This window comes from Chenopodium quinoa, unplaced genomic scaffold, assembly GCF_001683475.1.
Source record: "Chenopodium quinoa cultivar QQ74 unplaced genomic scaffold, ASM168347v1, whole genome shotgun sequence".
NCBI lineage: Eukaryota > Viridiplantae > Streptophyta > Magnoliopsida > Caryophyllales > Amaranthaceae > Chenopodium > Chenopodium quinoa.
In genome coordinates, this window is record NW_018744304.1 from 6180258 (window position 1) to 6324436 (window position 144179).

Consider the following 144179-nt stretch of genomic DNA (forward strand, 5'->3'; position numbering starts at 1 on the left):
TGAATAAATGTGATCATTTATTCAGTAATTTTGATGAGCTATTCAATTAGTGTTTGCAATTTACATTTAGGAAATTACACATGTACCCCTTAACTAGTATATGAAAAGACGCATGTACTCCTCCACTAATACTTGAAAAGACGATTTTGGACATAGTTTTGTTTAAATTGGCCCTTAGCACAAGCAAGACGAAGTATAATGAAGGTCCTAATTTTCTTAAAAGTCTACTCAAAACTTTATTTCGCACTCACGTCCTACCACATTAATGTGAGATTGTGTGGTTGCGAGCTTGAATGCTTGATGTTTGTCAAGACTTTTCAAAGGCAAATTGACAACAATTTTACTTTAACTGTATAAATCATTTCAGGTGTTATGTCATTTTTCTTTGTTCAAAAGGAGGAATTTTAAAGGGTAGAAAGTTAGGCATTTGTAAATGCATAACATTGATTAAAATATTATTTAAACATATGATAGAAAGAGAAAAGAGGAGAGAGATAGGAAGAGAGAGGTCTGTAGGTGGACCCCACCTATTTTTTGGTCGGATTGTATCACGTGATAAGGGACCACATGTTGATTGTTCCACTGAAAGTTTATATGGTACCATTGAATCCTCAGTGGTACTAATTATGCATAAATTTTGTACAACTATATGCATATATAATACCATTATGTGCATATATAATATCACTGTATATTCAGTGGTACCATTTGATCATCCAATTATACCAGAATATGCATTCGTTTGTACATATGTATAATTACATGAATACCCCTTGTTATGCATTTGTAAATGCCTAACTTTCCTCCATTTCTAGTTTCTCGTTCAAAAGACCACTAGATACATTTTTGGACATCCTTGTATTTATTTTAAGCCATCTAGAGTAGAGGTGTCAATTCGGCTGATCGAATCGGGTCTGAGAAGGTCAGGTCGGGTCAATTTTAAAAGTTGAGTCATGCTAAATTATCATATCCACGCGAGTCTAAATATGAATTGGATAATTTTCAGGTCGATTTTGGATCGGTTTGGGTGTGGTTTTGACACCTCTAATCTAGAGTCCTAGGTAGAGTACAAAAGTTGTATTCCAAAATGCGAAGGTTCACATGACAAAATACAAAGTAGTAATTAAGTTTTTTTTAATTTTGGTGATTAGGAAATTTCTTTTTATACTAGTATTTGAAATTTACAACACAATTTTTTGACATGATATATGAAAAAAAAAAAAAAAAAAAAAAAAAAAAAAACCGTTAGAAACTTAGAAACATAAATTGATGGATTAAGCTATAAAAATCTACTGTATATATATTGTTTCAACAAAAAATGAGATGTTCGGGCCTTGGAGGGTAATTTGTAGATCTTGGATTTGGGCCTTGAATGGGCCTGCAAAATGAATCCGAGCCCTGAGTGTGGACTTCGGGATGGAGCCTCCAACACCCAAGTTAGAAGCCAAGAATGCATATTTTGAGAGGAATTTAGGGGAGAAAGAATGGAGGAGGATAGTCATCTTAGTGTAAGAGTGACCCCCCTTTACTTTTGACCCCTGGAGGGATATTTATACTTTATAATAGTACATAATGGGTATTGGTGAACCCTAGTAGTACATATGTGGGCCATTATGGGCCATATTAGCGCATTCGGCTTATTTGGGACCATTTGGCCTTTTCACGCCTTTTGGGCTTATATGAGTATAATTACCCTTGACTAAAATGGGTATGACCATTTTAGCACCCCAAACATTTATTATAAAAAAACACAAAATACTACCTCCGTTTTATATTATTTGCAACGATTAGACATTTTTCCTCTCAACTTTATGTCAAATCATTATAAATACATGAAACAGAAAAAGTATATCCAAAAGCATGTCCTCCTCTTCTTCACCTTTTGAGTTTAATATAAGTTTTTTATGAGAACTTTTACAAAATGGGAAATCAGTTACGTAATTTGGATTGTCTCATATTAGAGAGTTCATAATCTTCCTACGATAGAGCATTTAAGTGCTTTGTTGTCTTTGTAGTTTCAATTTTCTGGCAAATGCCAACTAAAATCTTCACCTTTAAATGATTTTTTAAAATGTAAACATCTTAATCTTATTTACAAATTATAATTACTTGTATATAACTAATACAAGTATACATTATGGCAGTATTTCAATCATAATACTTAGGGAGTGTGTTCTTTCTCCTAAATCTATAATTATATTCCCTCATTTACATTTCAAAATACACAGCCATGCTTAATAATGAGACTGGTTTTGCATCTTTCTAAAGTGAACCAAGTAACCATTAAAGTCACATCGTGCTAGGTTCCTCAGCATCATCAATCTGTTAGTTACGTAATTCCATTACAAGAGTTCCTGTAAAATCTTGCTAAACCCATCTTTCAATCCTGCTACAAATACTACCCAGCAAATATATCAAAGGATACGACCTAATTAACAGGATCCTACACTAGAAATTATCTTTAGTATTCCCAACCAAACAATACTTGAGCAAAATTTCACAGTAAACTATTGCCCGACTTCGGAGGAGCTTACTTGCTTGAAGTATCCAATATAAGCCATCAAAGACTAAAAGACGAATATATATTTTTTGCAAACATAGATGTGTAATGAGACTAACAATACAATAAACATGTATCTCCAAAATTCTTCCTGAGGAATAAAATATCAACTCACATAAGGCACAAGGTTTAAATGAACAATGAAGAAAATAACAAAAAGGCAATAAACAAAACTTCCAACTCCTACGCCATTCAACCAACGGTAAAGGGGGCTGTTTTAGAAGATGCGGTATGGCTTGCCCATGGTACTCTTTAAGTATAGGCACCGGACCTGCCAAGACAAACAATACCAGTAAATCACTCGGAATAGGATAAAATCTTCTTTCAGTGCAATGCAATTGTTATACAGCAGAGAAGATGAACAACAAATTACCAAATACCACAGTTTCACCAAAACATAGGAAAAAAAGACTCACATTTTGCCAATTCTTCTTCAGCAATGAAACAAGAAAGTTGACACTCATTTGAACATTTTGGAAAATCTGCTTCTCTTCCATACTAAGGTTACCAACAGCAACTCCCATGCAGAGAACTTTCTTAAGCTGAAACTTTACTGTTGCCTTGATCTCGTTCACTTTGTTCTCCAAGGGTTCCTGGTGGGTGACAAGTGTAGGGAATTTACCTGGACAGGCAACCCAAATGATATCCATTAGTAAAAGAACTAAGCGTTTAATAGTATTACTAATGCTAAAGGCACACGTGATCATCAGGATCTAAAAGAATGTGCATGCCACATATGAAGGCAGCCTGTAGCTACTTGGCTAGTTAATTAGGAGAGCAGATCAAACATAAAGCACAACTTCTAAGTATTTAAGTCAACATATGATCCTACAAGCATACATCAACATTAAGATCATTGTATAGACTTACCAGCCTTGTTAAGACCGGGACCAAGCAAACGCGGAATCTGCTTAATGACTGCTTCAGAAGCAAGGAAAGCATGGTACTTCTTTGCAAGCTTCTTAACCAATTTCTTGTTCTTGTTGAGCTTCTTCAACGCTTCAACATCCATCCATTCCAAACCTATCCTCTCAGCCTGCAATCACAACAGACTTGCATTACTGCTGGGAAGGAGAGAATACAGCAACCAAGCATAAAAGTTGTAACTTTGTACAGCAACAATGGCGTCACCAAGCATATCATATTATCTAGGTAAATCAACAATATACACGGCTACACAAATAAAGAACTTCAAAACCATATAATAATAATAATCCATATGTAACTTATTGAGACATGTCCGTGGTACAAATATATCAGGGCTGACGAATACAAGCATACCAGAAATTGTCAAAATTTCTCACACAAAGTCTTGATTTTATGATAATTTGCTTTGATGACCAAGGAGATATCTACAAGAACAGATTATATACCTCTTCCACGTGCTGTGCGTCTCCAAGCATGCAAACCTTCATCTTGGGACGAGGGATGTGTGGCAACTTAACAGAGCCACTGAAACGCTTATCCTTTTGTGGGTCATAATTCTTCAGCCCAATCTGGAGCTCAACTGTCTCAGTGAACTTGCGATTCTTCTCCTTGGCATCATTTGCAATGCCAGATATAGCTTCCCTCACCGCTTCACTCTGAAGCTTACTGCAACATTGAAATATACACAATATAAAATCTTTCAAAAAGAATTAAAAACTAGAGAGCTGCAACCAATAAAATTATTATGCTAAATACTACATTGGTAATTCGGTAACTATGTTCCAAACAATAAAGCACATTGGATTCCGGTATCAAACCTCGCTACATTCAACCATTCAATATTTCAATTATACTAAGATGTTGACAACATTGAAAGTAAGGGGTTAACTAGCTCAATCTATTTCTACCAAAAACACTAGATTAACAACCAAGTTCAAGCCTTACCACATTGCAAATCCAGGTCTTACAATCAAATTCATAAAGCAGAGCGAATAATATTTCCTAGAAACCCAAAAACACCTTCATATCGATTCACATATCAATTTTTAAGCCTAACAAACAATACCCACTTCAATTTTATCTCAATAAAAACATCTAGCAGCATAAGTCAACAACTTTATTGAAAAAAATCAAACCCCATTTCCCAAATTCAAACAACGTGAAAAATCCTTTAAAATCAAGTTGTAATACAAAATTTATAATACCCACGAATTAAAATCAGATTACAAACCCCCAACAAAGAAATTAATTGAAAATCACAGAAATCAGAAATGCAGAAGATAAGAATTACCTCATGATTAAACTTAAAAGGGGCCAAATTAAAGAACCTGATAACAATAACACAAAGATAATAAACCAAAGTTAAACAAGATTCATAAAATTAATTCAGCATATGTCGATGAAATAAAGGAGATGAGGAGAGAGAAAGAGAGAGAGAGTACCAGAGAGATTGCTAGGGTTTATGTTTAAGCTGCTGCCTGCAATTTCACCAAATAGTAGAGCTAAATGGACTTGGGCCTTTTCCTTGGACTACTAAACCATAGATTGAGTAGAAGTGGTTATGGACCGGGCTGAGATGGCCCTATGAAAAACTGTTGGCCCGTTTGGGGCATAGTTTCGGGTTGGGCTGAGCCCAATATTGGTCATGGAAATATGACTCAAAATTGATATTTAAGAAAAAAAAAAAAAAAAATATATATATATATATATATATATATATATATATATATATATATATATATATATATAGTTTTTGGCTTGGACAATATCCTGGGTCATTACTTGTAATTTATTATAGGGTAATGCTATATGCAGCCCTAGCATATAAGCATTTAATATACTTTCTTTTTTAGTATTACGTTGAAAATTTATCGATAATTCACAAGTAAATCGGTGTAATAAATGGTTATTTATTGTCTTTCCTTTTCACTTTTAGCTTCTTATATGCAGCCCTTAGGGCTGCATATATCTTTTACCTTTATTATAATGTAGTTATTTTTTGTAAAATTCAACATTAAATGTTTGGAAAATGTCATACATAGCCTTTAGGGCTACATATAAACATTAAATTTACACTTGAAAATCGTAAAAAGTTAAGAAATCATAAAAATATAAACACTAATTACACTGATTTACGCGTGTTTTTGTCATGAATTCCTAATTTTATACAATTTCCAAGAATGTATTTAATGCTTATATATAGCCCTTAGGGCTACATATAACATTACCCTAAATGTTTGTTGATTAAACATTAAAGGAAGTAAATTAAAAAATATACGGTGAAAATGTTTGATCCCATCAACGGTTACAAAATTTCAATAGTCAATTGAAGTTGAAATAAAAAAATGAATTTAGGTTTGCTTATTAACTAAATAACAAATAATAAACAATAGTTTATTGAGTAGTTAATGCAAAGTTGCAAAATAAGGAGCCTCATATCACAATTAAATTAGAAAGTTACAACGCGTAGTTTAAATAAATCATTATATTAAGAACAACTAGATTTTTGGCCCGTTTAATGCACGGGTTGTTACTTGGGTTAATTATTTTCATATGTAGGTATGTTTTATTTCTATAACTTAAAAAAAAAAAAAAAAAAAAAAAAAGGTGAGGATAGAACTGTGAAAGAAGATGAAGGAATTTAGTTAGATTAATTGAACTTTATTTTATTATGGTGGAAATGAAACACTTCACTTTCTTAATTGAATTTGCAAGTTGTAGAATGTATAAATACTTAAATGTAAATATAAGGGAGGTGACATGTGGCATATGATGTAATGAGTGACTTATGATGTCACGTGTCATTTGAAAAAGTTGTGGTTTGTGTTTTTAAATACTAACTAGCCTTCTGGCCCGTGCAATGCACGGGTTATTCATATAAAATTGTATTGAAAGATAAGTGAGGAAATATCAGTAAATCATTATAAGGTATAATATGTAATCGGAAACATGATTAAAGAAATTAATATTTTGGAACTTTAATCGAAAAAAAGACTTAAATAGAAGGTGGAAAGGCTAAAATTAAAGAGCGAGTAGGAAAAGGTTGAATTAAAGGGGAGAGATGAAGTGTGTATGAAAGATGAAGTATAAGTTTAATAAAAGAATTAAAAAAATGATATAATAAAAAATTAATAGTGTAAGATGACATGTGGCACTATGGTTAGAAAAATGTAATAGAATGGATGAGGACATGTGTCTTTCTTAGTTTCTTGGTTATAGTTTTTAAATACTAAGTATAGATATAGATATAGAGGTATAGATATAGATGATACTCGGTGAGATACGAGTATACAACAAATTACATTATTGAACTCAAGATGTTTATATTATTTGGTTTTTGGGATTTTTGAATTTAAATATTGGTGTTTTGATATGGGTCATTAGGTTTCAAATTGTAATAAAAGTATGTTTGACTTATGTTTTGATTTTTTATAAATTTGGATTTGATTTAGTTTTCAAAATATAGTATATTGTTTTATTAATTTTATTAACCTTAGTTGTTAATTTGTTATCATGGTGTCAATAGTAATCTAGTAATCCTCTTAATCGTCTGAAAGAGTTTGTTAAATTTTCAAAAAAAAAAAAAAGGTTCATTTAGTATTGAAATTATAGCTTAACTTAGGGTCTATTCTCATTAACTGAGCTGAACTGAACTGAACTGAGATGAACTAAACTGAGCTGAATTGAACTCAACTGAACTAAATTGAAATGAATATTTTATAAGAGAAAGAAATTAGGAGCTGAGCTGAACTGAACTGAAATGAATATTTTATAAGAGAAGGAAATTAGAAGCTGAACTGAACTGAGCTGAGATGAGCTGAGATGAACTGAACTGAACTGAATTTCAACGTAAGAGAACAGGCCCTTAGTGCTTCATATATATGATCTATTCAAGAAATTGAATAGAGAATGTGTGCTTAAGGTACATAAATAAATATTCTAGTCCCGCTTAACTAATCTCTAATCGTATATTAATTTACTTTTTAAAAAACTTTAGCTCATTAATCATACTCAGAGCATAGGTCAATTTTACAACTTATTCCTTTCAAATTTTCTATTTACAAGATCAACAACTACCTATGCAATTAAAGAATGTTTAGTAACAAGGGCGATAGAGCCCGACTTTTTAATTTTATATACACACAAAACTTCATAATATAGACAATTTATAAGATTATCTAGTATTATTCAGCTTTGACATTGTCATGGCGTTATAAATAGGCCACATGTGTTAAAGTGGTGTACATAATGTTTGGTTTTGCCATTCTATTGGCCAATTGAAAGCCTAAAATTTCTACCGCCTAATTCAAAGCTTTTCCAAATATGACAAATGTTCAATTTTGCCATTCCATTGGCCAATTAAGACGCAATTTGTAGAAGTGTTTGATCGATTTCAAAATTCAAAGATAGTGGATGCACGGAAAAGTGAAAAGAGAATAGAGAGGAGAAAATATTAGGTAATTAATTAAGCATTATCACAAAAGACTAATCGTGTGAGGTATATACAGAAAAAAGAACGTAGTTGATGCCTTCTTTCTAAGAATAGAATCATCTATAGTTGGCTTTCCCAATTTGAAAATGGGTGACCTAAAAATTGAATCTTTCTTTTTCACTTTTTAGCTTTGAAATGACCTCTTACCACTAATTAAAAGACTAATTAGTAATTAGTCACAATCATAAGTACCTTTGTGTGTGAAATTAATTGGAAGTTGTGATGCTATCTTTATTCTTCTTGCTCCCATCTTTGAACATTGTTTTAGGATAGGAAGCTCTTTTAAAGTGTATTTTACATCCAATATGGGAAGGTTCTTAACTCTATAGTCTTATTACTATATTGTAAGTAGTAAGTAGAGTCTTCTTTTTTGGCTTCTAAAGGTGCAAAAAAGATATATTTGTATATTTGGGAATAGAATGGTTCTTACTAGAGTTAATATCTTACTTCTGTTAAATCTAAGCTAAAAAGTACTAGATGTGTCCTTTTAGTAACGAAAAGGATAAAAGATGTGGGAATCTAACTCTCAAATTGCTTAGATGGGGCATGTCACACATTAGAATAAGGCTAAAAATAGCTTTGTATTGCACCTAGAGAAGATAAAGGAAAGCGGCTCACTCATCTCGACCTTAAGGGTAAATAAGAAGTTAGGACATGTCTTCTTTGAAAACTAACTTCTCGACATTCCACTTAATTTTATTTTGGATTAATTGTATATTACCAATCTTTAAAACACCCTACTTTTATTTAACCATCCATTTTTTCTTTTAATTTTTTCAATCACCCACAAAAAACAGTGGTTAAATCAAGATACGACGTTTTGAGGAGTGGTAAAATACAATTTTTCCAGAATTAATTGTATTTTACCATCCTTCAAAACACCCTATTTTGATTTAACCACCCATTTTTTTTCTTTTCCATTTATTTTGTTCAAGCACCTACAAAAAAGAGTGATTAAATCAAAATAGGGTGTTTTGAAGGCTGGTGAAATACAATTTTTCCTTTTATATATTTTTGTTCATTTCAAATTCCTTACTCTGTACATTTACAACATTGATTTTTCTAGTTCATACAAAATATTTTTTTTTTTTTTTTTTTTTTTTTTTGCAAAATTTCTATTCCGGGAAGGTTTTTTGCAAATCTCTCATCACATTCCTATTCTATTACAGTATACTCATTTATGTGACTGATAAGTAAATTGGATTGAAGGGTGCACCTTGTAAGAACACCAAGTAAGAGTTGATTGTCAACCCAATATATGGATGATTGGCAATTTGCAATGGTACAGATTTGCAAACAGCAAGTGTACCACTAATTATACTTCTAAACATTACAACATAATTAAGTACAAGGATAATATCACATCAAATCAAAGAAAAAGTACTAAGATAATATAAGAAACCTCTCAAAAAATGCTTATAACTTGTGTTTTTTTTCCCTTTATGAAAAAAACTTAATAATTATAGCTAATTAGTGAGGCTTATCTGGAACAAATTCCAAAGGTAACCAATGAATAATTTGTAGTTGGTCCACTTGTAAAATATAAGGTTCCATCACCCCATGCGCAGAAAATACCCATTTTTATCAATTTATCTTGTTAAAGGAATACGTATTATAAGTAATTATCAACTTACAACTTGTTTATAGACCAACTTAATAATCAAAGGTTTAACCTGATACTTGAGACCTAGGAATATGTTTTTATAATCTATCATAACTAAATCGGAATTGGACTTGGCAAGGAGGATGAATAATGTTCGTAATTTGATTGTGCAAATGGATCGTAATGATATGAGTGCCGAGAAGGAAATAGAACAGAGCTACGGATTGAGTTGTGAATGTTAGCATCACACAAAATTTCTAAGATTAAAATAAACCAAGGCCCTTTGTTAAGCTTATAATCCAAGTAGTTTTTATTTCTATGTTTTAATTTTGAGGTTTGTCCCCCTGATCAGATCCTTTTATTCTAAAAAAATGTTAACTAACTAAATTGGTTAAAGTTTTAGTTATTTGAGAACTAAAATCGAATGACTGTATTATATTATTGTGTACAATATTGCCCTTTGTAAGTTGTGACCCCCTTTACAGAGTTTACTCTAAAAAAAAAGCATTAACTAGTTTTAGTGGTCACATACATATGCCTTTTAGGTTAAGCTAAGCAAAATCTGATATTATTTGATGTTATTGATTTCAAATTCATTTCCTTAATCCAATTTAATTAGATAGTTTAGCATCTTATTTAATCTTAACTAGCCTTTCGGCCCATGCAATGCACAGCTTGTTCATAGAAAATTGCATTGAGAGATGGGTGAGGAAATACCAATAAATAATTATGAGTGTAATATGTAACTGAAAACATAATTAAAGAAATAAAATTTTGGGACTTTAATTTAAAATAAGACTTAATAGAAAGAAGATGGAGGGACTAAAATCAAAGAGAGAAAATAAAAAGGTTGAATTAAAGAGGGGAGATGAAGATAAAGTGTTTAATGAAAGAGTTAAGAAGAATTGTATAATTAAAAATAAAAAATATAAAATGACATGTGGCACATTGAGTTGAAGAAGATGATAGTGAAGTGTAATAGAATGATGACATATGTTTTTTTTGGTTTGGTTTTTTAAATACTAAGTATAGATTTGACTGAATGAAGTAAAACCTCATCAGAGTTTTGCATCATTAATTGACTTCGATAGTTCATGGATAATTACAGTTATAGTAAATGATTAATAGTATCATTAGTATGTTGGTCTTATAAGGATGATTTTAATGTTGGTTCAAATTCAAAACACACTATTTCATTGGCAATGCATATATACTCTCATACTGTCGTCGTACTCGCATAAATTTTCCTTTCTATATGTTAGTGTCTTTAAGTTTTACTTTGTACCAACGAAATAGGAAATTTTGTGTAGAACTACCCTAAAGATAGGATTATTTGTGAGCAACTACCCATTTTTTTTATTTGTTTAGAACTACCCACGAGTTTGAAAGTTTGGGTAGAACTACCCATTAACATTTTCAGTCTAATTAAGACGTTATCGGAGCCCACTTTTTTCACTTTTGTCACCAAATTAACTCTCCCAATTTGTATAAAGGTTTTAATTTACCTTAATTAACCCAATTAGGGTTTTGATTATAATTCATTTTAGGGTTTATGAGTTCAGTATTATTTGGGGATTTTGATTTCTAAGGTTTGGGGGTTTAATTAAATTGGGGTTTTTGCTTATTTTAGTATTAATTGGCCATTGTAATTAAAAAAAAAATGAAAATTTGGGCCAAAATAATGTTTTAATTAGACGAAAACGTTAGTGGGTAGTGTTATCCAAACTTTTTCAAACTTGCGGGTAGTTCTAAACAAATAAAAAAATGGGTCGTTGTTCACAAATGCCTCAGTTAAATTTCGAAACAATATGAAATGAGCCTGGGCAACCCGAATAAGGAGGAGGAGAGTTTGATCCACAAATTAGGCTTTGGAGCTTCCACACTAAAACCAATTGGCAATAGTAGGAGTAACTCCTCTACCTTATAAAGTGGAACTACCTCTTCTCTTTCTCCAATGTGGGACACTCACAAGTGGGATACAATGGGTTTCAACACTTCCCCTCACTTGTGATTGTCCTTAGAACTTAGAACACACCAAAAGGTACAATATAAATCCTCTTTGGGAATGAACATCCAATAGAGGCCCATTAACAAGTGGCTTGACAAATGCCCAGTTTTAGACAGCCCAACAAACCTAGGCTCTGATACCATGATAAATTTTCGAAACAATATGAAATGGGTCTGGGCAATCCGAATAAGGAGGAGTAGAGTTTGGTCCACAAACAAGGCTTTGGAGCTTCTATACTAAAATCAATTGACAATAGTAGGAGGTACTCCTCTACCTTATAAAGTGAAATCATCTCTCCTCTTTCTCTAATGTGGGACACTTATAAGTGGGCTACAGTGGGTTTCAACTCTCCCCCTTCACTTATGAGTGTCCTTAGAAATTCAGAGCTAACTGGATAAGGCCAGATCAAATATCCTCTTAGAGGCTGGACATCCTGTCGAGGTAAATCCTTATCCAGTAGCGATTAAATACCCAGTTTAGAAGAAACTCATAACCTGGGCCCTGATACCATGTTAAATTTGGAAACAATATGAAATGAGTCTGGGCAACCCAAATAAGGAGGAGGAGAGTTTGGTCCACAAATTAGGCTTTGGAGCTTCCACACTAAAACCAATTGGCAATAGTAGGAGTAACTCCTCTACCTTATAAAGTGGAACTACCTATTCTCTTTCTCCAATGTGCAGTACAAGAAAAATGTCTTTTCGCAGCGATTATTTCGTAGCGATTGTACATTTGCTACAATATGCAAGTATGTTTGTGAAATAATTAAGGAAGTCGTATCATTTTACAATCGCCATGGTTTTCCCATATAAAATCGATACGGAAAACATAATAATACATATCCACACTATTTTTACACATTTTTATAATTCTGAGAAATCGTATCATTTACAATCGCCACTAAATCCTAAAAATCGTTACGAAAAGCCTTTTCAACACTAGATATATAAATATTGTTTGACAAAGAATGCATAAAATACGTCATAGCTTATTGGTGAAACATTTAATACGTAGTATAAGAGTTTGAGGTTGCATGTTCGAATCTTGTAAAGATCATACGCATGTTTTTTTTTTTTTTGAAGAAAATGAGTTAAACATTTATAGCGATTGTAATCGCTACAATAATCACCACAATTGGATGTCGTTTTTCGTATCGATTATTGAGGCCAACCCCATCGATATTGAAAACCACTACTAAAGGCTAAAGCATCGGGGGATATTGTATCAAATGACTACCATTCGTTGGGAAAGCTTTTTGTTGCAATTACAATCGATACTAAAGGTTAAAATAATCGCTACGAAAATGTCATTTTCTTGTAGTGGTGGGACACTCACAAGTAGGATACAATGGATTTCAACAGCCTCAAACTTTAGGGTAGTTCTACACAAAATTTCCAAAGAAATAATATGCTCATTTCAATAAATGTTAGAATGAGGCTAAATGTAACAAATAATAATTTGGAGAAAGAACCTATTAACTAAGGTTCTATTCAAATCATGGACTCTTACGAATGTGTGAATAGGATAAAGAAAATCCTAATAACTAGGGTATGTTATTTGCCTCAAGTTCCCCTTTTTTTAAGGCCTACATTCTTGTCCGAACCCTACACATGTCATCCTAGCTCAATTCAATTTAATAAGTATGGCTTCTTGGTGTAGGATATAGGGGAGGGTATGTAAAGATGAAAAACACCACGACCCATTTAGACCCGTTCTCTTCACCTTTATTTTGCTGAAATGAAATTATTTTACTGAACTGAAATTATTTTTGCTGAACTGAAATTATTTTTACTGATTTTCTATTATAATTCTTCTTTAAGAAAACTAAATTTTACTGAACTAAACTTATTTTTACTGAACTGGAATTATTTTTACTGAACTGAACTTAATTTTTCTGAACTGGACTTATTTTTACTAAACTGAAATTATTTTTACTTAGGCCCCGTTCTCTTCACCTTAATTTTACTGAACTGAAATTATTTTTACTGAACTGAAATTATTTTTGCTGAACTTAAATTATTTTTACTGAACTTAAATTAATTTTATTGAACTGAAATAATTTTTGCTGAACTGAAATTATTTTTACTGATTTTATATTATTCTTTAATAAAACTGAATTTTGATGAACTGAAATTATTTTTACTACACTGAAATTATTTTTACTGAACTGAAATTTATTTTACTGAACTGAACTTATTTTTACTGAACTGAAATTATTTTTACTTAATATTATTTTTTTAAGGTGAAGAGAACAAGGCCTTAATATTATTTTTTTAAGGTGAAGAGAACAGGGCCTTAGTCTTCAAATTGCAAGAATGCAAGATATACAAATAAAACATATTGTTAGATTAAGGGTGGATTTGATTTACTCACCTATTTGATTAATAATAATGAAATCTGCTCGGCTCGGCTTTACTCTGTTCTATTCTGCTGAAATCTGCTATGTTCTGCTCTGGTGACTTCTGCTCTACTCTACTTTGCCCAGAAGCTCAAAAGAACAGAACCTAAGTAAAATTGGTATCACGACATAATGTCTTTTTTTAGTACGACCTCCCAAGTCAATTCAAGTAAAAGTACTATATATATATATATTTGCATATACATAATCTTCTTTTTTTTTTTTAGGACTATACATAAATCAATACATGCATTAAGCATAATTGCATAAAGTAGTAGACATATACAACTATATAAATATTATTGGTAGGTTAGGGTATCTCATAACAGTATAATTATAACTATATAAGGCTGCGCAAACATCCTTGAAATATGCAAACCATACTTTGTTTATAAGAGAATCTCTTATAAAATATAATATTAAGTAATCGAGAAACATCAAAAACATTATGGCAAGGATGATAGAACCTTTAATAGTAGGACGGGTGATAGGAGATGTGATCGATCCCTTCAACCCATCCGTACAAATGTGTGTCAACTATAACAATAAGCAGGTTTTCAATGGCTCCGAGCTTCTTCCTTCTTCCGTCGCCTCCAAACCTCGGGTCGATATCAATGGTGAAGATATGAGAACTTTCTTTACCTTGGTAGGTTCATATACAAAGTACACTAAGTAGATTGAGCGAGAGAAAGGGGTGAAACAATGCTCCTAGAAATAGGGGATCATTTAAACTAGAGAAGTTATATGCCAAAAATTTCTTACGCGTCTTTTATTCATTTTTTTTTGACAAGCATGTTGTCTTTTATTCATGTTGTGTCGAGAGCTACAAAGGATATTAATATGATTATAAGTAACTTTGTTATTGGTATGTTTATTTAATGGTTAATTTATATTTGGTTGTAGGTATTGACAGACCCAGATGTACCTGGACCAAGTGATCCTTATTTGAGAGAGCATCTTCATTGGTATGAATATACAATTACCATTACTAAGTCTTTGCTAATATTTCATAATCAATAAATTGAATATGCTTACAAGTCACAAGTCTCTTAAATTGAGTCTAGCTAGTTCAACTCGGCTCATAAATAAGTTGAGTTAATTAAACTTGAGATATCACCGGGAATAAACTTGACTCTTATCACCCTTAGAACTTATAACTAGATTAAACCCCGTGCAATGCACGGTTGTTAAATAATTCTAATGACAATAAATTTTACCAAAAATAATGGATATAAATATTATAAATAGACTTAGTAGTAAAAAGTACGGAGTATGAAATATTGTGAAAGAAATTAATTAAACATGTAATAGTAATAATGGGCAATTTGATATTTAAGGACATTTATTTTAGATTTTATACAAACTAAAAGTCATAATTTAATTACAATAAGCTTTTTTTAATAAGTGGTTTTGGAGGGAAAACTTTTTATACTACCTCCGTTAAGTTTTATTTGCAACTTTGGAATATTTTATATCTCACAAATAATACCCCAAAGTTGCAAATAAAACTTAACGGAGGTAGTAATATTTTGCCAAGTGTTCTCTAAATTTCGCCTTTAGTATAATGTAATTGATTGATTGATTAACAAAAATTAATTATAACACCAATTCCTTACACTATACATTTGACTACCATAAATAAATAATTTTGACTCCCATATATATTTTGACTACCATAAATAAATAATTTGAAATGTGTATATAATACTCAATTATGTAATTGTCCAATCTAACAAATGACACCTTGACACCAAATTGGAGCCAAATATCAAATCATGCTTTTTAGAAGAGAATCCCATTATTCAAGATAAATTTAATTTTTCCTTAAAAAAAAAAAAAAAAAAAAAAAAAAACTTAATTAAGCACACAATGTCATCGAAGATTACACTATGTACCTTCTTAAGTTGTGCTTTTTTTTTTTTTTTGGTGCAATAAGTTATGATTAATTTAATCACTTTGATAGAGTATAAAACATAATCCTAGACCTAAAAAATCAACTCAGTCAAAAACTTAACTTGATGGTTGAGGTTAGGAATATGTGTTATTCTATATCAATCCCTAAGTCTTCATGAATGATCTCCAAATGTTCATCTACTATTTTGTTATAAAAACTTTGATCCTTATATAGCAAACCACACATGGTACAAGTTGCACCATATACATGGTACAACCATACTCTCTTCCTTTTTCTTTTGGGTATAATTAATGTTATAATTGGATGTAAAATAACAATTGCGCTAGACATATACTCTAGCCGCTTTTTAAATCTTATAAAATCTCGCATTAAGATGGTCTGACGCTAAAATGTGCATATTCAAATAATGCTAGTTTAAGTAAACAATTCAATATGAGTATATTCTAAATACCAGTAAATCATTATTTTTGTCTAATACAAACCATTTTCGAGTAAAAAAAATTGACTTTCTAAAGTAAAAAGAGCATTCTTGCATATGTTAATTTCTCCCAACCAATCATACAACCTTATTTCTTCCTATTTGATTCAATTTAATCACAGGGTGAAAAGATTGGGGTCAAGTGTGTAGTACGAGCCGATATTAGTAGGGATAAAGTGAAAATCTGATCAATCAGAACCAATTAGCATTGATTGAAGCCTTGAAACTTAACATAGTACTCCATAGTATGGTGGAAAAAATAATTGAAGTATATGATTTTGTTGAATTTCTATCATTATAATGTGACTGTACAATTTTCTTATCGTAACGAAATCAAAGTTCTAACTATGAAATGACTAATTTTGCAGGATAGTGTCGGACATACCAGGCACAACTGACTCCACTTTTGGTACGTATATTATTTTTCTATACATGTTACGGAGTATAACATGAAAATAAACTATGTACTTTTTTATATATTAGGTCCGCTCAATAAATAAAAAAACAATACTTCCACTGTTTCTATTTAGTTGACGCGTTTGAATTAGGCATATATTTTTAAGGAGAAGAGAAAGAGTGAAAAAGCAAGTGAGGTAACTTGTAAATGCAAGCTGAAAAATTTACCTCAAAAAGAAATGTGTCAACTAAAAAAAACTTCCTAAAAAGGAATACGTGTCAACTAAAAAGAAACGAAAGTAGTAAGATATTAGGTATACTCGAGTGTAAGATGGTTGATGAATGATACCTCAAATATCCTTCCTCCTCACACTCTATTCAATTAACGGTATATCTTATGGAACAAGTTTCTTTGGACAAACAATAATGCAGGATCGGAGATGGTTCGATATGAAATCCCAAGGCCAAACATAGGAATACACAGGTTTATATTCATCCTATTTAAGCAGAATCGTCGACAAACAATAGTGAGTCTACCTTCGACTAGGGATTACTTCAACACTCGACAATTCGCAGCCGAAAATGATCTAGGTCTTCCTGTTGCTGCTGCCTATTTCAATTGTCAAAGAGAAACTGCAGCTAGAAGACGTTAATTACCCTAGCAAATCATTATTATATAAATAATTATGCTATTAATTAATTTGACAGCTTACTTACATGCAATGGTTCGAGCATATTTTTGTTCTTTTGTGAGGGTTTGACAGTTTGTGCATAATGCACTATTGTACCGTGTGAGATTGTAATTTTGTGCACGTAATTTTTTTTCTTTTGGTTCTTGAGAGAGTCATGGAGAGTTTGATTGTGTGCAATGATTTTGTGTGATTTAAAATTTTTGGGTGCGTGTGTACTATACAATACTAAAAAGAGGTGGTGTTCAACAAATTTTGTTGTCTATTGTTGGTGATTTATACTGTAAGTTTGTAATACATGTTTTTTTATATCGACGACTCAAACTTAAATATATTTGTTGAATATCTGATACTTCGACACATGAACATAACATAATGAACCAAAATCATAGACATTTTATTATCAAGCTATATAGATATATGAGTCAAACACTTAGACACAAATTTGAGCCCGACATGAGTAACCAATTTCGGATCACATATTCCATTTTTATTGCTACGGAAATGATAAAACCTACTTGGTATAAAAATAATATGTTTTTTTTTATATATGAATTTATTTAAGGATGACAATGAGTCACTAATCTAATCTTGATCTCATTTTAAGGTTTTGATAGATTCAATTCAAATATGATAGATCTTATGGGTCTAAGCTAAGCCTTCACGGTGAATCTAAGGACATGTTCTCTTCAACTTATTTCAGTTACTTATTACTTATTCCTTATTAAATTCAGATTAGACCAGATCAGAAACATTCAAATCAAACCAGTTCAGAAATTTTAATTATCATTTACTTATTGCTAGATTTCATTAATTGCGCATTACAAAAAATTATGAAAATTACATATTTGAAAAGCTCATAATGAAACAAATCTAACAAGATCATATATATATATATATATATATATATATATATATATATATATATATATATATATATATATACACTAGTAGAAAAAAGGCATTAGGCACCCCCCATATGGAACCGGTTCAGCCTAAACCGGTGCCCAAAACCGGTCTAGAATTGGGCAGGTTTTTACCAAAAGAGAAAAGGCACCGGTTCACCCTGAACCGGTGCCAAAAATAAAAAAGGCACCGGTTTGAACCGGTGCCATTCCTTTTTTAAAAAAATCACCGGCTTTTTTTTATTCCATTTATATATAAGGTAAGTCTCAAACCCTAAAGCTAATTCACTCACAAAAACACTTCGTCGCTCATCCTTTCTCTCTCATCCCTTTCTCTTTCATCTCCTCTTTCAATCTCTTTCTCGTTCTCTTTCATCTCCTCTTTCAATCTCTTTCTCGTTCTCTTTCAATCCCTTCTTTCAATCCCTTTCTCGTTCTCTTTCAAACCCTTCTTTCCATCAAATTTGATTGCATTTTTTTTTATCGATTTCTCAGTTTTTTTTTTTTGTTTAAGATTTCAATTTTTTCTGGGCTTTTGATTTTTCTTTCAATTTCAATTTTTCTTTCGATTTCAACTATTTTGATTTCTGGGTGTTTTCGATTTGTGGGTTATTCTGGGTTAATTTTTTTGATTTCGATCTTGATTTTTTTTCGTTTTTGATTTTGTTTTTGATTTCAGGGTTAATTTTCGGCTACAATAATCGATTTTGGGTTAATGCATGCGTTTTTGGGTGTTTTTTTTATGGATTTGTTCGAAATTGATTATTTTGGGTTAATACAAGTTGATTTGGGTTTGTTCGAAGTTAATTTTGGGTTTAATTGATTTATGAGTGTCTTTGAAATTTTTTATGGGTTTCTTCGAATTTTTTTTTGGTTTAATCCACCACGAACACATGCATGAGCAAGGTTAGGGTATTATTTCTTGATTTTTATTCGATTTTTTTTTATTTTCTGGGTTTTTAATTGATTTTCGAATTTTATTTTATTTTAATCGATTTATTTGTTATTTTTATCGATTTTAATTTGTTTTTTTAAAGTGATTTTCAATTTTCTGGTTTGGTTAATCGATTTTTAAACTTATTTTAATTCGATTTTTTTTAATTTCTAGGTTTTTTCTCTCGAAATTTTTTTATTCTCTGGGTTTTTTTTTCTTCTGATTTTCGATTTTAATTTTTATTTTAATCGGTTTTTTTTCTGAGTTTTTTTTATATATTTTTATTTTTTGATTTTGATGTTCTGGGTTTTTTTCTAGGTTTTAAACTGATTTTCTTTTCTTTTTTTTTCCGATTTTCTGGGGTTTTTATTTTTTATTTTTTTCGCAGCTAAATCATGTTAATCGATTCATTTTGGTTGTTTTAATTGGTGCAGATATATGGATTTAGATCTTAAGTTGAAGAATCAAGATACAATATATTGTGAAGTTGTAATTTTTTTTTTTGTGATTTATATTGTAATTTTATTTATTTATTTATATGTTGTAATTTTTTTTTTTGATTTATATACTGTAATTTTTTTATTGATCTATACTGTAATTTTTTTGATCATATATATATATTGAATAGATTGAATTATATTGATTGTGATGTTCGATTCATATTTGGTATCCTCATTTAATTCTAGTTTATTTAATTTTAAAAAAAAAAATTGATTATTGGGGGGTTTTTGGCACCGGTTTGAACCGGTGCCTTTTTGGCCCCCTTTTTGGCACCCCTCACATAGGTAGCGGTTCAAACCAGTGTCTTAGATCGGGTTTGAACCGCTGTCAAATGCCTTTTTTCACCTAGTGATATATATATTGACAACAATGTGTTTTTCTTTATAGATTAATATTAAAATGTAGTGAAAATTTAGTCAAATTATTAAATCAAATCAAACCAGACCAAATAATAAAAATTCAGATCATATCAGATCAGACCTTATGAAAATTAGATCGGATCTCCTTGTTTTAGGTGAAGAGAACAAGTCATAAGTCCAGATGATATTCACTAGTGATCGTGTCTTCTCACCTTTTATCTAAATATGATGTTATTTAGATGTATAACAATTAATTAAACATGGTTTCATTTTGATCTTTTTATAATACAAAGTAATCAGATTAAAAAACGATTTATACTCTTATTTGTAATGTTTTAATTAATTCAATAAAAAGATGCATGCAAATAAGTAATAACAAAATAAACAAAGTAAAATTAGCAAAGATCAAAACAACATAGTTAATTAGGCCTTTTAAAAGTTCTTTGAGCTTCATACGTTCAAGCATGCATTGCGTGCATATAAGACTAATCTCTAATTCGCTATTATAAAGGAAGGGGAGGGAGGATTGAAAAGCTGGTGTCAAACTTTTGAACTATGAATAATGCCCCATATTCATTATTTCTTATTAATTAAGAAAAACTAATTCAATGTATTTGACATATTAGCTAATTTAAAGAAAAAGTAACCTCCAATTAAGGGTTTCAACAAATTTTACCAGAAAAATTCATTTAGCAAATATTCGATCAATCTTAATAAAATAAGAAAATTTACTAGCATTACTACTAATAATAATAACAATTACTACGTAGTATAATTGATCTTAATTTTCACTAGTAATAATCATATTTAGGAATATTTGCTAAAAAAATCTTTTGAAAGCAACATTTTGCGGAAAAAAAAACCTTATATAAGCTTTTTGGCAAAAGAAAACCCGATTGTAATTATTTTATTTTTTGTTAAAAGACAACCTAGTACATCTAATTGATGTTATTAATGAAGGAATTGTGTTTTCGATAAGTGCAATTACGTTACTAGATATATCAAGGATCACTATTATGAAGATAATAAGTTCGTTCTTTTGGGTCATCATTGTTTGCTGCTAGATATGACAAATGATCTTTGGGCTAGTTGTAGACACCCATTTGTGTCTCCCCAAAACCAAACCCGGTGATGAGTACCTTTCGCGTCGAATCATAATAGAATAAAGTGAAAGTGTGGAAAGTTTAGTGTTGCGGAAAGTTTTAATTTCTTTTCTCTTCTCTCTGTTTTTGAAAACCTATTTTAAGAAAACAGTCAATCCAGTTTGGTTGGTCCATGATATGGGTCCAATAGTAGTGTAGTTGGATAGGGCTTGAAAAGAGCTTTCCGACGATATATTATAAGCCCAATTCCGATGAATATTGAGGAAGTTATGGCCAAATTACTGAACTGGGCCCCGGTTTGAGCCTTATATGCGGCCCAATGATCTAGAGGAGGGCTAATATGGATTTATCATTCCTAATGCAATTAGGAATGATTTTAGTCTTCTAGATTCTTCTAGAAAGTTCTTTTCATTCCTAATTCAATTAGCATTGATAAATTGACTTTTGTTGACTTTTTAGAGTTTTAATTAAGATCAAAGAACGTTTTTGAGGAAAATACGATTTTATCCTCCTATACGGCAATTTCTATCTGATTTTAAGAAAACGCGTGAATTTCTGAGTCAGCGCCAAACGCCAGCTGTAGCGCCTAGCGCTACGCTTGGCGCCTGGCGCTAGCCTTAGCGTCTGGTGCCAAGGTCAGCGTTTGGCGCTAATTTGGTTTTTTTGCGTCAGAACTTTGTTTTTGATGTTTTATCTTTTTGGTTGATTTTCTCTATAAATAATGTCGTAAAAACCCCGTTTTCAATCATCAGTTATTCACCAATATTCACCAACTCTCATCAAGATTTTCTTATTACTCTCTCCCTCTCTTTTCTAAACTAGCCTTCTCTCAAACATAAAAATTCCGCATTCATTAGACTTAGATACACCTAGCCATATTCGAAGTTGCCTTGCCCTAGACGTGAAAGAGGTACGAGGCATCAAAGTAAGTGCTTTAATTGTTTACATTGTTATTATGATGTAGAAATCATGCTTGGGTTGTTATTATGATTCCTACTGTTATGTTAGGGCGTTTTGATCTTCCTAGTATCATGTTTAGGGTAACTCTAAAATCAAGTATGATTAAAAGTATGATGCCTTTTATTCTCTTCCTAATATTCATAATAGTATCATGTTAGGACTAAAGCTTTGAATTTTAATGTTTAGTGACATGCTAGGGTTTGTTATTAATCTTGTTAGTATCATGCCTAGGATCTTGCTATTATTTTGCTTTAACATGATTATGTTAATTATGATTAATTTTATTATTTTAATTATGATTATAATTGTTATTATTATGATTATGATTGTTATTATGTTGCTTGATATATATTTATTGTTATTGCTTGATCACGCCTTTTATGCATGTTTAAAAGGAATTTGTACTTGTAATCACGCTTAATAAGATAATTAATAATCTTGTTTAGGGTTAATTTGATTATAATTCAAGTGATCGCCAATAATAGTTTATTTGTGCATTAATATTCAACCAACATAGATTAAACAGGTTTAGGGTAAACCTATTGATTGCTCGTTAGTCAGAAAGTGCACATGAATACGATCTGAATAAAGTAGAGGCCTATTATTAGGGCAGGTTTAATCTCTTTTAGGTTGGATTTGTACCTTCATCCCCGAACCCTATTTGGTTCAAGACCTTATTGGAGTTAACGATCTCCTAGATCGTTAAGGGTGTAACCTTCACCTCGTGAACGGTTTACAAGTTCCTAAAACTTGTTGGCGACTCTTTTGCTCTATTTTCTTTCCCTTTGGATGCCACCGTACTTTAGTGTATGATCACAATGGGGTTCAAGCTAGGGGTAATGCTTGAAATATTCCCTACACTAGTTAAATAGTCCAAATTAAAGCCCAATAGAATGGATCCTATAAAGTCACACGTACAACAAGGGTATTGGGCTAGAGAATTGTGTTTAAGATAAGGTGTTTGGGCTTGAAATGGACTCTTATTTAGAGATGTAATCTATAAATAAGATCCATGCCTAGGGTTGAAGATAACAATCAACATTCAGTGGATTGTGAAACAAGCAACTAAATCCCAAAACCCTAAACACTCTCCTCACCTCACAGGCCTCCCCTCTTCCTTCACGTCCGTGAGTCCGGCGCCCCCTCGTGGTGGCTCGTGGTGTTCGTCGTAGTGGTTCATGGTTAGCTCGTGTCTCTCTTCTCCGTTAAAGGTTGATTGAAGCGTTCAATCACAACTAACTAGCATTAGTGGAGGTTTAACTTGTGCCCGTGGACCAAGTAGAGGAATCACGCTTAGGGTTCTTTAATTTATCTCTCATTGTTCTTGCTCGATCGCACGTGGAATCACGCTTCAAAGATATAATTATATGTTCTTTATGTGTTATGCATTAGATCTTGGGATTAGGTACTGTATGAATATGATTCATGTTTATTCCGCAACTAGTACCTATAAAATCCTACAATTAAGATATAATTTCTTCTAATTATCCTCTAAAATCCACTTAACCATTTAATAATTAAATTAATTTATAAATTAAGAAAAAAAACAAAAACCACCACCCCGCCCACCACCATCCAGCCACCCCTTCCCTTTCCCCATCCCTTGGCAACACCACCAAAACTCCATCAGCAACCCCCATGGCCATCAATCCTCACCTGACCACCATACCCACACCCGACCCTTAATACCGCACCCCAAAATCCCCAAAAACCGACAACCCAAAACCCCTTTTCCCCTTATCCCCGTTGGCGACCACCACGACCATCTCCTCCTGACCTCCTTGCTTTCCCCTTTGCTCAAGTCTTCTTCTTTCTCTCTCCTTCCTCAACTTTTCTATCATCTTATTGCACTTTTTCATCCTCTTCACCCAAAATCCAAATCCCAAGTTTCAATTGAATTCTTTATCTAATCTCCTCAATTTACCTTAATCACTCACCTATAAATCTCCTCATCAAATTCAATTAATTCAATAATTATGTTTCAAAACATAGGTGACACCACCACTAATTTATTATAACCCCATCAATTTCATCAACCCCCTGTTCAAAACCCTAATCTAACCCAAATCCCAATCCAACTTCACCTTCTACAATGTTTGCTTCGAAGGGAGGTTATGGTTGCCGGCGGGGATAAGGGTGAAATTGAGAGTCGGCTGGCAATGGAGCTGATTTGGGCAGCTAGTTGACTGATGGTTTGGGGGTGGTTGGCTGGTGGTTTGACGATGATGGTTTTTTTTTAAAAAAAAAATAAAAAAAAATAAATTATTAAATAATTAGGTGGGTTAGAGGGTAGTTAGAAAAAATGGGAGAAAATTAGAGAGCAATTAATTAATTAGAGGGTAACCAAACATGTTTTCTCTTGCAAAAAAAAAACGTGGTGGGTTTTTTTTTAACCAAAAAGCTTTTAAAAGGGTTTTTTTTCGCAAAATGGTGCTTTTAAAAGTTTTTTTTTTTTTGACATTCTTTATGTTAAATAAGTTTGACCATAAAAATAGAAAAAAGAAAACCAAATCAAAACACTATAGTCAATTAGGGTTTAGAAAACCAAATATACATTATGCGTGGTTGAAATATATACTACTTTGTTTTAAGTATAAGTACAAGATGATTCAATAAGAATGAAATGCTGATGAGTAATACAATATGAAAAATACATACTCGTAATCATACAGAGTACAAACTACTTCTTCCGTCCCTAATATTTTGCCCCATTTGATTTTTTGCGGTCTTAAAACAATTTTATCTCCTTTTTCATACTTATAAAAGTTATAAAAATCCCTCAATTTTTAAATATTTGCTCCACTTTTCTTTTCCGACCATTTTTAAATACTTACTCCATTTCCTTATTTGGAAAACTTTTGCAATATTTAATTCATTTATTCACAAGTAGACCCAACATAAATCATACTCCGTATTTTATTAATTTCATATTCTCTCTCCTCCAATTCTCTCAACTACTTTTACTTTTTACAATTTTTTTTATTCTTCCACCCACCCCATTACCTTCATATTTTATTACTTTCTTTAATTTCTCCTAAAATTTCGCACATGGAGAAATGAAGCAAATATATAAAAGGAAAATTGCTGGGAATAATCCCACCTTAGGGCCGTCCGCGAAAAATAATCCCACCTTTGGGATACTTTTAAAAAATTCCATCTTTATGATCAATCCGATTCTAATGGTCTTGGGTGACTAGTAACCGGTTGAAAATGTTTTTTTTTTGGAAAAATTGCTCCCATTAATCTGAACTTTGCCTCATCCGCCGAAATTAATCTCAACTTTCGTTTATTATCTATCACTCCCAACTTTAGGGGGTATTAATTTCTATTGCACCCAAATGACTTGCAACCGGTAAATCAGGTAAACATTTGTGATTTTTTTTTTGCACACGTGTTAATATGTAATTGGTTGAGAAAAATAAAGAAAATAAAAAGAAAAGAAAAAATGTAAAAATAATAATAATAATAACAACCCAGCAGCACCCCCACCACACAAACACCACACCCACCACCACACGAACACCACTGACACACACCAAACCAGCACTACCGATGGCCAAAAATGGCCGATATTGGCCACAAATGGCCGAAAATGACCGATGTTAGGGCTAAATACCCTAAACCGGCCGATTTCAGTCGTTTGTGGCCGATTTCGTGGCTAGGCGTCGCCGATGTTGTGGCTGGGCTTCACCGATTTCTTATCGGTGGCTGGGCTTCACCGATTTCTTATCGGTGGCTGGGGAGGGGTTATCGGGGCTGGGGAGGGGTTTTACGGTGAAGGTGATGGAGAAAGGGGCGAAAAAATTTGGGTGGGTTTGCAGGGCGGGGGATTGGTGTGCGCCGTTTTTCGGCAGCCGGGGGGGTTGGGGGTGGGGGTGTTTTTCCGGCGGGGTAGGGGTGGGGGTGGGGTGTTTACCGGGATAGGGGTGGGGGCTGACTTTGGTTTTTTTTTTTTTTTTTTTTTTTTTTTTTAACCTATCACGTGTTGACACGTGTCTGGTGACTTGCTATATCAGGTTAGATGACCGGTTGGGTGCAATAGAAATTAATTTCCCCCCTAAAGTTGGGACTGATAGATAATAAACAAAAGTTGGGATTAATTTCGGCGGATGAGGCAAAGTTCAGATTAATGGGAGCAATTTTTCCTTTTTTTTAGTTTAATTTACACGTGCACGTCACAATTTGATTTGTCTAATTTTTTTTTTTTAAAATAATACTCCCTCTGTCCCAGTTTACTTCTTGCAACATTTTGACTGGACACGCTTGCCGATGCACATGTTTGACCGTTGATATTTTTTTATTATATATTTATATAATTTATAAAAAGTTTATATTAAGAAACTATACATTAAAATAGACACAACAACATTTTACATGATTATATTGACGTTCATGTTAAAAAAGATGGTCAAAGGGAGATGTGTGAATAGTGCAAAAAGTCAAACCGTTGCAAGTAATTTGGGACGGAGGGAGTAAAAAAAAGTAAAAATATAAATAAAAAAGGAAAAGAAAATCAACACCACCTATGCCACACCATAACCACCACCATCCCCACCACGTACCATCCAAACCCAAACATCGGAACCACCACCCCACCCAGACTCGAAACCACCGCCACCCAGACCCGAAACCACCGCAATCCACCATATCCAATCCAATCCCAAAACCACCTTCAAAAAAATCAAAAACCCATCAAACCCAAACTACATTCAGTAAGTCAAAAACCCCCCAAATCGGGCTGAATCGAGGTCGGGGAAAGGGGATGGAGGCCAGGATCGGGACGGAGGAAAGGGAGAGCTTCTTGGATTGAAACGGGGGAAAGGGAGGGGAACCGGGATCGGGGTAGTGACAGGGTAAAGTCGTATCCCCTGATAAAAAATAATTACCTAAATCACTAACTACAGTAGATAGGGAAGTAGGGTCGAACTCCACAGGGAAACAAGTCTTTTTAATTCTAATTAATTGTTATAATCTAAATTATCTAAGTAACCAATATTTTAAATATGAATTCTATACTACGAAGGATGAGTTTAGGGAGAAAAGAATCAATAATAAGGAAACCTAGGGTCGCAGGTTCACCAATAATTAATATTCCGGGATAGAACGAAACAATTAATAATTAACAATGCATCAATAACATGATTAACAGGCTCTCACAATTTATTAACCAACATGGATCTAACAGGCTCTCGCAATTTATTAGACCTAAGTTCCTATTAAAAATAACCTTTAATATTAAATCAACATCTGCTCGATTCATCAATTCAATATTGCTAAACATTCACAACCAAATTACATCTGCTCGATTCATAATCTAATTGCAAAGAATTAAAACAATTCAATAGGAAATTATCATGCAATATCAACAATCAATAATAACAAGCTATCCCTTCATATTAATTATGGATCCCCTTAAACCCTAGAATTAAAATACTCACTAATCATCATAACTAATCCAATCAAATAAACAATTAAAAACATAAACAAGAAAACAATTAAAATAGCTGAAATTAGAAAGGGAAGAAATTGTACCAAAACAAATCTGGAATTAATGTAGGAATTAAGTACAAGATTTTTGAGAGAATTCTAGAGATAGAGAAATACTAAGTAGAGAGAGAAAGTCTAAGAGAAGGAAGTCATTAATTATCCGTACAAAACCAATATAAATATCTCCCCCTAAAACACGAAATAAACAAAGCTTAATCAGGTTCTAACAAAACACGCGCCCGATCGGGCGAAGGGGGCGCATCTCCTTGGCAGCTGGCATGCGACAGCTCGCCCGATCGGGCCCGGCTTCATCTTGGAGGTTTGGACTTTGATTTGGGCTAGATTTCTCGGCCCAATCCATATTTCCTCTCGGGTCTCGAATACATGGTCCAATTGCCTCGGGCTCCGAAAATGGTCGTGCTCCTCTAATGCTCGTAGTCGCTTCATAAAAATCCCGGGAAAATACTCCAAAGGTGCAATTCCCTGCAAAACTTAACCAAAACTACGAAAACACTAGAAAACACATATTAGTAATAAAAGTGGCCCCAAAGGGCCAAAAACACTACTAATTATGACCGAGGGACGGGGGTAAAACACTATATAAAATAGACATATCAAACTCCCCCAAGCCAAACCTTTGCTTGTCCCTAAGCAAAGAGCTCATCAATGAACATATAAAACATACTTCACCCCAATCAACAAATCAAAAGCCAACGATTCAAGGTAAAATTAAACAAACATGCTTCGAAGTCAATCAATCTTATTCATCTAATCACCCTTCCTCCCCAACAATTGTCAAGTAGAGCAAACCACAAGAGCATATAGAATACAAGACTAGTGCTCACACACTTGACTCTCATTTATGTGGCGAGTAAAGAATGTACTCGATCGCTCTCCACCCAACCCCTTTAATGTGAACAATGCCCTCCCAACTCACACTCTCGTGTGTATAAAAACATTGAACGCTCATCCTACTAGTCGACTCGAAATATGTCAAGTCATAACTTGCATTGAAAAACAACACTTTCACATTCACATAACTTCTATGCACATGGTCGGAAGGTCTTTTAAGCTTGTAATGTAAGGCTAGGGTAAAGGTAGGATAAATTTGGGATTATGTGAGAGAAAAGCTATGCATTAAGGGAGCCAAATCCTAATAAAACCATGATCAAAAGTAATGATCATACACATCTCCAACATAACCAACTCCAACAACAACCAAATATAATCCAAACAATAAAACAATCCCAACACTCACAAATTCACTCATAAAAACATGATAGTGTAGAACAAGAGTGAATAACAAACTTTGAACTCATAACTTGAAATATTTACATTGAAACTCAACTTTTTTTTTTTCCTTTTCTTTGAATTAACCTTCACTTAGAACATTTGAACATCAAACACTTTTTCTCCTTTTTTTTTTTTTCGAAGTTCACTTTCTTTTCTTTCATATTTCTCATTTTTTTTTCCTTGAACTTCTTTTTTTCCATCACACTTTCATTTTTCAAATATATACAACTTTCAAATTCATAAAAACAAAAAATATGATCAAGAACAAATTACTTCTCAAAGCCCACCCAAATTGTGCAATTAAAGTGCACACCACAAACTCCCTCACCTAACTCACTAATAGCTCCCCCAAGCCAAGCTTGAGACTAGTAACCAATGGGGCAAATTAGGCTTGCAATGCGGCTATGAACAATAAAAGGGCACAAGCAACAACATGGGTGACAATAAGGGAACAAATGTATCTAAATATCTCTGAAGGCTACCTAAGGAATGAACGCCTTCGTCCTCCTCATGTGCATATTATAAAGTCATGAAACACTACTCATAGTTGCAAATCAATACTCAAATTCATTAACATACCAGGAATTATGGAACTATCACACACTTCCTAACCAAATCAACTAGTCAGGCACTATATTCACAAGTAGTTGGACAAAATTGACGCAAGTTAAGGAATCCAAACAATTAGACTTCAAATCATGACCAACAAATCCACAATGTTCATCATCAAATACCAAGAATCAAAACAATTTTCTCAAGTATGGGGCACAAGGAAGCATGATTTACAATTCATTGGAACGTATTTTTGATTTTTATTTTTTCAATTTTTTTTGTATTTTTCATAAATAAGAAAGCAATAAAAAACTATACTAGAAAGCAGATAAAGACTACACTAGAAAGAAAATAAAGGGAGAGAAGGAAGAGAATTTCAAAGGGGAAAGAGCACCCCCCAAGCCAAATCAAGCAATGCCCTCATTGACTTAGGAGAGTAGCCTACTCCTCATCCTCATCCATACTAGAGTACCCTCCACCGTGGCTAAACCCGGCCCCTCCATGGCTAGAGCCACCACCACCATACCCCGAACCACCGGCATAGTAGTTAGGGTCTACATTCCCACCCATACCCCCATATCCGTGGACCGAAGAGTAGTCCACATAAGTACTGATTAGGGGATTTTGCTCCCACCAATCGGAATGCGCCACGTGGGCCAATCAGGTCCTGCCAAGTGTCCCCCAGTTGGAACTGCCAGGGCTTGCCACGTGGCACGCGCTTATTCGTCCACCTTGGACCTATTATGTCATGACATGTGGCATACTCCATGCCTAATGGAGAAACCGGCCACCCAGGCCCAACTTCCAAGGGAAGCCCAATCAGCCCTAGGTTAACCTAAACCTAGGATGGGCACGTTTCCCAAGGTTATAAATACCTCCCTTAATCCTCATTAAGGGGGATTACAAAAAAAACACATTAATTACACACAGTAATAACCGGCTGATCTCGCTAACAAAGCAGATTACCTACATTAAACACTCTCACCTAGAGGGACCCAATCACTTTAATTTCCGCATTAATTACTCCTTAATCAAGTACTAACTTGACCGTTGGAGGCGGAGCTCCCACCACCAGGAGTCTCCGTTATTTTGCAGGTACAGGCGTCCGGTTCCAGTCTCGGAATTGTAACTCTCTCGCAGGACATCAGAAAACCCCGAAACATTTGGCGCCGTCTGTGGGGAGAGTACTTCTGAGATGGCATCCAAGTCTGTACCGACTCCTGAAGAGAGGCGTCCCCTAGACGACCCTCAAGTTCAGTCGGACCATGATACCGAGAGTGAATTTGAAGTTGAAGCTCACACAGCTTCAGACGGGACCCTAAGGGCCCGACGTACCCGTCATACCGAAAGGAGGGAACGGGAACATCTTCAAACTGGAAGTGAGCCAGCAGGCGCATCGCCTGTTCGGCAACAGCCGACTGATGGGTCTGCTCCCATCACAAGGAACGAACTCATGACCTTCATGAGGAACTTCAAGGGAGAGATTCAAGAGTTGATCAACAAGAAGCCGCCTGCTCCAGTCAAGGAGCAGTCGGCTAAGAAACCCTCCACTTCACTGAAGAGGAAGCCAGTTCAAGGGCGAGAGGCGACTCCTCATCCTAAATCTAGGAAGCGGGAGCCACCTGCCCTTGATTTCATAAAATTCCGTTTTCCTACAGGAAATAGGAAACCTGTTCGTCATATTCAGGCGGATGGGTCGAAGCAAACATTCACTGACGCTCGGCTACTGCTAGAGCAGAAGAAGAGTGACCGATTGTCAGAGTCAGCCTCTACTTCAAACTTTCAAGACAGTCTGCGAAATGCCTCGATGAGGCATACTCAGTCGTATCATGAGAGTCAGTCAGGCGGCACTTCCCGTCAGTCCGGCTTTCATAGCGACCAGGCGGTACCAAACTTACCATTTGTGCCGCAACAACAGTATTTTTTGCAGCCACCTCCGTTTGGTGGACCTGCAGCAAAAAACGTCCAACCTATGGACTGGCAGCTACGGTTGGTTAGACTTGGTGAACAGCCGTCGGCCTTCTCCAAGGAAATTACTGAAGCTGCTCAGCCGGCCAAAGTGAAAAATGTACTAGTAGGCGCCTATGACGGCACTACTAACCCAGAAGACCATCTGATGACATTCACCAACCTGATGTACCTTCAAGGGTTGGATGATCCCACTTGGTGCAAGTGTTTCCCAGCGACTCTCAAAGGAATCGCACAACAATGGTTCGGCAACCTGCCGACTGGTTGTGTAAATAGCTTCAGGACGCTTGCTTACTTATTCACCTCCAACTTCGCCAAGAACATCTCTGCGAAGAAAACGACCCTTGATTTAGGAACAATTCAGCAGGGCGAGAAGGAGGGGCTTCGTTCTTACATCAGGCGGTTTAACCTGATGAGAATACAGATTCAAGGGTTACCGGATGAGGTAGCCTATACTGACTTTTTCAGAGGTCTCAAAGACGGGTCTACCTTCAAATTTGATTTGGTTCGAAAGAGGGTGGCGACTCTTCAAGAGGCCTTGATTGAAGCAGAAGCCTATATACACGCGACTGATCTTTGTACGGTAAAACAGTCGGACGGGAAAAGGTTCGACAAAAGAGAAGGACGACAGAAACAGTCGTCAAACAAAGATGAGAAGAGAAAAGAGGTCTGGGCGGCTGATTCCTCTAAACAGCCGGCCCAGAAAAAGAAAAAAGAATTCAAACCATACTCCCCAAAGTATGCGTTTAACAAAGATAACCAGTTTATCCTAAAAGAAATCAAGGGACGGATCTCAATTGAGAAGCCGGTCCCCATGAAGGGTTCTGCAAACAACCGGAACCAAGATAAATTCTGTGCTTATCATGATGATGTTGGTCATCACACCAATGACTGCATCAGTCTCATGCGGTATCTGGACCGCCTGGCTGAGCAAGGTGATCTTGACACTTATGTCAAGAAATCTACGGGGAACACTTCCTCAAAAAAGCAGTCGGCCAAAAAGAATCAACAGGCCGACAGCTCCGATACAGATGATGCAGTCGTCTACACCATTGCAGGCGGCTTCTCAGGAGGCGGCCCCACTATTAGGGGCAACAAAGACAATATCAGGCGGTTAGATGTAAATTCCGTTCACCAAGAACGGCCGTCCAAATATTCATTTCCTGAGATTGTCATCACTGAAGAAGATCTAGGAGGGGTAAGAGGGCCGCATGACGACCCTATCGTTATTGAATGTAAAGTGGCCAACCAGAGAGTTGGCCGAATCCTCACAGATACCGGAAGCTCCTCAGATCTGATCAGTAGCAAATGTCTGTCGAAACTAAAATATCAGACTGATTGCATACATCCGGCCTCCCACCCTTTAGTAGGGTTTGGAGGAGGAGTCGTCCACCCACTGGGACGAGTGGATTTACCCATCCGCCTGGGCGAAAAAGGGGAAGAACGACACATGGTAGTCCGGTTCCTGGTAGTGGAAGAACTCTCGGCCTACAACATGATTCTGGGTCGACCAACCCTGAATAATTCCAAGGCTGTTATAATCCCATCTCTTATGTTGCTCAAGTTTGAGAGGGATAATGGAACAGTCGGCTCCCTAAGGGGAGATCAGAGGATGGCCCGATAGTGCTATCTCTCGGATGTCAAGCCCACTGTTATGGCCACTGGGTCAAGCGGTAAAAAAACAGACCTTAACAATTTCAAGGAGAGTGCGCCTGTTCAAGAAGCAGGCGGCAAGAAGAGAAAGACATCCCAGACAGGGGCCGCAAGAAAAGAAAGAAAATAGCAATCATTGGCAGAGGAGCGGTCGGATGAGTTCCGCTCTCAGCCGGCTGGTGAGCATGCGGACCTGAGCTTAGACGACTCACGTCCTGACCGAACAATCAAAGTTGGGACGACTGCTCTGAGAGACCTTGGTGACGACTTTCACAAACTATTGAAAGAATACAAGGACATCTTTGCATTCGAAGTCCATGAAATGCCAGGCATTAGTCCTGATCTGGCGGTACATAAACTGGCCGTGGATCCGAAAAAGAAGCCGGTACGGCAAAAGAAGCGGAACCATGGCGAAGAAAGAAGTCAGGCGGCAGCCGCCGAAGTTAAAAAATTACTTGATGCAGGGTTCATTCGGAAATGTTACTTCCCAGACTGGGTTGCAAATGTGGTGCTTGTTAAAAAGCCGAATGGCACCTGGCGAATGTGTGTAGACTACACAGACTTAAACAAGGCGTGCCCCAAAGACAGTTACCCTCTGCCTAAAATTGATAACCTGGTCGACTCAATAGCCGGCCATGCTTTGATGAGCTTTATGGACGCCTATTCTGGTTTCCATCAAATTCCTTTATGGAAGAAAGATCAGGAGAAGACGGCCTTCGTCACTGATCAGGGGTTATACTGTTACACGGTCATGCCGTTTGGTCTTAAGAATGCCCCGGTTACCTTCCAGCGAATGATAAACACTGTGTTCTTTGATCAGATTGGGAGAAACGTCGAGGCATACATTGATGATATGATTGTCAAGACTAAACTTCAGAAAGATCATCTGTCGGACCTCCGAGAAACTTTCGCCACACTCAGGCGGCACCATGTCATGCTCAATCCCAAGAAATGTGTATTTGGAGTTGAGTCTGGGAAATTTCTCGGATTCCTTATCAATCAGAGAGGAATAGAGGCGAACCCTGAGAAGGTGCAGGCGGTCATTGACATGCAGTCGCCTCGTACCATCCGAGAGGTTCAGAAGTTAACAGGTTGTCTGGCGGCCTTGGGAAGATTTCTAAGCCGATCAGGCGACAAATGCCTATACTTTTTCCAGGCAATTAGGAAAAAGGCAAGGTTTGAATGGGGGCCGGATGCTGAGGCCGCCTTCCAGAAATTGAAAGTTCACTTGCATTCCTTGCCAAGGCTGGTCAGCCCTTTGCCCAAAGAAGTACTCTACATGTACCTGGCCGTCTCTGATCATGCGTTAAGCGCTGTTCTCCTTGCTGAAAGAGACGGCTGTCAGCTCCCGGTCTACTTTGTCAATCACGTACTGAAAAATGCCGAGTTGAGGTATCCCCTAGTGGAGAAATTTGGTCTTGCACTCTTCATGGCTGTTAAAAAATTGAAGCCCTACTTTTTGGCACATGCAGTCGTCGTGTATACAGACCAACCTATCAAGCGGCCACTTACCATCATGGATTCGTCAGGCCGAATGATCAAATGGGCCATAGAAATACAGAGCCTCGAAGTTACTTTCGAGCCTAGAAAAGCAGTGAAGGGGCAAGCCTTTGCTGACTTTATTGTAGAGATGACTCGTCCTCCTGACTCTCAAGTTCCAGAACAAGTATGGAAGGTATATGTGGACGGAAGCTCTACTTCAAATGGTTGTGGAGCAGGCGTCATATGTCAGTCGCCAGAGGGCGACAGGTACGAGTATGCTCTACGCTTCAGTTTTCAGGCTTCAAACAATGAGGCAGAATATGAAGCTTTACTAGCTGGGATCCGCATGTGCAAGGCGGCAGGGGCAAGAAAAATAGACGCCTGTTCCGATTCACAATTGATAGTGAGTCAGTACAATGGCGAATACGAAGCAACCCATCCGGCCATGATCAAGTATTTACAGGCGGTCCGACAAGCAGTCGGCTCCCTTGAGGATTTCCATCTGATCCAAGTGCCGAGATCAGAAAACAACCAGGCGGATGCACTGTCAAAATTAGCATCATCCGCCTCCTTTAATACTCCTCGAACTGTTTTTTGGGAAGTAATGGAGAAGAGAAGCATCGAGGAAAACCCTATTGGAATCCTAGACAGAAGCTCAACCTGGATGGATTCAATCAGGGCATATCTGACAAACGGTACACTGCCGGATGATCCTCAACAGGCGGCAGCACTGAAAAAACGAGCCACCTGTTTTGAAATGATAAAGGGAGAACTTCACAAAAGGGGGTACCTTCAACCCTTCTTAAAGTGTGTTACTCCAGAAAAGGGACGAGAGATACTAGACGATCTTCACTCTGGTTACTGTGCTTCTCATATAGGCGGTAGGACGCTTGCTCAAAGGGCAAGGCGGCAGGGCTATTTTTGGCCTACTTTGGAAGCAGATGCGATGGAGATGGTAAAAAAATGTGACAAGTGCCAAAGGTTTGGAAAACTAATTCACCGTCTGGCTACTGACCTCACTACCATTCATAGCCCACTACCGTTTGCTAAGTGGGGCATGGACATTCTGGGTCCATATACGCCTGCTACAGGCGGAAGGAGGTACATACTTGTTGCCGTTGACTACTTCACTAAATGGGTAGAGGCGGAGGCTGTAAAGGGAATCAAGACGAAAGATGTAATTTCATTCATTTGGAAAAATGTCATCACTCGGTTCGGGGTTCCCATGTCTATGGTTTTTGATAATGGTCCCCAATTTGAGACGCCTGTTCTCAAAAGCTGGTTGGGTGACCAAGGAATTGCAAACTACTTTGCATCTGTCGGCCGTCCACAAGCAAACGGCCAGGTAGAAGCCTTTAATAAAATCATCTCGGACGGTCTCAAGAAAAAGATTGAACGAGCAGGCGGCCTATGGGCGGATGAACTACCACATGTTCTCTGGGCCATTAGGACGACTGAAAAAGGGGCGACGGGAGAAACTCCATTCCTCCTAACTTACGGTGCGGAAGCTGTTCTTCCAATAGAACACTACGAGCCGACTCTTCGAGTAATGCTATATGACGAAGAGGCAAACTGGGAAGCCATGCGCCTGGCATTAGACTCACTTCCTGAAAAAAGGGGCAATGCTGTCTTGCGCCATGAAATCTATCGCCTGAGAATGACTAGATCATACAACAAAAAAGTACACAGGCGTCCACTCAAAGTAGGGGACTTTGTACTTAGAAAAATGGAAGCAGTTGGTAGGGCTAATGAGTCTGGCAAACTAACTCCCAACTAGGAAGGACCCTACCGAATCTGTGAGGAAGTCAGGGACGGTACCTACCGTCTGGAAACACCAGACGGACAACCGTTGCCTCGAACTTGGAATGTAGATAATCTTAAGAAATATTTCTTTTGAATGATGTAAATAGTCAAGAGCTACTTAATAAAATTTTGCACTTACTATTCAATTTTGTACTAAGAGGGGCACGCCTACTAACAAATAGTCGGCTACTCTCCATTGAGTATTTTACTCTATTTTCAGAGGGGCATGTCGTCTGTACCTTTACAGTCGGCTACTCTCCATTGAGTTTTTCACTCTATCTTTAGAAGGGAATGCCGCCTGTACCTTTATAGTCGGCTACTCTCCATTGAGTTTTACTCACAATAGGGGCATGTCGTCTGGACATATAGTCGGCTACTCTCCATAGAAGAGGGCTGACTGGTTCCAAACACACAGCCACCCCCCTTATACTTAACTAAAAATGATCAGGGCCTGGCCGACCATGTGCCTAAACAGGCGGCTACCCTCCTTTTACTTAGCACCTACGTTCACCAGGAACTAACCAAGGCCACAGGCCGAATGATCAGACCAGGCGCCAAGCCAACTGATCCAATCTTCAAAACTAATACGTCCTGTCCCAACATCATAGCAGGCGTCCGGCGGCATCCTTCCGGATGAAATTCGTTGCAGAGAGCAGCTCCCTTTTGGGTGGAACATTGCTCTATAAACTAATTACACGGCACCTATACGACTGTCCCCAAGGGCAACCACGTAGCCGTTTTTGAGACAAGGATAACTCTATCACTAACCAAACCAGTGGTAGCAGTTGACATCTGAGTCAGATGACCGCCTGTATTACTTGGGATAAATGCAGGGGGTACCTCTTGAGTTAATAGCCAACAAACATTGGCGAATCAAGGGGTCTAGCCGGCCTCCGCCGCCTGGTACCTCTACTTCTCAAGCAAGAGTGACAGCGACTGAGTAACTCCAATGTTAACTCATAGTCACTCCCTCAAATTTGGTATGGAACCTAAAAGGTTTGAGTAGACCGCCTGTTTTTTGGCAAACAGGGGCACTCAAACCCCTATTCCTACTAGGTAACCTATTGAGTTAATAGCCAACAAACATTGGCGAATCAAGGGGATCAGCCGGTCTCCGCCGCCTGGTACCTCTACTACTCAATCTAGAGTGTGACGAAGACTAAGTAACTCCTATGTTAACTTATAGTCACTCAAACTTAGTATGGAGCCTAAAAGGTATGAGTCGTCCGCCTGTTTTAAGCAAACAGGGGCTCTCAACCACTACTCCTGCTAGGTTAACAAATTATGAGTTAAAAGCCAACAAACATTGGCGAATAAAGGGAAACAACCGGTACCCGCCGCTTGTTATCTTTACTACTCAGTTCCTTGGCGACTAGGTAATACTCATGTTTACTTGGTCAGACCACTTTCCTACTTGGTTAAATTTACAAATGACAGGACCGCCTAAAAAGGATCCAGACCTTAAAATAGTTCGAATACCGATTGGATAAATTTACAAACCAGTCGTCCAGGGGCATAGGCGGCGTGACTAACTATCCGTACCTGTCTGCAACTATCGGCCATGTAAAACAGTCGGTCTAGTGAACAATTGGATATTAGAATATTCAATACTTAGACAAATTTGAAGCAAAACAAAAATTCATTAAAAAGAAGCCGGTCATTAAAGACCGGCAAAATATTCAAAGCCCCGGCCCCCTGGCCGGGTAAATACAAAACAAACGGCACGCAGGCCGTGGAAAGAATACATAAAGCTTAAGAAGGGGGCAGATCTTCAATATTAGCAGCTGCCGCCTGGTCAGCACTCTTCTTGCTGGACTCGGCTTCAGCTGCATCCCTTTTTGATGCATTACCCCCAAGCGGCACAAGCGCCACTACCGGCTCCTCCTCCTCCAACGCTTCCTCCAACGCCTCTTCCTCAGCAGCCGCCAGGATCTCTTGATTATATGTATCAGAACACTGGCGGTACGTTTTTTCCCAAGAGGCAAAGTCGGCATTGGGGAAGAGGCAGCCCCAGGTCATGCGCTGGATTTGAGCGGAGTCTTCCATCATCTCCCGGACCAGCTCTTTCTTCTCTTGCTCGGCCTTTTCCGAGAGCTCCTGAGTAAGACTCTTCTCCTGGGTCACCAGGCGTTCCTTTACGTTGGCCAAGGATTTCTCCAAGGCTTCGTATGAGTACATTTTTATGCGAAGAGGTTTCAGCTCGGCCTTGAGATTGGTGATGGTCGCCTCCAGCTCGCCATTCCTCTTCTGGGCCGCCCCTAACTGAGCCCGAACAGCGGCGGTAGCCTGCGCCTGATAATAAAGAATATCAATGGTCAGAACTTCATTTTGGGCAATTTGAAACATTGCCTTATCACAGTCAGAGGCGGGCATAGCTTTTGCAGCCTTTACCTCTTTGTTCTTCCGGTCAAGCGGCTTGCGAAGGCCGTTCACTCGGAGCAGGGCCTAAGTACAAAGGAACAGGCGTCAGTTTCCAAACAAAAAGAAAACAGGCGTCCAAAAATCCAAATACTCAAAAATATGCTAAGTATACCTCAGCAAGGACCCCTGCAATCCCGTCTAGGTCAAGGGTGCCGACACCCCTGACCGCCTCCCTTTCAGCTGGAGGAACTGCCCTGATCATAGACTTGTCCATCTCTAACAAGCCAGGCTCCTGAGGGCCGGCTGCATCAAGCATAAACAAACGGATTAGACCTAGTAAAAAAGGGAGCAAGTCTAAAATTTACAAGGACAACTTCATACTTCTAGGCGGCCCAGTTGGAGTTTTAGAAGAAGTGGCCGGATGTTTCTCAGCCGCCACATGTTTCCTGGCAGAACCAGGAGAGCTCGCAACAGTCGTCCTCCTGGCCTTGGGGTCCGGCTGTTGGGAAGATGAAGCTCTTGGAGCACCCGTCTAAAAAAGAAGAAAAAAAGAAGTCAGTATATGCATAAACACAACTCCAAAAAGAGGGTGAAAGGTTCGGAGCTCACCAAGGGTGCCCCCTTCTTGGGGGAGTCGGTTGAAGCTTGTTGCATGATCGAGGCCCGCAACATGGCCGCCGCAGTCTTAGAGGCGGTGATTTTGCTCATGGCGTCAGCTGCAAAAACAAACGGCAAAGTTAATAAAAGATAACAAGAAATGTATGGAACAACAGAGTATTCGACAGGCCGACTACCTCTTGAGCACCGACTGCTGAGGCCACAGGCGGCCAAAAAGTACTCGTCGTAGAGCCATTTGAAGCTCGGGACGCAGTGCAGGGGTACTTGCTCTCGTACCCCTGAAGTAGAGTCGACCCTCGACTCTACTTTAAAGAGTCCTTTATCAAGGATCTCTTTCTTAGCCTTGGGGGGAACAGGCGGCATGCTACGGCCGCCTGCAAGAAGGGGCGGATTCCTGTTCCACCTATTGAAGCGCTTGTTCAGCTCAATGTCTGAACTCTCAATGATGAGGAAGGTGCTCCGCCAGTCCTTCCACTTGTTTGCTTTACCTCTCGTCATGAGGTAGCCCCTGTGGCTTGTCAATTGATACCAGCCGGTACCGCCTGTCTTAGGGGTCCGGCTGAGATAGTTCATATGGGCGAAAGCCTCGAAGCTCGGCTCCACCCCGTGCAGTTCGCACCCGGCCACATAGCCGAGTACGTTGACCCAGGAGTTTGGGGCTAACTGCCATAACCCCAACTCATACCCATCCAAGATCCGCTGAGCAGCCGGATGTAATGGGAAGCGCAGCCCTGCCTTGATGGCCGCCTCGTAGCAGCCAAAGCAGGCGATATCATAACTGGAACCAGCCGGCCAGACGACTGTGTCTTCTGGATCCGGCACAAACACTAGAAAGTCGGGGCCCATGGTGTGGTTTGCAATAAAGCTCTCCACTTTCTCTTGCATGGCTGTGATCCGGCCCCGAGGTACCGTGCAGTAGTAGGGGGTATTTTGCTCTCGGTAAGAGGCGGATGGCTCCGCCCAATTGTCCCCCTTCTCAACTGCGTGAGAAAGTCTCTCCTCTTGCAGGCGGCTGTTTTTCTCTTCTGTGTCCAAAGAAGCATGGCCAGAAGAGCTTGACTCGGAATCGTCCTCTGACGAGTCCGAAGAGGACGACTTCTCCCCTCTCCCGGAGGGGCCCGCCTCCTCTCTTTGAAAAGGAGCAGAATTGTTAACTGTTAAATGGGAAGGGGTCACTATGACTCCTCCCTCAGAATTGCCGGCTTTCAGGCCGCCTTGTTTCATTTCCACATCTGGCGCCTGGTCAGATGTTTCACTAAGCGACACCCTGTGGGAGGAGCCGTCTGAATTTGAGATCCTAGCAGTCTTTTTCGTTCTGGCCATCCTGCTCTGCATAGACACAAATACAGTCGGACTTTGTATAAAGGGCAAAGATGGGTCCGGAAAAGGGCAGGCGACACTCCTAGTCCTAGATTCAGCCGTCCCCGGTGACCGGCTGATCACTAACCTAGGTCGTGTCGTGTGCTTCCGTGGTGCCATTTCAAAAAATAAAAAGAAAATTAAGAGTAAGAGAACCGACAGTTACCTGAACGAGTGACGATTGATGAAGTGTTGAAAGTCCTGTGCAGTCGGCTTGTCAGAACAGGCGGTAGGCAGAAAAGGTCCAAAATGTCAGAGCAAGTTCAGGGGTCCGAATGTTCTCTCTCAAAGTTCTCAAGTGTGAAAAATGACTCAAGACAATCCTCCCTTATATAGGCGAAGTGAGAAGGCGAAGGGTCACTTTCAGAATTCAAAATTTGGGCGGGAAAATCTCTCGTCCTTTCGTCGACTGACACCTGTAGAAGGTCGTCGCCTGTTACAGTGCGACACCTGTCACAGGTAACACGTGACCAGTCACGTGCCACCTGTGAGGGGCAAATGATTAGGGGATTTTGCTCTCACCAATCGGAATGCGCCACGTGGGCCAATCAGGTCCTGCCAAGTGTCCCCCAGTTGGAACTGCCAGGGCTTGCCACGTGGCACGCGCTTATCGTCCACCTTGGACCTATTATGTCATGACATGTGGCATACTCCATGCCTAATGGAGAAACCGGCCACCCAGGCCCAACTTCCAAGGGAAGCCCAATCAGCCCTAGGTTAACCTAAACCTAGGATGGGCACGTTTCCCAAGGTTATAAATACCTCCCTTAATCCTCATTAAGGGGGATTACGAAAAAAACACATTAATTACACACAGTATAAACCGGCTGATCTCGCTAACAAAGCAGATTACCTACATTAAACACTCTCACCTAGAGGGACTCAATCACTTTAATTTCCGCATTAATTACTCCTTAATCAAGTACTAACTTGACCGTTGGAGGCGGAGCTCCCACCACCAGGAGTCTCCGTTATTTTGCAGGTACAGGCGTCCGGTTCCAGTCTCGAAATTGTAACTCTCCCGCAGGACATCAGAAAACCCCGAAACAAGTACCATAAGCACCGGGGTGAAAATACCCTCCTTGGGGGTATTGGAACCAATCGGGAGTAAGGGAATCGGGAGGAATAGCCCCCCGACGGGCATAATCATCATACATGGGGTAAAGGCCCCTCCCTAGGTTCCTCTCAATAAGACCAACCCTCCCATCTAGGGTGCTTAACCTAGAGTCTAGGTTTTGCATCATGCCCTCTACCCTTCCTTGCCCCGTCTCAATACGGTCTAGTTGGCTCCTAAAAGCCGAAAAGTCATATGGGGCATTTGGGTCGACATTGTAATCGACCGAGGAAGTAGGCATTGTAGGCATGCCGTAGGTGAAAGGTAGGGGTGGTGTGTAGTGAGGTGAATGGTGAATGGGGGATTGGTGAGGTTGTGGTGAGGGGTGAGGTGGTTAAACCGCACCTTCACCATCTAACTCGAAGGTATAAGAGGGCTTCCCCCTCTCAAATTTGGTCAAGGCGGGGTTGGGTAAGGTAAACGCTTGGTCTCTCCTACCCGATTGTCGGTGGACAATCCACCAAGTATCATTCCCCACCGGTTGTACCCAATTCAAACTCCCAAAATAAGGTAGGTCCATTAGGTTCGATCCCACAACTTTTCTATGGCCATCGGGGTTCCAACCTAAATGCTTCCTAGCTATATGGGTCACTAACCCCCCAAAGTAAATAGGCGCTCTAGACCTACTAGCTTCGGCCGCATTGGCCGCCCTTTGAAAATGGTTGGCTATCCTATGCGGTAAATTTAATTTTTCAGCATTAGGGATTATATAGGAAGCCAACAATTCCAATTCATCCCTCCGAACATTTGCCGGTTCATGCCTCCCAAAAATAGTGAGGCCGGCAAATCTTTGCCAAAGTTTGGGGACGGGATGTTCAATCCACGTCCCTTTGGCATGTTGGAGGTTCACCAAATCCTCCCCTGTTAACCTCTTGTAGACCACGACGGTGTGGTCTTGAGAAGGTTCAATAGGCTTGTCCGATTTCAAGTCAAACAATTTACCAAATTCCTTTAAAGTTAATCTCACATTATTGTTCAACAATCGAAATTGGACGTGAGTGATAAGTGCATTCATTTTGATAACATTAAAACTTGATATAAATTCCAATGTTAAATAATCATAAGTATCGTGGCACATTTGAAAAAAACCACTCATGCCTATGCCCTTAAACAATTTTTCCACATATTTGTCAAGACCTAGCCTAGCTAAAGTAGGATGATGTATGAAACGGGTAGAATTTACCTGACGATCGATGAGGTTGATCATCCGAACCCGTTGCTCCTCCGAAACGATTACAACTTCCTCCCATCCCGGAATTTGAAGGTCCGGGTTGTTTGCTGGTTGTGCCGCACTAGAGCTCTCACCCCTTTGATTTCTTGAACGCTTGGAGGCCATTGTCGTTGAAAATAGTAGAAAATTTGAGGTTTCTCTCTCTTAGGGTGTAAGAAAAATTGAGAAAAAAATGGGGAAAATTAGGATGGAGTGTAGAGAAAGGTGAGGGAAGATGAAATATGTAAATTTTTTTGATTTTGGATGGAGGAATTAGAGAAGATCTTTAGATTGAAGTGAAAGTTTAAGGTTTGAAAATGGAGGTTTTAGAGAGAGAGAGTGAATGAAGAAGAAGAAATAAGGAGGAAATGAGGGAAGAAAGAAGAGAAAAGAAAATAAAGGGGGGTCGTCCTGATGGCGCGCCCGATCGGGCGAGCCTCGCCCGATCGGGCGTAGGTGTGATTCTCCAAAATTCAAGTTGCGCGCCCGATCGGGCGCGAACGCGAACGATTTTTCGCCCTTTTTTCTCGCCCGATCGGGCGAGCTTCGCCCGACATTTCTTTTTCTTTTACTCGATTTTCCAAAAAAATTTCCCGATCAGGCAAGCTTCGCCCGATCGGGCGGAAATAACCCTGGAATCCACTTAGCTTGCGCGCCCGATCGGGCGAAATTTGCTACGATTCTTAGCTCACTTACGCGCCCGATCGGGCAATTTCGCCCGATCAGGCAAAATTGACCCTGAATTCTGGCTCACTTGCGCGCCCGATCGGGCGAGCCTCGCCCGATTGGGCCCGAGAGAGCCTTTTTCCTCCGATTCCGTTTCTTCTTCAAAATTTCTTTAAGTCTTTATACCCTGTGAAATTCATACCTGTACAACAACACTTAAAACCGGTGAAATATCACTCTCCTCGCCTCTCTCAAAAAAAGAAAAAAAAGGAAAAATAAGGAAAAGGAAAACTAGCCTATAAAGCATGAAATACGGGTTGCCTCCCGCAAAGCGCTGGTTTATCTAGGTCCCGCACGACCTTCTCACCACCTTGAAACTCATGTTGGAAGTGGAGTTAGGAGAGTCTCCTCCCCATCTCTAATGATAGCGCCTTCATGATACCTTTTCAACCTTTGGCCATTCACCTTGAATTCTTCACCTTTGTCATTCACCAACTCTACCGAACCAAATTTGTTTACCTTTGTGACAGTGAAGGGACCGGACCACCTAGACTTCAACTTTCTTGGGAAAATCTTCAATCTAGAATTAAAGAGAAGAACCTTATCGCCCGGTGCAAACTCTCTTGGTAGGATCCTCTTGTCATGCCACTTCTTGGTCTTCTCCTTGTAGATCCGCGCACTATCATATGCTGACAATCTAAACTCATCCAACTCGTTGAGTTGAAGGAGTCTCTTCTTACCCGCGGCCTTAGAATCCATATTAAGCTCTTTGATCGCCCAAAAAGCTTTGTACTCCAATTCGACGGGAAGATGACATGCCTTACCATAAATCAATCTATAAGGTGAAGTACCGATCGGTGTTTTAAATGCAGTCCGGTATGCCCAGAGTGTGTCATCAAGCTTCATGCTCCAATCTTTTCTTGACTTGGCTATTACCTTTTCTAGGATCGCCTTGATTTCCCTATTAGAGACCTCAACTTGACCACTAGTTTGGGGGTGGTAACTAAGCCCTGTTTAGTGATGTACGCCATACTTCTTGAGGAAGTTATCCAATTGTCTTTCATGGAAGTGGGTACCCCCATCACTTATAATAGCTCGTGGAACACCAAACCTGGGAAATATGATCTTCTTGAAGAGCTTAATGACTACCTTGGAATCATTCGTTGGTGAAGCTATGGCTTCAACCCACTTGGACACATAATCGACGGCTACAAGTATGTAACAATTCCCATTGGAAGATGGGAACGGCCCCATATAATCGATACCCCAAACATCGAATATTTCAACTTCTAGGATGCCAGTTTGGGGCATCTCATGCCTCCGCGAAATGTTGCCAATCCTCTGGCAAGAATCACAAGCCTGCACAAAAGTGTTAGTGTCTTTAAACATAGTAGGCCAAAAGAAGCCTGACTCATTAATCTTGGCCACCGTTTTAGTGGGGCCATGATGTCCACCATAGGGTGAAGTATGACAACTGGTAAGGACGCCGTGAACCTCCCATTCGGGAACACACCTGCGAAATAATCCATCTGCACACTCACGAAACAAAAAAGGGTCATCCCAAAAATAATGTTTAACATCATAGAGGAATTTCTTTTTCTGTTGGTAGGACAAGTCAGGAGGTAGAGTACCACCCACTATATAATTAGCAAAATCGGCGTACCAAGGGTGATGCTCTACAACTGCATACAAGTTATCGTCAGGGAAAGAATCATCTATAGGTAAAGAATCCTTACCCTCATCATACCTGATACGTGACAAGTGGTCTGCCACTACGTTCTCTGCTCCTTTTTTATCTTTTATTTCAATGTTGAAATCTTGGAGCAAGAGAACCCAACGGAGTAGCCTTGGCTTTGATTCCGCCTTGGCTATCAAATATTTTAATGCTGCATGATCAGTAAAAACAATAACTTTAGAACCAACTAGATATGATCTAAATTTCTCTAAAGCATATATAACAGCAAGAAACTCACTCTATGAAATCAGAAAAAATGATCATCATGCAACGTTGAAAGGTAGCAGGTGCATTACATAAACCAAAGGGCATTCTACGATATGTAAAAGTGCCATAAGGGCATGTAAAGGTGGTCTTTTCCTGATCTTCAGGGTGAATCGGAATTTGGAAAAATACCGAATACCCGTCTAAATAGCAAAAGAATTTGTGATTAGCTAACCTCTCAAGCATTTGATCAATAAAAGGGAGAGGGAAATGATCCTTTTTAGTGGCGATATTAAGTCTACGATAGTCTATGCACATACGCCACCCTGTTACAGTTCTGGTGGGTATTAATTCATTTTTATCATTGGTTATCACAGTCATCCCACCCTTCTTCGGTACTACCTGCACAGGACTTACCCACTTGGAGTCAGAAATAGGATAGATGATACCTGCATCGAGTAATTTCATCACCTCTTTCTTGACTACTTCCTGCATGTTTGGATTTAATCTTCGTTGGGGTTGAATGCAGGGCTTATAATTTTCCTCTAGATGAATCCTGTGCATACAAAAATCAGGGCTAATACCCTTAAGATCATCAATACTGTACCCTATAGCCTTCTTATGGGTTTTGAGAACCCCTAGAAGTTGGGAAGATTGTAGGTCAGTGAGTGCAGTACTGATGATCACGGGGTGTAGTTCCTGCTCATCTAGAAAAACATATTTTAAATGAGAAGGGAGAGGTTTTAGCTCAGGTTTCTTGACCTCTGCAGGTTTTGATTCCTGAACTAAATTTACTACCTTCATTGTCTCCTTGGGGCTTAACTCTTCTAAGGAAAGAGCTTTTTCAATATTTTGTACCTTATTACCCCAAATGCTTGCATTATCGCTGGATAAATTCCCGCAGAGAACTTCCTCCAAGGGATCCTTAGCAAGAACCTGTGGCAAGCTATCAACACAAATATTGTCCATTATATCAATTGTATAAATATAACAACAATTTTCCTCCAACATAGGCCCTTTCAAAACCTTCCCTAAATTAAAGGTAACATTATCGTCGCCTACAGAAAGGGTCAGTTTACCATTTTTCACATCAATAATAGCTCCTGCAGTGTGGAGGAAAGGCCTACCTAATATAATGGGTATTTGTGTGTCCTCTGCCATATCTAAAACAACAAAATCAACTGGAATGAAAAATTTACCAACTCTGACAGGTACGTCCTATAAAATACCTAAGGGATATTTTACCGAACGATCTGCCATTTGTAAAGTTATATTAGTAATTTTTAATTCCCCCATATTTAATTTAGCACATATAGATGATGGCATGACACTGACACTAGCACCCAGATCACATAAAGCCTTATCAATAAAAACATTCCCAATGTGACAAGGGATAGAAAAACTACCGGGATCCTTTAATTTAGGAGGTGATTTATTTTGCAAATAAGCGCTACACTCCTCTGTAAAAGCTACAGTTTCTACTTCATTAAAGGCCCTTTTCCTAGTCAGAATGTCTTTCAAGAATTTAGCATAAGAAGGTACTTGAGTGATTAAATCAGTGAAAGGGACTGTTACCTGCAGGTTTTTTCACAACCTCTAAAAACTTACCGAATTGTTTATCAAGCTTACTTTTCAGTTGTTTATTAGGGAATGGAAGCTTGATAACTGGGCTCTGCACAACTCCTCCTTATCCTGCAATTTACCCTGCACAGAAACATTAGTAGGGTTAGTGTCTTTTTGTAGCCCTGCAGGGCTAGCAGGATTACCGTTTGATATAGAGGAATCTAGATTAGAAACTGGTCCATCTTCCTGTGGCATAGGAGGTCCATCATAATGGGAACCACTCCTTAGAGTGATTGCATTAGCATGATCTGTAGGATGGATAGGCTGTGACGGTAGAGCTCCCTGCTGACGGGATTGTAGGGTAGATGAAAGTTGTGCAATTTGATTGTCCATGATTTTATTGTGGGCTAGGATAGAATCAATTTGTGCATCCCTACTCTCCATGTGCTTTTGCATATTAGCTAGCATCGCTCTAATTTCTGTCATGGCAGGGTCGAAAGATGATGAGGGTGATACTTGGCTTTTCTGGCCAGCATTAGGATGATAGTATTTTTGTTGTGGTGGGGGTTGCTGTTGTGGTTGTTGTGGAGGTGGAGGGTTTTGTACATTGGTACTCCGGTATGAAAGGTAAGGATTATTTTTATAACCGGCATTGTAGGAATTGGAATAGGGGTTATTTTGCCTATAGGTTTGAAAGGCATTAACCTGTTCCATAGAGCTCCTACAATCTTGCTCCCAATGACCTACAATTCCACAATTTTCACAAAAAGCTTCATGGTTAGCAACAGCAGAAACATTAGCTACAGAGTTAGGAGTAGTAGTAAGATTATCTAATTTTTGACAAATAGAAGTTAATTGAGCTTGCAAAAAGGATACAGAATCGACATTATGTTTCCCCTTATTTGCAAACCCCCTCGGATTCCCATATTGGGAATTGTGTATTGCCATGTCTTCGATAACCTGTCCTGCATCATCCACATTTAAATTCATAAACCTCCCACTAGTTGCCGAATCTAGTACTGATCTGGAAGAATTTCCAAGTCCATTATAGAATGCTTGGATCAATTGCCATTGTGCTAGATTGTGGTGGGGACACTCTCTCTGTAGATCCTTGAACCTCTCCCAAGCCTCATATAGTGTTTCGTCGGCCTCTTGAGCGAAGTTCTGAATAGCACTTCTTAGCACCGCTGTTCTCTCTGCAAGATAATATTTATTATAAAAGTTCAAAGCAAGAGTATCCCAGCCAGTAATACCAAGTGCAGTTCTATTCAAACCATTAAACCATAATTTTGCTTTGCCACATAAAGAAAAGGGAAAAAGAATCTCCCTGATTTGGTCCTGCGTAACCCCGGCTTGTCTAATGATGTTACAATATTGGCAGAAATCTGCGATGTGAAGATTAGGATCTTTACCCTTAGCTCCGCTGAACTGCTTCCTCTCTATCATAGTGATAAATTGGGGCTTGATCTCAAATTGAACTCCATCTAGAGCCGGAGTAGGAGTAAGGTGCGGGAAATCTGTGAGCTTCGGTTGCGAATAATCACTGAGTTTCTTCTGGGCCGTCATCTCTGATTCTGAATATGAAGGAATATCTGTATCACTAGAATCAGTGGGAGGATCTCTTCGATCGTTTTCCTCCTCAGAACCCGCCAGAATTTGTCTGTAGAGTCTCCTTTGCCTATGAAAAGAACGCTCGATCTCAGGATCAAAAGGGATGTCACCTGATCTAGAACACCTGGGCATAAACAAAGAACTAAAGACAAATATGAGATTTGCCTCAAAGAACTAATGTTCTCTGAGGCAAAAGGGGGGATAATCTAGACTACAAAAATATAATCAGAAAATAAAAATAAAATCGTTTCCCCGGCAACGACGCCAAATTTTGACAGGGTAAAGTCGTATCCCCTGATCAAAAATAATTACCTAAATCACTAACTACAGTAGATAGGGAAGTAGGGTCGAACTCCACAGGGAAACAAGTCTTTTTAATTCTAATTAATTGTTATAATCTAAATTATCTAAGTAACCAATATTTTAAATATGAATTCTATACTACGAAGGATGAGTTTAGGGAGAAAAGAATCAATAATAAGGAAACCTAGGGTCGCAGGTTCACCAATAATTAATATTCCGGGATAGAACGAAACAATTAATAATTAACAATGCATCAATAACATGATTAGCAGGCTCTCGCAATTTATTAACCAACATGGATCTAACAGGCTCTCGCAATTTATTAGACCTAAGTTCCTATTAAAAATAGCCTTTAATATTAAATCAACATCTGCTCGATTCATCAATTCAATATTGCTAAACATTCACAACCAAATTACATCTGCTCCATTCATAATCTAATTGCAAAGAATTAAAACAATTCAATAGGAAATTATCATGCAATATCAACAATCAATAATAACAAGCTATCCCTTCATATTAATTGTGGATCCCCTAAAACCCTAGAATTAAAATACTCACTAATCATCATAACTAATCCAATCAAATAAACAATTAAAAACATAAACAAGAAAATAATTAAAATAGCTGAAATTAGAAAGGGAAGAAATTGTACCAAAACAAATCTGGAATTAATGTAGGAATTAAGTACAAGAGTTTTGAGAGAATTCTAGAGATAGAGAAATACTAAGTAGAGAGAGAAAGTCTAAGAGAAGGAAGTCATTAATTATCCGTACAAAACCAATATAAATATCTCCCCCTAAAACACGAAATAAACAAAGCTTAATCAGGTTCTAACAAAACACGCGCCCGATCGGGCGAAGGGGGCGCCCGATCGGGCCCGCCTTTTTTCTACGCCTATCTTTCAGTGCTGCGCCCGATCGAGCCTACGCTCACCCGATCGGGCGCGCATCTCCTTGGCAGCTGGCATGCGACAGCTCGCCCGATCGGGCGTAAGCTTGCCCGATCGGGCCCGGCTTCATCTTGGAGGTTTGGACTTTGATTTGGGCTAGATTTCTCGGCCCAATCCATATTTCCTCTCGGGTCTCGAATACATGGTCCAATTGCCTCGGGCTCCGAAAATAGTCGTGCTCCTCCGATGCTCGTAGTCGCTTCATAAAAATCCCGGGAAAATACTCCAAAGGTGCAATTCCCTGCAAAACTTAACCAAAACTACGAAAACACTAGAAAACACATATTAGTAATAAAAGTGGCCCCAAAGGGCCAAAAACACTACTAATTATGACTGAGGGACGGGGGTAAAACACTATATAAAATAGACATATCAGGCAGAAAAAGGGTTTTCGAGGGTTGTGGGATGGTTGGTTTTCGAGGGTTTTCAATACGGTAGAAGGGATACTGGTGGTTCGGGGGAAACGGAGAGGGGGCGCAGCGCTGGGGGAGTCAATCTGGGCGGTCGGAGCCATGGGGCAGGGGACTTTGGCGGTAATGACGGCGGGAGCAGGTGGCGAGGAAGGTGGCTGGAGCAGGTTGGTGGTTTTTTTTTTTTTTTTTTTTAAGTTTTCAATTTTTTTTTCCTAAAATAAAGGGAGGTGTTAAACACCGCCAACAATTTTTATCAACACCGCCAAAATTTTAGATGAATGGACACCAATACCCTTACTACACCTCCCCATTTTCTTCCTCTTTATTTTTTTTCTATCTCATCACCCACAAGGCCACAACCACCACTTTTCTCACCGTGCTTTCTCTCTCGTCACCATTTCCCAACCACCATACCACCACAACAGTGGTTGTACGTTGGAGGTGAACGACAGCGAAGGTTGTACACATTGGAGGTGGAAGGGCAGCAATGACGATTGTCGATTGCTCGAAGAAGACGAGCTGGTATTGCGGTGGTCGTCAAAACCAGTTCATCACTTCATCTTCTTTTTTTTATAGCTCACTATCGACGCTCAAAACCGGTTGACTCTGTCAGTAACCGGCGCTGAAAACCGGTGGTTACCCAGGCCAATCGATTTTTGGCGCCGATTGTTAGCCACGGTCGACAGTAAATCACAAAAATACTGCTTGATTTTTTTTTGAATTATAATTAAAATTATTCATTTGAGTTAAAGTAGCAGTGTAGTACAAGATCTTCGATTAGTTGTTATTATGATTTTATTACTATTATTTGTTTGTTTGTCAAAAAAAGTACTCCATTTGTAATTGCGTGGCTAGTGGAATGGGTGGTGATGGCTTATGTGGTGTTTGAAGGTTGGGTTTGTCCCTTAGGAGAGAGAAAGTTATGTGAGGATAAGTAAGGGTAATATTGTCCTTTAATCACTTTTGTTGGCGGTGTTGATAAAAAACGTTGGCGGTATTTAGCGATTCACAAAATAAATTAAACTTTTTTTTTTACCAATCACAGGCAGACATGTGTCTGATAACTTGTTATAATAAGTTACATGACCAATTGGGACTCTTAGGAGCGGATAAGGTATAAAGGTGGGATTATTTATAGCCAAATATGAGATTTTTTTTTTCCCAGACGGCCCAAAGGTGAGACTATTCCAGCAATTTTTTCTATTTAAAAATGAGGAAGTAGAAATTACTCTAAAATATACTCTAGATATGATAAGACGAATTCAACAAAATCTCAAATTGTAAATTAAGATTAGGAAATTTTGTCAGAAACCACCCGTTAAAATCACTTTTTTTGTCAAAAATCACCCAAAAAAAATTTGTTGTCTAGTACCACCCATTTTCAAAAAATTGTTGTTAAACACCACTAGAGTCTATTTTCCGGCATTGACCCAAAACTCCGGCGTTGACTCCAACCATAAAAAAAAAACTCCGCACCACTACTTCTAGCCACCACCACCACTACGCTTAACCAATTTACTTGCCTTAACCCACCAATCGCACCACCTTAAACCACCCACCACTCACTTAACCCTAACTACCACCTTAACCCACCTTACCGGAACCCACCCACCACCTTTACCAACCTAACCCGAACCCACCAACCAGAACCAGGTCACCACCTTACCAACCTAACCCTAACCCACCCAACTAACCCAGATCTTAAACCCACCTAATCCGAACCCACCCACCATACCCTAAACTAGATCTATCACCTAAACCCACATAAAAAAAACCCAGAACTACCACCCTAACCCCACCTATTTCGACCAACTACCCACCAAAAACCATCCACCATAACCGCCCAAAACCACATAAACAACCCAAAACTTAACGAAATAATTTTTTTTAAAACATTAAAAACAAGAAAACATACCTTTAATCGAATTTTGCTTTGAATGTCACCTCGAATTTGACCAGAAAACCATCAATTTCGTGTCAACCGCACCTCCACCCGACCCCGGCAAGAAGATCAAAATGGCGTCGTGACCCAACCCTTCAATTCGCTGGCGAAAAGAAAATAGAAAAGAGAAAGGGAAGGAGAAGAGAGAAAGAGAAATGAAAGAAAAGAGAGAAAGAAGAAGGAGAAGAGCAGCATATATCAAAGAAGAAGAGGAAAGAGAAATGGAAGGAGAAGAGAAAAGAAGAACAACCACGGCAAATACAAATGAGAAGAGGAGAAAAAAAAAGAGGGTGAAATAGAAGGGGGGAACCGGGGAAGGGTCAACGCCGGAGTCTAGGTCAATGCCGGAAAATAGACTCCAGTGGTGTTTAACAACATTTTTTTGAAAATGGGTGGTCTTAGACAACAAATTTTTTTTTGGGTGGTTTTGACATTTTTACAAAAACGTGTTTTTAATGGGTGGTTTCTCACAAAATTTCCTTAAGATTATTTTATGGTCAAACATTTTAAAGTTTGATTCATATTTTATATTTTTGCAAAGAGGCAAAAGGAAAAAAAAAAAAAAAATTTGAGGGACGAAGGTTAGTAGTTCAATGGATAAATATTGTCCTAAAAAATATGAACGTTTTCCTCCTCTCTCAGTTTTCCATTGTAGCGCACTCCACGTTCTCAAGCAGCTTCTGAGGTAAGTTCTTGTTCCCTTTTGTAATTTTCATATCAATTTCACAATCTAGGGTTTATCTTTCATCTAATTTAATTCCCATTGTCAGTTTAGTAAATTTATGTTCGAATTCTTTAACTGTTGGCTCTAATTACTAAGGTTATGAGCGATTATGTTGATAGAGTAGAAAATTATGAGCCTAATTTGATGATTGAATCAATTATGCCTTTTCTTTCTAAAAATTATGTGATTTTATAATTGAATTAAATTTGATTGCTTATGTCCCAAAACCCTTAATGTTAGGATTGAACTATGAAATTAGACCTCTTCTTCCTTGTACTCTTGTGTTCTCTTTTGTTGTTTTTTCATATCTTAGTTACAGTATTATAATGGAAGTTAAAATATTGGATTCAACCCATTAAAATTTGAATTGGAATTTAACACTCATAAAGTAAATTGGAATTTAACACTCATATAGTCATATAATTAATGTCCAAATTTTAAGCACAAAACTATTTTTGACCTGATAATGTTTTATCATAATGGGCATGATAATTAAGGTAGTTGGCTAATTTAGATGTGGGTTTATAAACCCATTTATAATTATACTGCAGATTGCTGATCTATTCCATGGAGTTTATAAATCCAAGCTATGTCACGGGGTTTTAATTTAATATTCTATATGTAAATATATAAAAGTTTTGGTTTTTAAATGAAGCCTGAAAATGATTAAGTTGTTATGATTTATTTTATTTTGTAATATTTTTGAACATGCATTATTGTGGAGTTTTTAATTGGGTACCTATGGAATATCTAAACCCACTTATGTATTCAACTAGATATGTTGATTTTAGCTGTACTTAAAAGCTTTGAAATTGAGATCAACTGGTGCTCCCTGGCATAGCAATGAATTTTTATCCTCTCAAGTTCAAATCTTTGTTCAATTTGATGCGTAACGTCACTGAACCTCAAAGATGATTCCAAGGATGCCGTACTTTTTTTAGAGCTTTGAAATAATAATAATGTTGCTTGATGGTTTTTAAGGTAGTTAGGATTTTCATTCTGAGTACTAAATTGTCTAACTTAGGCACCTAAAGTCCCCATTGAATTGTAGTCCAACTAGTGAAATGGGTTTTGTAGCCCTGCATTTAAGAATTCTTGCTTTGATTGTGTTAAATGTTTAAGGCAGTACAATAACTTTTTTGGGTTATCTTTCGCCAAATTACTTCGTACCTGGATTTAGCTGGTAAAAAGTGATGTGAGATGGTATTCATGGTAGAGGTTTTTTCTATTCCTTGAAGTATTAGTATTAGGATTGCAATTGGATGTTGGAGGCTGTTGTCTTAATACTCATGGAATAATAATTGACATTGTCTAGTGTTATTTGCTAAGTCAATTTGTATAGATTTTTTTTAATAAGCTTCTACAAGTTTGAATTTCATGAAACTATTCAGAACTTGCAGATTACTTATATTTTGGCTGTGTTTGGTTCAATGGAAAACATGTTGAACTGAATGTAAACTGGAAATTCCTTTCCTTTGTTTATTTCTTTGATTGAAAAGCTAAATATAAAAAGTGGAAATGGAGGGAAGAGAGGAACAAGAAAAATTAGTAATACAAGGGAAAATGATTATTCCTTCTTTGCTAGAAGCATATAATTTCACCTATTGGGAAATTTCAGCCCTGTACATTCCAAACAAAGAATAATGGGAAAATCCTTTCCTATAAATTGATTTCCTCTATAACAAGAACAACTTTTGTTTTATATTTTGTGGTTCAGTGAGTAGTCTGAGTACCCAACACCCAATAAGAGCTAGTTTATTCCTACATAGTTCAGTACCAATTTTGTTATAACTTTGGGACTTCCCCTGCTTCACTAGTGTATGTTTTACATCTAAGGGTCTTATTGTTTAAAATTAAATTTGCTATGGGAAGGAAGAAGAGAGGTGTGACAGAATGGGATAGAGGAGGGCTTAGAAAAAGGAAAAGGCGGGGAAGGGGGGAGGTTGGGGGGGGGGGGGTTGGGTACTTGGTTGTATCATACTCCATCATGTGGTTGCAAGCCGCTCAATGGGATTTTGTAGTAAAAAAAGGGGTGTTTCAATTGTGAGGGATAATAGTGTTGGGTCCCTTGGGAGGAGGGTGGCGAATTTTGCGAAGGAATAGGTGAATTTTCAAAACAAAGTTTACACACTTATTCCCTTTTTAATGAATCAATTTAGAATGCATTCTTCTGCTTTGCTGTGTGTTTAAGGGAAAATGTAATCAGTAATTCTAAAAGTCTTATGTGAAATGTATCATGAGAAAGGGTGTTTTTTAAAAGTTGGGAAAATCTGAAGTTGGGGGTTTCTAGCTTTCAGATATTGAATTATAGTCTTCAAACATCTTTAGTTTGCTTGAGTTGATTGGAGTTGGAATTGCTTAATTTAGACTGTCAGGGTATATGTGGTGATGTTGTTCGTTATTGCCCATATATTTAAAGAGATCCTTGAATCAAAAGCATAAACTTTTGGTTTCTGTCAGAACCCCCCCCCCCCCACCCACCCACCCCACTTTTTTCATTCCATTCTTTTACTGTGTTTTTTTGTTCAGCTAAAATTTTCCTTGTATTATTTAATAAATAAAAAGCACCAGGGGCGCAAGCTTCTTCCAAAATACTGTACTGAACTTAATTTAATCTTTTGTCTTGCTTCAGGGTACCAAAGTTTTAATTGTTATCGTCCTTTGAAAGTTGCTTTACTCTATATTTGGACTCTGAATTTTTACAACAATCACAGTGCTGATTGTCTTCTGCTCTCCGTATTATCTCTAAGAATTCATCCATGACTGCAATTGTAACAGTACCAGTTGCTACAAGATCCTTACTCTCCTACCGTCATTGCTTCTCTCTCCTCCCACTGTGCCCCACTTATGGAATCTCAACTTTTGCCTCCAATTCCTCATTCTCTCTTCTCAAAGGCCGCCCTGTCCAAACCCTAGCATCCCGGTCTCCTGAACTCACTGCCATCACCCCTAAGGACTGGCAACTAAGCCGAAATGTGGTTGATATTCTTGAGCAAAGAGGCCTTATTGAATCAATCACTAGTGAAAATCTCCGCTCTGCTTGTTCCTTGAAGGATGATCATCCGCCGTTGAAGGTCTACTGTGGCTTCGACCCAACAGCGGAGAGTCTGCATTTAGGGAATTTAATTGGCATAATTGTCCTCTCTTGGTTCCAGAGATGCGGCCACAAACCAGTTGCTGTACTTGGTGGTGCCACTGGCCGTGTTGGGGACCCGTCAGGAAAGTCCACTGAAAGGCCAGATTTGGATGATGTAACTCTAGAAAAGAATATTAGAGGTATTAAATCTATTTTGAATATGATTTTGAGTAAATTTGGTGATGATAAATTTGTGATTTTGAATAATTTTGATTGGTGGAAGGATGTTAGTTTCCTTGATTTTCTGAAAAATGTGGGGAGGTATGCTAGAGTTGGTGTTATGATGTCAAAAGAGAGTGTTAAAAAGAGACTAGAATCGGAACAAGGGATGAGCTTTACTGAATTTAGTTACCAGTTATTGCAGGGGTATGATTTTCTTCATCTTTACAAGAATGAGGGAATCTCTGTCCAAATTGGTGGTAGTGATCAATGGGGGAATATAACCGCAGGGACCGAGTTGATTAGGAAGATTATGGCTGTAGAAGGAGCATATGGGCTTACATTTCCTCTTCTTTTGAAGAGCGATGGGTCAAAATTTGGGAAATCGGAGGAAGGGGCTATTTGGTTATCTCCTGCATTGCTGTCCCCTTACAAGTTTTATCAATATTTCTTCACGGTTCCTGATTCTGATGTGGTTAGATTTTTGAGAATATTGACTTTCCTTGAAATAGAGGAGATAGAAGAAATTGAGAGTGAGATGAGGAGACCAGGATATGTGCCAAATTCAGCTCAGAGAAGGCTTGCGGAAGAACTAACACGATTTGTCCATGGGGAAGAAGGTTTGAAAGAGGCTATTAAGGCAACTGAGGCTTTGAGGCCTGGTGCTGAGACTAAATTGGACTGGAAGACAATTGAAGGGATTGCTGAGGACGTGCCCTCCTGTTCATTAGCTTACAATGAAATCTTAAATCTTTCTATTGTTGATCTCTCGGTTTTGTCAGGGTTGCTTGAAAGTAAGTCTGCTGTTCGTCGTATGATGAAGCAAGGGGGGCTTTATTTAAATAACAGCCGAGTTGATAGTGAGAGTAAGAGGATTGAGGCTGATGATATTGTGGATGGTAAAGTTCTCTTGCTATCTGCTGGGAAGAAAAACAAGATGGTTGTGAGGGTGTCTTGATTGCTTCTATTTCAGGGAATTCTAATTTCAGTTACAGGTATACGTTCATCTTGTTTTATTATTTTGTTGAGGAACCTGGAGGACGGTTGTGGAATACATAGGCATCCACTCTTATCACCAAGTTGAGATAATGATGAGCATTTTTTCATGTGATTGCTATTTTGCACCCTATGTTTATCCTTTCTGTCAGTTCTTTTTGCACTTGTGTTTAATTTATACGACTATACGAGTATGTGTAAGATGGCCAATTAATGTTTGTCAATTGTCATATACGAAGTAATAAGGATTCAGTACTGTTAGAGTAAGAACCATAGAAGTAAGAAGTGCAAGAATAATTTTCTGAAAAAAATCAGATTGGAGTGCCACCAAAGTGGTGAAATGTATTTCTGATGTAAAAACTTAAGTAGCGTATCATGACTCGCAATCATGAAATTATATTTTTAAAAGCTAATCTTAAATTTCTGCACGAGAACTACATATGAGTACTATGGATTTTTGATGGAAGTTCCTAAATAATACTAATACATTAGAACTCACTAGTCTCAGTTTGCCTGTTTATGTAAGTGGTATAAAACCAGCTCAAGTGTTTGCTTTGCAATGTCTGTAACAAGGGAAACTTTTTAGATTTACCAGGGATCTGCACGTCAGGCAAACTCAAGACTGAAACCGACAGAATATGGTGATCACTCTGGTCAGTCTCCCCTGAATTCACAGGAACTGCGGTTGAGAGATGAGTTACAGGCAATAGACAATTGGCAAGGAGTGCGTTACCTGTTGACAGTACGTAGTTCTCCCAATAGTAATTGGGTGGCGGAATGTTGTCGACTAGTGCTAAATTGATGTCGAATAGCTCTTCATCCTCCTGAATTTCCCATTCTAATGTACCATTCTCACCATGTGAAATGTGTTTAGATTTAGAATCCATTTTGGCTTTTAGAGGAGCAGCTGATACTTGTTCAGGTATTTAAAAGAATGTGTAAAGAGAAGGGGAAGTGGGTAAGTACACCTGTTTCAACCAATCTCATTGGAGCAAATATAATGTTAGTTGAGTTCTTGAGGTTTGTTTTAGGGCTGCCTAATTTGTCCTAATTTCAAACACCATATTAATTATCAGTTTAATATTGACTTTCAGCAGTTACGCCAAATTCAATCTAACATTTTTTTTTTTGCTTACATTAGTATGATTATATTAATTCGAAGTATATACTTCCTCTCTTTAGTTGACATATTTCTTTAGTCACGTTTGTCAATGCTCAAATTCAATCACTAATATCTTTAATTTCCGATTAGCAAAAATTATAAGAAGTTTATATTTAAAAAATATATATCATGACGATTCTAACAAGATCTTACATTACTATATTTTTCATTACATATAAATCACAAAATACAGTCAAAGAAAAGTGTGTACATAATATTAATGTCAAAACGTATCAATTAATAAAAAAAAAAAAAAACAGAGGTAGTATAACATTAAACAAGAATCTAAAACAAACATGAAGCCGCTAACGCCACCGCCAACACCATTCTAGCCCATGTTACACATCAGCTATTTTATTGACTACACAAAGATCATTCAAGAGTCGAGACTGCCTCAAACATCACCCATTAAATCTGCTATTCAGCCCCATAATTGGTTAACTATTCTGCAGCATGTTTGGGTGTTTGACTATCCACTAACAGTTGGAATTGTTTCGTCCTTAATGAACAATCATAAGACACATAACTTTACCTTTCTTAATGATACAAAATAAGGAGAGGAGGGGATAGTAACATCATCATAAGACACATAGCTTTACCTTTCTTAATGATACAAAATAAGGAGAGGAGGGGATAGCAACATCCAAATACCGGACTATCAAATTTATCTGTAATTCATTTAATTTTAACTTATCTGATCTGTATCTAAATTTATCAAACCTTATTAGACCTATTAGCGATAAATAGAACTTACTTGACCAAAAAAAAAAGCGATAAATAGAACTTAGATAGCCCTTACCAACACTTTTAATAATTAAAATAAGATTTTTACATCACAATAATCCAAAATAGCATATTCATATAGATCTTGAACAAATGTCTATCATAATTCGAAATTTCTACCTTTCAAACCCTAATATGGGCCGATGGTAACAAAACACATCAACATTAAGACATATATTGTCACGGATGACATATGCAATAGAAGAACATATTTGTAGACTACAAACTATATCCTACAAGTGCAAATCGTTTTTTTATAAATAAAATCTAATTGTTTTATTCATGTTCCAATGTGATTCCGCCACTGATTGAAAGTGTTTTTCTTTTCTCTTGATCAAACTTAGCTTGATTTTATTGTATGTATTTTAGGCTTATTCAATCAAAATCTCACAAAATGGGTAAGAGAAATCAAAACTCTAGATACACTATTTGACACTTTAAATTGAAAAAAAAATACTATACCAATTTTTTTTTAAGTACAACAATAATACTACTATATGTTCTTTCAAAAAAAATAAAATAATAATAATACTACTACTATATGTACAGTAGAGTAACTCTAACCTGATAATTGGAGCACCTGCTAAAACAGTACATATTCTGTCTGTGACCTAAATCTTCTCAAGTAGCTCTAGTCTTCTAGATATGTGGCCCCCACATTCCCTCTTTTAAACCAAGTTCAATGGACAGTGACAAATGTCACCATCACAGCAGCGTTATTTTATCTCAGTTCCACCGCTTTTTGTAATAAAAAGCAAAAACCAAAAAAAAAATTAACAAAAATTGTCTTCCTTTCTTGTGAAAAATGTATACTTCGGGGGTCTAACTACTGTCTAACTTTCTCTCTCATGATCGTGTTTCTCTCTTCAATTTTTTGAAGATTAATTTTTGGTGGGTAAGTTGACTGTCTTTAATTTTTACTTAATTTATTTCTTCATCTGATCTTTTCAATTTTTATTTTTTAAAGACTTGATTTTGATTGTTTTGTGTGATTTTTGAGTAGGGTTTTTGTAATTATCTGGAATTGATTGTTGGGTTTTCGATTTTTTAAAGTTTTGGTGGAGAATTGATTGAGATTTTGATTGGGTATGGAGTTATTACTCCATCGATTTGGAATTAGTTGTCCATGTGATGGTGTAATTTGAACTAGTAACGTTGAAATTTTCAATTGTTTGTCGCCGTGATAGTGTAATTTGAACTATTGTTGTGAAAATTTTGGATTAATTAATGCCGTAATAAATATAATTTATTAAATTAAGTTCCAATGGAGAGATGGAGTAGTAGCTTTATGTGGGGTTGATGATAATTGCTAGTAGTTTGGATTAATTGAGTGAATTTGTAATTTATGAAAATGTGCTTGAATGGTGCAACAGGTTGATTAAGCTTTAGCTACTCTTGAAAGTATAAGTGCTAATTTTACTTATCTTTATACTGGATTGTAAGTGATTCTGAAATTAATCCATTGTTTGAATCGGGGGTACTGTCTGTTGGGTTTTGTTAAGCTCAAATTGAGTTTTGTAGTAATCATAGGATGACATGATTCCATGATGTTTATGTATTACTGATTTGGATGTGTGTGTGTCTATGGGTCGCCGAGCTAAGTTTCTTTTGAACATTTTCGGATGGAAGTTGATTGTTTGATGTATTTGTGTATTTTGACAGGCATTAGGAAGCAGTAGTTGATTGAATTGGTGTTGTTTGTTCTAGATGGAGTCGTGCAATTGTATTGAACCACAATGGCCTCCTGATGATTTGTTGATGAAGTATCAGTATATATCAGATTTTTTCATAGCCCTTGCATATTTTTCGATCCCATTGGAGCTGATTTACTTTGTTAAGAAATCTGCTGTTTTCCCTTATAGATGGGTGCTTGTCCAGTTTGGTGCTTTTATAGTGCTCTGTGGCGCAACACATCTAATTAACTTGTGGACTTTTAGAATACATACCAAAACAGTTGAAGTAGTTATGACCACTGCAAAGGTTCTAACCGCTGTTGTCTCGTGTGCAACTGCACTGATGCTTGTGCATATTATTCCGGATTTATTAAGTGTAAAAACTAGGGAATTGTTTTTAAAAAATAAGGCTGCAGAACTTGATAGAGAGATGGGCCTCATCCGTACCCAAGAAGAAACAGGCAGGCATGTTAGGATGCTAACTCATGAGATTAGAAGTACTCTTGACCGGCATACAATTCTTAAAACTACTCTTGTGGAACTAGGTAGGACTTTGGCTCTTGAAGAGTGTGCTTTGTGGATGCCAACACGTACTGGATTGGAGCTTCAGTTAGCTTATACACTCCGCCAACAAAATCCTGTTGGATTTACTGTGCCCATTCAGCTTCCTGTAATCAATCAAGTATTTAGCACCAATCGTGCAGTGAAAATATCACCAAACTGTCCTGTGGCTAGAATCCGGCCTGTCGCAGGGAAGTACATGCCTGGAGAGGTGGTTGCTGTGCGAGTTCCCCTTCTGCATCTATCTAACTTCCAAATTAATGATTGGCCAGAGCTATCGACAAAACGGTATGCGTTGATGGTTTTGATGCTTCCTTCAGACAGTGCTAGGCAATGGCATGTTCATGAATTGGAGCTTGTTGAAGTTGTTGCAGATCAGGTACGTTTGTGTCAAGCTATTTTATCATGTTGGATCCTCATACATGCTATATGTTAAGTTATACTGCTGTGTTTTCTAGTTGAACTGATGTATGATGCCTGTCAAGCTTATGTAACTAGCACATGATAACAAATTATTGATAAATATATCCTTGTTAGTGAAGCCACATAGGCAATAGCCTATAAGATATAGTTTGTGTAGGCAAATATCATTCATTAACTATCACTTTTGAGATGTACTTTCTAAAAAACCCTGTATTTGTTATCCCAATACAGGTTTTTTAGAAAATTAACTCAATTTTTGTAATTGTCTCTAAAAGTGGACAACACATAGATACTTTACCCTTTTGGAATCACATTGTCCCAACCTTGTATAATTTAGGAGCATCAAATTTTAGTTACAACTGTATAATATTGAATAGTTGCGGAATGTTTTAGTAGACACTGTTGACTGCTGTATTGATAACACCTTGAGAGGTTGAAGGTTTGTATTGCTGATGAATATTGATGATTTTGTTAAGTGAGCTCAAACTAGAGTCAACCTGGATAAGCAATCGTATGAAATAGATGGAGTATGTCTAGTCCACTAATGTAAGTTCTAGATTTTAAGGACACACTGGTTGGGCATTGTTATTTCATTTTCATATGCCATTGTATTCAGAGCTAAAAAATCATTTTATGACTGAAATCGCTTGTGCTAACATGGTCTGTATTGATTCAAATTTTAGAGAGTTGATTCAGTCAGTATCCACTACAAGCAACTTAGGTTTCAGTCAAGTATTGACTTAGTAGTTAGTAGTATTTGGGCAATTTCTCAACTATAAACTTTGAGTCTTTGACGTCTATTTTCCATCCTTTTTTTGTCTTTATCTCTTGTATTCTTTCTTTTCCAACATATAATTGAGTAATTGTTGTTTTTTTTTTTTCTTCTTTTTTTATCTTTTTTTCCCCGTTAATTGTGCAAAATTGGAGCTAATATGATACCTGTCAAAAAATAGAAGTTTGAAAATAGAAAATGGCAAGACAGTTTTAAAAAGTTGTATTATTTTGAGACTATGAGTGAACTTCAAGGTTGATATCAGAATTAGCAGTCATCATTGTTGTTCATGATGGATTTGGTTCATTTTCTTGTTCAGCTAAATTAGCTCTTGAATTTGACTATTTGAAATTAGGGTTCAATTGAGTTTCAGATATTCCAATAAAAAACAAAATTTGAGCACCAAAAAAAAAAAAAAAAAAAAAAAAAAAAATTTGAATTCCAGGCAGAGCTATTGGTTGGGTTACATATCAACATTTCTAGTTTAGGAGAACTTATTTTGACCTCTCACATATCAATTTTAAATTACTTCTATGTTTAAAAAAGCTTTGTGTAAACTTTTGTTTTGATGTCATCTTCCTCATTTAACAGCTGCAATTTAATAGTGATAGGCTGATAGCATAAGACTCAAGTGGTTTCTCTTTAATATGCGCTTTTCTTCGTGTACTGATTGTGGTTGAATGTTACACTTTTTTCATTGACAAAGCAATAATTAGTTAAATATTTTTTCTATTTTTGTGGACGTTTATCATTCATGTATTCCATTTTCTGTATGATATAGGTAGCAGTTGCTCTGTCCCATGCGGCAATTTTGGAAGAATCAATGAGAGCTCAACAGCAACTTTTGGAGCAGAATGTTGCACTTGACTTGGCTCGCAGAGAAGCGGAGACTGCCATCCGCGCTCGAAATGACTTTTTAGCTGTGATGAATCATGAAATGCGGACTCCTATGCATGCAATAATAGCTCTTTCCTCCTTGTTGCAAGAAACTGAGCTTATTCCTGAGCAACGATTGATGGTTGAAGCAATTTTAAAAAGCAGTAATCTTCTTGCAACCCTAATAAATGATGTTTTGGACCTTTCGAGGCTTGAAGATGGAAGTCTGAAGCTTGATAATGGAGTATTCAATCTCCATTCTATGTTTAGAGAGGTAAAAATGACAGTTTATCTGTTCATTTGCTGTTTTACTGTTGTAGTGCATTTATTCCATTGTGCATAAAATATTTTCATTTCACTTTCATAATTTTGCATTTTTGCCCCCTCCCCCCCCCCCCCCCCTCTTTTTGTTTGAGTTTTGAGTGTTCCCTTTAATATTCAGTTGATTTGTTTTGATCATGCTATATTTTTGTCAGAATCAAATTATGTGGTGATATTGTGGTTCTTTACATGATAATGGCTTTCAGTCTTCTAAGGTGCATGACTATTGATGCAGGTTCTTAATTTAATCAAGCCCATAGCATCTGTCAAAAAATTGTTGATAACAACTACTATGGCTCCGGATGTTCCAGAGTTTGCTATTGGCGATGAAAAACGTCTAATGCAAGTTCTGTTGAATGTTATTGGTAATGCTGTGAAGTTTACAAAAGAAGGTAGTGTCTCAGTTACTGCTCTAGTTGCAAAAGCAGAATGTTTAAGAGATGCTCGGACTCCTGATTTCATCCCAGTGGCCACAGATGATCACTTCTATTTGCGAGTGCAGGTTGATTTCATTATTTAACAGAAAAAAAAAAAAAAAAAAAAAAAAAAAAAAAAAAAAAAAACTAAATCCTTTTTTTTACAACCTTTATTTATTCGACTCTACTGACTTCATCGAGTTTAGGTGAAGGATTCAGGACCTGGAATCAATCCGCAAGATATTCCAAAGCTCTTCACAAAATTTGCTCAACCTCAAACACCTTCAAATCGAAATTCTGGTGGTAGTGGACTGGGCCTCGCCATTTGCAAGCGGTAACTTGGCTTATTTGTTGAAGTGGCTATATCATTAAGCAATCTTATACGGAGTAAAAACATACAAGCTTTTTTTTAATAATGTTCTTAACGTTTCTTGTTTGCACAAGAATATAGGCTAATGAGAGAGAAAATATAAAGATGTTGGTGGCTGTAAAAAAAAAAAAAGGTGGATAAAGACATAAAGTAAGAGAGATAGTGTAAAAAGGTGGGTTGGTGTAAGACATAGGTGGATAAGGTTGAAGAGAGTGAGTGGAAAGGTGTAAATACTGTTAGGTAAGAGAGGTAAGTTAGTAAAAGGGGTTTGCCAAAAATGGCATAAAGTAGATATGTAAAGAATATTATGAAATGGACAAAATTAAATGTGTTAAGAGCATTATGAAATAGAGGAATAAATCATTAGACATTGATGCCAAATTATTTGCAATCACACAATTTCCTAGTTTCTCACGATACTGTTTCTAACAAAGCCTTGGGCTGTCTTATATCAACTGTGGCTAATCTGTTTGATATATATTACGTTACTCTAGACTGATGTGTTATGTATTGGATAATTTTTAAATTAGGTTTGTAAGTCTCATGGAAGGCAGCATCTGGATCGAAAGTGAAGGTCTTGGCAAGGGTTGCACAGCGGTTTTTGTAGTTAAACTTGGAAGTCCTGATCGATCAAATGGAGCCGTGGTCCCTTTTGCACCTAATCCATTGGCAAATCATATTCAATCAAGCTTTAGTGGCCTAAAAGTTCTCATTATGGATGAGAATGGGTAAGTTGTAGATACTCCCTATTTTTTTGTTGTTTTGTGAGGGTTGAGCTGTTGGGGTTGGAGAATGAGGGTACTTACATGGCACTTCCAAATTAGTTTAAGATTGAGCCTTCTATGGTTTTATGCTTAAAGCACTGTCGGGATCATCCAAATTCGTTAAATAATAGTAGAAAGCAACAAACAGTTGACACACAAGATCTACCGGGATCATCCTCAATGTGAGATATAAGCCTAGATGATGACAAGCAAGCTTAATACCCTATGATAGAGTGAATGTTGGAGAATTGAATCCCTCAATTACTCTCTTTACCAATGAGGCCACGCTTGGATTGGGAATAATGAATCAAAGGGGTAATAAAAGTCAAACTAGGAAAAACTTAATTGATTAGAGGTGGTGTTGTATGAAATAAGTGTTTGCAAATGAACTCGAGTAGTAGTGACATGAGGAAAACAGAGAAATGGAGGAATCTTTATCCTCATAATGAGGGTAATACTTACCCACCCTCCCCTTTTATAACTATTACCCCCAAAATGAGGGTAATAGTTCCCCTTTCTTCACATCTTACCATACCATCACTACTTACAATCAAACCATCATTATCTCCTCCTTCCCAATATTCACTTTCATCGTGTTCAGTAGCCTTTTATTAACACAGCTATCAATTGTGTGTATGTTTGTTTGCCCCGCATGTGCATACACCTCCTTTTCCCTGTCAAAATCTCATCTCTTTTAAAACTTTCACTTTAATTTTTGGGTAATTGCTGACTTTACTAATGCTGTATGTAGTAAACATATTAACAGAAAAAAATGTTATTTGTTCTCGGGGTGGGAATTACAAAACATTGGCAGCTGTTTGTTTAATACCAAAAGGAGAATTTTAATTTGAGAAATTATGAGGTTGCCTTGTATGTCAGGAGTCGTCTTTTATAAATGTCTACAAGTCTTTAGGTTTTAGGATTTTTGTGTGATGGGAAAATATATACTCTTATGAATGAATGAACCTCTCTTTTATACATTAAGAAGTTTAGCTGATGCTTATTGTTATTATTTCTCAGGTTATCATAGGCTAGCATGTGCATAAATTAGCTTTTATTCTGCTGTTGTGAGCTGTCTGGATATCAAGCTTCAAATGCATAAATTTCATTCACTAATTAACTAGGTCAATAGCATTTTACATTTTAATAAGACTTTTACAGAAGGATGTTGCTATGTGAATACAGTAAACATCATAGATCGCTGCTCATCATGTTGTACTTTTTCTGACAACTGAAGTGATTTTTGAGGCGAGGGATATAGAATCATGCTTCTCTTTAGCTGACACATGTAGACAAACGGAGGAATTAAAAGCAAGTAATGCGCTTCAATTGTTGAATAGACTTATCACTGGTTCTGCAAGTACCCTTTGCTCATATTTAGTGTTATAATGGGACGTACTTTTGTGCATTATATGGGACATACTATTGTGCAAATTTCTCTTTACTGATCCCTATATCACTTGGTGTGCATGTCCACTTTGCTCATATTTAGATTTATAAGGTGACATACCTTTTTGCAAATATCTTTTTACTGATCTTTACATTACTGGAGAGCATTATTTTTCAAGTAGTCTGATTCTGAAAGGAACCATTTCTGGCTTATAATCTTGCTTGCTTCAGTTTATAACAGCAGATTATTTTTTATTGGATTTCTGGCTGTCTTTAGTTTTGCATCTAAGTGTCATGATGTGCTCTCTCATAGAAACTGTTCTATGCTTGGTGCCGGATTAGACTAGTAAATGCTACTAATTACCAATTGAATTACTCTCTAATGCATACGTCGGGTAATTATCTACAGGGTTAGTAGAACAGTTACAAAAGGGCTCCTGATGCACCTTGGATGTGATGTTACAACTGTAGCGTCGTGTGAGGAATGTCTGTTAGCTGTGTCCCGAGAATACAGGGTGATATTCCTTGATTTGTCTATGCCTGGATTTGATGAGTTTGATGTTGCTGCTCAAATTAGAAAAAGGTTCTCAAAGCGTCATGAGAGACCGTTAATTGTGGCACTCACTGTGAGCACGGACAGGTTGATCAGAGAAAATTGTGTCAGGGTGGGTATGGATGGTTGCATATTGAAACCTATATCCGTTGATAAAATGAGGAGTGTTCTATCTGAGCTCGTTGAAAGACGGACTGTGTTTGAGCCGCTGTAGTGTGTTGTAGAAGACCTGAATCAATGTTGTAAGGGACGGGAGAAACATTGATGATACTTGGCATGATTAGATGCGATGCCAAATTTCTCCTCCTGTTTGTATCATTTTACGATTTTTTCTTTGTAATCAATCAGGTGCCTGGAGGTGTCGGTAATGGTGTCAATGTCAATGCTGACAAGCAGTTCTAGGTGTTCTTTCGATGTACATACCATAGTGTCGAGAATAGTACAGAACTACAGAAGAGGCAGATATCAAGCTATGCTAAACTGACATAGTACTTGCAAAGTTTCTACTTAAAGATTGCCCCAAAGAGCTGAAATTGGCGATGCCTTTTTTTTTAATTAGTTCTTTTTAGGAGTATTTATTTTGGACAAAGTTGTTGCTTGTTGGTAATTGCAGTGTAATAGTTACTTGAATATATTGTTGTGTGCAGAAATCTCAACCTAGAGTCAAGATTATAACTAAGCCGAAAGGCTCTGAGCTTTTGACTCGGTTAAAGCTTGGCTCTTGAGCAGATTCACCCAGCCAAGCCAAGCTGAATTGGGAAGCTTAGGCCTCGTTGTATGGCCTTTTTTCTCTCTAGATTTTCTCTTTTACAATTATTTTTGAAAATGATTCTAATTTTTGACAATAAATAAAAAAATTCTTTCAAATAATAATAAGGAATAATAATGATGATATCCTTTAGTACATTGAAAGTTATTAGTGCCATAATTTTTGTGGCCCATGCTCATGTATTCGATCAAGAGTCAATTTTGACGGAAAAGTAACAATTAAAGTTGATTAAAGACCTGAAATAAATTAATAAACTAATAGATTGGAACTTGACCATCAAAAAGCTAAACTAGAACATGACATGTCTTGAAGTAACTTATAATTGATGTTGATTTGAACTTTACTCAATTCAACCTAAGATAACTTATACAATGTATTTACTATTTTCAAGGGAAAATACAATTGTAAAAATAGTTTTCCTTTGTTTGATTTAATACAAGAAAAATTATATAGGAAGGGAAAAATATGATTGGAAGGAAGAAGACGGATGAGAGGGTAAGAGATTGTAAAGAGTAGAGATGAAAATGTGGCATACCTTCGTTTTAAAAGGAAATTCCTTTTATTAACCAAACAACTAAAATGTATTATGTCAAAACAAACAGAAACAAAGCTAAATTGTTTCTTAAGCTACTATAATACATGAAGAATGACTTTATAATATACTAGGTATACACACCCACATACACACATTTAGGGGGCATTTGGTTCGCAAACTGGTATGGAGTTGGAATCAAGAATGAAACCAAAGTGGTATGAGTTTGGAACTTGATTATTTATACCATATGTTTTGTATGCAATTTTTTTTCTTTTATTTAATACCTAAAAGTATGGGAGTGAGCCAAACCCACCCCCCAAGGTTTCTAAACCCCATACCTTAGGGGTTTGAGGTATGGGTTTGAAACTCTTAAAATCATAAAACAAACATAAGGTATGGGTTTAAACCATTCTAAACTCATACCTTATACCTTAATTATGTGAACCAAACGCCTTAGTGTTTACTAGTAAAATTAAGCTCCATACTTGAAAGTTTTTTTTACGGAATTTTCACCAAATGCCCATGAGTTATTTTTTTATTCAACATATATCCAGAAAATTTTCAAATTCACCATATGCGCACGAGTTTTACAAAAATGTCACCAAATAATCTTAATGACATACGGTGGTTAATTCCGCTAGTCATTATGACTAATTATGTCACGTGACAGCACTTGATTGATTATTTTTTTTAATTATATCATTAATTATTAAAAAAATTAAGAAAAAAGCTTTTAAAATTTTTTTTATAAAGAAAAAAAAAAACATCCACCACTCCTAACCCCATTAGCCAGCCAACATCAGCGGCACCGGCCAGCCCCTTTCCCCGCTAGCAAACTCTCCCTAACATCCTCACCCCTCCTTGAGACTCCTAAACATAAAGCTCTCTCTTTCCTTTAGCACAACCCCTAACCTCCCCGCTCTAGAGCCGGAATCAACGAACCCCAGCAGCCTTGCTCCCTCCCCCGCCGACGCTGACCACCGCTCGCAGCCACCCCAAAATCACTTTCCCTCCCTCGAAAACCACTCACGAAAACCCCAAAATCGAAAAGTTGAAATCCTAAAAGTTAAAATCTAGGGTTTCAATTTTGGGTTTTTTTTTTTTAATTTTTTTATTTTAAGGTTTCAGTGAGATGGTTTAGGGAATGGAGATGGCAAGGGAAGGGTCGGTTTGGGTTCGCCGGCGCGGGAATGAGAGTATGGACGCCAGTGGTGGGGAGGGGGTTTTCGAGGGAGAAAGGAAGGTGTTATTGGGATTGGGGAATGGGTGGTTTAGGGGAAGCAAAGGGGGATCGACAAGTGGGGTGTCGGGTTCGGGCTAGCGCTGACAAGACTGACGAACCGTGGGGACAAGGAGGTTGTAACATCCCGACCACAAACAAATTATGGAGGCGCCTATTGTCACAAAATGCGCATCGAGGGCCAACTAAGCACGCTTAACTGTGGAGTATTTTAGCATATGAGCTCCCTAAAAAGAAGATGCTTCTTGTTGATATGAGTAGTATATCAAATCCTTTAAAGCAATCATGAGGGGTATTATAGTGGTGGCAGAGCTAGGCTGTGGTGGGTGGTTTTTTTTTTTTTTATTATTTATTTATTTATAATTATAAAATAATCATATTAAAAGTAAATTAATATAAATGTTAGGCAATCACAAGTTTCCACATGGCAAATTTACCCCTTAATGACTAACGAAGTTAACGCTCGTTAGTCATTTGGTGACATTTTTATGAAACTCAAGTGTATATGGTGCATTTGAAAACTTTCATGGATATATGTTAAAAAAAAATAACTCAAGGGCATTTGGTGAAAAATTTGTTTATTTGTTTGTTTTTTCTTTATAAATTCGTAAATAGAAAGGCCCTATATTCAATTCTTTCGCCCGCAAAGAGCATAGAGTCATAGACCAAGTTTCTTCCTATTTAAACATTGTGATAGAAATTTTATGCTTTAATTAATAAAAGTATTCCTATAGGCTGCCCCAATTTCTCATATTAATAAACAAAGCTCATTAATCAAAGGGAAAAATTGTAATATTACAGGAATCAATCAAGTAGCGTTTTATCCCTAAACTGCTATTTCAAGTAGCGGTTTTGGTATAACCGCTACTTCAAGTACTGGTTAGTACCATAAAAAAGTTACATTTATGTACAACTTTGCCATTTATGAAATATATTTTGTTTATCAATAAGAGAAACTTGATATTTCTCGTAGTCCTACTACCTTCGGGATATATATATAATACATTAGTGGTTTGACTTCAGGTATTAAAACCAAACGCGACCAACCCGAAATAACCAGATTTAGATTTTGATTTATAAGGACAACGATGCAATAACGTAGCTGATTCAAACTTAAATCGCACCCAGCTCAATAGACTCAACCAAACCCGACCCATCATCATTAGCATATTTTCAGTCAACCAGTGAAGCTTGACTCAAAATTAAGCGGCGCACTAAAAAAATTTATGTCCTCTCCCAATCAAAGATTCCTTAATTCATTCATTCAGGTACTACCAAAAATTCAAAATCATCAACTACTGCTACCATCAATTAATCAATTACTTGAATCTTCATCTTGTTCTTCAGCTACAACAATGGAGGTCGGAGAAGAACTATCAACAATGGCGACCTTATCAAAATCAACGGCAGTAACAGCTTGCGTCGCCATGACTTTGCTTTACGTCGCTATTCTCTACGCTCCGACGCTAATCTTCCGACTTCCTTCTCCTACTTCTTACCAGCAATTCATGATTCGACGCTTCGTTTGTGCCGCCGCTTCTTCTCTTCTCTGTGTCTTCATTTCCTCTTTTCTACTACTTCCTGTAAGCTCTTTCCTATCACCTTACTTTTTGATTCATTTTTTTTTTTAATTTTTTTGCTAATTTGTGTTGAAATTCTGCTTTAAATTAATCTTGATTTTGCACATTGAAACTGATTTCAGCGTATTAAATTTGATTTTTAATGAATTAAACTGATTAAAACTTGGATTAATTTTGATTTTTACTGAAATCACAGTACAACAATATAATTATTTATTGCTGTAAATTGTCATTCCGAATTTGTCTTTGATTTTTTGTATTGTGATTTATCAATGTTTGAACTGTTATTTTGAATAAAGTTGATGTTTCACAATACAACGATATGATTATTTATTGCTGTAAGTTTATTCCGAAATTGTCTTTGGTTTTTGTATTGTGATTTCGCTATGATTGAGCTCTATATTCAAATAGAGTTGATGTTGTTTTTGTGGTTATTGTGTGGAGAAACTGGTTACAATAAGGTGATTATGAGTTGATTAAGTAATAAGTATTGGTTATGGTTTCGGATATGTGTAGATTTTATTGCTGAAACTTTGACTCCGGGACTAATAGGATCGAATAAGCGTTTGATGTGTGGTAATCAATGATCAGTTGAGAGTGTTGAAGGTCTAAATGGTAATAGATTGGTGATGAGAATTCTTCGGTTTTGGGAATTTTGAATATACAGACTTTTGAAGCCCTGTGTTTAGTAGAGGCCTCAATGGAGTGTATTATATGAGATTTAGTTTGAATCTTTGGACAATGGACAATAATAGATAGGTACAAAATGCTTGGAATTTAAGTTTTTTGTTCGGGGTTTGTTTTGTGTTAAGTGCAGGTTACCCACACCTTTCATCTCACGTTGTAAGGTACTCGAAAGAACGTAGGAAGGATGAATTTTGAATGATAACACATTACATGTTATCAATAAGTATTCATTGCATCCTAAGCACGCCAAAATTCCTGGAAGTGTCATGTATAACAATTGACACTTTTGTATTGAATAATTATACTCCTATTTAAAAGTTTGAAACTAAGTATTCCTTTTGGTTCTTCAAAAGCTTTGTGGGGCTAGTGAGAAAATTGTACACCTGACCTATTTTTGTTGTTTTTGCATGAACAGAGCACTTCTAGGTAGCTTCTTTATAATTTTTTTTCATACCACATATTAGAATTATTATTATCAGAACACACAATGGACATTTGGGTTTAGCTATCATCAATTGCTACTACAGTGATTTGTATTGTAGATTAGTAGTGTCTCAAAACTGGCGTTTATGAAGTCTTAGAACAAGTTTTGTAGTCTGTCTTGAAGCATTCATGTTCCATGTTGCTTAAACTCTTTAGTGGGCATGGTGTTGGTGATGCTACACATAATCTATTTCTTATCTTGACGGTATCTTAACAAGAGTATGAACGCAAAATTCAAAGATGGTGGTGAGCTATTCCAATTGCAAAATATGGATTCTTGAAACACCAGAGATTCATTAGTCATGCCATTTCTGTGACACCATTGCTTTTTGTTAAATAGCAAGAATCAATTCTAGGATTCAAGGTTCATAGTCATCCCGGGCTCTAAGGAAGATATTTGAATGTTTGCAAGTGGTTACTAATGCTGGTGGATGGAACTGCTTTCTCTAAATGGTACCTTTTCTATTAAGAAAATGTATCAATATCTCCATGGTTCTCATGTCAAGGTTAACTGGAATAGAGTGATCTGTAATGACCAAGCTTCTCCTCGTAGCCTGTTTATTACCTGGTTGGCTATTTGTAACAGGCTGCCTACTCTTAATAGGTTGCCTGTTTGGGGTATTACTTCTGATATCCTGTATAAGTTGATGTGGCTCTTGTGCTGAGTCTGTGGATCATCTTTCTTTTCCAGTGTAGTTTCTTGTTTCAAGTGTGGTCTGCTGTTCTGCAATTTTTGAAATTTCAGAGAGGTCCTGATTTTTTGCTGCTGAGTTGCAATGGGTTATTAAGTGTGGGAAACGGAGTACTCTTATGCATAAGCTCTACGTGATGTTCTTTTCAAAATGCTTATATTCGATTTGGATTTTGAGGAACGAGGTTGCTTTTCAGCAACGACATATGACTGCTGCTGCATTGTTGAGGGTTGTTATTTTTAGAGTTGCCTGTCATTGTAATGAGATCGAAGAAACTTTCTTATTGTTGTTTGATGTTTTAGGCTTGTTTGGTTGTTAGGCTGCTAGCTGTTGCTAAATTTCGGGGTATTGGTTTCTTGCTCTCGGTGATTAATAAAATCTTATTTTAATTGTCAAAATATAAAAAATAAAAAAGTCTAGGATTATATATATGTATATGTATATATATATGTTGTATGTACATATACATACATACATATATATATATATATATATATATATATACTTCCTCCGCCACGCATTATGTGCAACATTTTCTAAAAATGGATGTTACACATTATCTGCAACAAACTAAAACTTTCCCCTTTTACTAATTTTTTTTACTTAAAATGACCAATGTACCCTTAGTTAACTTTACTAACAAATATTAAATGATTAAGATTATATGTTATTAACATATTAACCAAAATTAATTAATCAATCATCTAAACCCATCCCAATCTCTCTCCTCCTTCACAACCACCTCCACCACCATTATCACCAACTTTTCTCTCACCTGCCTCGTAGCCGCCACTGCCACTGCCACTGCCACCGACACCACCATTTTTCTCGCGCTTCTCTCACAGCAACGGTTCGATCCACACCAGCCGAAATCGCCCACACACCCACCCAGTCCCAACCCCGAATCCCCCAGAGCACCTCTCCTCCATTGATGTCTCCGTGAAACCCCCCCCCCAAGTCGCCTCTGTCGTCCAAACCTACCCCTGTTGCGCCGAGATCCACCGCCAATCGAGTCACCGGCCTCCTCCTCCATGATATTGTCACCGATCCTTCTGGAAATTGAAATCCTGAAAATTGATTAGGGTTTGCGGTGGTGAGAGAGTGTGTAAAGGGTGGTTTGTGGTGGTTGCGAACTGGGTGAGATTGGTTGCGGTGGTTTCAGATCTTGGTTGCGTCGGTGGGGTTTCAGATCTGGATGGTGGGGTTCGCGATGTTGCATCGCTCAGGTGGTGGGTTTTCGCGATTAATTGGCTACTGAGGTTTCACGTTGTCGCAATTTCGCTCAGGTGATGGGGTTCCGCGATTTAGCTGGTGGGGTTTCGGATCATGGTGGTGGTGGTTACGGGGTAGGCCTAGGTAAGGTGGTGGTGGTTACGTGGTAACGGCGAGTGGGGTGGTGGTGGATGTTGCTGTTGGCAGGTGGTGTAGTGGTATATATATATATATATATATAGGGGAGGGATCCGATGAGAATAGGTCCATATGTGAGAATTCATACTTATATGAGAACTGATTTAAAATTTAGAACATGTGGGTAAAAATTTAGAACATACGAGTTAAAATTTAGAACATGTGACTCAACTTAAAATTTTAAACATATAAGTAATAATTTAGAACATTTGTGTGAGTAATATGTTAGAACATCTGATTTAAGAATTAGAACAAGTGATTAAAAATTTATAAAATTTGCTTTATGAAATTTTAAACATATGAGTAACATTTAGAACACTTGATTTAAGATTATGAACATGTGAATAAAAATTTAGAACAAACTGATATTGAATATAGAAAGTGTGAGTAAAGAATTTAGAACATACGAGTAAAAAAAATAGAACATACGCTTTAAAATCTGGAACATATAATTAAAAAATCTTAGAAAAATTTGGAACATATAATTAAAAATCTTAGAACACACGTTTTAAAATTTAGAACATAAAAGTTAAAAGTTTGGAACAAGTTATTTAAAATTTATGACATCAAGCTTAACTAATTTATGGTTTAGAACATGTGAGTAATAAATTAGAACATTTGATTTAATTTAGAACACCTAAAAAAAAGTTTAGAGCATACGAGTAAAAATTTAGAACATAAAGAGTGTTCTCACATAAGAAAAATTCTCATATAAGAAAAATTCTCACGAGAGTCTTCCCCTATATATATACATACATACATATATATATATATATATATATATATATACATATATATATATATATATATATATATATATATATATATACATACATATATATATATACATACATATATATATATATATATAGAATTTCATCCCTCGGTCTCTTATGCTTGGGGCATATATACTAAGAATCATGACCTGTAGGTGTTTGGGAAAATGATCACATGTATTATACGGTAATTGGGTAAGTAATAAGTTAGATGAAGTGACAGATAATCAAAGTTTTCGATTTAGGAGTCTTGTTTAGACATTTTGCCTGGAGTTGCTGAACTGCGCTAAAGTAAGAAAATTTTGTAGTTAAGTACAAAGAATTATTTGATGATGCTGGCTTAGCTGTTAGAACTAAAAGGATTAGAGCTGACACTTGTGATGGTTTGATATTCCACATTTTCCTCCATGTACCTTGTGAAATCAAACAAGAAAAATCCTTTTTTACATGTTGTCCTTACTCTTTTCCTTTCCATGCCACACATTTTATGCTTGTATATATGTATATGCAGTTGTTGACTTGTCGTATCCACTTTAAATAGCCTTTTTTCTTATTGTTATGATTATTGACATTCTGGTAATGTTCTTTACTCAATTATATTGCAGGTTAAGAGCTGGACAATAGCATATGTATTAAACCTTTATGGTATTCAAGCTGACCATGTTGTAAGTATCTTTGGGTGGCTGGTATCTACCCTTATCTCTATTTGGAGAACTGGATTCTGGCATATGCAGTTATCATATTCAAAATTGACGCTCTGCAGATAAGGAATTGATGACTGATAGTTTTGCCTGCTGAATTGCAATTTTATGTATGAAACAGTGGCATGCAGTGATCTTTCCACTTGCATTGACTTCTCTTGTTTATGCGGGATCCCTGGTCCTTAAGTGTCTGTTATTGTTGGATTCATGGATCGAAGATGGGAGTGAAGGCAATACACTCAACTGTTTACATAATTTGCTTCACAAGATTTATTGTGGGTTCATATCAGTTGCTTCCAACATTGGAGCTTGGCGTAATCTTGTTGTGGTCAGTTTCTTCATGCTCTTTTCCGTATGTTGAACTTTCAGGTCTAGATCATCGCTGTCATGTTTCATTGTGATTTAACATAATTTGTCTTCTTTAATGAGTTTAATCTCTCTATATAAACATTGCTTGTTGGTGGATGGCCTATAAATAAGTTTTTCTCATTTTCTGTATGCTGGATTATAAACTCCAAATTGATTTTCTTAAGTATGAGAAAGCTGCAATTTTTTGAGGTACTGTTCCCTAGACCTTGAACAGCTAGCTGTGGTCTGTGTCTTCAAAACTTTTTGTGCTGTAGGTAGGTTTTAATTGTTTACATATGTCACAGAAAAACCCCTTAATTGTTGAGGTAAATGTTGTTTGTGGAACTGAATAATGGTGTAAGTTCTACTACTGCATACTTCTCCTAAAGCTGAGGGAAATGTTGTTAGTGGAACTGAATAACGGTGTAAGTGGATGTTGCTTAAATATTATAAATAGGGTGTTTTACTTGTAGCAAAAACACACTTGAGCATTCTAAGCATTCATATTTTCTAAGAGAGTTAGTGTCCTTGTGCTAAATACTAGAGTAATCTTGAGTTGTAAGTTGGAGTTAGGGTTTGAGTGAACTCTAAAGAGAAAGGCTTTGAGTGAAGCTGAGAGAAAGAGATATTTGAGAGTGAGGGATCAGTTGTTGGGTGCTTAAGTTTGTTGAAGAACTTGTGCTTGAATCTTAGGTTGTAATAGTTTGTTTACCCTATTATAATTAGTAAGAGCTGAGTTTCAAACCCCGAGTGGGTCGTCGTTTTTCTTCTTGATTATGGCCAAGAAGTTTTCCACGCTAAAATTTCTCTTGATACTTTGAGTTCCTTGAGTTTTATTTTTAATTCCGCAAAAAGTTTTCCTAAGTTCCTTACAATACAATACACCTCTTGTATTGTTTATCTCAGTCAACAAATCACTTTTTAGAATTTTCAAGCTCAAGAACTTCGTCTAGAAAGGTTTCTTTTGGAATATGTTAGTGACGGACTAGGCCTTAAGTGGAGTGACAACAGCTATACTAACTCAGTTTTTTAATATGTGCAACATGTTCCTTGGCATGCATTGTTAGGAGCTGTAGGTAAACAAACTAATTAGGTAATATAGTTTGAACACTGGTAAAAGAGATATGTCGTGTTATTAGTGTTTATGTTATTTTAGCTAATTTGTCCGTTTGTATTGTATAATCTCTTTCTCAAAATGTGTGCTACAGCATATGTTGCACTTATATTAGACTGTGATGATTGTTTAAGTGTATCTAGAAATAGATGAGCTAAAGCAACTCTAAAGCACATCGGAAATTGAGAATGTACAGAATCTTTTGGCTATTGTGAAGTTCACTTAGTAAATGTTTTTCTGTGACTATGAAATTTAGTAGTAACTGATTTTCAGCACCATATCAGATTTCACTTTCTTTTAGTGACTCAGTAAGGAAATGCTATAGACTTGACAATGTGCTCAACTGCACTCGATTTCTCAACTTTGCCATACACAAGCCTTTCTATTAACCAATATTCTCCTACTGTTTAACAATCTTCCGGTCCTTGTAACCAAGCTGACTATCTGTTGATATATGCCTCCATGTCTTTGCTCATATCCTTGCCATGATGTTATATTTAACTACAAGAAACAAATTCTACGAAGTGAGACAAAAAAAAAAACACTATACATGAATAACACTCGTATCCTATTTTAGAATCATTGATTATATCAAAAGCTGAAAATGGAGTTTATACAAAAGGTATTATATCCCCAACAAAATCCTACAGACCCAATTTCTTTAAGTTTCCCTAGTAACCCTTGAAAGCCCCAGCTAATTCCTCCCATTATAAAGCAATATGAGTTGATATATCCCATAAAAAAATTTGTTAGATGATGAGGCTTGTGAAAAGACACACGAGTTGTTTTTTAAGTCTTTCAATCACACACACCACATAATTCCAGAGTGTTGTGCTACAGAAGCTTCTTCTTTTCCCTTCGAAACCACACAAGCTAAGCCAATACATTTAATGGACAAATGCAAGTTCTCATACAAAGCAAACGACCTTCGAAGGTATCTTGTCACCTCACAACTCACCATGAAGATAAACATGTGAACAAGGTTCATTATAAATTAAGCAAAGCATATAGATTAAAAGGTGAAATAGCCAACCCTAGTTTTGCTTTAGGAGCATGTCATTATTATTAATTCTATATAAAGCCAATTTCTAAATTTCTACACAAAGACCCTCCCCTTGAGAGGAAAGTTTGCCTTCCAAATGGAGATTGCCCCTGGAAAAATGCTTGATACTTTAGGGGGTATGTGTCAAGCAACAGTGAAAAGGATTACAAGAAAGGACCCAAAAGTTGTGAGAACCCTAGTATCCTCCTATGTAGTTAATTGCAGAGCTAGAACCTCAATCAAAGAAGAAAGCTCCTCTAATTCTCTCATAAACTAGTCATGCTATAGTGGCTGCCTAGATATGGTTCATAACATGATTAATTTTGATTCAGGGAGGCTATAGTGGCATGATACCTTGATAGTATTACTAGAGCCAAGATGTGTATTCATGCTAAGAAGTCAGAAAGAAAGAAGTAAACGAATTTTTTTTTTTTTACTTTCTTAGTCGCATGCTGTACAGATATGAGAATAATTTCCTTCAATCAAAGCACTTGTTGATTGCCAAAAATGTTAGGGACACTATAGTCACATACTCACATGATCCATGTTGAGATTCTAGGGTTGGGCTTTGGTAAAGTGGCGGTTGAGAAGTCAGTGGAGGTGCTTATGTGTCCTATAATGCTTGATTGGCACATCAGATTGGGATCATGGGATCAACAGCTGCTAAATGAGTTTTAAGGAGGAAGAGGCAGATGTCGCAGGCAGTACTCTCACTCTGGGGCAGTGGCTGCATTCTTGTAGAAGACAGCCAAGTGGTTGGGATTAGCAATTATTGTGGGGCTAAGGGGCTAACTCAGAAGTTGGTGCATGAGGTGACCTTTTTTGATCGATATTGGATGACATCAGTGAGAAACTAAGACTTTTCTTGTAAGAATATCCTAGTCAACCATGATTTTGAATTAGATACATTATTGTAAAACAGTCATTGAAATGTCCCTACTCTTCAATAGTCACAATGTACCCAAGCTACCTTTGTGCCAATCAGGATATTATATGGAAGGCACTTGTTGTTCAAAGTGATAGCCCTAAGATGATGTTTACTCTGGATTGAGGTTGGTGCTATGAATGATAAGGGGAAGGTGGTTGTCCTGGGTAAAGAGTGGGAGGTCAGTTAAAATATATCTCTACTGACAACTCAAATTTTCTTCTTAGAAGATATGTTGACTAGTAGAGGAATAATCGCTCGTTGCACAATCACCCTAAACCAAACAATATTTCTACCTAAACTAACCTAAGACAAGTCTAGGGTAAGTAGAGGATCATATCCACATGGAATAGGTGAAGAACACCAAGAGTATGAAACGGTTGTAAGCTAATTTGGTCACAAATTGGGTTTTGATTGGTTAACTACTATATAAAGGAACGCTAGGGGAAACGGGATTCAACACCAACCAAAACCAAGGAATCAATAACAAGGACAAATCATGAGCATACATGGAAGATAGTGAAGGAACTTAACATTGTCTTCTTTCAAAGTCACAACATAAGTACTCCCTAGATTAAGCACTAACATGACAAGGATTAAGTCTCAAGGATAGAAAGTGGGTTTCTAGCTCGAGTTTGTCTCTCGATCGTTCCGAACTAGTATGAGGCACAAATAATTGGGATTTCTCGCCTAATTACCACACTAAAGCATCCTACTCAAAGAAACCAGACATCCACAATCATGAAAGTAGCATAATCCAATTGCACAAGAAATGACTCACTCCAAAACCCCATCTTTCGATGTGAGGAGAGGGATGAACACATGAGCATATAGTGGCCTTCAAAATACACATGCGATAATCAATTCAAGCACAACAACCGTTAATCCAAAGTAGAACATGAATAAATCCAAGTAAATCAACCATAGCTTGGTTGGGTTTTCACCCAACCCCTAACTAAGAGACTACTCACTAAACATGGTGAAAATTACTCTAACAATTAAATCTAGGGTTTTCATGAATTCAAATAAGCTAGGTTAGAGAAAGAACAAGAATGGATTAAACTTGCAAGAACAAATAAACAAGATTAAGGGAGAAATTATCAACTCAAAACAATTAAAACTGAAAATTAAGAGCAAGAGATAAAAGAAAGAGATTACTTAATAAACTTCAAGGTTGAGAAATTGTTGAAATTAATGGAACAAACTTCCAATGATTCTTACAAATGATTGAGTTTTTGAAAAACTAAACTAAGGGAAAGGAAAACTATGAACTAATTAAGAGAATAAGTCTAAAAGAGTTAAGGAGTCAGAATATCCGTACAAATGAGCTCAAAGGGGTATTTATAAAGACCCCTAAATAAAAAAGACGGAGAAAATAAGAGTCGAACGCGGCTACAAGTCCCGGATGACAGCCTAATACGCACGGACGTGCAGAGCCAGAGGATTAGGATCAGTAACAACTGACTTGGCCTAGGAATCTTGCACGGACGTGCCAAAAATGGCACGGACGTGCATGCCTTGAATTGCAGGATCAGTTGGACGAGCTGCAGGGACGTGCAGGATTAGGCACGGACGTGCTAAGTATCCTGCACGGACATGCTGAACTCTGCACGGACGTGCAGGTCTTGAAAGCAGCAGACTAAAGTTTCTGATCGTTGTTATGCACTCCTGTACGGACGTGCAAGGTACGGCACGCCCGTGCAGGCTCTCTAAGGCCCTTATCTTCACTTTTTCTTCGGTTTTTCTCCTTTTCCTTGGCTTCTAACCTTGGTTTATCATCCATATGCTTCAAATAGTCGTTTTTTAACCTAAAAACACAACAAAAACACTAACAACCCGTGAAGCAAGGGATACACAAAAATTGCATGATAATGGAGTAAAAGTGAACCGAAACACCACTTTATCAAGTAAACGAGTTTCAAAATCATTCAAAAATCATACAGATGTTGTACGGAACTCTTTTTATTTTATTTTATTTATAAATATAATATAACAATAAAGCATAATAATAATAATAAAATTATTATTAGCACCATTATTATGATTATTATTATGCATACTACCTCAGTTCCAAGTATATTTTTCTTACTTTTCTTTTCATCAATACCTACAAAAGATACTAAGAGAAAAGTTAGTAATAATAAAAATGATGGAAGGGAAATAATAGTTTATGAGAAAGAGAGGTTGAGAAACTCGGGTTGCCTCCCGGAAGCGCTCTTTTAACGTCACTAGCTTGATGACCCTCCGATCACATTAGTCGGAGCCGTTGAATTCTTTCACTTTGATGGAGTGAACCACACCTTTCTTGTCACCCTCATAATAAACCTTGAGGCGTTGACCATTCACCTTGAACGTTCGGTGCTCTCACTCCAAACTTCAATTGAGCCATATGGAAATACCTTTTCCACTTGAAAAGGGCCACTCCACCTTGATTTAAGCTTTCCGGGGAATAACTTTAACCTTGATTTGTAGAGAAGGACCTTATCATCTTCCTTGAAGTCATTCTTGATGATGTATTTGTCATGAAATTCCTTTGACCTTGCTTTATAGGAGCTTGCACTATTGCTCAATTCTTCTAACTCATGCAAGTCTAGCATTCTCTTCTCTCCGGCACTTTTGAGGTCAAAATTCAAGGCTTTGATTCCCATTGAGCCTTGTGTTCCAATTCTACAGGCAAATGACATGACTTTCCATAAACCAACTTGTAAGGGGTGGTTCCAATGGGAGTCTTAAAAGCCGTACAGTATGCCCACAAGGCATCATCTAGCTTTGCCGCCCAATCCTTCTTGCTTCTAGCCACGGTCTTCTCAAGAATGAGCTTGATTTCTCTATTTGAAACCTCCATTTGGCCGCTTGTTTGAGGATGGTAAGACAAACCAACCTTATGGTGGACTCCATACTTAGCCACTAAAGCTTTGAATGTTCTATGAGCAAAATGAGACCCTCCATCACTTATCACAGCCCGTGGAACGCCAAACCTTGGGAATATTACCTTTTTAAACATCTTCATCACCACCTTTGAGTCATTCTTTGGTGATGCAAAAGCTTCCACCCATTTGGACACATAGTCCACTGCTACAAGGATGTAGAGATTACCGTAGGATGAAGGAAAGGGACCCATGAAATCGATCCCCCAAACATCAAACACCTCCAATTCCAAGATCGGGTTTTGAGGCATCTCATTCCTCTTTGAAATGTTCCCGGTTCTTTGGCATTTGTCACAAGCCTTCACTAAGACCCATGCATCTTTGAAGAGAGTAGGCCAAAATAACAAGCATTGCAACACGTTTGCCGCCGTTTTGTTTGCTCCCATATGACCACCACATTGTGATGAGTGGCACATATGAAGCACATCTTGAATTTCATCATTGGGAACACATCTTCTCAAAAGATCATCCACCCCTATCTTGTACAAAATAGGATCATCCCATATGTACATTTTCGACTCATGCTTCAACTTTCTTCTTTGTTGGGGGGTGAACTCCGGCGAAATCGCTTCACAAGACAAGTAGTTCACTATATCGGCATACAAAGGCAATGACTTTGCTTGGATAGCATACAAAACATCATATTTTAGCTCATCATTTATCGAAAGTTGATCAACATCTTCATCTCGAATCTCCAACCGACAAATGATCCGCTACCGAATTTTTCGTCCCCTTGTCTTTAACCTCTATATCGAAATCTTGCAAAGCAAGCACCCATCTCATCAACCTAGGCTTTCAATGCTTCTTGGACATGAGATACTTGATTGCCGAATGGTCGGAGTAGACAATGGTCTTTGAACCCAAAAGGTAAGAACGAAACTTGTCAAAAGCATAGATTACCGCAAGAAGCTCCTTTTCAATTGTGGTGTAGTACTTTTGTTCATTCAATGTCTTGCTTGCATAGTGGATCACGTGCACCCTCTTTTCTTTCATTTGCCCCAACACGGCACCAACCGCCGTGTCACTCGCATCACACATTAATTCAAAGGGGAGACTCCAATCCGGAGCTTGCACTGTTGGTGCCGAGATCAATGCATTCTTCAACCTACAAAATGCATCTATACAAGCATCATCAAATACAAAATCACACTCCTTCTGAAGAAGTGTAGTAAGAGGTTTAGCTATCTTAGAGAAGTTTTTGATGAAACGCCGATAGAAACCGGCATCTCCCAAGAAAGATCTCACTCCTTTCACATTTGTAGGGGGTGGGAGCTTCTCTATTACATTCACCTTAGCCCTATCAACCTCAATCCCTTCATGAGAGATTTTATGACCAAGAACAATGCCTTCTTGAACCATAAAATGACATTTCTCCCAATTGAGGACAAGGTTGACCTCTTCACACTTTTTCAAACATCGTGTGAGATTAATTAAACAATCATCAAAAGAACTTCCCCCTACCGAGAAGTCATCCATAAAAAACCTCCATTTCTTTCTCAATCATATCCGCAAAAATTGTCATCATACATCTTTGGAAAGTAGCGCGGGCATTAAACTAAATGGCATCCTACGGTAAGCATAGGTGTCATATGGACAAGTGAATGTTGTTTTCTCTTGATCATCCGGGTGAATTGGGATTTGAAAGAACCCGGAATAACCATCAAGATAACAATAAGCCGCTAGCCTTTCCAACATTTGATTAATAAAAGGCAATGGGAAGTGGTCTTTCTTGGTGGATGTGTTTAGCCTACGATAGTCTATACACATCCTCCAACCGGTAATAGTTCTCGTTGGGATGAGCTCACTTTTTTCATTTTTAACAACCGTCACCCCCCCCTTTTTAGGGACTACTTGCACCGGTGCCACCCATTTACTATTAGAAATAGGATAGATGATACCGGCGGCAAGTAGTTTAAGAACTTCCTTCTTGACCACTTCAAGCGTTGGAGGATTAAGCTTTCTTTGTCTTTCAATTGATAGCTTAGCATCATTCTCCAATAAAATTCGATGCATGCAAAGCGTTGGGCTTATACCTTTCAAATCATCCATTTTATATCCCAAAGCTTTGCGATGCATCCTCAATACATTCAACAATTTTGAGGTTTGAACTTCATCCAATGAAACATTAACAATAACCGAAAAAGTAGAAGATGGACCAAGAAACTCATACCTCAAAGTTAGATGGTAGAGGTTTTAGCTCTACACTTGGACATTTCTTACCATTGTCGTTCATGAGCTCTTTCTTCACTTCTTCTTCTCCAATCACAAGGTTTACTTCTTCCTTGTCCATGGGGGTGGAGTCAAGATTCTCCTCAATTGGCTCCATCTCCATGTCTTCATTACAAGACCTATCTTTGCTTTTAAGTTCACACTTAAGAGAATCATTAGTGTTATGCAAATGCAATTGTATGGATTCATTAATTACATTCTTAACAATATCAATACTCATACAATCATCCATGTTGGAAGGACATTTCATAACTTGGTTCAATTTGAATTCCACTTTCTCTTTTCCAACAAGCAAAGATAATTTACCATGTTTCACATCAATAATAGCCCCCGCCGTGGCTAAGAAAGGCCTACCTAAAATTATGGGGACATTCAAGTCCTCATCCATATCAAGCACAATAAAGTCCACCGGAATGTAAAGTTTGCCCACCCTAAGGGGGACATCCTCTAATTTTCCCAAATGTATCTTAACCGAACGATCGGCTAAGGGAAACGTTAGTGGGCTTTAACTCTCCTAGGCCAAGTCTTTTGCACATAGAGAGGGGCATCAAGCTTAAGCTAGCACCAAGATCACACAAAGCGCGATCAATTACCATTTCACCAATAGCACATGGAATAGAAAAACTACCGGGATCTTTAAGCTTAGTGGGCAACTTATTTTGAATAATTGTACTACAATTTTTCGGCATATTAATCGTTTCCACAAAGTCAACTTTTCTTTTATTACTCAAAATGTCTTTAAGAAATTTAGCATAAGTTGGCATTTGTTTTATAGCATCGGTGAATGGAATGTTAACATAAAGCTTTCTCAAGATTTCTTAAAATTTAGCAAATTGTTCATCAAGTCTCGGAAAAGGAAGCTTTGCCACATGAAGCGGGATTTGACTCTTTTTATTTTTCTTTTTAAACTTCTTTTTCTTTGTTTTTCTCTTCTTCTTTCTCTTTTTCTTTTTCCACTTTCAACTCTCCATGGGAACCCCTCATTCGTATCACACTTTTGACTTCTCACCTTCTAAGTCATGTTGCATTCCCTTCCCATGAACTTCCCCTAAGCTTTTTCCACTTCTAGTTACAATGGCATTGGCTTGCTCTCTAAGATCTAGACCTTGACTAGGCAATGAGGTACTAGACTTGCCTTTGAGGGCACTAGCTATTTGGGTCATTTGATTTTCCAACATTTTATTGTGGGTTTGCATTTTCTTTAAGCTTTCCTCTAAGTCATTTTTCTTTTTAGTTTAGGTGTTGATGAATTGCTCCATCATGCTTTCTAAGTTAGACTTAGGGAGAGGAGGGGCTTGAATTTGAAGTGGTGGTTTAAGAATAGGAGCTAGATTTGGTCTTACACCTCCATTAAACTGGGTGGGTTGTGAGTGGAAGAGTATTGGCCTTTTTGTTGGTACCTATTGTCATTTCTATAATTCCGTTTATTATTAGACACATAGTTACCACCACCACTAGCTTGACCTTGACCACTTCCTTGCCCTTGGGTTTGGCCAATTCTCCCACCAAAATTGGGGTGATGTTTCCATCCCTCATTATAGGTGTTGGAGTAGGGGTCAAAGCTAGGATTAGCATGCACATTATTAACTTGTTCCATAGAAGGGGAAGGGGAACATTGCTCATTCAACAAGGGATACTTCGAAGACATTGTTTTCACCACCACACACTTCACAAGACACCAATTGCATAGACACATTATCATTTGAAGAATTAGATGCATGTGAGTTTTGGAGAGGGGAAATGGGAGGGAGAGAAGATTGCATTTGATCAAATTTAGAGGACAAGGCATCTAATTTTGAGCTAAGCATATTGATAGCACTAACCTCATACCTTCTTCCCTTTTTAGTGGAGTTCCTCTCATCATGACTCCAATCGGTGTAGTTTTGCACCACCTCCTCGATGATTTTGAGTGCTTCCAATGGTGGCTTGTTCATGAGTGGACCACCCGATGCTCCATCCAATAGTATGCGATCCGCCCTCAAGAGACCCCTATAGAACCCATGTAATAAGAGCCAATCTTCCATGCCATGATGTAGGCATTGTTTTTGGTAGCCCTTGTATATCTCCCTAGCATCATAGAGAGACTCATCGGGTTCTTGTTGGAAATTTGAAATTTTAGATCTCAACTCCGCCGTTCTTCCAAGAGGTATGAACCTCCAAGGAATGGCGAAGTTACCTCATTCCAAGTTGTCAATGAGTTCGGAGTCAACCTATCAAGTCAATCACTTGCACTCCCCATGAGAGAAAATTTGAACATACTTAGAAGAATGTATTCCGGAGTCACCCCATTTGCCTTCACGGTGCTACAATACCGTGTGAATTGCTTAAGATGTGCAATGGGATCCTCATGCTTGGCCCCGGAGAATTGATGACCCTCGATCAAGGTGATAAGGGCGGCCTTATCTCAAAATTGTTTGCCTCGGTGGTGGGAGTAACAATCTCACTCGCTTCTTGATATGGTGGAGGGACACCAAATTCGGTTGAGCCATGTCGAAATGGCGGATAGGTGGAGAAGTTGGAGAATTTGTCCTTGGTGATTCTAATGGAATGGTGCCTCTACTAGATTCACTAGAACTAGAATAATCGGACTCAACCTCAACTTGTGGCTCACTTGAAGTAGCACCGCTAGCTATCGCCCTCTTTTCTCTTCGATTTTCTCTCACGACTTTTTCAAGCTCGAGGTTCAATTGCACAAGAGGAAGTGTCCTATTGCTGTGTTTGGGCATAAACAAAGAAGACTAGATGGGAGATTAGTAGGTTAGTCAAAGAAAACAAAGAAAAATAAAGTTATACAAATGAACTAGTCTCACATATCTCATAAGTAACTCAATGCTTAACGCCATTCCCCGGCAACGGCGCCATTTTGGTAGAGGAATAATCGGTCGTTGGACAATCACTCTAAACCAAACAATATTTCTACCTAAACTAATCTAAGACAAATCTAGGGTAAGTAGAGGATCGTATCCACAGGGAATGGATAAAGAACACCAAGAGTATGAGCTAATTCGGTCACAAATTGGGTTTTGATTGGTTAACTACTATATAAAGGAACACTAGGGGAAACAGGATTCAACACCAACCAAAACCAAGGAATCAATAACAAGGACAAATCATGAGCATACATGGAAGATAGTGAAGGAACTTAACATCGTCTTCTTTCAAAGTCACAACATAATTACTCCCTAGATTAAGCACTAACATGACAAGGATTAAGTCTCAAGGATAGAAAGTGGGTTTCTAGCTCGAGTTTGTCTCTCAATCGTTCCGAACTAGTATGAGGCACAAATAATTGGGATTTCTCGCCTAATTACCACACTAAAGCATCCTACTCAAAGAAACCAAACATCCACAATCATGAAAGTAGCATAATCCAATTGCACAAGAAAGGACTCACTCTAAAACCCCATCTTTCGATGTGAAGAGGGATGAACACATGAGCATATAGTGGCCATCAAAATACACATGCGGTAATCAATTTAAGCACAAACAACCATTAATCCAAGGTAAAACATGAATAAATCCAAGTCAATCAACCATAGCTTGGTTGGGTTTTCACCCAACCCCTAACTAAGAGACTACTCACTAAACATGGTGAAAATTACTCTAACAATTAAATCTAGAGTTTTCATGAGTTCAAATAAGCTAGGAAAGAGATAGAACAAGAATGGATTAAACATGCAAGAACAAATAAACAAGATTAAAGGAGAAATTATCAACTCAAAACAATTAAAACTGAAAATAAAGAGATAGAGGAAAGAGATTACTTAATAAACTTCAAGGTTGAGAAATTGTTGAAATTAATGGAACAAACTTCCTATGATTCTTACAAATGATTGAGTTTTTGAGAAACTAAACTAAGGGAGAGGAAAACTATGAACTAATTAAGAGAATAGGTCTAAAAGAGTTAAGGAGCTAGAAGATCCGTACAAATGAGCTCAAGGGGGTATTTATAAAGACCCCCAAATAAAAAAGACGGAGAAAACAAGAGTGGGGCACGGCTAGAGGTCTGTACGGACGTGCCAGACTTGGCACGGATGTGCAGCCTAATACGGGGCTTGGCACGGACGTGCAGAGCCAAGGATTAGGATCAACTGACTTGGCCTAGGAATCTTGGACAGACGTGCCAAAAATGGCACGGACGTGCAGGCCTTGAATTGCAGGATTAGTTTTGAAACTGATTCGGGCTGGGCGAGCTGCACGGACGTGCAAGATTAGGCACGGACGTGCTGAGTATCCTGCACGGACGTGCTGAACTCTGCACGGACGTGCAAGTCTTGAAAGCAACAGACTAAAGTTCCTGATCGTTGTTATGCACTCCTGCACGAACGTGCAAGGTATGGCACGCCCGTGTAGGTTCTCTAAGGCCCTTATCCATATGCTTCAAATAGTCGTTTTTGAACCTAAAAACTCAACAAAACCCTAACAACCCGTGAAGCAAGTGATACACAAAAATTGCATGATAATGGAGTAAAAGTGAACCGAAACACCACTTTATCAAGTAAACGAGGTTCAAAATCATCCAAAAATCATATCGAATAACAAGTTATAATCGACAGCTCTTGTTTGGTGGTGGATACAACAATACAACAATGCCAACATCTTTATCACAGTATGATGAGATTGGCTGGTGTTCTGTTAAAACAATGGCAGGGAACTTCATAATTCAGACTCTTGCTGGCTTTCTGTAGGGGTAATGACCCCCCCCCCCTTTTTTTTAATGATATATGGTCTACCTTTGGATAAATATAGGCTTTCCCATGTCTCGAGAATGCAATGAATGAACTTGGAAGGTACCTGGTTAAATATATGGTCTACCTTTGTGTGCTGGATATGAGTATGGTCATTGATCAATATCAGGTGTGAGGAATGGATGATATTGTTTTTATTGAGAATACTATAGCCTCAAGGAGACTACACAACATCTTAGCATCCCCCCCCAACACACTCACAAACAGGATAGGGTTGGTGTTGTGACTTCCGTGGAAATTAAGAGGCAGAAGATTAAATTCAGAACCTTCCTAAAATTTGTAGTCACAAGCCTGATAACCTGGGATATACGGAGTAATTGAAAACCAAGTTGTAGATTTTCTGTAGTAAATAAATTGGAACAGAGTATCAGAAAATTAAAAATTGAAATACAGTGTTAATTATGATGGTGGTCTGAGGAAGAGTTTTCCTTATCATATAGATACAATTATGGAACCTATGCAATTGGAAACTGATGGATCTAGCTGTGGCATTGACTAGGCTACACTGCAATTAGGGATGGAAATGTATCTTACAAGTTATACACAGCTACAAGAGTTAAAGAGAATACATTTCATCGTCTTCATTTTGTTATGGACGGCAGTAATGGAAGTGACTTATCTGATTATGTCAATGAAAATGAGAAATCAAAAAAGGAATTGATGCTGTTTTTTCCCCACATGGCTTTGTACATCTTTTCACATATTTCGTGTTGTTTTGTCCCCGGCCTTTGTTTAGAAGATGGGCTCATTGCTACCTCAAATTAATGTCTAATACATGACTACATGAGGGGTCCCCTTCAGTATTGTTGATTGCACTCTAGCTCGACTTCCTCTTACATATCCTTTATAGGTTGTAGCTCAGCTATACACAATCAGAGTCTTCTTTTTTTAAGCACCTCCAGTGAACTTTTTTTTTACTACGTATTTGTTTGTATGCCATTTGGCCAATTTTCAGTTAATAAAGACAATACTTCTGTGGACCTTTATTCTGCCCACAGAGTTCTTGACATACCAGATGAAATCCATAACTTGTCTATTTTTTGCAATATCTGTTTGCTAGCAGAGATTCTGTCTAGTATAAAGTCTAAATCCAGATTGATGCTTTCCAGTTCTTGTCTTTTACTTGCCATCTCGACTGAAGTATCTAATTGTCATATATGAGTTTGCTGTAGCTTTTCTTGAATTCTATTGCTATGCAATTATGCATTCATGTATGGCATTGGTGAAGTGTAATCAGGGCCGGCTATTAGGCTGTGCAGACAGCCCAACAGCACAGGGCCTCACAATTTTTGGGGCCCCAAATGTCTGACAAACTTCATTAGTATAATAAGAAACCAACGCTAATAAAGTTATGTAATTGTGCATGGCATAGTTGGTATAAGATCACTTTATAAGATCCTTGAGGGGCAGGATCGAATCCCGCGGCCTGTGCATATATTCACTTTATTTTTTCTTTTTCTTTCCTTTCTAAGAGTATTACTCTGTGAATCTGTAGTCCTTTTTATTATGCTTAATTTTTTTTAGGCTTTTTTCCCCCCAAAATCTTAATAATTACCTCTAGTATATTTAATGTATATATCATATTGTCTATATTTATGTCATTTTAAAAGTGAACTACCTATTCTTGTAATAGTATAATGAATGTTAAAGTGTCTTACCGAATATTCGTATGAAGTAGAGTACTTCAAATATTATTTGTGACTTAAAAAAAATAGCTAACGGTTTACGGTGTTTGGCTATTGTGTAAAAAAAAATTAGCTAATGAAATTTACACTACTAAGTTGTGTAAATAGCACAGGGCCCCCTAAATGTTTAAGACGGCCCTGAGTGTGATTATATATTTCATGAAAATGTTGCACTTAGCAATGACTATATCATGTCTTTCTTAAGTTGCTGCTACACTTGCACCATCCAATGAAAGTGCTTGTCATATGTACCTCATATCTTGATAATGTGACTGATTATGAGTCTCACATATACAGTCTGTGATGTTACTTAATAGGCGCCAATTACCGAAGAATTGGTGTTCAGGGCTTGTATGATACCTTTGCTTTTATGTGGAGGATTTAAGGTGCAAGCTGTGCTTCTTCTGTGCCCTATGTTCTTCAGCTTGGGTAAGTATAGTGAGTTCACAACTTCACATAATTGTAATATTGACTTGTCAGGTTTATGCTGTATTTTAAAATAGGAAATAAATTTGAAGGGTAGTTTAGGTATATTAGGTGGACACCACAACCTCACCCCTTGGCTTATATGTAATATACTTTGTATGTAATAGAGATCTTCTAGCAATGACACTTAGTATGTTTCAGAAGCCATACCAGACTAATGCATCCTGTCTTTATCTCTCTTTCTCTTATTTTGCATTTTGCTAGTCCATACTCTGATAGCGGTAAATTTTTACTGAAATACTCAAGTGTAATCTATCAATTTTTTTCTTATAGCAATGCTGCTGCTGCTGTTTCCTTTCTCTTTTTGGAGGCTCTTATATTTAATTTATTGAATAATTAGATATCTTCTCTAAGTCTCTGGGTCTAATCTATCATCATTTTCTTTTTTTTTTGTCTCAGCACACTTGAACCATCTCTTGGAATTCTATTTCCGGAAGAATCATAGCCTTTTGAAAACCTCCATAGCTGTTGGTACGTACATCTTTTAACACCATTTATATACATCCTTTAAAAAGCTGACAAAAGGGTGAAAGCTTACAGCATCCATAATAAAGCTCAAGCTGTTATATTTTTGAGTCTATTGTGGATGTTACCTAAAGAAGCCTTCTACTAAAAGGGCAGACTTTATTTTGAATTTGATGTGCTTTTATCACAAAAAATTCTACTGTCCCTGTATGCATACATTGATGAAAGAATGCTCCTCTTCATGTCTTACCTTTCAATTATTTCAATGAACTTTGGTTTTTTTTTTTTTGCTTGCTGCCTTTTCAGTGTTCTCATCACTTGTTTATAAGGAAGCAGAGATAAAGCTGTTTTTGGTGTTTCTGACATTTCGTTATGAATCTATTGCCAGTGGTGTAAAATGTCTTTTACTTTGTGATTTTTTACAGTGTTCTCCTTATTGATTAGTTATGTGATTGGAACAGTATTTTTTTTTTTCTACTCATTAATGTCTTATGGGGGACAACTTGTCCTATGCTTGTATACCTTTTTTTTTTAATCTCTTTTGTATTAAAAAACAATGTATTTAACAGATACTGTTGACTTGTGTATTAAGTTACTTCATGAGTCCAATTGTTACACTATCATTAGTAATTACGAATAATAAACTCAAGAAAGAGGGAGGCTCCAGTAATATCAATCAGGAATTGTACTTAGGTGAAGTAGTCAATGACATGATACTCTGAACTTTGGGGGTATTTGTTTCTGTAATTATAAGAATTTAGATGTAATCACTCTGACTTGGAATCATGCAATAGTTTTTTCTCAATGTTTGTCTTTGATGCATTGGGAAATTGCTATATCTGTGAACTTGAATAGAACTTATGTCTGATTGTGACTTCATTTCAGGTACCCAGCTTGCATATACAATGATTTTTGGCTCTTATGCTTCATTCCTGTTCATTAGAACAGGTATGCTGTGGCTACTTTGTGTTTTCATGATGAAATTTAGTATGCCTCATAGTTCTAATTTAGTTTCGTTACTTAAATTTCATTTAAAGAACATTCTTAAATATTTGATTAGGGCTAAATATCAATTAATATAATATAACATTTCCCTATCTATTTCTCTTTCCCTATTACTCTATTTTATGGCTATTATATGATCACCTTAAACAAAGCTTAGGGGAAACAACTTACGATTCTATTGTAAATACGATAAGTTGTCTTCTAAAATAGCAGAGCAAATGCTTATTAAATCATTCAAAAGAAAAGGGCAAAAATAGAGACCTGGCCATAGATTGGAGAGGAGGGACACAGAAAGTAAGAACACCTTACCTTTGGTCTTTGGAAACTATAAGATGATGGAGTTGATTGTGTGAAAGAGATAAATTCAAGTCAAATTTATATGTAAGGGGCATGAAAGATGAGACATTGATGGTTTATTGTATACGATTTTCTTGAACTAATATAAGTTTTTATTTCGCAAAATCTAGATAGACTATTATATGATGGATATTAATGTATTTGTTATTATTCATTGATAACAATTAATTAAGCCGTAATGCCAAAAACAAAAACAATACTTAAGCCAGCTCATAGCTTCATCCAATATGGAACACAACTCTTTTCTATGTAATAGTCAGTGTCACAATTTGAATGAAACGGAGGCCATATACCAGTACAAGTTTTTTTCTTAATCAGTAGATATCTTGAAATAATATTCTGTAATGGCTTTAATTAAGTTCATGTTAGTAAGATCTCAGACCTGCATCATGCATGGTTACTATAAGTCTGTAATATCAGTTTGGAAAACATGTACGATGAATTTCCCCTGATTGAATGCTTGATATACTGATTTAGTGTCATCTAGCTGTAATGCTGTAGTATTATACAAAAATTTTCTTGATCAGATCATCAGATAGGTATCCTGTGATGTTCATTATGGTTTTGCATATTTACATTTGTGTTTCCTGAAAGCTGGAGTAATTAAATACTCATCTAGTAACCTTTCATTAAAAATATGTTGTTTTCTTAAGGTTGTTTAACTTGCTTTTGTTGCATGATTGATTCTTTTTGACAGGGCATCTAAGTGCTCCATTAGTTGCACATATTGTCTGTAATTACATGGGACTGCCTGCAGTATATGCTAGAAAGAAAGGTATGCATTCTAAATTATCATCACTTAATTAATTGATTTTTGCAACTTTGATATTTTTTTTCTTGATATAGGGATTAATACCTCAATCTTTTAGAATATATTGTATGTTTAGTCAAAAGGATATTCCTCAATAACTTGCTGGTTGTAATTGTTTAGCAGTGTCACCCATAGAATATATTGTATGTTAAGTCAGAAGGATATTCCTCAATAACTTGCTGGTTTTAATTGTTTAGCAGTGTCACCCATTCGAGTCCAAATTACAACTATTATTTGACTCCTTAGTCTCTTTTGTTTGTACGAATTGGGAGAGTGAAGTAGGCGTCTTAAATTCTTAATATTTCTTGCCCTTAGATAGTGTCACATTTGCCATCAACATTTTCCAAGAACTTGTTAAAGCTTCTGTCTCAAATCAAACCTAATTGGGATTTTTTTTGTTTCTTTTCAGGGGTAGTAGTAAGTTTGGCTTTCATTTCCGGGACTATAGCTTTTGTTCGTCTCATATTCCCCTTGACTAGTCCAGCTCTGTACAATAATAGGACAGATAATTGCCATTGTTGGCATGGATATTGTAGTTGGAGCTAGAACCCCGTATGGAATTTAATTATTGTGTTGTAATTTAAATCTTGGAAGCAAGAATATTCTTGTTTTCATGTTCATTGATAAAATTTCGAACAAATAAGTTACCACATTGATCCTAAGATTTTTATGATTGAATTATATACGAAGTATGATAATTCAACTAGTTTAATTGATAAAATGATAACTATCTCTTATTACAAATATGCTAGAGAACCGTATAAGGTATCATTGTAATTAAAGAAGTATGATAGTATATGCCCTACAACTCTTTAAAATTTTGTATAGATTTCCATCATTCCATGTCTACCAATCTAAATTCATACCAGTCTAGCCTATTTGCATATACATTAATCACTTATTATACCGTATGGTTAAGCTCTCTAAACCTTATTTCAGGAGTAATTATTAATGTTATTAGATTCATAGAAAATTATCAGGTCTATTGAAATTTAAACCAAGTCATACCACCTGTTTCTGTTTGTGTTTGATTTTATAAAGAACAATGTCTATGCTAATTTCTAATGATTCAACCACCCCATAGTTTTGTAATTGTTAGGAAAATTCTCAACTGTGCATCTACGATTCTGGTGTTTTTTTTAATTGGCCAAGTACATTAACTTCAATCTAAGGAAATCAAAACATTGCGATGGCCTAAACTAATCTCTGAAGTTTTATACAAGTATAATACTCGTAGCAAATACTCCAAAATACTTAGAAACTGTAACCTTTCTTACTGACCAATGTTGGGGTCCATTAGCATATTGATGTGCTTAAAATACAATTTTACATGGATCATAATGGAGCGGTTGTTATATACACCGGGTGTCCCGTACACCTATGAGTATATGTTCTCATTTTAATATGTTTTATTTTATTATTAAATGAAGAGCAAAAACTAACCTTAGATTTTTTGGGCGTACAGTACATCCGGTGTATATAACACATTCTAATTATAATGCCCTTGTTTGAAAAAAATATATACTACCTCTGATTTTTATTTTTTATTTTTTTATTTTTTTTTATGTGCAACTTTAAAAAATTTTATATCTCACAAATAATACTCCAAAGTTACACATAAAAAAACAAAATCGAAGGTTGTTTAAGTAGTTATGATCCTTGTAGGAAATTATTATTCGAATAAGTAGTTGGTTCTTAGGAAGGTTAACAAGAAACGAGGGAGCCCAATTTTCTAAAGTTGATAAACATTTTTTGTTTCACGTGTAAATTAGGGCATAGATTTTTTGAATGCTAATTTTTGCTCGATTGAAATAATTTTGAACTTAAATTATTTTTACTGAATTAAAATTATTTTTCGGAATTAAATTTTTTTTTACTAAACTGAAATTAATTTTACTCAACAAAATATATTCTTGCTAAATTGAAATTATTTTTATTGATTTTTTTTATGATATTTCTTCTGTAAGGCCCTGTTCTCTTCACCTTAAAAAATAATATTAAGTAAAAATAATTTCACTTCAGTAAAAATAAGTTCAGTTCAGTAAAATTAATTTCAATTCAGTAAAAATAATTTCAGTTCAGTAAAAATAAGTTCAGTTCAGTAAAATTCAGTTTTCTTAAAGAAGAATTATAATAGAAAATCAGTAAAAATAATTTTAGTTCAGTAAAATTAAGTTCAGTTCAGTAAAAATAAGTTCAGTTCAGTAAAATTAAGGTGAATCAAACAGGGCCTAAGTTTACTGATTTTTTACTGAACTGAAATTATTTTTGTTGAACTAAAATTATTTATACTTAACTAAAATTAATATTACTGAACTGAAATTATTATTTACAGAATACTCCCTTCATATTTAACTACTTACTCCATAGCATCTTTAATTATCAATATGTATACATTGTAACAATTGAAAATTAATAATCTATCCATTAAGACGATTCCAACAAGTACTCACAAGAATATATTTTTCTTATGTATAAATCACAAACATTAGTCAGGAGAGATGAATAGTGCAAAAAGTAGAAATAGAGAAAGTATTTTAAAATAGGGAAAGTATTACTTTATTAAAGTGAAGTGAACATGACCTTATATGTTGATCTTTTCCCTTGTCCTCTCAAGACATTCTCATCATTGTTTGATTCTAGTGTGTTAAAATCAAAGGTGTCAAAAACCAAGTCAACTGACCCAAAACCGACTGGAACAAAACTCAATTGATATTTCAATTTATATAGACACAATAATTTAGCATGACTCAAATGTGAAACAGACCCAATACAACCTCACTAAACCCGGCCTAGATACCCGAATTGACATCTTTAGTTAAAATCACCTACATTACACAGTTACAACACTTGCACAGTTATAATACTTACAAAGTAACTTATCTCACTAGTGTTTATAAGTAAATATCCGAGAACAATTAACCCTACACACTTAAACAATGATATTGCTAACTTAAAATTGTTTTGAAACTCCGTACACATGTAATATCGAATATTGTCTACACTTTTTCACATTTGGTAAACCATATGAGGAGTTTCAGAGTTTGGTTGTGGACAAAAGAAGGCAAGGCAAGCACACATAAGCATAAGTGTGGGTAGTAGATTGTAGAAGGACATGCAAATGATTATAATAGGTAGCTAAGCCTAAAATTATAATGGCTATCCCCTTACTTGTAGCTGGCAGATATAAGATGGATTTGTTGACCCAGGTAAGAGGTAAGGTAAGGAAAGGAAGTATTTCGTTTTCTTTGGGTTTCAGAATTTCTCATTATTAGTCCCTCTGAAAATCCTATGAGGACAAACAGTAGTTTCAGATTTCCTTTAATTTATTTTAACCTATTAAATATAAAGCTGAAATGACATAATTGTATTACTTATTTATTTTATTTATTAATTTATTAATTTTTGGATTTTTTTTTAATTTTTTTTTAATGATTTAGTCAACCTGGCAATTGCATATTGACATGAGGCCTATGTCATGGTTTTATTTTTTAAGTTTGATTTTGTGGACCCACAACAAAAATCAAAGTTAATTAAACTTTATTGACTTCATTCACTCTTTGCAGTTTGCAATTGCAACTTCTGACGTTACCTCTGATTAGATTTTCACATCACTCTCTAGTCGGACAGGATCTAAATGAATGAAAAGCCTCCCTTTTCCACTTCTTCAACTCTTTTATTTTTATTTTTTTATCCAAAAAAAAAACATATTTATAAAAATTTTGTGTCAAAATTTAATCATTCAGTATATCAATCATCGGAATTCAGCTAGAAAGAGTGATGATTTATTGATTTAATGCATGTCAAATTACAAATGTCCTACACTAAAAGCAAGGTTTGAAATTTTCTTGCACTAATTAATTTGATTCAAAAGCTAGATTAACAGCTATTGTAATGAGTATAATTTGGAAGGGTCTTACCTTTAATAGGTACTCCCTCATCTACGAAACTTCGATCTTTCTGAGCATTCTTCACGGGTATTAAGAAACTTAAATAAAATAGAAAAAATACATTAAAAAGCTAAATTTACATAGTAAAGAGATTGTGTAATAAAAGTATATGGAAAAAGCAAAATATACACGGAAAAACTAATTTTACATAACTATTGTTGCAAAATGGAGGATATTTCAATGCAAATGAGATAATCGTTTTGGGTTTTGGACGTAAGGGTCGAAATTTCGGGGACGGATGGAATAATATTTAGAGCCTGTTCTAATCTACTGAACTAAACTGAGTTGAAATGAATTTTTTATGAGAGAAAGGAAATTAGAGACTGAATTGGAGTGAAATTAAGATAAAGAGAACATGCCCTTATTCTTGAATTGTTGTATACTTGTATGATTTATTATAACGAGAAGGGCATAGATAGTATAATTGAAATTAATCTTTTTTCATGAAACCATCACGTCCAAATATATATAATTTTCACATTATTTATTTGGTTTCTTTACTTAAAGGGATTTCAAGCTAAACTCGATTTTAGATAATTCTATTTTTGACCTATTTCCTAGCTAATTTGAAATAATTTCTAGACTCTAAGAGATTAACATAGTCAATTACTTAGGTAAAGTAATCACCATTTAAAGCTGAGGGAGCCCCAGGCCATTCATCTTGATGATAAACAAATTTTGTTTATCTAATGGTTTTTTCGTAAATATATCAACAAATCATCCTAGTCAGCATGCCATATTTGTAAATAAGTAAACACCTTTTATTAATATGCGGGTCCCATAAATATTGACTTATTTACGAAAATGTCATACTGGCTGGGATTTTTTGTTGATTTATTTACGAAAATGCCATTAGATAAACAACTTTTGTTTATCACCAAGATAAACTTTTATTTTCTCTTTAAAGCTGTAAAAGAAAAAATAATACGAAGTACTCCCTCCGTTTTTAAATACTTGCTCCATTTCTCTTGGACACGTATGTCCATGCTAATATTTTATCACTAATATCTTTAATTATCAATAAACATAAATTCTAACAATTGAAAATTAATAATCTATTCATTGAGATGATTCCAACAACTACCCACAAAATTATATTTTTTCTTATGTATAAATCACAAACATTAGTCAAAGTTGGACAAATGAATAGTGCAAAAAATAGATATAGAGCAAGTATTTAAAAACAGAGGGAGTATGGCTTTTTAGTATACCAAACTTACCTAATAAGAAAACTATTTTGAGAAGAATTAAATCATTACTATTTATTAACTCATTTTTAAGTTCCTTATGTTCTTGATTTTTCCACATACTAGATTATATACTATTTATGTTTAGATAAATGAAACGTTTTGACTTTTTACACTATTTATCTAATTCACTTTGACTAACGTTTGTGATTTATTGATAATAATAAGTATAGTCATGTGGGTACTTGTTGGAATCGTTTCAATAAATAATTTATCAATATTCAATTGTTAGAATTTTTACTTATTAATAATTAAAGATATTTTAAGGGTTTGTTCACATTTATAGAGCTGAACTGAACTGATTGGAGTTGAACTGAACAAAACTGATTGGAGCTAAACTGAACTGAATATTTTATGAGAGAAGAAAATTAGGAGCTGAACTAAGCTAAAATTAAGTTAAAGAGAGTAGACCTTAAGTCAATAGTTTATATTGATATATGTGCAGAAGAAAAACGTTTTATTTATTTAAACACAGGGGGAGTACATAAAATTGAGTCTATAGTTTTTTGCTTTGAGGAAATAGTTTGAATGAACTCTCATTGTAATTAGACTTTGAGTGAAGTATAAGGTATATACTTGAAATAGTGAGCATGGTGGTTTAAGAACATCACTACCGGAAACTTGAATATTTAAAGAAACTCAAGAAAGATTTTACTAGGTTGTAAGGTTGTATAATGAAAAGGATTTGATTGAATTGGTTGGAATGGAGTTAGGCCCTGTTTGATTCACCTTAAAAAAATAATAATATTAAGTATAAATAATTTCAGTTCAGTAAAAATAAGTCCAGTTCAGTAAAATTAATTTAAGTTCAGTAAAAATAATTTCAGTTCAGTAAAAATAAGTTCAGTTCAGTATACTTCAGTTTTCTTAAAGAAGAATTATAATAGAAAATCAGTAAAAATAATTTCAGTTCAGTAAAATTAATTTAAGTTCAGTAAAAATAATTTCAGTTCAGTAAAATTAAGTTCAGTTCAGTAAAAATTAGTTCAGTTCAGTAAAAATAAATTCAGTTCAGCAAAATTAAGGTGAATCAAACAGGGCCTTAGAGTTCATTCCATCCATTTTATTCCTTCCTCCGTTCTAGTAATATTGCAAACTTTTTACACTATTCATTACGCTTATTTGACCACATATTATGATTTATACGTAAAATAAAATATACTCATGTCGGGTCTTGTTTAATTTGTCTCTTAAAATACTTTCACAAAATTAAGTTTAAATAATTTTTACTCTTATATAATTATAGATATTTAACATATAAAATGTGCTTTGAAATGCGTATAGTAAGTTCATCCTTGTTGTAACATTTGTGGAATAAAGAAAGTATTTGCTTAAGATTTTTAAGTCTAAAATCTCATATCAATGGGTTTCTAATTATGCCCATCCTCCTAAAATCCCATATCCACCTCACTCCCAAAATTTCACAATTCATTCTATTAATGAGATTATGAGATGTAGAAATCATTCCAACAATAATAATTCAAACAACATTAGATTAGTATAGTATTTTGAATCTATACTTTCCTATTATGAAATTCCATACTGATTCATTTAGGGCTTGTTCTTTTCAGCTTATTTTCAGTTCAGTTCAGCTCCAATCAGTACAGTTCAGTTCATTTCTTAATTTTTTTCTCTCATAAAATCTTCAGTTTAGTTCAATTCACCTCAATTCAATAAATCAGAACAAGTCCTTAAATTTGATGAACTCTAATAGGTCAAAGTCTTATTTCTTGTTAGACCTTGAAAAGTTTCCTTGTAAGGGATTTTCGTGCTCTTTAAGTTTCTTTTAGCCTTTTGTTTTAAATTTTGCGGAATTTTTGCTATAGAGTAAAACAAGAATTTCCCTTCCTCTTGGAGTAGTTATTTGGATTTCGGAGTTACTAACATAGGTCTTACAAGAAAAACAATACCCCCCCCCCCAAAAAAAAAAAGAAAAAAAAAAAGAGGTATGTTACCAAAAAGTATCTAGACCAAAATTGGTGATGAAATATTGAAATCTCAGACCAGGAATCTCTAGTGTGGCCTTTTAGGGCCTGTTCTAATATACTGAAATCAGCTGAGTTGAGCTGAACTGAACTGTATTGAAATAAATATTTTATAAGAGAAGGAAATTAGGAGATGAGCTGAACTGAACTGAACTGAGCTGAACTAAACTGAACTGAACTGAGCTGAGCTAAACTGAAATGAATTGAACCGAACTGAAATGAAATAAATATTTTATAAGAGAAGGAAATTATGAGCTGAACTGAACTGAAGTGAAAATAAACATATGGAAACAGGCCCTTAATGTGTTTTTTTAATCTTACTAAAATTTAATGATGTATCCTAAAACCCCTTCCAAATCCTGAACCAAACACACCAATTATTGTACAATGCACCATGCACGGAAGCACCATATGCATGCATCATGAAAATGATTCACATACATTTTCATCATATGCACCTTATGGAAATTTCCTATATGGCCGTACATGCCTTAGGTAGCTCAATTAACTTGTTGCTTTGGTGTGCAATAACATAAGATGATAAGAGTTTGAGAGGGAAAAAAATTTTGGAGAGGGGAGGAGGGTACCATCAACGTAGGAAACTGTTCTTTGAATGTTTAAACATAATAAACATTTATTGTTCGGGGGAGACACATTTAGGTGAGGATGATAGCATTAGTTGGGTCGGGCCGAGGCACAAAAGGTTTGATGTAGTAACTAATTTCATGTGTCTTATGATGTGTTTGTGTATATTTTTTTTCTTTAGAAAAGCACGATTTAATACGACATAAGTGCACACACTGAATTGATAATATGATATAACAAGAAAAAAAAAATGAAATAAAGCTTAGGCTAAACACAACATGATCGACACATGGGATTAGTGGAATTTATGCCTCCATTTCAAATAGTTTGGCATGGAAAGTACTACGTTTATTTTTAAGGGGCTAGGATAAGAGCTGAGCCTACTCAATGTCAAGGCACATACAATAAGAACACGGCCTAAAATCATCTTTAACAAAAGGATGGAATGTTTTATAAGCAATTTTTTTTTTTTTTTTTTTTTTTTTTTTTTTTTTTTTTTTTTGTTAAAAAAATGTGTTCTACTCAATTTAAATATATGATGAACTCACGTGAGTTACGTCCACTTTATTTTCTCATTTCCTTAATTTAAGATATGAATTTACAATAAGTGAGAAAAATATATTAATAATTTAATAATATAAAATATGAGTATAACATAAATATAACATCCACTCTAATTCCCCTACACAACTAGTCCAAAAACTAAGAAACAAGAAGAATTAAAATAGGGAAGCTTTAGTGGCAGTGGTCCTTAAAATAAAGTTTTGTTCAATGATTAACCCCAAATCCAATGTAGAATAAATGAAGGTGAAATGGGTTTTTATGGATAAATGTAATCAATTATTTAGGTGGTGTTATTATTAAAATTCCAATTACCACCCTTTAACATTACATACCTTTATAATAGTTGGAGGCATAATCAAACATTAGCAGACATATTCATGGATTTAAAAGTAATAAAGCTGAATTGTCTCTTTTAAACAACAGAGATTAATGAATTTTTTCTCCTTTTTGATTCATCATTTTGCACAACTCCCACTTAGAAAATTCTAACAAACATATACAAGTATGATCTTAAATTTCTCTAATCTTTTTACTCCTTAAAACTTAAAAGAATGTAAATATTAGAAAATTAATCATATTTTTTTCTTTTATCATTTTCTGAAAATTAAATAATTCCTAAAATGCCTAAAGTGAAATCTCCAATAGATTTTTCTCAATGATAATTGGCAAGTAAAAATAATCATTGATTGGAACTACCAAAGATTCTATTTTATGTTCATTTGGGTCCATTTTTCTGAAATTGTTTACAGTTGGAAATGAAATTATTCATGAACAAATTAAATCTTTTAAAGCTAATATTTTCTTTTTATAGCTGGAAATTTTAAAATGATTAAGAATTTTGTTTTCCTCTAAAATTTTTACTCATACGAAAATGATCAAGTTTGGTGTAGCTCTATGAAAAACCTCCCTCCATCCCAATTTAGAGTTAAAATGGGTGTGTTATCATAAGTATTAATATCAAATCAAATTTAGTGAAGCTCAATGAAAAACCTCCCTCCATCCGAATTCACTGTTAGTATTGAATATTGATTGATATTACTACCTTCGTTTTATATTATTTGCAACGATTAAACATTTTTTCTCTCTACTTTAACGTTAGTAGTACTATAAAAAGAGAAATATAGTCAAATGAAAGGAGCAATGACACGAGTATTAACGTTGCATACAATAATAAGAAGTGCATTAACACAGAGTAATAATGTTGAATGCGTAGAGTGCATTAACGTGAACCAATATACCGTTTCATTTTTTGACTTTCACAAATAAATAAAGTGATTTCATATGTTAATACAATGAAAAAATAGTAGAGTAGTAAATAAGAGTAATTATATTCCAATATTAGCCAAAGTTAATACACCATCAGTCCATCACCCACCAACAAAACAGATTGAGATAGAATATATTCCTACAACAAACTGCCCTTCCGCAAAAATATAATTTATGCTTCCACCTTTTTTTTTTTTCTTTTTTTTACCCTATGAAAAAAAAAAAAAAAACTACAACTGATAAAACAGCTACCTCCACTACAACTACTACTAGTATTTTAGGAATTTTCACAAAAAAAAAAAGGAAAAAAAAAAAAGAAAAAAGAAGTGAGTTGAGGTGGTGTGGGGCCCAAAAGGATGCTTCCATTTATAGAAAATGCTAATTGCTTGACTGATGATGATTTGGGGAAGAAGTTGAGCAACAGAGAGTGAATTGATCAGAAACAGAGTTATTGTTGTTGTTGGTGTTGCTCTGTTTTCCTCCTTTGTTTGTAATTCTCTGTTTTATTTCTGAGAGAAGTTGCTGGTTTTCTTGATTCAGTTTCTGTGCTTTCTTCCTTAGCCTCTCATTCTCTTTCATTATGTAACAGTTTTGCAAATACAATTCTGAGTTCAATCTCTCCATTTTGTCTTTTTACCTGCAAACAATGAATCAAATATTAATTTAGTAAAATTCAATTAATAAATGAAACAAATATCTAAGTCTTCTAACTACATTTTTGTCAAATTTAAATAAAAACTTGAACAAGCTGAGAATTTTAAGAGATAAGAGACATCATGATATAATAGAGAAATTTACATAATTTGAAAAAGTGAGATTAATGTGATACATAAAACTTGCACTCATTATAATGCAAGAGTTTTCTTGCTATTTAATTATATGCATAAAAGCATGCATTAATCATGAATGTGTATATATATATATATATATATATATATATATATATATATATATGAAAGATTACACAAACTCATGTATGAAGCAAGTTATTTTTTTTACCATTTTTTTTTATGAAATCCTAATTGGCAAGAAAAGAATAAGTTTTTAGCAAGACAAGACAAAACTTTAATCTAGTAAACTACAATACACCCATGCATCTCAACTAAAATCTTAAGTAATGATATATAATATTATAAAAATTAAAACTTTTTCTTAGTAACCAATAAAAAAATTGTATATTTTTTAAAAGAAAAATATTTTATTTAGATTGAGAAAAATTAAAAAAGAGAAAAGTGTAAACAGTTGAAGAAAGTTGGCATGCAATGCAACACATAAAAACATTTCCCTCCTTTACAAGCCAAGGTATATACCCTTAAAAACAAAGGCCAATTTTTTTAAAAGAAAATTCATTCATTGATCTTCAAAAACAGAGCAAATTACAAACAGAGCAACAACATTGATAGTAATTACTAATATTTATGTTTTTAATCTCAAATTTGTAGAGAAATACTGAATAAAACAGAGAAATTGGAAGAAGATGGGATAGGGTATCCTACAAAATAAGGGCAAATTTATTCAAAACAGAGGAACTACATAAAAAGTACTGTATTATAGATTGGTGTCCTACAAAATAAGGGCATTTTTATTATTATTTACGTAGAAAATCTAAAAAAAATAAGAGAGAAGTGGGCCTATCTTTATGTTTTCAAAAAAGATCACCTTTTTAAGAGAAGGAAGTTGAAGAAGAAGAATGGAGAAAACAGAGGAGCTCTGGCCGAGGATGAGTTTAACAACTCTGATTTTGTAAGAAAACAAAGTGAAAGTGGTGGGCAAAATTGCATACAAGAGGTGTTTATTTATATAGACAAATATTTAACAATAAATAAATAAATAAATTTTATAAAAAGAAAAAGGGAAATTAAAAAGGAAGATGAAGAGAGAGAAAAATCTTGGAAGAGAAAGAGGTAAAAAAAAAAAGAAAAGAAAGAAAGAAAGAAATGAAAAAAAAGGGGGACATGCCATCTCTCTTCTCTGCCACAACAATCATGCATGTGTAAGCATGGAAGGCGGCCGGTTTAGGGCTCAGGATTTATGATCTCAAATCATTTTTTTTCCTAATTAGATTTTCCTCCTTTTTTTTCATTTTATGTATTTTTATAAAATTATTTAAATTTCTAGGAGAGTACAAAAAATTCATCTTGTACCTAGAAGACTAGAGTAATAAATTAAAATACTAGTGCTACTAATTGCTACTCCATAACCATTATGCTATTTTATTTATTTGGATTTGCCAACTAATTTGTTGGTAAGATTTTCTTTTATTTGAATAATCTTGGATATAAGTATTCTCATTTTTCTACTCCATAACCATAATGCTAAATAGGATTAGAGACTTGCCCATCTTATTCAAGTATATTAAGATCGTGGCTAATAAGCTTAGATGATGAACCAAATTTGAAAAGGGAAAAAGAAGTTAAAATAAGTGGTATTTAAGTGAATAGACACACCCTATCTATATTATAGATAATACTTCCTCAAGATGCACTCCGTAATGTATGTGCAAGTCATAGAGGTGAAAAATTAATGACTATGATAGCCTATTCACAAACTACGTGATCTCAATATGACAAAAAAAAAAAAAAAGATCAAAGTTCAATTCAATAAATTCAATTCGGGACCTTCAAATGAATAAAATCGAGCCAAGTAGAGTTGGAGAATAAAAATCATGACCAAGCTCAAGTGTATTAAGTGTATGACTCAGTAATAAATGTCACCCCTTAAATTAGCAGAAGTTATATTAATGATAATCACATAAATGAATATTTTATCATTTTGAATTGTTATGCTTGAACTATTTGAGTTAAGCTATTAGTCAAGTCAATTTAACCTTAATCAAAGTTGGATCATAATTACCTCTACATGTCTTAGGGCCTGTTTTGATTTACTGAGCTGAACTGAACTGATTGAAGCTGGACTGAACTGAATATTTTATGAGAGAAGGAAATTAGAAATTGAACTGAACTGATTGAAGCTGAATTGAACTGAACTGAAAATAAGTTGAATACAACAAACCCTTAGTCCTTTACTACATACATTATTTATACAATTAGATATATATATATATATAGATTGTTTATTACATAGTCCTTCAAAGAAAAGAAATCTACAACAATTTTTTAATGAGAAGATCTTGTTCTAGTATATGTAATTACAAAATTTGTATTCGTAAGGTATTATAATTATCACCCAAAAAAAAAAAGAAGAGATAACGTCATGTGAATGATGATGGATTTAGTTTACAACTTACAAGAAGAGGGCAGTTTGGTAAGGTAAAATGTATTTGGATTTTGGAGGGCTTTCTTTGTTGTTTGAGTATAGGGGGTCCCAAATGATGAAGGAGCTAAGCCGTCCCAAGATTCGCAATGATGGTTTGGATTGTTTTTGAATTAATAACCCAACAAAACAACTCTTTCTCTCTCTAACCAACTTCTTTCTCTCTCTAAAACCTTACCTTAACCATACCTTACCTCTTCCCCTTCATTTTCATCTATCATCATGATCTCCACATCCTACATTATCATCATCACTACCATCATCATCAACATCTAGTATAATTTTACTTATTAATTTTTTTTTAATTCTTGTTTTTTATTTTATGTATTTTTCTATACACATAATCTTAGCCACTAAAAGAAACCAAAATCTAATTGCCTTGTACACTTAATGATGGTTTCCTTTTCAAAAATAATTTTAAATTTTTTTGCCACAAATGAGGAATGCTTCAAGATAAGATCTCTTTTTTTTTTTTTTTTTTTTTTTTTTTTTTTTTTTTTTTTGCCCTCTTATAATTATTATTGGTCACATGACTCAAATCTTTTGAGTGTGCTCTACAAGGTGTTAATTTAATTGTACAAATTATACTACGAGTAGTAGTTAGTAACATGTTATGATGTTAGTATACAAATAATCTAATGTCGGAAGTATTTTGTAGTTTCTTTTATGAGACAAGAAAATTTTAAGTATTTAAAATCAAATTAGAATAAAGAGAGTATTATAAAACCGTGAGAATCTATTTTTATATTCTTCATGTTATTATATTAGAGGGTACGTTTTAAATGTATAAAGGAGGATTGATGGACTACTACTTTATTGGATAGCTATTGAATTAAGAGATCTAGCTACTTGGGAATGGCTTGATTGATAGATTTCTTGAATAGATTGTTTGTAATTGATAACAATGTACCAAAATAAAGTTCTTCCATAATGATTATTATGTGTGTGAGTTAGATGAAAATGATTTAAGACTAAAGAGAGTTTTCGAGTTACTATCATTTAGTTGAGTCATATAGATAGATGGAGTAACATAAGTTGGCAAATGTTAACTAGATTACTTCCAATTACTTGAATGAATAGTATGGGGGCAGCTTATTAGGCACATGGCATGTAACAAATATATAAAATTAATAATGGTACAAAGGTTAATTATAGTGATTGGAGCGAGCTTCTATGTTTGCTTAAAGTATATTAAGGCCTTGTTTAGTTCAACGAAGTTATTTTTACTTATTTTAGAGAAAATAAGTTATAATTAAATCAGAAAAAATAAGTTCATATCATATCATTGTTTTTTGTGCGGTTTTTCATGCTACAAATCTTTAATTTCGCAAAGAAAAAAATTTATGAAAATACATATTAAGAAAGTACACATTATTATGAATCTAACAAAAGTACAAAACCCTACTTGTAAATTTTTTCCTTATATATTATCGTACACATAAGGTCTGATCAAATTAGATAATCAAATCAAATCAGACTAGATCTGAACAGATAAGCAAAAATAAGGTGAACTAAATAAGCCCTTACATTGCTATGTACATTGGATTATATATTTTCAAGAAAATAGCAAGTCATTTCCTAAAATTAAAATAATTCATTTATAACTCTTAGAGCCTATTCACATTTACTGAACTGAACTTATTGCAGCTGAACTCAACTAAATTGAACTAAGTTGAAATGAATATATTATGAGAGAGGGAAATTAGTTGCTGAACTGAACTGAATTGAACTGAATCTGAACTGATTGAAGCTGAACTGAACTGAACTGAACTGATTGGAGCTGAAATGAACTGAAATTAAGTAAATGTGAACAGGCCCTTAATACTCCCTCCGTTTCATTATGTAGTCCCATATACTATTTTGGGTGTTTTAAAATTTCTACCCATATCGAATATATTCCACTTTTAACTTAATTGTTTTGGAATTAATTGGTTGTAGATTGATGACATACCTCTAAATAAGGAAATCTTTTCTGACAAGAAGAAAAGGATTTCATTAATGAAATATAGTCAAACGACACTTACAAACAATTCCAAGGAAATCTAAAATTCCAATACAAATACAATTCATCTTAAAACTAGTTACATCGCAGATTCGATTAAAGACCGCCTTTATAAAAATCTTCATCTGAAACAATACATTCTATGAGTTAGCACTAATTTGGCCTGAGATTCACAGATGAATAGTTGTTTAGGTGAAAAAACTCTTATGACCTTCTAGATACTTTTCGAGATTGTGAAACCCTAAATCTTCAATCTTTATTAGACGAACAAACAAATAAATTAAACCTAATAGAATAAACACCACCATAAGATGTGATCCTTTATTGAAAGCAATTAAAAAGTTTTTTGGGGCTTACCACCGGTAAAAACATCGGTACGTAGAAGCCCCTAAAAAAATTTACAATTGAGACCAGAAGAAAAGAGATGGAAGAGAAAGAGAGAGAAGGAGAAGATTAAAGGAAAACCTTTGAAAAAAAAGTAGAGAAAATCTAACAATAGAGGCTAAAAAAACCTTCCCAAGGGAGAAACCCTAGAAGGAACCTAAATAAGAAAATCTCTATCTTGAATTATGCATTATGATTTATGACTTGTGCTTTTTGTACTTTAATATTAGATTCTTAATATTCTTCTTAAATAAGGTAAACTAATTATGAAATTTTTGTACTTTAATATTATATTCTTAATATTCTTCTTTTCTTATTTCATGTGATTGATTTCATATGCAACTAACATTATGAAACGGAGGGAGTATAAATTATTGAAACTTTTCATTGGAACAAATTCATTACATGGATATTATTTTTTTAATACATGGATTGTTATCTAGCTATAACAAATTAACAATTCAGGGCATGAATGTAGATACAATATAATTGTATAGATGCTGTTTCGTATTGATTAATAAGATCATAATTGAAATTTATTGACATGTAGAGTATAAACCTTATTAGTCATGAATATCTTAAACTTTTGATTGAATTGATCCTATAACATGGTATTAAAGGTATAAAAAATTAGTCTGTCACGTTCACAAATATAGTTTGTCTAAACATAACAATAACTCAATAATTTGAAGAACACGTTTAAAGGAGGTTGCTAATGCTATAATGTCGAGATTAGGTTACTCATTGGCATGTAGGCAAACGGTAAAGAAGAAGAATGATGGCCAATGATAAGCATTTCAAGGAAGAAAACTCCCTACTCATTAATTTTCCATCAAAAGTGTCCAAACAACATATTCCATAATCTTATCGTAAATGATGGCTATACATTTATAACATTTCCTTGCACGAGTTAATACCCTCAAAAATAATGATTTTACATTGCAAAAGTTTTCAAAACTTTTTTCTTGTTATTAAGCTACACAATAAAATCAAGAGCATTTTATGCTTTTATGCTAATTAAGCTATTCATTTTCATGCTCACCATTTCTCTGTGTATTATTAACGTTATAATGATTATAATTGTCTAGTAACTAAAAACATTTTCATGCCATAATTAAGGACAAACTGAAATCATTAAAAATTTGAAAGTTAGCTAAAGAAAACTTCATGGGTTATATGAGTGCCCTTAACGTGGAACATCATAGTTGACAGTTGTGTCTTTAAATTGATGCAACTTTCCTTACATTTCACATATTCTCCCCTATTTTGGTTACCCCTCATGGGGCTCGTTCCCTTAACTAAGGCCTTGCTATTTAACCAACTCCAATACACTCAATGATTAACCTAAAAATAATAGGAATATGGTACGTATCAATTAGGTCTGACCGTCTGAGTTTTGAGATAAGACGGACGACACAATCCTAATTAATTAACCGTGTATCTTTTCTTCCAAAAAGATAGTTTTAGGAAATATAAGTAAATAAATTACTTAACTCGTGTCTACATGGTGTTTAAATATTAAAGTATCTAGATTATGTTATCCTTTATCTTTTTCCTCTTTTAGTTTTCAATGTTAATGAATATAAAATGTCCACGTTGGTGTAAATAAATATATTTTTTGAAATTGCACAAATAGTATGCACTAACTTTTGTGGCCAAGTGGCCAACCACCACGGGGTTACTAATTATTTAGGATTACATGGGTTACTTAGTATTATAACTTTGTTATTAAAGAATGATAGTTATTTAAGGGTTACTCTATCAATATAATAGGGTTACTAACATGAAACAATAATTCATTTTAAAGATGATTTAAGGTTGGATTTGAATTTCTTTTGCTACTTTTCTTATGTAGTAATCTTCCTCGAAAACCATGCTTTAAAAAAATCATTTTCTTTACATAAACATGCTTTTTCGGTGCAATGGCTAAACTGAAGTGTTCTAAGGGTTTCTTTGTTTCATCTTATTTTATCATAAACAAATAAATTTCGAAGAATGAAGTTAAGTAAAAATAAATTTAAAATATATACTTCGTTTGCATAGAAAAATTTATAAGAAAATAAATTCTTTGGAAAATTTTGAACACAGTTATTAGATTGTATTAGACAATTTCAATTCAGGCCCTGTTCTTTTTACCTTAATTTTACTGAACTTAAATTATTTTTGCTGAAATTATATTATTTTTATTGATTGACACTTATTTTTATTGAGTCAATGTTGTAATTGTTCTTAGAATATTGATTTAGTTCTTGAAACTTTTTTTACGGAACTTAAATTACCTTATTTTGCTAAACATAACTTGTTTTATAAAATCGATATGTATTATTTTTACACAATATTACTTCCTCAAATTTCTTTTAAATGCAACACCTTCACATCACATATTTTAAAGAATGGATTAATCAATGTAAACAGACAAATTATTCAATATAATATATACACGTAGTACATAACCCTTCTTTAATCACAATATACAAATTATTTTGATAAATTCGTGTGTTTACTCACTCTTATCAACTCCTAAAAAAGGTGTGTCAAAAGGTGTGTTGCATTTAAAAGAAAACAAATGAACGATTATTTTAAGGTAAATAAAACAGGGGCTAAAATCAAACAAAATAAGTTTGGGTAAGTTTAAAAAAAAAAAAAAGTGCAAACAATAATATAATAAGTTCAAATAATACGATTACAGGGAAAAAAGGAAAAGAAAAAAAAGATCAACCAAACAAAAGCCTAAAATACAAGCATCTAACTAAGGCTATGTTCGTTTCACATTATTTTTTCTGAATTGAATTTATTTTTAAAGTATTGAAATTATTTTTGTTTAATTTAAACTATTTTTGCAAGACTTAAATTAATTTTTTTTAACTGATTAAAAGTTGTATTTACTAATTCTCTTTTATATTTGCTCTTTAAAGTTACTAATTTGTATTAAATCAAAATTATTTTTATATTGGGCTAAAATTCTTTATACTGAAGTTAAATTATTTTTATTGGATAATATTAAAATTAGATTAAGAGCACAGTGACTAACATCATGACCTCATGCTCGTTATATATAGTTAAACTTTAGCCACTACTCCAAGTCTCCAATGATATACCTTATGTGTACAATGTTTTGTTAAAGAAAGTTAATTGTATTCATAAACTTGAAGATGTAAGTAATGAAGTATATGTAACTAATTTAATCTATATATACATTTCATCACATAATTTGACTATAAAAGCTTAATTTCAATATACATATAATGATTCGGGACATTGCCCGGGTCACAAACTAGTATTTATGTCAAAACTACAAATGAAACATTAACAAGTCAAGATAGTAGTTTTACCAATCAAAATTTAGTTAACTATTTATAATTAATTTTGATTGATCTAAATTAATTTTTACATACTGAAAATAGTTTGATACATAAAAATCATTTTTTTTTTGAAAGAACATAAAAATCAATTTAGATCAATCAAAGGATTAGATGCATTGGCAACCATTCAAATCTAATTATTTTAAATGATTGCGAATACCTGTAATTACCATGATTTTTTTTTTTTGACAAAGGGAACAACAAACTAACCAAAAAACAAAAGAAACTAACTCCCTAGACGAGCAGCACCCGCCAAATGGTGAGCATCAACTACCAAATACCTTGAAACCTTGCTTATATGACAAGTAGCAAAGGAGGAGAGAATTTCATGAATTTCCTCAAGGATCCATATCGCTGAAATGTCTTAAGGACTCTGGGCCAATAATAACCGGGGAATGGCCAGACAATCTGTATGAAGCAAAAGACGAGTAACACCCCGTTGAGAAGCATGACGAAGACCCCAAAGACAAGCAAGTAATTCAAAGTGTAGTGCAGAACTAGCAGTACAAGCTCTAGCACCACCAGCAATATAACCAGGGGAAGTTAGACCCCGAAAACACCATCCTGCTCCAGCAGTGAGATCAGCTCGATCCCAAGCACCATCAAAGAGGAGGACTACATCATAATCCTCTTGCATAGAACTACAAAGAAAATAGATCGAGGGCCTAGCAGAGAACCCCGGAGGAAAGCTAAAAATACCATAATCTAACTCCCTAGCCTCCCTACTTCTGGATTTCCAACTAGAGGCCAAATCAAGAATAGATTGGGGAGAATAAACCCCTGATCTAAATCTAACATTATTCCTAGTCAACCAAATTTCCAAACATAAACCAAAGAAACTATCCATCTGAACCCAATCCTTGGAATCGGTAAACCTAGTCAGCAGTTCTACAAACCAAAGCTGAAATAAATGGCCCATCGACTCAGAAGCATGATTACAAAAGATGCAAGAAGGATCAATAGGAAGACCCTTAAGATTAAGTAAAGCAGAAGTCGGAAGAGCATTATTATGTAGAAGTGTAGAATCTTCCAGGTGAACAACTTCCATTTCAGGAGAATTGGAAGAACCCACAATTACTAGGAAACAGACTAACCTGAATAGGCAAGTGCTGAGAAATCAGGCAAGAGTATGTTGACTTAGTGGTAAACGAGTCATCACAAGTGTGCTTCCAGTAAATAAAATCATCAATTTTTTGCTTAGGACGCTCTAAACCCAGAATGAGGGAAAAGGCTCTGAATCAGGGAGTCCGGTAAAAGTAAATTTGAAACAAAGGTAGGTCTCGCAGCCTCAGGAATGAAGATCTAAAGGTAACCTCAACATTCGGCACCCAACAGTCATCCAAAATACTAATATTCTCCCCAGACCTAATCTTCCAAGCAATACCCTTAGAGAAAACCAAGCTCCCTTCCAGTAAACCACGACTACCCCAAGAAGGGCGAGAAGTCGATAAGCTAGGATTAGGGGAGAGTAATTACCTTGATTGATTGCGAATACATCTAATTTCTTTAAATTACTTTTTCGTATGCAACATTTATTTTGTTTGACAAAAATAAATAGAAGATGGGCCTAAAAGTGTTAAAAAGTGTCGGGCCGAGCTCTAAGATCCGACCCACAATCCCAGTCACAAGACGGACCGAAAATAGCCCAAAGAATAACCTCCACTTGTCGTCGGCCTACTAGATTGCAAAAGCAATCATTCTTCATTGTGCCATGAATATTATTGAATCAATAAGTAAACATTACATCTCTACCAAGTAAATACTTCATAATTTTACAAAGATTTAATACATATCTATCCTTTTTGCCGCACCTAATTTAATACATACCGAACCTCTAATTAATAAAAAATGTGGACTACGTAAGAATTTGCATGATTATAATTTTAACGGTTGGGGAAATTGCACCCTTTTTCATAAATGTTACAGACAAATGGTCAATAATATCAAAACTTTATAATATACAAATTATATATAAAATAATTATATAATATATAGTTTATGGGTTATGTACAAAGGGTTAAGATTGAGTCAACTCAATTGAGTACCTCTTCATCATCATCATCTTACATTTGCACACTGATGAGTGATGACCATTATATGCCTCAGCAAACTGGCTAATATAATCAAGTTACTGATTCATTCATTTAATTCTCTTGCAATTTAAAGAAGCATGGTAAAGGAGATAAAAAGGGTTATGATTTCATCACCCTAAATAAAGATAAATAAAGGCTCTGCCAAGTCTTAATTGTTACTAGTTGTAGTAAAAGTAACTAGTAGAAGAGTTGTAATATAAGTACAATTGTTAGATTCAAAGTTTTTAGTAGTTCTGGCAAGTGTTGCTAGTTTCTAATGAATTGTTAAAGAAATACCTATTGTATGTAAATAATACGAACATATAACATTAGAAGTCGCTTTTATTTTTTATTTTTTTCCTCAAAAAACATGACAAGGTAGAAGATAACACAACAAAGCACATTGAAATTCATGGAATTTTGCTTAAGCACCACTATAGAATTAGAGAATTTTTTGTACAACACAACAAATTTGTGTAGAAATTTGTAAGATATGATTCACAAACATCTTTAAATAGGAATAAATGTATACAAATTATACTATATGAATAGAAATATGTTGCTTGTTTAAGGGGACAGGGATTGGGATCCACTCCCCCCCCCCCCCCCCCTCTTATTCCACCATTTCTAAATTTAGGGAGGGTTGGTATAAGGAGGGGATAAATGAGGAAAAGATAGATGTACCCTTAATTTATGCAGTAGGAAAGTGAGAGATAGTAGAGTTACTTTTATAATTTTACTTCAATTATCTTATTCCCAAATCATATATACAAAACGTGAAATAATAATTTTCTTAATTTTTTTCCTCTTATTTCACTAACCAATTGCAAATTTCCAACCTTAGTGCACCTTACCTCTCTATTACTTTAATTTTATTTTATTTTTAAATGGTGCAATGCAATGCGATGATCATATGCAAGGAAATAAATGCTCATTTTTATTAAAAAAGAAAAAAGAAAAAATCTATAAAATTAATCTAAAAGAAAAGAAAAGGTGCCTATGCTAGACTTATTGGGGAAAGGAAAAAAAAAGAAAAAGAAATAGAAAAAGAGGCCATGAAATCTTGTAGTTGAAGCTCGCCTCTTGTCTTGTGTTGTTTCATCATCACCCTCATTTTTTGTTTGTCAATCATATGACTCAAACTCGATTCAACACACATGGATGGAAGAAGTGAAGAAAAATTGGAATAGAATGTGAAAGAAGATTTAGATGGAGGGATATGAAGAATTAGGAATAGAATGTACCCCCCAACTCAAATGACGGAAAAGACCGACTCATGCATGAACCTAAGACATGGTCATGGTGACATATACTCAAAGTGTGTGCTAAGACTAGTGAGTGTAGGTGACATGTTGAGACTCGTGTCATGACCATGTGGCTAGACTATGTGACCAAGACTCGATTAATGACTCGACAAGGTGTTATTGACAGCAAGATTAATCGAATTAAACAGAAGACTGATTAATTAGACCCTAAGTGATGACTCGACCAATAATCCGAACTGTCGGCCAAGCGACAGGACTGGCGTCGCATTATGGTGATTGGCGCCAGGCAATTTAGTAAATGTCTAGCGCTACACACCATAGTGTGGCGCTACAGCTCAGACTTTGGCGCCAATATTGGAGCTCCGGTCTGGGATTGTTTTCGGTATTATTAGTCAATTGGGGTATGCCTAAAGTCGTACTAGGTCAATTCTGATTAAAAAAAAAATTTATTGACTCAAATTAATTAATTGATTAATTAATTAATTAGGCAAAGTTCTTTAAGTCATTAATTTTAGTCTCAACACAAATCAACAAACGGTTAAGAGAAACATAGGATATATATGCACAACAAATAATTCACAATTAGTCAAGTAGGCACAATATGATGCAACGAGTTCGCAACCTAACCATGACTCTAGTTCTCTAAAGTTCGGGATATGGTTTAGTCAATAGAGGGTCCATGGTTAATTGTCCGGATGCACCGCGCGGAAGCCTAACCGTGAAGGGTTGGCGCGAGTGGATGGGACACCGCGAGTTTTAGAAAAAACTCACTTCCATGGTTTGGTGAATTCAACATCTCGGATGTACTCTTTGTGGCCAGGAGTGTTCAATCGGGTAGATGGAGCATAAATTCCCAGAGGGTTATGTCCATATGTAGAACACATATGGGTTTCAGAAAAGTGAGAAAAAATTCAATCAGGAAGTAGGATCGAGCAAACAATACGAAAAACTGGTCGAAATTAGAACGCATATTTCTGGCTCCGTATTGGGGGAAATTGGCGCTAGCAAACACAGACTGACGCCACCTTTTAACTGTAGTACCTGGCGCCAATACTAGCGTTTGGCGCTACGGCTTAAAGTGTGGCGCCAAGCTCTGGCCCCTGACGCTACTTCCCACATGCCTCAGCAGCTTTCTGTGCTCGATAAAATCTTCCAGTTTGGCGTAGTGTTATTTCAGTCCTAGTTGTGAAAGATATTTCTCAAATTTCCTATGTGTAAAATCCTATGTTTTTGACTCATTACGGATGGTCTTTCCAATGAGATCCTTTTTATGCATATGACAATAATGTTAATCAAAATTACACACATGAAATACTTAGAACTTTTCGAGTCTCATCCACCCATTCTAAATCATTGCCGAAACAAATTCAGGAATTAAAATAGAAATCCTCCCCAGTGGAGTCGCCAAAAAACCGTAGGGAATAGTTTCAAGCCTTTAAAATCCCACTAGCTTGAACCCCACTGTGATCATACACTAAAGTACGGTGGCGTCCAAAAGGGAAGAAGATAGAGCAAAAGAGTCGCCAACAAGTTTTTAAGGAACTTGTAAACCGTTCACGAGGTGAAGGTTACACCCCTTAACGATCCAAGAGATCGTCAACTCCATAAGGTCATGAACCAAATAAGGGTTCGGGGATGATGGTACAAATCCAACCTAAACGAGATTGAACCTGCCCTAATAATAGGCCTCTACTTTATTCTGCTCGTATTCATGTGCGCTTTCTGACTAACATACAATCAATAGGATTAACCCTAAACCTGTTTAATCTATGTTGGTTGAATATAATGCACAAATAAACTATTATTGGTGATCACTTGAATTATAATCAAAGTTAACCTAACAAGATTATTAATTATCTTATTAAGCATGATTACAAGTACAAATTCCCTTTAACACGCAATAAAGGTGGTCAAGCAATAAATAAAAATAATCAAGCAACACAATAAATAATCAATATCATGAATAATAATAATAATAATAATAATAATATCATCATAAATTAAATAATTATAAATTATAACAATTATAATCATAATCATGTTCATGTTAATATTAAAGCATAATTAAAAGCAAGATCCTAGGCATGACACTAACAAGATTAATAACAAACCCTAGCATGTCACTAAGCAATAAAAATCAAATCTTTAACCCTAACATGATACTAACATGAATTAATATTAGGAAGAACATAGGAAGCATCATAACAATCATATTTAATATTAAAAATACCCTAGACATGATGCTAGGAATATCATAATAACAATATAAACATGATTTCTACATCTTAAATCAATTAATCAATTAAAGTACTTACTTTGATGCTTCGTACCTCTTTCTAATAACAAAATACACGCGTTAGTAACTTCAAGGAAAATAATAATCAAACAATTAAATTAAATAATTGAAAGAGAGATTTAGGATCAAACCCTCAGAAATTAAAACCTTTCATGTCTAGGGCGAAGGCAACTTCGAATATGGCTAGGTGTTTCTAGATCTTGTGAATGCGGAATTTTGCATGAAAAAGCAAGAAAGAATTGCATGCTAAAGAATACTTGAGAATGAGAGATGTAGATGATGAATGATTGTAGATGAATGAATTGTGAATGAAGAGAGTTGGTGAATTGAAATAAGAATTGATGAAATCTGGTTATTGAAAATGGAGTTTTAATACGTTATTTATAGAAAAAATCAGCCAAAAAGATAAAATTAACAAAACAGAGTCTGGCGCACGCAAAACAGGATTGGCACCAACCCTGGCTAGCTGGCGCCAGGTGTTTCTAGATCTTGTGAATGCGGAATTTTTGCATGAAAAAGCAAGAAAGAATTGCATGCTAAAGAATACTTGAGAATGAGAGATGTAGATGATGAATGATTGTAGATGAATGAAGGTGTTTCTAGATCTTGTGAATGCGGAATTTTGCATGAAAAAGCAAGAAAGAATTGCATGCTAAAGAATACTTGAGAATGAGAGATGTAGATGATGAATGATTGTAGATGAATGAATTGTGAATGAAGAGAGTTGGTGAATTGAAATAAGAATTGATGAAATCTGGTTATTGAAAATGGAGTTTTAATACGTTATTTATAGAAAAAAATCAGCCAAAAAGATAAAATTAACAAAACAGAGTCTGGCGCACGCAAAACAGGATTGGCACCAACCCTGGCTAGCTGGCGCCAGGTGTTTCTAGATCTTGTGAATGCGGAATTTTTGCATGAAAAAGCAAGAAAGAATTGCATGCTAAAGAATACTTGAGAATGAGAGATGTAGATGATGAATGATTGTAGATGAATGAAGGTGTTTCTAGATCTTGTGAATGCGGAATTTTGCATGAAAAAGCAAGAAAGAATTGCATGCTAAAGAATACTTGAGAATGAGAGATGTAGATGATGAATGATTGTAGATGAATGAATTGTGAATGAAGAGAGTTGGTGAATTGAAATAAGAATTGATGAAATCTGGTTATTGAAAATGGAGTTTTAATACGTTATTTATAGAAAAAATCAGCCAAAAAGATAAAATTAACAAAACAGAGTCTGGCGCACGCAAAACAGGATTGGCACCAACCCTGGCTAGCTGGCGCCAGGCACCAGTGGCTAGCGCCTAGCGCCAAGCCTGGTTCCAGGCGCCAAGGCCTAGGGTTGGACGCCAGTCTTGATTCTAACGCGTTTTCGAAAATCCGATAAGTTTACCGTACTGGAGGATAAAATAATATAATTTCTTCGAAAATGCTATTTAATCTTGATTAAAACTCTGAAAAGTCAACAAAGTCAACTTATCAATGCTAATTGAATTAGGAATGAAAAGAACCTTCTAGAAGATTCTAGAAGACTAAAACCATTTCTAATTACATTAGAAATGATAAATCATATTAGGCCCTCCCCTAGATCATTGGGCCGTACATAAAGCTCAAACCGGGCCCGGTTTAGTAAATTGGCCATAACTTCCTCAATATTCATCGGAATTGGGCTTATAATATATCGTTGGAAAGGTCTTTGCAAGCCCCATCCAACTACTCCACTATTGGACCCATATCATGGACCAACCAAACTGGATTGGCTGTTTTCTTAAAATAAAGTTTTCCAAAACAGGGAGAAGAGAAAAGAAATAAAACTTTCCGCAACACTAGACCTTTCCACACTTTCGTTTCATTCGATAATGATTCGACGTGAAAGGTACTCATCACCGGGTTTGGTTTTGGGGAGACACAAATGGGTGTCTACAGCCGCGTAGTATTCTGCCGAGCGTCGCTATTTCTTGGGCACTTATGGAGTAACTGCATACCTTGGAGAGAGGGTTGCTATTCAGCATTCCTCCGATACATTTGTCGTTCCTGCTCCTCCACCACGTCATATGTTTAACGCCGCGAGGTTGTTGAGCATGTCAGAGGGAGCTGGTACCCCTTGGCGATCTTACACGATCCCTAGGCGATGCTATGCGGAAGAGCTACTGCCGTTGTTAGCTCCAGTTCCTGTACCGGCTGAGGATGTGGTAGTACGATTTTTTTAGCTTTTACCTTTCGTTAAGTAGCCCCCAAGTAATGCTTCACTGACTTTGTTTTGCTTTATCAGGACGATGCTACTGAGTTCGTGCCACCCCGTATGTCTATCCATTATCAGGGGACATATGAGCCGATCGAGGAGATGATTCCTCCGGCTCCTGAGGACGAGCGCTTCGTAGAGCAGTCGATTCCTCGCCACCAGACTCGGGTAAGCTTATTTATTTGCAACTTTCGTCCATATACATTATGCACGTTTACTGACTTATTTCTTTGATAGTTCTCCGCGAGGTGGTTTCGGCGATGGCACGATGTATAGATGCCTTCCGGAGCCATCTTGTCCGGATGAGGAACGTGGCTACCTGCCGTCGGGACGACGCCGTTCAGGAGGTAGTCTTCCCTTCATATGTTTTGCATTACCGCTTCTATTTTGCCTGTTTCTGATTTTAATTTCTTTTGCAGGGTCAACCAATTCCTTCTCGTACCCGCACGAGACCTGAGGTGCGGAGGGATCCGGCGAGGTCTAGCTCAAGACGCCGTCGCACTACTTCGGGAGGTAGGGGTGGTCGTTCTTAGGCTGCTCGGGTAGAAGGCTCAGGTTCTTCCTCTTAGGGTGCTCATGCTGCGCCAGTAGGCTAGGGAGAGGCTACCTTGGCTCTTAGAGGTGGTGGGATGTACGAGGTCGGCATCGCAGTAGCCTCCACAGCCTCAGCCTCAGGTTGATCTCGGGTGGACGGGTCCTACGTTGAGCTTTCCTCCTCCTGCGGAGACTGGAGCTGATGCTGGAGCCGGAGCCGGAGCCGGAGCCGGAGCTGGTGGAGAGGTTACTCCTCGTACCGCGGAGTTTTATGCGATGATGGGTTTACGTCCCCCGGCGCCGTAGCTTATACCTGTGCTTTTTATTATTTATTTGACTTTGTATAGAAATTTTCCTTTTAGTTAGACTCATTTTTTTAGACATATTTTGTATATACATACTATTATGAGTTTATTTTATTTATCATGTTTTTTCGTTTATTATTATTATTATTATTATTATTATTATTATTATTATTATTATTATTATTATTATTATTATTATTATTATTATTATTATGTACATGTTTGTGTGTGCAAGGAAATGTGACAAATAATTTTGCGCAAAAAATTTCGTCATTTCGATTATTGATGGAGGGTATCCGACTTTCTCCCCCAAAAAAGAAAAAAATGAAAAAAAAAGGAAAAGTCAAATAAAATATTGGATTTATAAAAACTTGAGAATAAGTCTAAATAAAATCCAAAAAAGAATATAATTAATATAATAGCTATATTAATATAAAAAAAATGGAATAAATGAATATTTAGAAAAAGATAAAGAAGCCGTAAAGTCATTAGCAGACTCGAATTAAGTTAAAAACGCGTTTTTTAGAAAGCATGTGCGACGAGGCAAATTGGCGCCAGCTGGCGCCACGCGTTTTGGTGTAGCGCCAGGCGCTACACTTAGCGTTTGGCGCCAGGCTTTGGCATCAGGCGCCAATAGTAGCGTCTGGCGCTAAAGGGCGATGACTCCGTATCCTTCCCTGATTAAAACTGCTCCGATTTTGTGCAAAAATAGCCCCTTGCCCAGCCGATTCTTTTCATAATTTCAGCAAATAAAATAATTCTTAGATTTAGAAAAATAATATCATGTCTCTAGTCACCAAGACTTTCACCAACTACACCCATGAATGGTGTCGGTCTCTTAATGCCAAAGAAAGAAAAGAATTAGATGTATTTCACTTGGGGGGTATTTATGGTATCAAAGGGGTAGATCTTGACTTAGATTTTATTCATACCGCACTAGAATATTGGGATGTAGATACCCATTGCTTTAGAATAGGGTATGATGAAATTAGCTCTTTGCCGGAAGAATTTGGTGCTAGTTTAGGTTTCCCTGAAATAGATCTTGTAGTAATCCCTAGGATAGATGCATATTATTATAAGGACTTTGAACGCTTCTTCAATTTAAAAGAAAGGGTTCTATCAAAAATAGTAGATGGCAACATAGTTAATTTGAAAGAATTTGCTCGCCATTATTTTGATAAACCTTACTCTGAATCTTTTCATATTTATAGAAGAAGGGCTTTCTTATTTTGTATGCTTAATCAATTTTTTCTTGCTAGTGGTAAAAATAATGAGGGTCAATCAATTATAACCACTGTATTAGAACAAATTGAATAAGGGAGAAATCCAATGCCATTAATAGTTGGAGAGACTATGATTGGTCTTGATGAATTAAAGAGGAATCCAAAAGCACCTTTTCGGGGCTCTCCAATTTTATTACAGGTAGAAAAATAATATTTTTAATTACAAAAATCAAAAATATATTTTTGTATAGTAATAATAATTTATTTGCATTGCATTTTTTTTTTTTTTTTTTTTTTTTTACAGATGTGGCTAATGGAAAGGCTGGAATTAATTAGCCCTCCAGACAACATTGAGAAGTACACTCCGAATTGTTTCGTGAGGAGGAAGAAACGCTTCTCTAAGATGGGGCGCCATGAATGGAAGAAAGTCTTCGACTCCTGCAATTTTTCCATCAAGTGGGTCATCTCTTGGTGGAAAATAAAGAGGATGGTTGGTGTCAACAAGCAACCATTATGCCGTCTTCCCAGCTTGTCCTGTATTACTTATTATTATCCTTGCAGGGCAAAAAGGCAATACGGCCTACTTCAGACTATTCCTTCTGGAGATCTTTGTCCTTCCTACGAGTTCCCTGTCTCCCAGGAAGTAGACAAATTTGATGCTTATTGGAGTGTCAAACCTCTATGGTAAGTAATTACCCAAAAGGTTCCTCCTTCCTTGCCCAATGATGTGAAAAAGTGGCTGCTGAAGAAACCTTCAAAGGACTTGAAGAAAAATCAGGGTAAAACTGATGTGAAGAGTCGTCTAGGTGACAAGGTGATTCCTGTTAGGGAACTCTTAGGTGAAAGAATTGAATTCAAAACACTTACAATGCCTAGGAAGAAAAGTACTACCAAAGATAAGGGAAAAAGGAAAGCTGACACCACAGAGAAAAAAGCTTGGGTAGAAAAGATACATGGAGTCCTAGCTGAAGGGGAAACTATCTACTCCAAGATTGAATGTAGGTCCTCTAAAGGATGCCTACTAGCTAAGGTTATGGATGAGGAGGAGAAGCAGACAAAAATTGGAAAAGGGCTAGGAAAGAAAAAGAAGATTAAGAGCATTGCTTAATTTTCAATTATTAGACTTAGTTTATTTCTTTTTATTTAAAGTTAATTTATTTAAGCTTTATTTAAATTCCATCAATAATGTAATTTATTTTTATTAATGAAATTCTAGCTTTTAATTAAATTATTTACTTTAAATTTATTTTATTAAAGCAATGAAAACCGAAAGAATTAATTTTCCAGAATTTTTTTCGAGTACAGAAGTCGAAAATTTTCCGAAAAACACCGAAATATTCCCAGAATTTAAACTGTGAATTGGCGCCACGATTTCTAGACTGGCGCCAGCTGCGGCAGTCTGGCTTTAGGCGATGGAAGTCGTCGTCTGGCGCTAACGGTCATAGGCTGACGCTAGAGTGTTTTCTGCGACGCCGATATTCCATCGATCTTCTGTCGAATTTTTAATTGATTCTGGGATGCGAGATTTTTAAAAAATAAAGTGGCCGCACCCGTAAATGGTTGCTTATGTATCCTTTCTTAAAGAATCAGGCCAAAGGTAGCTCTCTTGAGTATCATACTCAAGTAATTATGGGTAGTATTTTTTAAGTTGGTCAAGATTTGTCATGTTCGAGAACTCATTGCCATCCATATCAGTTAATTTTGCTGCACCTCCTGACAGGATTGTTTTGACAATGTAGGGTCCAGACGAATTAGGTCTAAATTTTCCCCTTGGATCTAAAACATTTTAACACCAAGTCTCCTACTTTGATGTTCCTTGTCTTGACCTTCTTATTAAAATGCCTAGCCATACGAGTTTGATAACATTGAGTGTGATGTAGAGCTTCTAGTCGTTTTTCATTGAGTAGAATTAGCTCTTCGTATTTGCCCTAGTCTATTCAACTTCATCGAGTTTGCTCTCTAATGCGATGCGTAGAGATGGAATCTCTAGTTCGACAGGTTGTACGACATCCATTCCATATACCAAGGAAAATGGCGTATTTCCTATTGATGTGCGGATTGACGTGCGGTAATTCCACAATGCGAAGTGAAGTTTGTCAGGCCAATCTTTATAATTTTCCGTTATTTTCTCGATGATAGTCTTTAGATTTTTGTTAGCTTCCTCTACTGCTCCATTTGCTTGAGGTCTATAAGGGGAAGAATGATGATGTTGAATGCCATATTTTTGTAGCAATTCTTCACATTCGGCTTGAAAGTGAGTTCCATTGTCACTTATCATTTCATGTGGACTCCGTATCGACAAATAATATTTCTTTCGATAAAGAGTGCTACATGTTTTGCAGTGAGTTTAGTGTATGATTGCGCTTCGACCCACTTTGTGAAGTAATCAATTGCTACTAGGATATATTCATGGCCTCCTGTTCCTGGGGGAGTGATTTTGCCGATAATGTCAATTCCCCATGTAGAGAATGGCCATGGCGACATGTAGGTGTAGAGCAAGGATGGAGGAACATGTTGTAAATTGACATAGATTTGGCACTTAGGGCATCCTTTTACGTATTGATGGCAATCCCTATTCATTTTAGTCCAATAATATCCTTCTCGCATTATCTTTTGGAATAACATTTTGCCATTTATATGAGTGCCACAGATTCCTTCGTGGACTATCCTCATTGCTCTTTGTGCATCCTTTTTTCCTACACATAAGAGAGCTCGACCCTTAGGTACCCTTTTATGTAGCTCGTTGTCCATGAGTACATATTGGGAAGCCAAGAGTCTTAATGCTCGTTTTTCTCTTTTGTCAGCATGGGGAGGGTATTCTCCTTTGGTGACATAATTGAGTATATCCGTGTACCACGGTTCTTCTTCTTCTTCTTCTTGGACTACTTCGTCATCTTCTATAGCCTGGATGTATGCTGATTTTTGCCTTTTCTCTATAGTTAGAGGCATTTGCTCGATTTCCGTGGGAATCCTAACCATTGAGGCTAGTCTTGCCAAGGCATCAACAAATTGATTTTCTTCCCTAGGTAGATATGTGTATTCTACCTTCTCTAACTGATCAGTAAGAGTTTCCAAATAGGTTTGGTAAGGGGCTAGACTTTCACTCCTTACTTTCCACCCTGTTGGATATTTGATTGATGATTAATGAAGAGTCTCTGAATATCCTTAATTTATTTACCCAATGCCAAAGCTGTTTCAAGGCCTACCATGCATGCTTCGTATTCAGCAGCGTTGTTAGTAACGTCGAAATCAAGCTTTATGGAGATTGGAACATGCTCTTCTTTAGGTGATACTAGTAATACTCCAACGCCACATCCCTTTTGGTTTGAGGCTCCGTCGAAGTACAAGGTCCAAGTATCATCTTCAGTAACCATTAAGTCTTCATCTGGAAATTCATTGTCCTGTATCGGCTTCGAGTCTTCTATTGGAAAGTCTGCTAGAAAATCTGACACCACATATCCTTTGATAGCTTTTTGCGGCATAAAACTTACATCAAACTGGGGTAAATTGACTATCCATCTCGATATGCGTCCATTGAGTGTAGATTTCTCAAATAGATATTTGAGCGGATCTAATTGGGAGACTATAAAGACGGTATGCACTAGCATGTAATGTCTTAACTTGGTTGTGGCCCACACCAACGCAAGGCACAACTTCTCAAGTGGTGTGTAACGTGCTTCATATTTGAGCAATTTCTTACTTAGGTAGTAGATTGCGTTTTCTTTGCCTTCTACTTATGCTAGCATAGCTCCCATTTTCTCTTTGGTAACCGTCAAATACAACCTAAGAGGTATTCCGGGAAGTGCTGGTGCTAATACGGGAGGATTTGCGAGATAGGCTTTGATCTTTTCAAAGGATTTTTGACACTTGTCATCCCATATCACTAGTACATTCTTCTTGAGATTTTTGAAGATTGGTTCACATATCGTTGTCAATTTTGATATGAACCTACTTATGTATTGCAACCGACCAATAAATCCTCGAATCTGTTTCTCGGTTTTGGGCGGTGGCATTGACATGATTGCTTTAATCTTAGTTGGGTCTATCTCTATTCCTCTAGAGCTTATGACATAACCCAAAAGCTTGCCTGAGGTGACTCCAAAAGCACACTTAGATGGGTTCAACCTCATGTTGTATTTTCTTAGCCTTTCTAAAAATTTCCTTAAGGCTACTTGATGGCCTGGATGGTCTTTTGATTTTACAATCATGTCGTCGACATATACTTCGACTTCTTCATGCATCATGTCATGGAGTAAGTAAGTTGTTGCACGTTGATAAGTAGCACCCGCGTTTTTCAACCCGAATGGCATTACCGTGTAGCAGTAAGTGCCCCATGGTGTTATAAATGTTGTTTTCTCTATGTCTTCTTCTGCCATAAGAATCTGATTGTAACCTGAATATCCGTCCATGAACGAGAGGAGTGCCTGATTTGTCGTGTTATCTACTAGAATGTCGATGTGTGGTAAAGGGAAGTCGTCCTTTGGACTTGCCTTATTTAGATCTCGATAGTCGACACACATTCTTACCCTTCCATCTTTTTTCGGAACTGGGACGACGTTAGCGACCCATTCAGGGTATTTAGATACCTTGATGAAACCTGCAGTTATTTGTTTTTGAACCTCTTCTTTTATTTTAAGGGCTACGTCGGGTTTCATTCAACGTAAATTTTGTTTTACAGGTTCTATTCCTGGAATTAGTGGTATAGTGTGTTGAGCTATTTCTCTATTAATGCCTGGCATATCTTCGTATGACCAAGCGAATACATCGATAAACTCTTTAAGTAAGTTAATTAAATCGGTTCTTTCTTGTTCGTTAAGTGTTAGTCCGATTTTAACTTCTCTTTTATTGGTTGAATCATTTGAGATATCAACCGTCTCAGTTTCTTCAATTACCGGTGTTTTCTTTTCGAGTGTTTCCATTGCTTTAATAAGTTCTTTGTCTTTTTCATTGTTAGTTAAGCAATGCTCGTCATCTTGGGTTAGAGAAGAACACAAGAAATAAGGATAAGAAGAAATATTATTGTACTCTGAGATCATTACATCAAAGAGTGATATGTCCTGAGGGACTTGATCACTAACTATTTTAGGAGAAGAAATAGAGGGGGGAGGTGCTACTACTAAAGATCTAGATGACTCTATAGGAAGAGACTCTGACTCTGACTCTAACTCAGACGACTCTTCAAACATTGGTCCTTTCCCTGTCGTGATTTCCTTCTACTTGGAGTTGTCACCTTGACGGTCTTGCGCCACCCTTGTAGTGATCCTTCCGCTAGAGTGATTAGCTTCGAGGGATCGAAGCTTTCGCTTTGTAGGACTGTTTGAATGAGCAAGGAGTTATCCTCTTCGTAAGTTGGCTCATCCTTTTCTCGCCCAAATAATAATCCCATGACGTTAAAGTCAAAGCATGGGGGTGCTTTCTCCTTATGGATAGGAGTTGGGATTTCATCTATGAAATAACAATCCAAGAAAATCTCAAATCCCGGTTGCCTTATGCCGTAGACAACAAATGGCTCGGGAAATTCATGGCATGGATAGTCCTCTCCTTTTATAAATTGACCATTAAGTGTGAGAGGATACTGATCCATTGGGATTGCTTTCTTTTAAGTGCGAGGTCCCTACGTGCCTTTGATTTTTCCTGGGCTCGCTTGATATCTTTCCGAGTCGGTGGAAACCAAGTCCGAAAGTGTCTAACTTAGGGAGGCCAGGTGAATCCAGCGGTTTTGCTATTCCTTTCTTCTTTCCTAGGGTCATCCCAGGAAAATGTCCTTGTTTCTTCAGAATAGCATTTACAATCATGTTGGAATGGGGGTCATGGAAAAGAGGGGTCCTTTCATCCTCCTTGATTAAGGAGACCTCTTCGTTAAAGCCCCATAAATCTTCATCATCCTCGTCGTGCTCCACGTTAATTATGGGATTTTCTATAGACTTGATTCTCATGGGTGAAGCGTAGATGGTGATAGGAATTCCCCCAACTATAGTTTTTACTTGTTGGTGGAGAGATGAGAGGACGACCTTTAGGTCATGAAGCCAAGGGCGTCCCAACAGTAGATTGAGCGAAGCTTTAATGTCTACTACTTGGAAAGTAGTAGCATGTTCTATTGCTCCCGCCGTTACATTCATGGTAATTTTACCAAGATCTTGACGACGAGTGTTGTCGTAGGCCCTTATTCCGTGTGTAGACGGAGTTAAATCTTCATCCCTTATGCCTAGCATCCTCGCAGTTCTAAGTGTACAGACGTTGATGGCCGATCCATTGTCTACAAGAGTCATAGGGACGTTCATTCTCTTGCAGACTACCGTGAGGTTTTATGTCTTGTAATGTTTGTCACCCTCTAGAGGTAAATCCTTGTTAGAAAAGGTGATCAAATTGATTGGACTAGGAAGATCACTCGTGAGGAAGGTAGCCACCCCTCAGGAGTGGTGTCAGAATCTATCCCTATTTTGTCCAAGGCATTCATTATAGCAAACCTATGTTCTCGGGATGTCGCCAAAAGTTTCCATACGTTCATTTCAACTTTTGTCTTCTTAAACTGCTTGACGATATCATTGTCTTCAATGATAGGTATGGGAACTTGTTGTGTGGTTGGCATGGGTTGTGTTGAAATGGGAGGTTGCATTCTCCCGGATCTTGTGAGGACGTCTATCGATGAGTCTTCTTCAGCCCAAAAGTCATCCATGGCGTATGACACAAGAGGTGGAGATCCTACTATGTCTTTTAAGTAGACGTCTTCTTCATCACTGTCCCAAACTCCATTAATATTTGCATCCTCTTCTTGTGGAACTTAGACTAGTTTCTTTTCATCAATCATTTTCTAAATTAAATCCTTAAATTTAAAACAGTTTTCGATAGTGTGATCCCTTGATTGATGATACTGACAGTAATATCTATCTGTCCTTTTCAATGATTCGAATGGTCTCGATTCGAGAGGTTTGATTTCGCCACTCTCAGAGAGCATTTCGAACATTTGTACATATGGGATCCCAATTGGAGTGTAGATTCTATTACTCTTCTTGGGTTTTTCAGTGACTTGTAAAGGAAAACACTTTGCCTCATAAGTCGTTCTCATGGGTGTGAATTATCTCTTGGGTTCATCTTTCGGGAGTGGAACCTCGTCATATTTCTTCTGAAGTTCCTTTTTAGCCTTGAGAGTTTCATGTAGCAAATGCGATCCTTCCATCATAGATGGTGTGAGATTGTATGTCTTCTTTACTTGCCGGTTCTGGAAGGCTATCCATGGCATCGAAGAAGATCTCCTCCTCTTCTTCGATGGCATGGATTTCTTTGATAGGTTTAATGAGAGACGAGGGGTCAACCTCGTTTTCCTCATTAGAGATAGCCAAGGCATGAGCGAGAGGTGCATTATCAATACTTGGTTTCTTACTGGCAGGGGGCAATGGCAGCTTGTTGTTGTCGATTAAGTCTTGGATAGCTTCCTTAAGCTTCCAACAGTTTTCGGTGAGATAGCCCCTACCTTGGTGATACTTGCAATGTGCATTGGGGTTCCAATTAGCCGACCTCTTTTCGATTGGTGGGTTCCCAAATGGTCTAATAAGAGTTATAAGACCTTTTTTATTTAATCGATCAAATGCGGTGTCATAACTCATGCCAATAGGAGTAAAGTTCCTCCTAAATGGTTTCTTTTGTCCTTGATTATTCATAGCAAGGACTTCTCCTAGGTTAAAAGTGCTAACGTTGTTTGAGTGGGTGGTTTTGGAAGAAGAAGGATTGTCGTTCTTCTTGCCTTTCCAGCCACTGTTGGAGTTATTGTTGGCAGCTTTCAACTTAGCCAGGTCGTCTTCAATATTGATCCCAATGTCGTAGACGTCCTTGAAGGTATGGATATTGTTTTGATACTTGAGATGCTTGGAATATTTTTCTTGAAGGTTTTTGATGAACAACCTTACAGACTCTTTTTCGCTCGGCACCTCGATCATCTTAGCTAAGGTTTCTCTCCATTTTTTAAAGAAGGAGGTGAAGCCTTCGTTCTCCTTCTGTATAAGGATCTCAAGTTCCCTATGGTCAGTCTCAATTTGAATTTTGTACTTGTATCTATCAACGAAAGCGTTTGCTATGGACTCCCAGGTGGAGGTCTTTTCTTTCTCGAGAGAAAAGAACCATTGTTGGCAAACGGTCTCGAGAGATAGTGAGAACAGAGAGGAGAAAACCTTTTTATCGATACCCTTAATACTCATTATTGTCTCGAAGGCTCTTAAATGAAAATAGGGGTTGTCGGTTGCTTTGAATTTCGGGATGTCGTTGGCATTGAACTTCTGCGGAAGAAGATCTTTGTTCACCGAGACCCCTTGTGAACTAATCCCTTGAAACTTGTAGTCGCTAGATAGCTTGCTTAGACTCTCTTGCATGAGGTCCATATATTGTTGTTTCACGGGATCATCGATCTTAAGTGTTAGGAGCTTAAGTGCCTCAGTCACGGTAACCAGTTGGTTCCTAAGCTCATTGACTTCTTCTTGTGTTGTCATTATATTCCTAGCTTTCCTCTTACGAGCTATGGGTTTGTCAAAAAGTTGGACTTGTACGAAAAGGTTGTCTTTGATTAACCGTCCTTCCTTTTTTGACCACGCGCTGTAGTTTAAACCATTTTGCGTTTTAATTACTTGACTCGAATCGACTTGACTTTACGGTTTTAAAGAGGAAAAAAAAATTGGTGCATATAATTTTTTTAGGCAAAAATAATGTATATATTTTTCAAGAACTAAGTATGGTATTCAAATTGGAGGATAATATCCGACTTACCCCCCTAAAAAAAATGACGGAAAAAAACGCGCATACAAGACTCTCTTAGACATGGTATTTTTTTTTTGGAGGATAATATTTTTTTTGGACTTAGTGCCTAAACTCAATTAATGACTCAACCAAGTGTTATTGACAGTAAAATTTAACCGAATTAATTAGCAAACTGGTTAATTAGACACTAGGTGATGACTCGATCAATAATCCGAACTGTCGTCAAAACGACAGGGCTGGCGCCTCTCTTTGTAGTGTAGCGCCAGATGACAGAGGTGTCGCCAGGCACCACACTCCACAGAGCGGCACTACAGTTCAGACTTTGGCGCCAATGCTGGAGCTTTAATCTGAGACTGTTTTCGGTGTTATTAATTAACAGGGGTATGCCTAAAGTCATACTAGGTCAATTCTGATTAAAATATTAGACTTTACTTACTCAAATTAATTAATTAATTAGGCAAAGTTCTTTAAGTCATTAATTTATTTAATCTCAACACAAGTCAAACAAACGGTTAAGATAACATAGTATACGCACAACAAATAATGCACAATTAGTCAAGTAGGTACAATATGATGCAATGAGTTCGCAACCTAACCATGACTCTAGTTCTCTAAAGTTTGGGATATGGGTTAGTCAATAGAGGGTCCATGGTTAATTATCCGGATGCACCGCGCGGAAGCCTAACCGTGAAGGGTTGGCGCGAGTGGATGGGACACCGCGGATTTTAGAAAAAACTCGCTTCCATGGTTTGGTGAATTTAACAATCTCGGATATACCCTTTGTTGCTCAGAGCGTTCAATCAGGTAGATGGAGCATGAATTCCCAAAGGGTTATGTCCATATGTAGAACACATATGGGTTTCAGAAAAGTGAGAAAAACTCAATCAAGAAGTAGGATCGAGCAAACAATACAAAAAACAGGTTGAAATTAGAACGCATATTTCTGGATCGGTATTGGCAGAATTTGGCGCCAGCAAACAGAGATTGGCGCCGGATTTTAGCTGTAGTGCCTGGCGATAGAGCTGTCGTCTTGCGCTACAGTTAAAAATCTGGCGCTAATATTCTGTTCGCTGACGCTAATTCCTACATGCCTCAACAACTTTCTGTGCCCGATAAAGTTTTCTAGTTTCGCGCAGTGTTATTTCGATCCTAGTTGTGAAAGATATTTCTCAAATTTCCAACGTATAAAATCCTATGTTTTAACTCATTACGGATGGTCTTTCCAATGTGATATTTTTTTATGCATATGACAATACTGTTAATAAAAATTACACACATGAAGTACTTAGAACGTTTCGAGTCTCATCCACTCATTCTAAATCATTGCCAAATTAAATTTTAGGAATTAAAATAGAAATCCTCCCTAGTGGAGTCGCCAAAAAACTATAGGGAATATTTCAAGCGTTAATCCCCTAGCTTGAACCCCACTGTGATCATACATTAAAGTACGGTGGCGTCCAAAGGGAAAGAAGATAGAGCAAAAGAGTCGCCAACAAGTTTTTTAGGAACTTGTAAACCGTTCACGAGGTGAAGGTTACACCCCTTAACGATCCAAGAGATCGTCAACTCCATAAGGTCTTGAACCAAATAGGGTTCGGGGATGAAGGTACAAATCCAACCTAAAAGAGATTGAACCTGCCCTAATAATAGACCTCTACTTTATTCTGATCTTTTTCATGTGCGCTTTCTGACTAACATGTAATCAATAGGATTAACTCTAAACCTGTTTATCTATGTTGGTTGAATATTAATGCACAAATAAATCTATTATTGGCGATCACTTGAATTATAATCAAATTAACCCTAAACAAGATTATTAATTATCTTATTCAGCGTGATTACAAGTACAAATTCCCTTTAAACATGCATAAAAGGCGTGATCAAGCAATAAATATAAATATAATCAAGCAACATAATAATCATAATAACAATTATAAAAATATTCATAATCAAAATCATAATAATAATCATATAATTATAATCATAGAAATAAACATGTTCATGTTTAAAAATAAAGCATAATAATAATAGCAAGATCCTAGGCATGATACTAACAAGATTAATAACAAACCCTAGCATGTTACTAAACAATAAAGATCAAGGCTTTAATCCTAACATGATACTAACATGAATATATATTAGGAAGAACATAAAAGGCATCATAACAATCATACTTAGTAGTAAATTTACCCTAGACATGATACTAGGAATATCACAATAACAACCTAAGCATGAACTCTATATCATAATATCAATAAAAACCATTAAAGTACTTACTTTGATGCCTCGTACCTCTTTCTAATAACAAAATACACACGTTAGTAACTTCAAGGAAAATAATAATTAAAACAATTAAATTAAATAATTGAAAGAGAGATTAGGGACCAAACCCTCAGAAATTAAAACCTTTCACAACTAGGGTGAAGGCAAGCAACTTCGAATATGGCTAGGTATGTCTAAATCTAATGAATGCGGAATTTTAATATTTGAGAGAAGGCTAGTTTAGAAAAGAGAGAGAAAGAGAGTAATTAAGAGAATCTTGATGAGAGTTGGTGAATCTTGGTGAATGAAAACGGAGTTTTAACGACGTTTTTTGTAGAGAAAATCAGCCAAAAAGATAAAACATCAAAAACAGAGATCTGATGCAAAAAATCCAAGTTAGCGCCAAACGCTGACCTTAGTGCCAGGCGCTAAGGCTAGCGCCAGGCGCCAAGCGTAGCGTCAGGCGCTACAACTGGCGTTTGGCGCTGACTTAGAAATTCACGCGTTTTCTTAAAATCAGATAGAAATTGCCGTCCAGGAGGATAAAATCGTATTTTCCTCAAAAACGTTCTTTGATCTTAATTAAAACTCTAAAAAGGTCAATTTATCAATGCTAATTGAATTAGGAATGAAAAGAACCCTCTAGAAGAATCTAGAAGACTAAAAGCATTCCTAATTGCATTAGGAATGATAAATTCATATTAGGCCCTCCTCTAGATCATTTGGCCGCATATAAGGCTTAAACCAGGCCCAGTTCAGTAATTTGGCCATAACTTCCTCAATATTCATCAGAATTGGGCTTATAATATATCGTTGGAAAGCTCTTTTCAATCCCTATCCAACTACACTATTATTGGACCCATATCATGGGCCAAACAAACTGGATTGGCTGTTTTCTCAAAATAGGTTTTAAAAAACAGAGAGAAGAGAAAAGAAATTAAAACTATCTGCAACACTAAACTTTCCACACTTTCACTTTATTCGATTATGATTCGACGCGAAAGGTACTCATCACCGGGTTTGGTTTTGGGTTGACACAAATGGGTGTCTACCGCTGCTGAATACGAAGCATTGGTGGTAGGCCTTGAAACAACTTTGGCATTGGGAGTTAAGAAATTACGGATATTCGGAGACTCTTCATTGATCATCAATCAGATTTCTAAAAGATGGAAAGTAAGGAGTGAAAGTCTTGCCCCTTACCAAACTTATCTGGAAACTCTCACCAATTAGTTAGAAAAGATGGAATACACTTATCTATCTTGAGAGGAAAACCAATTTGCTGATGCCTTGGCAAGACTAGCCTCAATGGTTAGGATTCCTACGGTAATTGAGCAAATGCCTCTAACTATAGAGAAAAGGCACAAACTGGCTTATATTCAAGCCATAGAAGATGATAAAGTGATCCAAGATGAAGAAGAAGAAGAACCGTGGTATACGGATATATTTAATTATGTCACCAAAAGAGAATACCCTCCTCATGCTGACAAAAGAGCAAAACGAGCATTAAGACTCTTGGCTTCCCAATACGTACTCATAGACAACGAGTTACATAAAAGGGTACCTAAGGGTCGAGCTCTCTTATGTGTAGGGAAAAAGGATGCCCAAAGAGCTATGAGGATAGTCCACGAAGGCACTTGTGGAACCCATGTTAATGGCAAAATGCTAGTCCAAAAGATAATGCGAGAAGGGTACTATTGGACTACCATGAATAGGGATTGTCATCAATATGTAAAAAGATGCCCTAAATGCCAAATTTATGCTAATGTACAACATGTTCCTTCATCTCTACTTTACACCTACACTTCACCATGGCCATTCTCTACATGGGGAATTGATATCATTGGTAAAATTACCCCTCCTGGGACAGGAGGTCACGAATACATCCTAGTAGCAATTGATTACTTCACAAAGTGGGTTGAAGCACAATCATATGCTTAACTCACTGCAAACACATGTAGCACTCTTTATTCAAAGGAATATCATTTGTCTATATAGAGTCCCACATGAGATGATAAGTGACAACGGAACTCAATTTCAAGCTAAATGTGAAGAATTGTTACAGAAATATGGCATTTAACACCATCATTCTTCCCCTTATAGACCTCAAGAAAATGGAGCGGTTGAGGCAGATAATAAAAATATAAAGACTATCATCGAGAAAATGACAGAAAATTACAAGGATTGGCCTGACAAACTCCATTTCGCACTTTGGGGTTATCGGATGTCAATTTGCACATCAACAGGAAATACACCATTCTCCCTAGTTTATGGAATGGATGTCGTACAACCTATAGAGCTAAAGATACCATCTCTACGCATTGCATTAGAAAGTAAACTCGATGAAGTCGAGTGGACTAGAACAAGGTATGGAGAGCTAATTCTACTTGATGAAAAATGACTAGAGGATCTACATCATACCCAATGCTATCAAACCCGTATGGCTAGACATTTTAATAAAAAAGGTATAGACAAGAAACATCAAAGAAGGAGACTTGGTGTTAAAAGAATTAAGGAAAAATGTTTTGGATCCAAGAGGCAAATTTAGGCCTAATTGGTTTGGACCTTATATTGTCAAAACAATCCTATCAAGAGGTGCAGCAAAACAAACTGATATGGATGGCAATGAGTTCTCAAACATGACGAACCTTGACCAACTAAAAAAGTACTACCCAAAATTACTTGAGTAGGATACTCAAGAGATCTACGTTCGGCCTGATTCCTTAGGAAAGGATACATAGGCAACCCTTTACAGGGTGCGACCACTTTAATTTTCGCAAACTTCGCATCCCAGACATAACAGAACTTCGATAGAACAGCAGCGTCACAGAAAGAAGCCTGTCGTCGGCCGACAGACTGCAGCGCAAGGCGACAACCGCAAATCAGAGGAACCGCTCTTCTGGGAATACCTGAGAAAATTTCGGTGTTTTTCGAAAAAATTTCGACTTTCGTACTCAAAAAAATTTCCAGAAAATAAATAATCTATTTTCATTGCTTTAATAAATTAGATTTAAAGAAGTTGATTTAAAAAGCTGAAATTTCATTAATAAATTTAAATAAAAATTACATTATTGATGGAATTTAAATAAAAGGTGAATAAAACAAATTAACTTTAAATTTAAACCTAAATCTAATAAATTGGAAGTTAAGCAATGCTTCAAATTTTTATTTGAGTCCTCTTCATCATCCATGACTTTAGCTAGTAGGCATCCTTTAGAGGACCTACATTAAATTTTAGAGTAAATGATTTCTCCCTTCGCTAGAACTCCATGCTTCTTTTCTCTCAAACTTTCTTTTCTGAAGTGTCAGCTTTTCTTTTCCCTTTATCCTTTGTAGAGTCTTTCTTCTTAGGCATCACAAGTGTTTTGAATTCAATCTTTTCACCCAAGCGCTCCTTAACAAGAATCACCTTGTCACCTAGACAATTCTTCACATCGGTTTTACTCTGATTTTTCTTCATATCCTTTGAAGACTTATTAAGAAGCCATCTCTTTACGTCATTGGGCAAGGAAGGAGGAACCTTTTGGGTAATCACTTCCCATAAAGGTCTAGCGCTCTAATATGTGTCAAATCTATCTACTTCTTGTGAAATAGGGAATTCATAGGGACGACGAAGATCCCCAAAAGGAATTGTTTGAAGTAGGTCATACTGTCTTTTTACCTTGCAAGGATAACAAAAAGTCATCTTGGTTAAAATTGGAAGACGACGGAAAGGTTGCTTGTTGACACCAACCATCTTCTCTATTTTCTACCAAGGGATGACCCACTTAATAACAAATTTGTAAGAGGCAAATATTTTATTCCACTCATGGCGCCCCATCTTAGAGAAGTGTTTCTTTCGCCTCACAAAGCAATTTGGAGTATATTTTTCAATATTGTCAGGAGGACTAATTAATTCTAGCCTCTCCATTAGCCATATCTACAAAAAATTCAATGCAAATAAATTAATATTACTATACAAAAATATGTTTTTGATTTCTGCAATTTAAAATATTATTTTTCTACCTGTAATAAAATTGGAGAGCCCCGAAAAGGTGCTTTTGAATTTTTCTTTAATTCATCAAGACTAAGCATAGTCTCTCCAACAATTAACGGCATTGAATTTCTTCTAGATTCAATTTGCTCCAAAACAGTTAATATAATTGCTTGACCTTCATTAGTTCTACCACTATTGAGAAGATATTGGTTAAGCATGCAAAAAAGAAAAGCCCTTCCTCTATAAACATGAAAAGATTCAGAATAAGGTCTATCAAAGTAATGGCATGCAAATTCTTTTAAATTAACTACACTACCATCTACAATATTTGTTAGATCTCTGTCTCTTAAATTAAAGAAACACTCAAAATCTTTAAGATAATGTTCATTTGTTCTAGGGATTACCGCAAGATCTAATGAAGGGAAGCCTAGGATGGCACCAAATTCTTCTGGTAAAGGGCTAATTTCATCACACCCTAGTCTAACGCAATGTGTATCTGTGTCCCAATATTCTAAGGCGGTATGAATAAATATATATCAAGATCTACCCCCTTAACACCATAAGTACCTCCCATGTGAAAAAAGTCAAGTTCTTTTCTCTCTTTAGCAGTTAAAGACCGACACCATTCACGAGTGAAATTGGTAAAACTCTTAGTAACTAAAGCCATGATTATTTTTAAGAAGCTAAGACTATGATTAATCTGTTGAAATTATGAAGAAATTTGGCAGATTAGGGGGCTATTTATGCACAAAATCGATGCAGTTTTGCTTCGGAAAGGATTCGGAGTCAGCACATTGCAGCGCCAAACGATGACCCTGTTACTTGGCGACAGCAGCAACGTTAGGCGCCAGCACAAAACGCGTGGCGACACGTGGCGCTGTAGTGTTTCCTCAACGTGCTGTGTAAACCAAGTTTTTCTGGCTATGATTCGAATTCGTACAATGACTTTACGATCTTATCCCTTTCTACAAATACCCTTACATATTAATTTCATATATTTTCCTTCAATTTTTTCTTTTTTGGATTTATTCAGACTTAATTTAATTTTAGGTTTGTTGCAAGTCCAATTTATTTTTTATTTTTTTTCTTTTGGGGGAGAAAGTCGGATACCCTCCATTAATAATAAAAATGGTGGAAAATTTTTGCGCAAAATTAATAACAATTTTATCACATTTGTTTTGCACACACACATTTGCACATAAAAATGAAAAATAAATGCAAAAATAATACAGTCATAATAGGTAATAATATGTATATACAAATATGTCTAACAAGTGAGTCAATCAGGAAAAGTCCTACAAAAAGTCAAAATAAAAAAACAACACAGGTACAACTACGGCGCTGGAGGACGCAGATGATGAGGAATGTTCATCATATCAAAGAACTGTGCAGAACGAGGAGTATGATCCCCACTAGCTCCAGTGTCTCCAGGAGGGGGGAAACTCAACTTAGGACTCGTCCACCCAAGGTCACCCTGGTCATGAATCAACAGAGGCTGAGGTTGTGGAGGCTGCTGCGACGACAAGCCGACCTCGTACATCCCACCACCTCTCGGAGCCGAAGTTGCCTCTCCCTGGCCTATTGGCCCAGCAGGTGCACCCTCAAATGAAGAGCCCGAGCCCTCCACCGCCCGAACTAGGACGGCGACACCTCAAGCTAGACCTAGCCGGCTCTCTCGGAACCTTAGGTCTTGTCCGGGTACGGGAAGGAATAGGTTGTCTCTGCAAGAAGAAACCAAGTCATAAGCAATGAGAATAGGAATATAAACAATGTAAAAATAAAAAGAAAAGCTACCACCTGAACAGCGTCGTCGCGACGACAGGAAGCCACGTTCCTCATCCGTACAAGCTGGCTCCGGAAGGCGTCTATGCACCTCGCCATCGCCGTAACCATATCGTGCGAGAACTGTCAAAGAAATAAAATCAGTCACAATACAAGACAAATATGAACAAATAGCAAATAAATAACTCACCCGAGACTGGTGGCGAGGGATAGATCGCTCCACAAAGCGCTGATCCTCGGGAGCCGGAGGAATCATCTCCTCGATAGGCCCGTATGTCCCCGTATGTCCCCTGGTAGTGGATGGACATACAAGGGGGCACGAACTCAGTAGGCTCAGTCTGGCAAAAAGTAAATCAAAGTGAATAAAATGTCACTTGGGGGCTACTTAGCAAAAGGTAAAAGATAAACATCATACCGCCGCCTCCTCTGACAGAACAGGGGCCGGAGTTAACAACGACTGCAACTCCTCCTCGTAGCACCGCCCTGGAATCGCATGAGATTGCCAAGGGGTACCAGCAGGAGACCTCTCCAACATGCTGAGCAGCCTCACGTCATTGATCATGTGACGTGGCGGAGGAGCAGGGACGACAAGAATCTCCGAAGAGTGATGAATAGCAACTCTCTCTCCTAGGTACGTCGCTGCCCCATATGTCCCTAGGAAGTAGCGACGCTCAGCAGTGTACTGTGCAGCTAGCCAGGGATAACCAAACTGCCCCATGGCCGGTATAGCTGACAGGGTAAAGTCGTATCCCCAAATCAAAAGTAATTCCTAAATCCTCTAACTAATGTAGATAGGGAAGTATGATCGAATCCACAGAGAAACGAGTCTTTCTATTCCTAATTAACTAATATAATCTAGATTATGAAGTAACCAATGTATTATAATTAAAAGGAACTAAACTACGAAGATTAAGAATAAGGAGAAAATAATATATAAAAAGATCTAGGGCATAGGTTCAGCAATAAATAATATTCCAGGGTAGAATATAATAATCATTCATCAATTCATACATTAATAAGATTATAAAGGGCTTTCGCTACGTATTATAATCACACAATTAATTTATCGGCATTAAATCTCATCTTTCGGATCTCGACTTAACCATTTATAAATTAACCTGTCTATTGAAACTAGACCTAAACATTAATTCTCATCTGTCGAATCTCGAATTAATATTGTTAAACTCATGCATAAAAGATCTGCGCAAATCTAGTCACAGAGCATTAATTCAATCAATAGGAAATTAATCTAGCATTGACAATCAACAACAATAAATTACCCCTTCATATTATTTATGGATCCCCATAAACCCTAGAAATAGAACTACTCATACATAATAGAAACTAAACTAATCAAAGCAATAAAACAAGACATGATCAAGGGAATAAAATAAACAACTAAGATTAAGAGAAGAGAAATTGTTACCAAAATAAATCTGGAATTAAGAGTAGATTAAGAACAAAGGTATAAGAGAGAGAAAACTAATCTAAAAGCTAAGTAGAGAGAGAAAATCTAAGAAAAATAATTAAGAGAGTAAAGAAGAGAATCAGAAGATGATAAATTCGTTTTACGGAGAAGTATTTATACTCCGTAAGAATCCTAAACTAAAACAAACTTGAATGTCAAAATTAACTCCTAATAATAACACGCGCCCGATCGGGCGAGGCACCGCCCGATCGGGCGCGCCTTTTCTCTATCAGGTACAATTTTCGCGCCCGGCCGGGCGCGACTTCGGGCGCCGACCTTTGCTTCTCTCGCCCGACCGGGCGCGCCTCCGGGCGCCAGCCTCTTTGGCTGGGCGGCTCTCTTGGTCCACTATCTGGACTACGATTGAGCTCCAATTCTTCGGGCCAATCTGGGTTTCCTTTTCGGGTCTTGAATACTCGGTCTAAATGTCCTGGTATCACATATACCGAGCCCTTATGCACCGTTTCGATGGCTCTAACCGGCCCTGGGCTATAAAAACTAGCCGTGTTTCTCCAGTGCTCGTGATTGCTCCATAATATCTCGGGAAAATGCTCCAAAAGTGCAAATCCCTGCAAAAGTCAACCTAATCTATGAAAACACTAGAAAACACCAATTAGTAATAAAAGTGGCTCTAAAGAGCCAAAAACACTACTAATTACGACCAAGGGACGGGGGTAAAATACTATATAAAATAGACACATCAAACTCCCCCAAGACAAACCTTTGCTTGTCTCTAAGCAAAGATCTCATCAATGAATCAATAAATATGCTTCACCCCAAAAAGAAATAAAAATCAAGCACAAACAATTCAGGGTAAATCAAATAAACATGCTTCAAAATCAACCAATCAAATCCATCCAATTACCTTTCTTCCCTAACAATTGTCAAATAGAGCAAACCACAAGAGCATATAGAATTCAAGACTAGTGCTCGCACACTCAACTCTCATTTACGTGGTGAGTAGAAGATGTACTCGATCGCTCTCCAACCAACCCCTTTATGTGAACAATGCCCTCCCAACTCACACTCTCGTGTGTATAAAACAATTAACGCTCAACCTACTAGTCGACTCGAAGTATGTCAAATCATAAGTTGCATTGATAAACAACATTTTCACATTCACACAACTCTATGCACAAATGTCGGAAGGTCTTTAAAGCTTGTAATGTAAGGCTAGGGTAAAGGGTAGGAATCATTTGGGAACAAGTGAGAGAAAAGCTATGCTTAATGGAGCAAATCCTATAAAACCCATGATCAAAATAAATAATGATTAACATCTCCTACATAGCCAACTCTAACATCAACCAAATATACTCCAATCAATATAAACAATCCCAACTCTTACAATATCACTCATAAGATATAATAATGAAGAAGTGCAGTGAATAAACAAACTTTATTTCCAAACTTGAATTTTTCATTGAAGCTCTTATTTTTTTCCTTTTGATCAACCTCCAATTAGAACATTTGAACATTAAACACTGTTTTTTCTTTGTTTTTTTTTCTTTTGAAGTTCACTTATTTTTTTTCCAATTGAACTTCTCTTTTTTTTTCATAACATCATACTTTATTTTTTTCTCAAGAAAATAATACTTTCAAACTCATTAAAAATAAACATGATCAATAACAAAATAACTTCTCAAAACCCACCCAAATTGTGCAAATAATAAGCACGCTACAAACTCCCTCACCTCACTCACTAATAGCTCCCCCAAGCCAAGCTTGGGACTAGTGACCAATGGGGAAAAATAGGCTTGTAATGTGGCTAATAAACAACAAAAAGTCAAGGAAACAACATGGGTAGCAAGAAGAGAACAAATGTATCTACAATCATCTAGAGGCTACCTAAAAGAACAAATGCCTTCGTCTTCCTCAATGTGCATAATAATGAATAATATAAACATTACTTATAGTTGCAAACCAATACTCAAATTCATTGACATACCAGGAACTAACACACATTCCTAACCAAATCAACTAGTCAAGCACTATATTCACAAGTAGTTGGGCAAAATTGGCGCATGTTAAGGTCTCAAGGCAATCAAACATAAAATCATGATCAACTAATCCACAATGCTTATCATCATGTACCAACAATCAAAACAAATTTTCTCAAGTATGGGGCCCAGGGAAGCATGATTTATAATTCATTGGCACGAATTTTTGGATTTTTTTTATTTTTCAATTTTTTTGTATTTTTCATATATAAGAAAGCAATAAAACTATCCTAGAAAGAAATAAATCTAAACTAAGAAAACACACCAAAAATAAAAGAAAAGAGAAAAAGAAAGATAGCAAATCCAAAATCTCCCCCAAGCCAGAAACAGACAATGTCCTCATTGGCTCGGGAACTAGCCCAGCATAGCTAGTCCTGATCATCCTCATCCATGGAGCCGAACCCTGCACCTCCACTGCCACCTGCACCACCTGCACTAGAAGATCTACCCCCAAAATAATCAGCATGAAAAGTCCCCCCCGTCGGTCCCCTGAAAGGAATGTCCTGGTCGTACCCATGGAAGGAAGAATAGTCAGTGTAAATTCCATGGGCAGTGGGATCCCTATCGTATCCCTGGGGTGGAGGCTGAAACCAGTCAGGGTAAATAGCATCATCGGGAATGTTGCCCCGACGAGCATAATCATCGTACATAGGGTAGAGAGCTCTACCCTGGTTCCTTTCCAGGTACCCTAACCTCTGTTCTATAGAGCCTACCATCCTCCTAAGGTCAGTGTAGGAATGCTCGATACGTCCTAAGGCATTACCTATACTCTGAAGGTCCCAAAT

General features: G+C 36.3%; 8 protein-coding genes across 13 annotated transcripts; 4 read left to right on the forward strand and 4 right to left on the reverse strand.

The window, feature by feature from the left end:
- Positions 1 to 2534: 2534 nt before the first annotated feature.
- LOC110695749 (60S ribosomal protein L10a) lies at positions 2535 to 4998 on the reverse strand. The gene is made up of 6 exons (XM_021872975.1): positions 4930 to 4998; positions 4779 to 4815; positions 3934 to 4153; positions 3431 to 3596; positions 2977 to 3182; positions 2535 to 2831 (listed from the first exon to the last, which is right to left on the reverse strand). The coding sequence occupies exons 2-6, from the start codon at positions 4781 to 4783 to the stop codon at positions 2778 to 2780; spliced, it is 651 nt and encodes a 216-aa protein (XP_021728667.1). The 5' UTR covers positions 4784 to 4815; positions 4930 to 4998; the 3' UTR covers positions 2535 to 2777.
- Positions 4999 to 14383: 9385 nt separating this feature from the next.
- On the forward strand, positions 14384 to 17791 carry LOC110695815 (CEN-like protein 4). The gene is made up of 4 exons (XM_021873041.1): positions 14384 to 14634; positions 14892 to 14953; positions 16750 to 16790; positions 17210 to 17791. The coding sequence occupies exons 1-4, from the start codon at positions 14437 to 14439 to the stop codon at positions 17428 to 17430; spliced, it is 522 nt and encodes a 173-aa protein (XP_021728733.1). The 5' UTR covers positions 14384 to 14436; the 3' UTR covers positions 17431 to 17791.
- A 27017-nt stretch (positions 17792 to 44808) lies between these two features.
- On the reverse strand, positions 44809 to 47551 carry LOC110695856. Its single transcript, XM_021873081.1, has 4 exons — positions 47437 to 47551; positions 46760 to 46896; positions 46532 to 46669; positions 44809 to 45153 (listed from the first exon to the last, which is right to left on the reverse strand). Exons 1-4 carry the CDS (start codon positions 47549 to 47551, stop codon positions 44809 to 44811), a joined length of 735 nt encoding a protein of 244 aa, XP_021728773.1.
- Positions 47552 to 52403: 4852 nt separating this feature from the next.
- LOC110695750 (tyrosine--tRNA ligase, chloroplastic/mitochondrial-like) lies at positions 52404 to 58253 on the forward strand. Of its 3 annotated transcripts, none has more exons than XM_021872977.1 (3): positions 52404 to 53202; positions 55874 to 57531; positions 58119 to 58253. In XM_021872977.1, the coding sequence occupies exon 2, from the start codon at positions 56001 to 56003 to the stop codon at positions 57492 to 57494; it is 1494 nt and encodes a 497-aa protein (XP_021728669.1). In that variant the 5' UTR covers positions 52404 to 53202; positions 55874 to 56000; the 3' UTR covers positions 57495 to 57531; positions 58119 to 58253. The 3 variants fall into 3 exon arrangements, with proteins under 3 accessions (XP_021728669.1, XP_021728670.1, XP_021728668.1); XM_021872978.1 differs by having other exon boundaries at positions 58128 to 58196; XM_021872976.1 differs by lacking the exon at positions 58119 to 58253 and having other exon boundaries at positions 52405 to 53202; positions 55874 to 57647.
- A 1737-nt stretch (positions 58254 to 59990) lies between these two features.
- LOC110695751 (ethylene receptor-like) lies at positions 59991 to 68391 on the forward strand. Of its 2 annotated transcripts, none has more exons than XM_021872980.1 (7): positions 59991 to 60368; positions 61140 to 62090; positions 63688 to 64056; positions 64339 to 64605; positions 64726 to 64853; positions 65420 to 65617; positions 67452 to 68391. In XM_021872980.1, the coding sequence occupies exons 2-7, from the start codon at positions 61185 to 61187 to the stop codon at positions 67807 to 67809; spliced, it is 2226 nt and encodes a 741-aa protein (XP_021728672.1). In that variant the 5' UTR covers positions 59991 to 60368; positions 61140 to 61184; the 3' UTR covers positions 67810 to 68391. The 2 variants fall into 2 exon arrangements, with proteins under 2 accessions (XP_021728672.1, XP_021728671.1); XM_021872979.1 differs by having other exon boundaries at positions 59993 to 60372.
- A 2801-nt stretch (positions 68392 to 71192) lies between these two features.
- LOC110695753 (CAAX prenyl protease 2-like) lies at positions 71193 to 95291 on the forward strand. Of its 3 annotated transcripts, XM_021872982.1 has the most exons (9): positions 71193 to 71407; positions 71487 to 71722; positions 76373 to 76432; positions 76590 to 76796; positions 91804 to 91915; positions 92372 to 92443; positions 93323 to 93385; positions 94497 to 94574; positions 95020 to 95291. In XM_021872982.1, exons 2-9 carry the CDS (start codon positions 71495 to 71497, stop codon positions 95154 to 95156), a joined length of 957 nt encoding a protein of 318 aa, XP_021728674.1. In that variant the 5' UTR covers positions 71193 to 71407; positions 71487 to 71494; the 3' UTR covers positions 95157 to 95291. The 3 variants fall into 3 exon arrangements, with proteins under 3 accessions (XP_021728674.1, XP_021728673.1, XP_021728675.1); XM_021872981.1 differs by having other exon boundaries at positions 71194 to 71722; XM_021872983.1 differs by lacking the exons at positions 76373 to 76432; positions 76590 to 76796 and having other exon boundaries at positions 71205 to 71722.
- Positions 95292 to 104245: 8954 nt separating this feature from the next.
- LOC110695754 (protein LITTLE ZIPPER 4) lies at positions 104246 to 106075 on the reverse strand. Its single transcript, XM_021872985.1, has 2 exons — positions 105867 to 106075; positions 104246 to 104844 (listed from the first exon to the last, which is right to left on the reverse strand). The coding sequence occupies exon 2, from the start codon at positions 104829 to 104831 to the stop codon at positions 104586 to 104588; it is 246 nt and encodes an 81-aa protein (XP_021728677.1). The 5' UTR covers positions 104832 to 104844; positions 105867 to 106075; the 3' UTR covers positions 104246 to 104585.
- Positions 106076 to 113592: 7517 nt separating this feature from the next.
- On the reverse strand, positions 113593 to 114276 carry LOC110695857. The gene has a single exon (XM_021873082.1). It carries the CDS (start codon positions 114274 to 114276, stop codon positions 113593 to 113595), a length of 684 nt encoding a protein of 227 aa, XP_021728774.1.
- Between the last annotated feature and the right edge of the window lie 29903 nt (positions 114277 to 144179).

Coding starts and splice junctions, on each gene's coding strand:
- LOC110695815 (XM_021873041.1), top strand. CDS start 14,437: ATGGCAAGGATGATAGAACCTTTAATAGTAGGACGGGTGATAGGAGAT. Junction 14,635..14,891: donor TGAGAACTTTCTTTACCTTG/GTAGGTTCATAT, acceptor ATTTGGTTGTAG/GTATTGACAGACCCAGATGT. Junction 16,791..17,209: donor CACAACTGACTCCACTTTTG/GTACGTATATTA, acceptor ACAATAATGCAG/GATCGGAGATGGTTCGATAT.
- LOC110695856 (XM_021873081.1), bottom strand. CDS start 47,551: ATGCCACAGGAAGATGGACCAGTTTCTAATCTAGATTCCTCTATATCA. Junction 46,897..47,436: donor TACTAATGTTTCTGTGCAGG/GTAAATTGCAGG, acceptor TTGTTGTTTTAG/ATATGGCAGAGGACACACAA. Junction 46,670..46,759: donor TTACCTTTAATTTAGGGAAG/GTTTTGAAAGGG, acceptor AGCTTGCCACAG/GTTCTTGCTAAGGATCCCTT.
- LOC110695754 (XM_021872985.1), bottom strand. CDS start 104,831: ATGGAGAGATTGAACTCAGAATTGTATTTGCAAAACTGTTACATAATG.
- LOC110695750 (XM_021872977.1), top strand. CDS start 56,001: ATGACTGCAATTGTAACAGTACCAGTTGCTACAAGATCCTTACTCTCC.
- LOC110695857 (XM_021873082.1), bottom strand. CDS start 114,276: ATGGAAGTTGTTCACCTGGAAGATTCTACACTTCTACATAATAATGCT.
- LOC110695751 (XM_021872980.1), top strand. CDS start 61,185: ATGGAGTCGTGCAATTGTATTGAACCACAATGGCCTCCTGATGATTTG. Junction 62,091..63,687: donor TTGAAGTTGTTGCAGATCAG/GTACGTTTGTGT, acceptor TGTATGATATAG/GTAGCAGTTGCTCTGTCCCA. Junction 64,854..65,419: donor GGCCTCGCCATTTGCAAGCG/GTAACTTGGCTT, acceptor TTTTTAAATTAG/GTTTGTAAGTCTCATGGAAG.
- LOC110695749 (XM_021872975.1), bottom strand. Junction 3,597..3,933: donor ACGCACAGCACGTGGAAGAG/GTATATAATCTG, acceptor TTGTGATTGCAG/GCTGAGAGGATAGGTTTGGA. Junction 3,183..3,430: donor TCCCGGTCTTAACAAGGCTG/GTAAGTCTATAC, acceptor TTGCCTGTCCAG/GTAAATTCCCTACACTTGTC.
- LOC110695753 (XM_021872981.1), top strand. CDS start 71,366: ATGTCCTCTCCCAATCAAAGATTCCTTAATTCATTCATTCAGGTACTA. Junction 71,723..76,372: donor CCTCTTTTCTACTACTTCCT/GTAAGCTCTTTC, acceptor ATTATATTGCAG/GTTAAGAGCTGGACAATAGC. Junction 94,575..95,019: donor AGTATATGCTAGAAAGAAAG/GTATGCATTCTA, acceptor GTTTCTTTTCAG/GGGTAGTAGTAAGTTTGGCT.